The sequence below is a fragment of the Saccoglossus kowalevskii genome, chromosome 18 (assembly GCF_978046115.1).
Source record: "Saccoglossus kowalevskii chromosome 18, keSacKowa6.1, whole genome shotgun sequence".
Taxonomy (NCBI): Eukaryota; Metazoa; Hemichordata; class Enteropneusta; family Harrimaniidae; genus Saccoglossus; species Saccoglossus kowalevskii.
The window spans coordinates 19,576,485-19,701,083 of NC_140658.1; the positions used below are offsets into that span (position 1 = coordinate 19,576,485).

A 124,599-nucleotide genomic window follows, 5' to 3' on the forward strand; every position below is an offset into this window, starting at 1 on the left:
AGACATATAATGTGTCTACCTGTAATGCACAAATCTGATTGGCCGTCATGATCATGAGGTATAATTAAATGCAATGACATAACTATTCTCCTGACATGTTGCATTGCCATAGCAATTCCTGTGTTGCTGACATACTGCAATGACATAACTATTCTCCTGACATGTTGCATTGCCATAGCAATTCCTGTGTTGCTGATATACTACAATGACATAACTTTTCTCCTGACATGTTGCATTGCCATAGCAATTCCTGTGTTGCCGACATACTACAATGACATAACTATTCTCCTGACATGTTGCATTGCCATAGCAATTCCTGTGTTGCTGACATACTACAATGACATAACTATTCTCCTAACATGTTGCATTGCCATAGCAATTCCTGTATTGCAGACATACTGCAATGACATAACTATTCTCCTGACATGTTGCATTGCCATAGCAATTCCTCTGTTGATGACATACTACAATGACATAACTATTCTCCTAACATGTTGCATTGCCATAGCAATTCCTGTGTTGCTGACATACTGCAATGACATAACTATTCTCCTGACATGTTGCATTGCCATAGCAATTCCTGTGTTGCTGACATACTGCAATGACATAACTATTCTCCTAACATGTTGCATTGCCATAGCAATTCCTGTGTTGCTGACATACTGCAATGACATAACTATTCTCCTGACATGTTGCATTGCCATAGCAATTCCTGTGTTGCTGACATACTGCAATGACATAACTATTCTCCTGACATGTTGCATTGCCATAGCAATTCCTGTGTTGCTGACATACTGCAATGACATAACTATTCTCCTGACATGTTGCATTGCCATAGCAATTCCTGTGTTGATGACATACTGCAATGACATAACTATTCTCCTGACATGTTGCATTGCCATAGCAATTCCTGTGTTGCTGATATACTACAATGACATAACTTTTCTCCTGACATGTTGCATTGCCATAGCAATTCCTGTGTTGCCGACATACTACAATGACATAACTATTCTCCTGACATGTTGCATTGCCATAGCAATTCCTGTGTTGCTGACATACTACAATGACATAACTATTCTCCTAACATGTTGCATTGCCATAGCAATTCCTGTGTTGCTGACATACTGCAATGATATAACTATTCTCCTGACATGTTGCATTGCCATAGCAATTCCTGTGTTGCTGATATACTACAATGACATAACTTTTCTCCTGACATGTTGCATTGCCATAGCAATTCCTGTGTTGCCGACATACTACAATGACATAACTATTCTCCTGACATGTTGCATTGCCATAGCAATTCCTGTGTTGCTGACATACTACAATGACATAACTATTCTCCTAACATGTTGCATTGCCATAGCAATTCCTGTGTTGCTGACATACTGCAATGACATAACTATTCTCCTGACATGTTGCATTGCCATAGCAATTCCTGTGTTGCTGACATACTGCAATGGCATAACTTTTCTCCTGACATGTTGCATTGCCATAGCAATTCCTGTGTTGCTGATATACTACAATGACATAACTATTCTCCTGACATGTTGCATTGCCATAGCAATTCCTGTGTTGCTGACATACTGCAATGACATAACTATTCTCCTGACATGTTGCATTGCCATAGCAATTCCTCTGTTGATGACATACTACAATGACATAACTATTCTCCTAACATGTTGCATTGCCATAGCAATTCCTGTGTTGCTGACATACTGCAATGACATAACAATTCTCCTGACATGTTGCATTGCCATAGCAATTCCTGTGTTGCTGACATACTGCAATGACATAACTATTCTCCTAACATGTTGCATTGCCATAGCAATTCCTGTGTTGCTGACATACTGCAAGGACATAACTATTCTCCTGACATGTTGCATTGCCATAGCAATTCCTGTGTTGCTGACATACTGCAATGACATAACTATTCTCCTGACATGTTGCATTGCCATAGCAATTCCTCTGTTGATGACATACTACAATGACATAACTATTCTCCTAACATGTTGCATTGCCATAGCAATTCCTGTGTTGCTGACATACTGCAATGATATAACAATTCTTCTGACATGGTGCATTGCCATAGCAATTCCTGTGTTGCTGACATACTGCAATGACATAACTATTCTCCTAACATGTTGCATTGCCATAGCAATTCCTGTGTTGCTGACATACTGCAAGGACATAACTATACTCCTGACATGTTGCATTGCCATAGCAATTCCTGTGTTGCTGAAATACTGCAATGACATAACTATTCTCCTGACATGTTGCATTGCCATATCAATTCCTGTATTGCCGACATACGGCAATGACATAACTATTCTCCTGACATGTTGCATTGCCATATCAATTCCTGTATTGCCGACATACTGCAATGACATAACTATTCTCCTGACATGTTGCATTGCCATAACAATTCCTGTGTTGCTGACATACTGCAATGACATAACTATTCTCCTGACATGTTGCATTGCATAGCAATTTCTGTGTTGCTGACATACTACAATGACATAACTATTCTCCTGACATATTGCATTGCCATAGCAATTCCTGTGTTGCTGACATACTACAATGACATAACTTTTCTCCTGACATGTTGCATTGCCATAGCAATTCCTGTGTTGCTGACATACTGCAATGACATAACTATTCTCCTAACATGTTGCATTGCCATAGCAATTCCTGTGTTGCTGATATACTACAATGACATAACTATTCTCCTGACATGTTGCATTGCCATAGCAATTCCTGTGTTGCTGACATACTACAATGGCATAACTATTCTCCTGACATGTTGCATTGCCATAGCAATTCCTGTGTTGCTGACATACTACAATGACATAACTATTCTCCTGACATGTTGCATTGCCATAGCAATTCCTGTGTTGCTGACATACTGCAATGACATAACTATTCTCCTGGCATGTTGCATTGCCATAGCAATTCCTGTGTTGCTGACATACTGCAATGACATAACTATTCTCCTGACATGGTGCATTGCCATAGCAATTCCTGTGTTGATGACATACTGCAATGACATAACTATTCTCCTGACATGTTGCATTGCCATAGCAATTCCTGTGTTGATGACATACTGCAATGACATAACTATTCTCCTGACATGTTGCATTGCCATAACAATTCCTGTGTTGCTGACATACTGCAATGGCATAACTATTCTCCTGACATGTTGCATTGCCATAGCAATTCCTGTGTTGCCGACATACTGCAATGACATAACTATTCTCCTGACATGTTGCATTGCCATAGCAATTCATGTGTTACTGACATACTGCAATGACATAACTATTCTCCTGACATGTTGCATTGCCATAGCAATTCCTGTGTTGCTGACATACTGCAATGGCATAACTATTCTCCTGACATGTTGCATTGCCATAGCAATTCCTGTATTGCTGACATACTGCAATGACATAACTATTCTCCTAACATGTTGCATCGCCATAGCAATTCCTGTGTTGCTGACATACTGCAATGACATGACTATTCTCCTGACATGTTACATTGCCATAGCAATTCCTGTATTGCTGACATACTGCAATGACATAACTATTCTCCTAACATGTTGCATTGCCATAGCAATTCCTGTGTTGATGACATACTGCAATGGCATAACTATTCTCCTGACATGTTGCATTGCCATAGCAATTCCTGTATTGCTGACATACTGCAATGACATAACTATTCTCCTAACATGTTGCATCGCCATAGCAATTCCTGTGTTGCTGACATACTGCAATGACATAAATATTCTCCTAACATGTTGCATTGCCATAGCAATTCCTATATTGCTGACATACTGCAATGGCATAACTATTCTCCTAACATGTTGCATTGCCATAGCAATTCCTGTATTGCTGACATACTGCAATGGCATAACTATTCTCCTAACATGTTGCATTGCCATAGCAATTCCTGTGTTGCTGACATACTGCAATGACATAACTATTCTCCTAACATGTTGCATCGCCATAGCAATTCCTGTGTTGCTGACATACTGCAATGACATAACTATTCTCCTGACATGTTGCATTGCCATAGCAATTCCTGTATTGCTGACATACTGCAATGGCATAACTATTCTCCTAACATGTTGCATTGCCATAGCAATTCCTGTATTGCTGACATACTGCAATGACATAACTATTCTCCTAACATGTTGCATTGCCATAGCAATTCCTGTGTTGCTGACATACTGCAATGACATAACTATTCTCCTGACATGTTGCATTGCCATAGCAATTCCTGTATTGCTGACATACTGCAATGACATAACTATTCTCCTAACATGTTGCATTGCCATAGCAATTCCTGTGTTGCTGACATACTGCAATGACATAACTATTCTCCTGACATGTTGCATTGCCATAGCAATTCCTGTATTGCTGACATACTGCAATGACATAACTATTCTCCTGACATGTTGCATTGCCATAGCAATTATTGTGTTGCTGACATACTGCAATGATATAACTATTCTCCTAACATGTTGCATTGCCATAGCAATTCCTGTGTTGCTGACATACTGCAATGACATAAGTATTCTCTTGACATGTTGCATTGCCATAGCAATTCCTGTGTTGCTGACATACTGCAATGATATAACTATTCTCCTAACATGTTGCATTGCCATAGCAATTCCTGTGTTGCTGACATACTGCAATGACATAACTATTCTCCTGACATGTTGCATTGCCATAGCAATTCCTGTGTTGCTGACATACTGCAATGACATAACTATTCTCCTGACATGTTGCATTGCCATAGCAATTCCTGTGTTGATGACATACTGCAATGACATAAATATTCTCCTAACATGTTGCATTGCCATAGCAATTCCTATATTGCTGACATACTGCAATGGCATAACTATTCTCCTAACATGTTGCATTGCCATAGCAATTCCTGTATTGCTGACATACTGCAATGGCATAACTATTCTCCTGACATGTTGCATTGCCATAGCAATTCCTGTGTTGCTGACATACTGCAATGACATAACTATTCTCCTGACATGTTGCATTGCCATAGCAATTCCTGTGTTGATGACATACTGCAATGACATAACTATTCTCCTGACATGGTGCATTGCCATAGCAATTCCTGTGTTGCTGACATACTGCAATGACAGAACTATTCTCCTAACATGTTGCATTGCCATAGCAATTCCTGTATTGCTGACATACTGCAATGACAGAACTATTCTCCTAACATGTTGCATTGCCATAGCAATTCCTGTGTTGATGACATACTGCAATGACATAACTATTCTCCTGACATGTTGCATTGCCATAGCAATTCCTGTGTTGCTGACATACTGCAATGACATAACTATTCTCCTGACATGTTGCATTGCCATAACAATTCCTGTGTTGCTGACATACTGCAATGACATAACTATTCTCCTGACATGTTGCATTGCCATAACAATTCCTGTATTGCTGACATACTGCAATGACATAACTATTCTCCTGACATGTTGCATTGCCATAACAATTCCTGTGTTGCTGACATACTGCAATGACATAACTATTCTCCTGACATGTTGCATTGCCATAACAATTCCTGTGTTGCTGACATACTGCAATGGCATAACTATTCTCCTGACATGTTGCATTGCCATAGCAATTCCTGTGTTGCCGACATACTACAATGACATAACTATTCTCCTGACATGTTGCATTGCCATAGCAATTCCTGTGTTGCCGACATACTACAATGGCATAACTATTCTCCTGACATGTTGCATTGCCATAGCAATTCCTGTGTTGCCGACATACTACAATGACATAACTATTCTCCTAACATGTTGCATTGCCATAGCAATTCCTGTGTTGCCGACATACTGCAATGACATAACTATTCTCCTAACATGTTGCATTGCCATAGCAATTCCTGTATTGCTGACATACTGCAATGACAGAACTATTCTCCTGACATGTTGCATTGCCATAACAATTCCTGTATTGCTGACATACTGCAATGACATAACTATTCTCCTGACATGTTGCATTGCCATAACAATTCCTGTGTTGCTGACATACTGCAATGACATAACTATTCTCCTGACATGTTGCATTGCCATAACAATTCCTGTGTTGCTGACATACTGCAATGGCATAACTATTCTCCTGACATGTTGCATTGCCATAGCAATTCCTGTGTTGCCGACATACTACAATGACATAACTATTCTCCTGACATGTTGCATTGCCATAGCAATTCCTGTGTTGCCGACATACTACAATGGCATAACTATTCTCCTGACATGTTGCATTGCCATAGCAATTCCTGTGTTGCCGACATACTACAATGACATAACTATTCTCCTAACATGTTGCATTGCCATAGCAATTCCTGTGTTGCCGACATACTGCAATGACAGAACTATTCTCCTAACATGTTGCATTGCCATAGCAATTCCTGTATTGCTGACATACTGCAATGACAGAACTATTCTCCTAACATGTTGCATTGCCATAGCAATTCCTGTGTTGATGACATACTGCAATGACATAACTATTCTCCTGACATGTTGCATTGCCATAGCAATTCCTGTGTTGCTGACATACTGCAATGACATAACTATTCTCCTGACATGTTGCATTGCCATAACAATTCCTGTGTTGCTGACATACTGCAATGACATAACTATTCTCCTGACATGTTGCATTGCCATAACAATTCCTGTATTGCTGACATACTGCAATGACATAACTATTCTCCTGACATGTTGCATTGCCATAACAATTCCTGTGTTGCTGACATACTGCAATGACATAACTATTCTCCTGACATGTTGCATTGCCATAACAATTCCTGTGTTGCTGACATACTGCAATGGCATAACTATTCTCCTGACATGTTGCATTGCCATAGCAATTCCTGTGTTGCCGACATACTACAATGACATAACTATTCTCCTGACATGTTGCATTGCCATAGCAATTCCTGTGTTGCCGACATACTACAATGGCATAACTATTCTCCTGACATGTTGCATTGCCATAGCAATTCCTGTGTTGCCGACATACTACAATGACATAACTATTCTCCTAACATGTTGCATTGCCATAGCAATTCCTGTGTTGCCGACATACTGCAATGACATAACTATTCTCCTGACATGTTGCATTGCCATAGCAATTCATGTGTTACTGACATACTGCAATGACATAACTATTCTCCTAACATGTTGCATTGCCATAGCAATTCCTGTGTTGATGACATACTGCAATGACATAACTATTCTCCTAACATGTTGCATTGCCATAGCAATTCCTGTGTTGATGACATACTGCAATGACATAACTATTCTCCTGACATGTTGCATTGCCATAGCAATTCCTGTGTTGCTGACATACTGCAATGACATAACTATTCTCCTGACATGGTGCATTGCCATAGCAATTCCTCTGTTGCTGACATACTGCAATGACAATTATTTCCATATAGGTATTCTAAGCTACAGTATATTACTATACATGTATACTTATTGTTGAAATTAAACATTAATATATTTTATTACAAAGTAGTTATGTGTATTATGATTTTTTTTCGAGAGAGAAACTTGAAATCAACAACTGGACAATTATTCATCTTCATTTTGTGAAAACTACATAAGATCAGATATTAGCTTTACTGTACAAAAAATATTATTGCTAATCAAAAGCTAATTGAAAGCTTCTTTCTTGTTGTTTACGTACTATTTCATTCTGCTTTGAGATCTCGTCTACTTTTCTGTTAAGGAGAGCTAGAAAAAATGGAACGAAAACATTAATTTACAGCAGACCAACCCTCCATTTTGTATTTTTCATGCGAGTTGCAATCATTTGTCATTTACTTGTCACATACACAGGCTGTTATTCACTTGTCATTTCTACATGCGTTGCCACTCACTTGTCATTTCTATATGGGTTGTCACTCACTTGTCATTTCTATAAGGGCTGTCATCCACTTGTCATTTCTATATGGGTTGTCATTGTTATATGGGTTGTCATTCACTTGTCATTTCTATATGGATTGACACTCACTTGTCATTGTTATACGAGCTGTCATTCACGTGTCATTTCTATATGAGTTGCCATTCACTTGTCATTTTAACACAGGTTGCCACTCACTTGTCATTTCTATATGAGTTGCCATTCACTTGTCATTTTAACACAGGTTGTCACTCACTTGTAATTTTTTTTATGCAGGGCCACCATTCACTTGTCATTTTAACACAGGTTGTCACTCACTTGTAATTTTTTTATGCAGGGCCACCATTCACTTGTCATTTCTGTGTGGGTTACCGTTCACTTGTCATTTCTGTGTGGGTTACTGTTCACTTGTCATTTCTGTGTGGGTTACCGTTCACTTGTCATTTCTGTGTGGGTTACCGTTCACTTGTCATTTCTGTGTGGGCTATCGATCACTTGTCATTTTTGTGTGGGCTATCGATCACTTGTCACTTCTGTGTTGGCTGCCATTAATTTCTAAGTAAGTATACTGTGAACAGATGAATGAATCATACCTGTATTTTGGTCAACCCATTGCAATGAATCCATGTGTGCATTCAAAATCTTGGCTACTTGCTGAATCTGTAGAGAACAATATGAAAACAAACACTTGAGACAATGTACCAACAATACAAACAATGTTTTTTGTTTTTTATATATATATATATATATATTTTTGTGCCAGGCGTTCCTGACAGTGACCGTCTTTGTCTCTCCTGGGATTTTCACAAGCAAATTGCAAGTGCTGATTATACAGTGCATTTTCTTGGCATAAACTATTTTCAATGTTCGAACTATACAACAGTATAGACACTGCGACCACATATCCTGGTCCAAATCAACATATCCTGGTTCCAAATCAACATATCCTGGTCCAAACCAACATATCCTGGTCCAAACCAACATATCCTGGTCCAAACCAATATATCCTGGTCCAAATCAACATATCCTGGTCCAAGCCAACATATCCTGGTCCAAACCAACATATCCTGTTCCAAACCAACATATCCTGGTCCAAATCAACATATCCTGGTCCAAACCAACATATCCTGGTCCAAACCAACATATCCTGGTCCAAGCCAACATATCCTGTTCCAAACCAACATATCCTGTTCCAAATCAACATATCATGGTCCAAATCAACATATCCTGGTTCAAATCAACATATCCTGGTCCAAATCAACATATCCTGGTCCAAATCAACATAACCTGGTCCAAATCAACATAACCTGGTCCAAATCAACATAACCTGGTCCAAATCAACATATCCTGGTCCAAATCAACATATCCTGGTCCAAACACATGCAATACCACATATCTCCCACACATGAACGTGAATAAAAAAAAAATTCATTTTGTCACCATAAGATCATTATTCTGTACTTTCATATAAAACAGAATTAAACAAATATATTTGTTTTATCTGCTGATGCCTACATGTATGTTTCAAAATACAAATCAAAGGTCAATGCCATGCAGCATCAGTTATTTTGTTACTGCGAGTTCCTGAATATAGAAATTTATTTGTTGCCGTTTGTGTTAATTAATTTGGGACAATAATGCATCTACATCCATTTTTTGTACATTAATGTATCCAAATGAATGTTGATAATTTGTGAATGTGTATTTTTAGGATTCAAGTACATCTTCTTCTGCTTTATCATTGTTCTATGTTCAGACACCTATATTTATGTGATCTCAGAACCCCAGTGAGCTATAACTGAAACCCGACTGAGCTATAACTTACAGGATCATTGCTATCTTGTGATGATGTGTTCATATTGTTAACATGTTCTATTATTTCCTTCAAATCCTGTGCCATCCTCTTCAACTGTGCATCTATGTTCTCTGCCATTTGATATCTGGCAACGACAAATAAAATAAAATAAACACAAAATTCAACAATAATGCAAACGTAAAGTCTGTAAAATCTGCTAAATTAAAACTTCGTGAACTTGTAAAATAACAACAGTATGGGCATAATTCACAGAGTATGTGCATGATTCACAGAGTAAGTGCATGATTCACAGAGTAAGTGCATGATTCACAGAGTAAGTGCATGATTCACAGATTGCAGAGAATCTATAGTTCCAAACAAAATAACAGAACCAGTAGCAAAATCTTTTGTATTTGATCTACCGCATCAAACCATATACGTTAAAGAGGTTATTACACTGTGACACAACACAATTTTACTTGTGATCTCATAAATACTATATCATCATGACTGTGTACTAACCTGTCCCTAAGCGACTATTTTTGGCAGGAAACCAACTTACGTGTGTTCTCTTTCAATATCAGCATGTTGCGCATAGACCGAGCTCTGCTGGGTTTTGACGGATTCTTCTAACGGTTTCAACATATCTTCTAACTCTCTTTGTTGACTGAGTATGAAGTCTAGTTCATGTTCCAACCTACAATTATAAACAGTCTTTACTTTATAGTAGATGGGCAGTGCTAGGTACAGGACAAGCTACATTCTACACACAAGAGCACGCACAGCGACTTGTTAAGCAAGAACCAGTAGTTCATGCCTGAAGGTAAACAAATGACATTGTTCACCGCACAAAGCCTGTGATTACCCACAATCTTATGTGGTTTGTACTTGTCGTATTTATCCGGGTAAGAGCCCATGCAGCGAGTTCGTCTCGTTTATGTAATTTACATTTTTTTATCTGAATCATATTAGTCAGCAAGTCTACAAAAATGTATATTAAAGAAAAAACGGTAGTTTTCTTTTTGAAATATATCGTGGCCCTGAAAAGGGTCAGCAGTTTGGTTCGTGCTTCCTTATAAATGATTAAAGCAAATCTTACAGTATATGGAGAGCGTGAGGCTAGTGTCGCACTCGTTCGGCTTTAGCATTATCGACAATTAAACCAATGTTGCAATATTGTAGCAACCCGTACTTGGGAAAGTGGTTGAAATTACGTTGTTTTGGCTTCATAAAATATTTGGCAGCAGCTTGCGAATCCATAACTGGGGCCAGCAATTTTGCAATGTCATGCCAAAGATTGCCAACTTTTTTACCACCTTTCATCACAGCTATTGCAATTCTGTCATGAAAATTATTCTTGTGTTGTTAGAGAAATAAAAAAGCGTCTAGTCTGATAAGAAAGCAATGTTGACTAGTTGTGATGTCATTCTTAGCCAATCAGTAGAGCAGATGCTTAAAGGTCAAAGATGATTGACTGACAGACTGTAAACAAAAGCATAGTGTGCCATTGCAGCTGAGTAGCAAGTCCAAATTGTGTGCGACTACATCAACGAACTTTAGGACGAAGCAGTAGGGATTTTGTTCGACATTGACAGTGACGTTATTTTCACAGACACCAGAACTCCAGTAAACTCGTATACATTCCATTCCAGTTCATGTGTTATTTGTAAAACAAACATTAACAGTAATGGACTAATGTTAATATCATCTATGATGTGTAGCTTCTCTCACCTCTGTTGATCAACTTTTACCTTTTCAACATCACCATGAAGTACTTTAATCTGTAATACATTGACAACAAGATTCTATTAATAACCAATACATTATATTGACTTTAAAGCGGGAGGGTCGTCACCTGCGCAAACGCAGGAATTGAGTCCCAAGCAACGATAACAACACACGCTAAAAATACAAAGGCACCTGGGTAGACACTTGTTTGTAAACAATGACACGCTATGGCCATCTGATGCATGAGCAGGTGATGACTCACTTGCTTTAAAAATTGATTGATCAAATTCCACAAACCAAGTTACTATAAATAACACAGATGGGTTAAGTTAAATTAGATAAAAAAAATATTGACTAATGCGTATATTAGAGTTACCACTTTGTATGACTGCCATTCAAAGCAGTGTGTTTAAGAGCTGTGGTTAATTAAAACATGCACTCAGCAAACTCTTCGCTTAGAGGGAGGGATGAAGGTAATCTCAATTACTATGTGCAAAAAATCACCATGTTTTGTTTTATATAGTTTGTTTCGCACTTGCAAACTTTTGTTTTTATTTTGTGTTCATGTTTTATTTATTCATGGCTCATAGCTGACGCAATATGTCCCAAAACACTTTTTCAAATTCTGTTTGCCATTTTTTGCTGAACCAAATGACTTCTGAGCTTTGGAATGCACAAGAACAAATTAAACATTCTAAAGTCTAACATGTTTATTTTCTGCAAGATACTGAGAATTGAAAAGAACTTCACTCATCAGGAATGACAAAACATACCATCCACTAGAAATATATTATTTTCATTGAAGTTATAAACAATAATTTGAGTATGAAATGAAGCCTAGAAGATTGCTATTCCTTAAAACTTGCATTGTGGAAACAATGCAAGTTTTAAGGAATATACAAAGAACTCATAGGGTGCATATGTTAACAATATATCATGTTGGTATTTGAATTTGGTATGCAAATCAATCAAAATCCACAGAACAAACAAAAATTAAAACAACCACTGTAAAATACTTATGCTGAAGGAATGGTCGAGTGAAAATGAAATTCAGCAACTCCTTAAAAATCAGTGAAAATAAATCCCATACAAAACACCCAGCGAAAAATGAATTCCAGCGAGAATAAAGTAAGGTATTATATTTTACCTTTTCACCATTTTCAATCAGAAGTCTGTCCCAAGCATTAACTTGTGTAGCTTGAGTCAAAAAGACTTTTTCTTGTTCTTCCAAATCTACTGTCCACTTATTGATAGACTCCTCAAGTTGGCGGTAGTTCATAGAGGTGCCTGCAACCCTGAGTAAATATTATGCAAATGATCTCATTTATTATGCAAGCCTATATAGGTACAATGTGAAATACAAAGCAACAACAAATTATCATAATTATTAGTTTATATCATCTTCCAATAATAAGTGATGTCTGTTAGATCAAAAAAGAAACAAGTTTAAAATGGATCACTCACACGTTTAGTTGGCATATTTGAAGAAACCCTAATTCTAAAGAAAGAATTAGAGCTCTGCATTGTTATGCATCAATGCAGCATTTTTTTAAGAAATCTTGGACCAGAAAAAGATCTTTTCTTTTTAGTTTCACATATAATGTAATTGTACATACTATCTGGAACTAATGTAATTTTACATGGTACATGGCACATAATGTAATTGTACATACTATCTGGAACTAATGTACTTTTACATGGTACATGGCACATAATGTAATTGTACATACTATCTGGAACTAATGTAATTTTACATGGTACATGACACATAATGTAATTGTACATACTATCTGGAACTAATGTAATTTTACATGGTACATGGCACATAATGTAATTGTACATACTATCTGGAACTAATGTAATTTTACATGGTACATGGCACATAATGTAATTGTACATACTATCTGGAACTAATGTACTTTTACATGGTACATGACACATAATGTAATTGTACATACTATCTGGTACTAATGTAATTTTACATGGTACATGGCACATAATGTAATTGTACATACTATCTGGAACTAATGTAATTTTACATGGTACATTGCACATAATGTAATTGTACATACTATCTGGAACTAATGTAATTTTACATGGTACATGACACATAATGTAATTGTACATACTATCTGGTACTAATGTAATTTTACATGGTACATGGCACATAATGTAATTGTACATACTATCTGGAATTAATGTAATTTTACATGGTACATGGCACATAATGTAATTGTACATACTATCTGGAACTAATGTACTTTTACATGGTACATGACACATAATGTAATTGTACATACTATCTGGAACTAATGTACTTTTACATGGTACATAATGTAATTGTACATACTATCTGGAACTAATGTAATTTTACATGGTACATGGCACATAATGTAATTGTACATACTATCTGGAACTAATGTACTTTTACATGGTACATGACACATAATGTAATTGTACATACTATCTGGAACTAATGTAATTTTACATGGTACATAATGTAATTTTACATGGTACATGGCACATAATGTAATTGTACATACTATCTGGAACTAATGTACTTTTACATGGTACATGGCACATAATGTAATTGTACATACTATCTGGAACTAATGTAATTTTACATGGTACATGACATATAATGTAATTGTACATACTATCTGGAACTAATGTAATTTTACATGGTACATGGCACATAATGTAATTGTACATACTGTGGAATACTTTATTTTCGCTGGAATTAATTTTCGCTGAAAAGGCTTTTTGGGCGTTTTGCTTGGAATTTATTTTCACTGATTTTTGATGAGTTTAATGTGAAATATAGGAAAAAAAGTACATTCGCTGGATTTTATTTTCACGGAATCACCCCTTCAGCGAAAATAGCGAAAATAAATTCCAAGCGAAAATAAAGTATTCTACAGTACTATCTGGAACTAATGTAATTTTACATGGTACATGACACATAATGTAATTGTACATACTATCTGGAACTAATGTAATTTTACATGGTACATGACACATAATGTAATTGTACATACTATCTGGAACTAATGTACTTTTACATGGTACATGGCACATAATGTAATTGTACATACTATCTGGAACTAATGTACTTTTACATGGTACATGGCACATAATGTAATTGTACATACTATCTGGAACTAATGTAATTTTACATGGTACATGACACATAATGTAATTGTACATACTATCTGGAACTAATGTACTTTTACATGGTACATGGCACATAATGTAATTGTACATACTATCTGGAACTAATGTAATTTTACATGGTACATGGCACATAATGTAATTGTACATATTATCTGGAACTAATGTACTTTTACATGGTACATGGCACATAATGTAATTGTACATACTATCTGGAACTAATGTAATTTTACATGGTACATAATGTAATTGTACATACTATCTGGAACTAATGTAATTTTACATGGTACATGGCACATAATGTAATTGTACATACTATGCAGCACACCAAGCATGTACTTTCATGTAATGTGACACATCCGTAAGTCAATTATTTCAATGACGCCGTATGTAACATTCATACTAGATGTAATATGAGACTAACCCTTGAGCAGTTGTGGTGGTTGCTGCTGTTGTTGCTGGTATACTCAAAGGTTTAGATGCCAATGATAAACCTGTAGCTGTTGTGGTAGTAGCTAATCCACCTGAAAATGAACATTGTAATATGTAGTCTGGATTAGTTACAGATACTTGAGGTGAAAGCATTCCACCTATACAATCTTGAATACATTAGATACATCTACAAAATACATATACGGTTCACTTCTATATTCTATGCTGTCTTGTTATAGCACTTCCAATATGGTGATTTTTTGTTATTAACTCATAACAACCTACTGAAGGAGGTTAAAGGTTACAAATAAAAATTAATCAAATTACAATGGCTAATAGTTTAAAGGACAACCAAAAACAGACTAAATTGAAGTTAGTAATGGAAATATATAATATAATAAAATGAAACACCAACAAAAAACTATAAATATATACACATTGGATTAATATTATATTTATTCATGTTTTGGTTGTTGATTTAGTGTGCACATGTTGTTGATATCGCACCCTCATGTGGTGATTTAATACCCTCATGAACACATTAGACTAATATATTTTTGGTTATTGTTTTTTTGGTTATTGATATAGTGCCTGCATGGTGATATTGTACCCTGTATGGTGATATAGTGCCTGCCTGGTGATATTGCACCCCATATGGTGATATAGTGCCTGCATGGTTATATTGCACCCCGTATGGTGATATTATAAAATGCCCTGTATAGTAATACAGCGCCCCCATCTGGTGATATAATTGCACCTCTATATAGTAATATATACAGTTATACTGCACTCATATCATGATATATTGCCCCATGTGGTGATATAGCACCCCATATAATGTTATACTGCACTCATGTCACGATATATCGCCCTATGTGGTGATATAGCACTCCCATATAATGTTATACTGCACTCATGTCACGATATATCGCCCTATGTGGTGATATAGCACTCCCATATAATGTTATACTGCACTCATGTCACAATATATTGCCCTATGTGGTGATATAGCACCCCATATAACGTTATACTGCACTCATGTCACGATATATTGCCCCATGTGGTGATATAGCACCCCCATATAACGTTATACTGCACTCATGTCACGATATATCGCCCTATGTGGTGATATAGCACTCCCATATAATGTTATACTGCACTCATGTCACGATATATCGCCCCATGTGGTGATATAGCACCCCCATATAATGTTATACTGCACTCATGTCACAATATATTGCCCTATGTGGTGATATACCACCCCATATAACGTTATACTGCACTCATATCATGATATATAGCCCTATGTGATGATATAGCACCCCATATAACGTTATACTGCACTCATGTCACGATATATTGCCCCATGTGATGATATACAGTAGCACCCCCATATAACGTTATACTGCACTCATGTCACGATATATTGCCCTATGTGGTGATATAGCACCCCATATAACGTTATACTGCACTCATGTCACGATATATCGGCCTATGTGGTGATATAGCACCCCATATAATGTTATACTGCACTCATGTCACAATATATTGCCCTATGTGGTGATATAGCACCCCATATAATGTTATACTGCACTCATGTCACAATATATTGCCCCATGTGATGATATACAGTAGCACCCCCATATAACGTTATACTGCACTCATGTCACGATATATCGCCCCATGTGGTGATATAGCACCCCCATATAACGTTATACTGCACTCATGACACGATATATTGCCCCATGTCACATTGTGGTAATATAGAACCCCCGTATAACATTATACTGCACTCATGTCACGATATATTGCCCCATGTGGTGATATAGCACCCCCATATAACGTTATACTGTACTCATGTCACGATATATTGCCCCATGTGGTGATATAGCACCCCCATATAACGTTATACTGCACTCATGTCATGATATATTGCCTCATGTGGTGATATAGAACCCCCGTATAACATTATACTGTACTCATGTCACGATATATTGCCCTATGTGGTGATATAGCAGCCCCATATAACATCATACTGCACTCATGTCACAATATATTGTCCCATGTGGTGATATAGCACCCCCATATAACGTTATACTGCACTCATGTCACGATATATTGCCCCATGTGGTGATATAGAACCCCTGTATAACATTATACTGCACTCATGTCACGATATATTGCCCCATGTGGTGATATAGAACCCCATATAACATTATACTGCACTCATGTCACGATATATTGCCCCATGTGGTGATATAGCACACCCATATAACGTTATACTGCACTCATGTCATGATATATTGCCCCATGTGGTGATACAGAACCCCCATATAACATTATACTGCACTCATGTCATGATATATTGCCCTATGTGGTGATATAGCACCCCATATAACGTCATACTGCACTCATGTCACAATATATTGTCCCATGTGATGATATAGCACCCCCATATAACATTATACTGCGCTCATGTCATGATATATTGCCCCATGTGGTGATATAACACCCCATATAACGTTATACTGCACTCATGTCACGATATATTGCCCCATGTGATGATATAGAACCCCCATATAACGTTATACTGCACTCATGTCACGATATATTGCCCCATGTGGCGATATAACACCCCCATATAACATTATACTCCACTCATGTCATGATATATTGCCCTATGTGGTGATATAACACCCCCATATAACATTATACTGCACTCATGTCACGAAATATTGCCCCATGTGATGATATAGAAACCAGTTTTGAAAAATATGTTTTCTAAAAATCACCGCAGGAAAAAAAGACTTATTACTCACCTAGTCCAAGTCCGCCGGCTGCAGTAGAGGACACTGCTGGAGTAGAAATACTTCCTAAACCAAGTCCATAACCTGTTGCTGGAGTAACACAGTAATAATTAGATACACATTAATTGTCCAGTTATTTAACACCAATTAAACTAACAGGTTATCATCTTAGAGCAAGGAAATCTGTTATATACTCAAACTGAATAGAGTGAATAACATTATTATTGCACATATACTCATTATTATGATTTAAGTGCGAAGACTGTCAACAAATATTTAGTAAAAAACATGTGTGATTTTCACATGGCAGCCATATTGAAAATGCTCAATTCTTATTTGGATATTCTGTATCTAAATAAGGTAGTTATGACATCTGATGCATGAGACACACACAAACTCACTTGTTGACAGTCCACCTAATGAGAGTCCTCCAGTGTTAGTTGTAGTAGCTGTCCCAAGAGATTGTACTCCTGATGATAGGGTGGAGAAGGCAGTTGATAGGCCTAGCCCACCAAGACCAGTAGAAGTGGTAGCTGTTCCCAGTGCTAGTCCGGTTGTTGCAGGGATTGTTGCAGTGGCTGAATATGGAGCTAGGAAAAAGAATTATAGCAAATTAGATACCAAACTGTAAAAGAAATTTTTCAACATTACAGTTCTGCAAAAATCTGTTATTTTCACAACATTTGTTCACTACAATTTAAAAAGAAGGAAAATTAAAGGAAAAATTGAGCTGCAAGTAATGTACTGTCCATGAGTGAAAGTTCTTAATGGAATTGTGATATGTGCAAAATTTCACTACAATCTGCAGCAGAATTTTTGAGAAAATTTTACATTCGCATAGACTGGTGCAGCCCACTTTAATAGTGCTCTTGAAACAAGACACATACAGACGCAGCCTAGGTAAGTAGTGGCAGCTTGATAAAGGTCACATAGAGATGCAGCACATTTAACTAGTCACAGTGTGCTTGAAACAGAGGCAAGACAGACACAGCCTGGTTTAATAATCGCAGTGCACACTGATGATGAGAATTACTGTTACTACACTGATGGTGAGAATTACTGTTACTACACTGATGATGAGAATTACTGTTACTACACTGATGATGAGAATTACTGTTACTACACTGAGGATGAGAATTTACTGTTACTACACTGAGGATGAGAATTACTGTTACTACACTGATGATGAGAATTACTGTTACTACACTGATGATGAGAATTACTGTTACTACACTGATGATGAGAATTACTGTTACTACACTGATGATGGGAATTACTGTTACTACACTGATAATGAGAATTACTGTTACTACACTGATGATGAGAATTACTGTTACTACACTGATGATGAGAATTACTGTTACTACACTGATGATGAGAATTACTGTTACTACACTGATGATGAGAATTACTGTTACTACACTGATGATGAGAATTACTGTTACTACACTGATAATGAGAATTACTGTTACTACACTGATGATGAGAATTACTGTTACTACACTGATGATGAGAATTACTGTTACTACACTGATGATGAGAATTACTGTTACTACACTGATGAGAATTACTGTTACTACACTGATGAGAATTACTGTTACTACACTGAGGATGAGAATTACTGTTACTACACTGATAATGAGAATTACTGTTACTACACTGATGATGAGAATTACTGTTACTACACTGATGATGAGAATTACTGTCACTACACTGATAATGAGAATTACTGTTACTACACTGATGATGGGAATTACTGTTACTACACTGATGATGAGAATTACTGTTACTACACTGATGATGGGAATTACTGTTACTACACTGATGATGAGAATTACTGTTACTACACTGATGATGAGAATTACTGTTACTACACTGATGATGAGAATTACTGTTACTACACTGATAATGAGAATTACTGTTACTACACTGATGATGGGAATTACTGTTACTACACTGATGATGGGAATTACTGTTACTACACTGATGATGAGAATTACTGTTACTACACTGATGATGAGAATTACTGTTACTACACTGATGATGAAAATTACTGTTACTACACTGATGATGAGAATTACTGTTACTACACTGATGATGGGAATTACTGTTACTACACTGATGATGGGAATTACTGTTACTACACTGATGATGAGAATTACTGTTACTACACTGATGATGGGAATTACTGTTACTACACTGATGATGAGAATTACTGTTACTACACTGATGATGAGAATTACTGTTACTACACTGATGATGAGAATTACTGTTACTACACTGATGATGGGAATTACTGTTACTACACTGATGATGGGAATTACTGTTACTACACTGATGATGGGAATTACTGTTACTATACTGATGATGAGAATTACTGTTACTACACTGATGATGGGAATTACTGTTACTACACTGATGATGGGAATTACTGTTACTACACTGATGATGAGAATTACTGTTACTACACTGATGATGAGAATTACTGTTACTACACTGATGATGAGAATTACTGTTACTACACTGATAATGAGAATTACGGTTACTACACTGATAATGAGAATTACTGTTACTACACTGATAATGAGAATTACGGTTACTACACTGATAATGAGAATTACGGTTACTACACTGAGAATGGGAATAGCTTTTATTACAGGAAGAATACAGTACAGTAAGAATTTTAGTATTGAACTCCAGCTGATTCACAAAGGGCATACTTACGTGGCTTGGAGGAGGGTACTGACACTGGTACAACACCTGACGGCTGTGAGGCTTGAGTCACAGAAGACAATCCAAATCCGTAGCTTCCTATAATAAATGAACGAGTTTCATCATAATTATTCTCTCATAAATACATTGTCTGCTAATAACCTCTATGAATATTACACTAAATTTTCGACCACTTTTACATAATCATTTTTAGAATACTGAATTAAGTTGAAATTTCGAAACGTTTCAAATTATGAATGCAGCTGAGTTAGCATCATTGAAAACACTTCATTGCATAAAGAGATAAAATAAATTTCATGAAAGTTGTTAAAATATAACGCACTGAAATCAATGATGCGACTTTGATAATAGCAAAACTAAATTCCAGGATGTGTTTTTGTGTGTCAATATTCAGAAGATGTTACTAATACTACATGTATGCTGTATTCTGATTAGTTTATTGTATTTTTGACCAATCAGATCAAAGGTTAAGTCAACTAATGTTCAAAAAAACATGGTTAATTTCAGCATTTGACAGTGTTTGAAAACAGTTTTTCACAATAAATCAAACTTGAAAATTACCAGTGTAAATTACAGCAAACCAAAGAGTAACATTATTTTGTTGTATCAAACCATGACTGAATAACAACAAGCGATGCTATTTGAAACTTGGAAAAGTAACAAAATTTGATAGTAGGTGATTATTAGTGTGAGGTTTGCATTCATCCTTGGAGGTATGTTTATACCTCCATGCTTCATCTATTATGCAAATAACTAAACGTCATAGCCTCAAATCATTACACGTATGTACAACTAAAAGTTTGTCAATTTAATACAACGAGTCAAGCTGTTATATTGATGGTTGACCAAAAACGTTTGTTACAAAGAACAACAACATGGAGATACCAAAATCAATTTGGGGAAAAATGGGTGTCAACAAGCGACCTGAACAGATAACTTTAAATTAATCATAAATAAATTGTTTTGACTGCGGCTTTTTATTGATTCGTTGTGAATCCTAATAAACAAAGCCCTAGCCTTGTAAAATTATTTCAATGCAACAACAGTTATAAGTATGTATGTTAAGTTTGTTTCCCCTCAATCAATACGGTATTTTAAATTAGTAAAGAAGCTCTGCAGACAAACATGTACTAGAACGTTGTGATTTATGACATCCGGACATGCAACCGAGTGAGTGTTAAAATAATTCCACTACACTTTCTATACCACCTTACCTGTAGAGCTTATCCCTAAACCTGTCGCTGTAGTACACGGTGTAGCAAATCCAGCTGTTGCAGCAGTTGTACTACTCAAAGGTGTGCCAGTGAATGACAAACCAGCACCCGCAGAAGGTGCTGCAGTAGCTGTGGATGTTTGTGGGGCTGTACCCAATGTGAAACCAGAAGCAGAAGCAGGAGCAGTCGCTGTAGCCTGAGTTGTCGGATTAGACAAACCAGAAAACTGAAAGCCTGATGTAGTACCAGGAGCTGCAGCCGTTGATGTGGTTGTTGCACCGAATGCAATTGCACCTGCAAAATTAACACATCATGCGACATTAATACCTTTGTCAATTCTCTAAAACTAACCAATATACCAATAGTCAATATTTTTAAAGCCCAGAAATGTATAAAATTAAGAGTAAACATAAATATGAGGCTTGATAGATTAGGGTGGGAGATGTAGAAAGCACTAAGAGTTGTGATTGAATTGTAGTGGTTCATAGTATTCAGCAAGGAATTACTGTGATAACAAAAGACAAAATAACTCCTTAGTAAGTAAACAAGTAAAGCTAGAAGCCTGTATATTAAATATACTTATCCACAATTTAACGTTTTGCAATATTTAAAAAGTTTTTGAAAGATTTTGCCCAATTTATTAAGCTGGATTTGCTGTATTAGATGTGCCTCTCCAATAAAAACATACATAAACATTACATTTGTATTTGTTTTATACTGAATCCTAAAAATACTTATTTTGACTAAAGACATACTTCTGCATTTTACATAATCACAAGTACTAATAATAATAGTGCTAATCTGTAGTTAGCGGATAATGATGTACATTTGGCTCCAAATTTACGAAGAAAATACACAAAAAAGTGAAAAATATTGAAACAAAATTTTGAGAGGAATAATGATGACATTCAAAGTGTAATGATATTATTGGCGATCCGCTCCGCTAGGATTGCCCTTATAATCACTTTTGTGGCTTTGTGTGTGTATGTCCATGTGATTTGCAGTGTTTTCACGTATTATTACTTCTGTGATTTTTTGGGCTCGGCCAATTTTGCTCAAACTTGGCAGGTAGGTCACCACCTTCACCCTAGTTATTAGGAGAAATCTGAAAAAAATTTTTGGCCCACCATTGCCATAGCAACAGCCGAAAAATAGCTTCGTGCCAAATGTGATTTTTTTGGCTGGGCCGATTTGGTTTAAACTTTGCGCCAAAAGTATCTCACCCTACAATTCTAAGATTAAAAAGCATGGACATACTTGTTCATTAGTTCATACTTGACAGGTAGGTCGTACCGTCACTAATTGAAAAAAAAATCCTGGCCCACCACTGCCATTGCAACAGCCAAAAACTGATTTTTTAATATTTTCGCCCCAAATATATTACCTCCTACCAGTTTTGTAATAGCAGTGTTCGAATGATCAGGCTTTTTTTTGGCTATGTTGCGCACTGGTCAGAGATCACAGACGCTGACATTGTATCAACGTAATTCCAAAGCAACTTTGAACTTTGAATGAACTGTAAATGCTGCCTTCATTCTAGAAAATACTACGGCAAAACGGTTGGAAATAATAAATGTAACAGCAGAATACGTTCTAGTAATAAACTAACTGACCTCTAAAGACTGAATTTTTTTGCAAACTTCGTATACGGGGCCCATTTAGTTATAAATCGACTTTAGCTTCACGTTCATGTCCTACCATAGAAATAGTCGAAAACATGTTGCTTGTTTTTTGAGCAGAGCGAATCGCCAACCAGCCTACCGACTTGTTATTGTCTTACCTCCTGTTAGAGAAGGTGCAGTACTGGAAAATAAACTGGTGCCTGCAGTACCAGCTGTAGTAGTCTGTTGCCCAAACTGGAACATTATGGATGTGCTAAAATGTAATACATTAAATTTATTATCAAACTGTGCTTATTGAAGTATTAGGATTAAGATAAGGTTAAAGCAGTAAAATAATATAAATGTATAATTGTGATATGAAAAATTTGGTTAAAGGAAGTTCATTCGAGAGGGAGAGTAAACTATAATAAAATGAAACTCCAACTTAAGATATTGCTAGCCTAGGTGAAAGAACAAATGTGCTAACTGCAGTTCTGTAGCTCTCCTTGTTTCGCTTTAGTTCATTTTTTTCTTATTGCCGGTAGGTTATTTTTCCTCCGTCCTGTCACCAAGTTTTACATGTACCAGCGATAAAAAAAATGGACAGCAGTGAAACCAAGAAAGTTACGTAACCTCAGCTAAGCTAATACACACAAGCGTAACAATTATTTCAGAGGGGTACCTATGTGCGGACCCACTAAACACAGCCCGGGGCCTCCCGGGGCCTCCCGGGACGTACATTCCGGTCTAAAAGTTGCCTGTGGGTGCTGGAGTGGGTTAGAACACAAATACACTGTGTGTGGCCAAAAAAAAAAAAAAAAAAAAAAATAACCGAAGCCTAGGGACAACAGTAATGGTACACAAACACATATTTTACTTACGCAATTCAGAAGGAAAGATTTCTTTGGTGTGATTATCTCGTCGTAATTAAAAACAATAGAGTAGTCCCCGGGCTGTGTTTAGTGGGACCCCCTATGTGTGTCCTAAGAACAAGAACGTCTAGAATCATTTGGTTAGACTCCAGACCACTGTTCCGCTACTAGGTTGTCCACCCCCACAATGGTGATTCCCGACAAGTGGAACGGCACAATGCTCTGGAGGTGGTACCATGGAGGTAAAAAAAAATGGTGGTACCAAGGCTCACATGCGCTCGCAACGATTCTTGCAAAAAGGACCTTGTCCTAGGATAGAGTAGGGTCGGTATTATTAGTCAGTCGCCGGTACATTCGCTGAGCCAAGGAGAAGTTGGTATTACTAGCTACGACATTTGATATTAGATAATCATAAACTCACCTTTAAATGATGTCAAATAATTTTAAGTGATCCGAAGACGATGAAATAACAATGGTTTATCTTTGTGTCTCACAATAACGCAGTGTCACAAAAACGCATTTCGCGGCCATCACACAGGAGGAACGACTTACCAAACAACTAATACATGTCAAAGTTTATCACTGCTCGCCAGTGATTTTTGAAGTTCGGATAATTTCCAAGTTCATATGGTGGTCTTCAGTTCAGAGAGACGTTTATCCAGACACAAAACTACTTGTTCTGACACAAATTACCGCAATCTTGATTCACAACGCTGAGAAATGGTGCATAGAATTGGTAAAAGCAAACACAAAACAGTGTAACACCGTTGGTGGCGCTATCTGCTTGGACTGAATTCCTACTGTTGCCCCTTAGTAGAAAGACTCAAAGCCAGTTCAAGGTGGGACTATATTTCTCGACCATTAATTGCCTCTGAATTATGGGTTCCAGCAACTGTGATAAGTTTATTTGAAACACGAATGTCCTCAGTAGATAGCAGTTACTAGGAGTAATTTAATATATACAGATAGTTATTACAAAAAGAGACGAAATAACGACAAACAAGTTACAGCTTATTCACTCGTGCACAGTCCCTCTATCATAGATAGACTGTGACTCGTGCAAGGGACGATCCATTTGTAATCTGAGAGAGCTGAAGTATTTGAAGAACGAAATTAACGTTGGCTGAAATTAAGGGAAAACAAAGAAAACTAATGTCTAGACTTGCTCTCAGGAAAAACAATCCCTGCAGTTATATTTTATATCAGAGGTACATTACTTGGGGTTTGTAACTACGGTGACATGATACCAAGATCCCGTCACAATCTCGCTCTCGCATAAACGTTCCAACTCAGAAAAATGCGAATGCGCATGCCCGAGGTAACTAGGATACTGGGATGTCCAGGTGGATCAAAATAGCTGCCCACGATATGACGGATTACGAGAACTATATTTTCTGTACATTTTCGATGTATTACATTTTTCACTATGATAGTGACAAGAAAAGTTTTATTTTTTCGTTACAAACCTTGAACATTGATATGTGTCATGTCAGAAGGTCGTAGCCTCAGTCTCGCTATCTACGAGAAGAGACTTGAATGGGATCTTGACATGATGTCACCATACAGTACTATGCGAGTTGCAAACCCCAAGTAATGTACCTCTGTTTATATATAGTAGTTTAGTATCGAGGTTGGAAGTTAAATCTGCATCTCATATGTACACCCGGTACATATATTCTGCTAATTCGCTATAAAACTCAGTATTTGAAAAGTAAAACGTATCCGATGTACATTACCTTTTCTGTACTTTCGGAACTTCTGCGTTTTCACTCAACTATTCACAATAGATCGTTCAGTACAAATATTTGGTGGCCTGGCGCTTTATTATATGTAACGTCAGCGGTATCTCAGTATGATTCATCATTATACATTATACAAGTACAAGAAAACACTGAGTTAACTATGCATGCAAACGATATTGTTGTATTCTTTTTTAAATACGTTTCTTGACTGTATAGATCTAATATGAATCGAAATTGTGTTCCATGATATTTTCGGGCCAATATATATTATAGAAAATTTACCACATCTTTTCTTAACTTTGGGGAGGGAAAGATTACATTCAGTTTGTAGTTTTGTCTTGTGTTATACTTATGTTACTAAACACTTTATAACAGTTTTTCAATGGCATATAGTGTATAAAATTGTCGTGTTAAGATTGTTGATCGTTATCATTCGAAAACATTTATTGCATTATCGTAGTTTTCGTAAATACTGTGTTTGAGTGTTTATTTTACATATTTGATATACGTACATTTTTTTTTGCTTTAAACAATGTCTATAAATAGACCTGTTGTTGACATAAGTGCGAATGTGATAGAAAACACCACTTTATTACGTACTGTAAAATGACTAATTTTCACTGAGTTTAAATTTCGCTGATTTATGATTTCAGGCATATTCAGTGGGTTTTAAATTCACGATTTTATCATTTAGATAATGTGTTCTAAGCTCAATTTTACATATTCACTGGGTTTTAATTTAGCACATTTTCCAGTCAGCAAAATAAGCAAAATTAAACCCAGTGAATAATTATTCCTTTTACAGTAATTCTGTAATGTTAACTATCGGCCAATGAAGGACATTACCGCCTAGTGTTCAGTATCCTACCAAGCCTATAAATAGGACGTGCAACTATTTTAGCGCCAGTCTTTACCACGTTCTTGTGTTTAACGTTTGTATTCTTCCTGTTTATGTATTACTAGCTTTATGGTAAATTCTCCGGTATATCAGTGGATATACTGTATTGACGTAATAAACTACTCTACGTGTTTATTAGTTACGTATTCGTTTCCTGTGATTGATTTGTTTGAATAGCCTGTCATTTTTTACTTATTTTGGATATAACCCTGTCACGAATCATAACTCAACAGAAATTGATGGATTGCCCCAGCGCACTGTAGTTGCTAGCGTTTAGGAGAAACTTAGATATTGACGCCAGTGGGACATCTCAAAATATAAATCTAGAAATTGGTCATCGGCTTTCGAGCCTTGTCGTGTTCGAAGTGTAGTCATAACTGTTATGCAGTGCAACGCATCTCGTTCGCATTGTATTACATGTGAATACGACGTTACAATGAACATTGGAAATAATGCCAGAAATGAATGTGTCGATTGCACCCAACTGGAGTTACCATCCTAGTACGTGAACCACAATCCAATGCACTCACCAAAATACAAACAATATTATTAACAACCACTTAATGTCATCCATATTGCATTTTTAATCTAATGTTTAAAGGGCGGTGGTCGTCGCGCAGCGCGTGTTCTAATTGTACGTAAATAATGTACACGCGTTTTATACGTTGCTACGAGTCCCATATCCATGGTTGGTAAGAAAATAACCGTGCCATATCGAACAAAAGCGGCGCGACGACCATCGTGTTTGAATTTTACGTAAACAATCAATGAACACGAGCTGTATAAGTCGCTATGAGTCCCATATCCAAGGTTACTAAGACAAAAAAAAACGTACCATATCGACCAGAAAGCGGCGCGACGACCATCGCCCTTTAAATAATTTCTCGTCGCATCTAACATCATCTATGGATCGAACAAGTGTGTTGATGTGAAGTTAACTAGTCAGTAGATACACAATAAAATAACACTGCATATGACGTACAGCATATTAGGTCGTTGACCCAGGAGACATATTTCAATTATTTCTCATTTCTAACGTTATTAGTCTATGGTCCCACGAGGTCACTCGTAAACAGATAATTATTATCAAGGATATCGAAATAAATTCCTATTTAACTGGGGGCGTACTCGGATCGGTAGTGGTCTCTGTGTGTGTTCGCAGCCTATATATATATATTTTTTGTATTTCCATGTAATACTGAACACAATTGGCCTTTGAAGTTCCATGCGAATGATCCCCAGGTAACATACAATTAGTAGGAAATAAAGCGAATGTTTTTCCCAAACAAAAAATAATTGCTGTTTGCATATGCATAACATTCTAACATTCCGTTATACAAATGCCATTTTGAAACAATGTTACATGGGTTAAAAACTTGGAAAAACACAGATATCTGAGAACATCTATACTATTTTATGGGGGGTTTGGGGGATATTATGTAGCATATTTAATGGTATGAACAGTAATTCCGAAAGAAGGTAGATCTCCGTGCTGGAACCTTCTCTGAGGCTTTTCAAAACCATGTCCAATCAAATGGAAGTCGAAACGATCATCGACTTTAAGTTGCGTTGACAGATATTTAGTATACTAGTATATTTGCTGCAATTTGCACAAATTCAGATATTACAATAGGCACGTTACAGTTTCTAGACCCCGATAGAACTTTACAAAACGTCATTATGGCACGTGAGTGTACTTCTCCATTAGATATCCTATAATAATGCGGAAATGACGTAATTCATGTTTCAGATTATTTCATTACGACTAATAATTTATGCATTGAGCCCTTATCTGTGAGTAGCCTTTTCAAGTGTAGTTGGTATGATTGTTCGGTAGCTGGTTATCTCCAGTGCCCGTCACAGGGTTGGTGCATTACAGATATTTGTTATTGATACAAGTGTTTAAATCGCAACACTGATGTCCACTTCCAAAATGTTCAATCACCTGTATTCTTAAACCCAGACAGCTTATTACATCGAATTATAGAATCTGCAGTATACCAAACAGCGTAGACAAATATCAGCAAGTCTATTCATTGATATTGTATTTGCGTTTACTGCTGTTTTTGAACCGTATCCTTTCAAGTTCGTTTTGTATAATAATGGGAGTAAATGTTTCCATTACGTGACCTGCGTTACAATGTGACAAGTCCGCGTCTGTTGACATAATATTAAAAATCATTAAAATTTAACATTAACGTCAAGACTGTGGAGCTGATGTTTTCAGGACATGGTTGTAATAGTCAAGTCTGGTCACAATGGTACTTATTTCCATTCAGAAATAATTCACTAAAATATGGACCCGTAAATAGATTTCCATTATATTCTCCTTTTCCCACGCAAGATATATTAATGTTTTTATGATCTTCCAGGTTGTCATTTTTCCAGTGAATGATAAATTAAATAACAATGTATTATTCAAAATCGACTGATGATAACTTTTTTCCCCTTTAACTAATATTCTTGCATTATCACGAGAAAATTGTGTTTGTTTTCACATTCAAAAAATGAAATCTTTAGAATGTGTTAATATAACCCAAATCGCTTTGACTGTCACATGCATATACATATATTACTGCTACAAACCCTGAATAAAGTGAAAAGATCTGATGAGTGCCTGCTGAGTAGTGAGTAGCACTCATTTGATTGATCGTTTTGATGTCAGAATTAAAGCAAATTTGTATAGCATTAGATGAATAGGGGAATTGCTGCATTCAATTTTGTATACTCATGAAATCTTCTGTGACTAATGATTTCGAGACCCAGTAAAATGATACTAGAAAGCATCTAAGGATGTTTTATTTTTTGTCTCGTACTTTTCTGTGCAATTTATTAATTATTTAAAATACATCGGAATATGCAAATTTAGTCAGCACAACAATGCGGGTGGTTAATTTTGAGTATGTTTCATTTATGATAGAGCAATGTGCATTTCATAAAATAATTAGAGATTCCATAAAATATAAAATATATAATTTGGATTAGCATGAACACAGCGTTATTTCACAGAATCTAGAAGATCTTACGTCTTTCTGTGGATTTCTTTTACCATTTAGTATCAATAATTTCTCTGTAAAATGATTGGCCCACATGATCTTACGACAGTGTGGGCGTCAAAGTTCGTGGGGAGACAAAGAGGTCTGTCCATAGGTTGTCAAACCATGTATGCACTACAATGCGTCACAGGTACTCCCTTCTGTTCTAGTCAGACGCATTACCCAATCTGCTCCCAAAGACGCGATCTTCGACTCAAGGTCGATCATGCGCAGACCACTCTTATATATTATTAAGAATCAAGCAATATTAATTTCCCCCCAAACACAATCAATATATATATATATAATAGTAAATAACTAACTAGCTAAGGGTGAATTAAATTGAAGCTGGAATGCGAATAAAGTACAATATTCCTGTATGCATATTGCTTCATGGCTTAATACTACATTGCCCCTTGTGTTATGAATTGTCAACATTCATAATTGAATTTTCCGTTTATTTTTTTCGGCTCCTTTTTAGAGTACCCATATACATTCTCAGCGAAACTGGCCAAAAAACAAAACTAACGTCACAATCACTGCGATGTGTCAGTATACTATTTTATGTGTCTGGTAGATTGGACCCGCGATGGACTTTGTTTTATTCATATTGTTTAGCTGCATTCTGTTCTCGTTTTATGCTTTATAATTACTGATACAATCATCAAGATACAGGTGGTGATCATCAAGAACTCGGACGAGGTAAATTTGAAAACATGAGATAGGTAAGAAGTTAACTCGTATAATAACCACATACTCTAATACGTTATTCTAACTCAAGAGAGCGTAAATCCAATCAATTATACGCTTATTGCACAAGTCAATATTAATTTGAATTTAAAGTCATGTCAGTTTATATTAATATTATTAATGAGGAGTAATGACGTGTTATTGATATTTCTAATTTGAATATGTCCCCAGTGCTCTGGCGATAGGCATAATCTAATGATTAATCCATTCGAATTATAATTATGTTCGTGTCACGTGTTTTTAAGGGATTCTTTAGGGATTATGGGAAGTTAAATATTTTTTAGAAGTTATATTATACGGAGTACTGGAACATCCGTATAGTTCGTGCTGAAGAGAAAGTTCAAGATGGGGACTACACCTGTTATTGTCCAAGAACAACTGCCCTTCTACGACACTACCCCGGTGCCCAAATCATGTTCACCGTACTGGATGGCGCGCCTACGGGACAGCATTCCGTTGTCCGCAATATCGATTCCCGGCACACATTCAACGCTCGCTCTTCACGGAGGCGCCGCTACGCAGTGTCAAGCATGGTCGCTGTCGCAGCAGCTGGAGGCCGGCATCCGATTTCTCGATGTACGTTGTAGACATTACCGCAACAAGCTGTATATATACCACAGACACGTATCGCAGAAGTTCGACCTGCACAGCGTGATTCTCGAATGCGAAGAATTCCTGAAAGAGCATCCCAGCGAGACTATCCTGATGCGAATTAAGAGAGAGCACACTGAAGAGAAGAATTCGGTTTCCATGGATTATATTGTTAGGGATTACATCGAATCACGCGGTGGAACCTGCGCATTCTGGATGTCCAGTAACATTCCAGTCTTAAGTCAGGTAAGGGGCAAGATCGTAATTATCTACGACTACGAAGAAGCGACCCTCGGCATCAACTACTGGGCTTTGAACGTAGCCGACGAGTGGGATGTGTCCGGGCCGTTACATGTTGACCGTAAATGGCATCAAGTAAAATGTCATCTCGAAAAGGCCACGGAAGGTGACTATAATATGTTCATCACTCAATGCAGCGCTTCGAGTCCCCATGACTGCTCGTATCCGCATTACGTAGCCCAGTACATCAATGAGATGGTGTACGACATGCTAAGCGAAACTCAACAATGCTGGGGCGTGGTGATCACAGATTTCCCTGGAGCTGAACTCATACAGGCGATCGTTCAAACCAATTTCGACGAGGACGAAATGCCAGAAGACCTACTCACAGCTGAATAACCTATTAATTCGAAACCTACCTCAGTCATCGACAATGTCTACGAAATTGATGCAGAGAATTACGTGTTACTGTGCGAAAATGCGTCGAATTCACCTAAATCAAATTATACCCACGAAGTCAATGTAAATTGTATTACAATTCTTTCTTGTGTCGTGTTCTCACTTTCGATTCGAGAGTCGTTGTTTTTTCAGCTGCCATGTCGATCTAAAACTAACACCGCTTAGCGCTGTTGTGAAAAGTATTTGATTATTAACTTCACTGAAAAGGACATCCCTAAGTCAATACCAAATCTCTTGAGAGATATCAGTTTCGAGTTTTATGCTAAATTGTGTTTGACTTGTAAAAACAAAACAACCCACAGCTAATATTAATAAAAAGAAAAATAACAAGCAATTGTTTCTCGAAACATTTATGGATTAAAATAAATAATCTTCAGTATTGTGATTGCGAAATATTATGAGTGAGACTCGAAATATTGTCTTAGAGAATGCCTATTCACATAATAATGAATGATAAATGTACGATCAGACCGGTTCAGACATTCCATTCTTAAAAAATGTACATTTAATTAATACGTAAAATGCACTGGGCGGATAGTAAAGGTGCTATAAACGATTTATTGTATTTTTCAATTTCCTAATACTTAATTAATTTTAAAATGCCGGCTGATCGATTGACAGCATTATGGCGTATCAGAAAATTAATATTCAAGTTCATGATTAGTTCAGTGTCATCCAACGGCAGCAACCACACCGTCGTGTCACGTGGCTCACAGTTTGCACCGCTACCGGGAAATTAAAACCGTAACATCGGAAAATGTTACAAAGATACCAAAGAAGACAGATCGCTGGCGTTCCGAAAGAAATGAACGAAAATATCATGGAGGGAATGCGTAAATGCATTGTCTGTAAATTAAGGTAAACGGCGTAAAACAAATTTTGGATAAAGTGAGTCAATCTAATGTGTAGAACAAATCTAACGACACGGAAATAGGCGCGACGAGAATGCAAACGATCGTAGCTAGTTTACGCGCAGACATAACGAAAAAAGAAGATCGGAGCAAATGGAGATTTATTTTATGTAGTATTGGGAGTTATTTGTGAAAAAAGTCAAAGAACTGTTAAAGAAAGAAATGAACATAGACGACGACATTGACTTTCAAAATGGCCGCAACCAGGAGTCATCAAATTCAGTAACCTGATGACGACATATTTTGATAAGTTTAATTCAATTGATGTGTACAAAACATTAATGTTACGGAGTGAATTTTATTCAAATTAATTCTTTGTATATTAGTTTTCAAAATGTCTATAGATGTGAATTTTATATTAAACATTGTTATCTGTATCGAAATATAAACTGGGTAATTAACTATGCCTTGTTTAATGAATAATCCAATTGCAAATAAATATCTGTACTCGTTCATATTGCTTCTTTTTGGATTATTGTTGTTAATAAACAGACATGTTTACAAGTTACAAACGTCAATATCCTGGTCGTGTTTGTTCATTTCTACTATGATCTCAAAATAGTTTGACTCAGAACCACGCGGATGTCACAGCGCCACCAATGCATCGAAGCGGGGATTGTTTCTGGTTTGTTTTATCTAGCAGTATGAGCGACGTTGTTTGAAGTGAATGTTTTACTATCGTAAGTTCAAAAGTTGTTATAAATTATAAAAACATCATCATCATCATCATCATCATCATCATCATCATCATCATCATCATCATCATCATTATCATCGTCATCATCATCTATGCCCAGCAAAAAAGACACTCTTCATATGTAACACAGTGTTTATTATTGGAAAATCATCACGAAAAAATATTTCTAAGAACAACCACAAAAAGGTATTATAATGTTTGCTTAATTTGTTTTCTAAGTTATATACTTTAATGCAGACTACTAAAAAGTAAGTAAATAAAGTTCTTCAACAAAGTGTCACGTCACTATGACATGAACGGTATACTAGTAACTAACAAACGTAGTTATCGTGACATGAGTCTACACATGCGCAGAACTGCGCATTTGGGGTTGGTGTAGGCAGCAGAGTAACTATTCCCAGTTTTGGGTTTCATTAGTTAAGCATGCATCGAATTAATACTTTACAAAAATGAAATGAATTATGATGCGAAATACACCCAGTTTACTAAAGCTATTGAAATATTAAAAAAGTCATTTTTTTGTCATAATACTAAAAAGGAAATTATGAGTGTGGTTAAAATAATGTTGCTTGTTTTATATAATTTTGACATAGCTGCAGTACTCGTTCACTGAAATACTGAAAACACGTGTTTGTTGGTTACCTGTGTGTATGAAAATTGTTGAGATGAGACTGGTGAGGCGAGATGAGACTGGTACATATATGAAGTGTAAGGCATTCTGGGTTGGGTCTCACATTGATTAACTTGGCTATCATGATTATAATTTAACTCGAAATGCCCTCAGTCTCTCCCACTTCACGCCACTACACCTGACCACTCCCTGTAACAACCAACGTGGCTAAATGAATCATCAATGAGTAACTAATGCCGTACGTCTATTCCACTACGAGAAAACAACTTTCTGATATGTTTGAGCCAATGAACGCTATATTTATCCAACCAACTTGAAAGTGTTGTTTTTTCATATTTTGAAATGTGAATATCGATTATGACGCGGGTCAGCATCCGGGGACAGCATACAGTTGGTACTATCGCACACATGTACCGACCTACGATAAGATATGTTACAGTTCACCGTACGGTGTCAGTTCATATCGTTTGATCTAGCCTCGGGTCAGTTCATGCTAAGACAAGCATGGCGTCGCAGAAAATGAAAGACTGTCTATAAAACTAAGTCTAGTGTTGCTAATTTTCTTATGTAAAATTATTATTAGATATGTTCAAGCATGATTAAAAGTTCGAATGTATTATTCGTTCGATCAGTTCGGATCCGGGGAAGTCCATGGCCACAGCTCCCCATCTTGCTTTCGCACCAGTGATGTAATCGTACAACTTCGGATTGATTCGCCACGCGACGGAGTGAGGATGGGCACAGGCGCTCGATCCACTGCTATAAGTTAGAAACATCCGGGTACTTTCCAGATCACTAGCTTCATCCAGGTGAGTTCTGACGTCGTCCCATTTGGTTTCGATGGCACAATAGCAGATGTTGCTAACATCCCACATATCAGCAATGTCCAAAACCCAGTAATTCACCCCAACGGTACCTCCGTAATAGTCGTATAGAATAACAACTTTTCCACGAGACTCCCTGACCGTCGGCAACTGGTGATGCGTCCAGAAATAATCGTCTCCGCCCCACTTATCCACATGTTCCTGCACTTTCTGGTCCATCGTCTTGTCGCTGTCCACTTCCGATGTGTCCCACTCCCTCCTGATTCGCATGACGACAATTTCAGTCGGATGGTCCTGTAAGAACTTGACGCAGTCACGGAACACTTCGTCCAGGTTGTAGTGCTGGAAGATCATAGAGTGGTAGATTGGTAGACCTTCTTGGTAATGCCGACAGCGGATGTCGAGCCACCGTATTCCTGCGTCAAGTTGAGCCGTCAGACACCAGGATTGGCATTGTGTTAGCGCACCGCCATGCAGGGACATGGAGTTGTGAGTGCCTGGCAAAGACAACATGGCCAGCTCGCAACTGTCGTCGAGACGAGACATCCAATCTTTGTGGTAACTCTCGGGTATCTCCGTGCTGTCATAGTACGGTTCTTGTTTGTCGACGATACAACACGAGTTACCCATGTTAGCTCTTTTCAATTCTAGATCGACAAACTGTGAAAAACTAAGGTTTCAAACTGGAACGTTGGACCAATGTTCACATACTACGTGCATGCCGGTTATCATACAAATAAATCACTTATTCACTGCTCATCACTAACAGAACTAGTACTCTACATGATCACGTGACACGCCAACTTATGGACATTCAGTTGTACAATGCGGGCCGCGGGCGTAACGTGGAACAGTTGACCCAAAATTGTAGATTGACAGGAACAATGTTGTTTATGCACAGTGTACAAAACAGCAGAACAGTTTAATTTATTTTTTTTACGAATAAATATACAAATAAAAGGGAATAAAGATTCACAAATTTAAGAATATCATGCCTCTTCCACCTCCCCCACACAGATACCAAGCCAAGCAAAACTATGCATCTCAAAATGTTGACTATTCATTTAGTTTAGAGGAGGGTGGCTCAGAATTAAAAACAGTTCATTTTGCAGATTAGTTGATGTTGTTTCATTTATAGATATTAAAGGGTGGCAGTCGTCGTGCCGCGTCCTGTTCGATATAGGACTCATAGCGACGTATACAACGCGTGTAAAATACATGGTTTATTTACATGAAATTCGAACACGCGCTGCGCGACAACCACCGCGCTTTAAAGACGAGCTCTATGCCAAGGAACCGGTAATCTAATGATTCTCAGTCGCTTTAATTTCGGTGTGGATTCGGAGCTTAATCACAATGTAATAATTTTCGGATGTGGATTTAAATGGCATTTGTTAGCGGAAAACAAGAAAAACCTACCGCACTATGTTAGAGGTCGGCTATTTAAAAGAACGGGGTGGCAGCAAGACCATTGCAATTTACGGTCTTATCCGCACCTTTTCAATGTTCTTGAATGTTTCAACATTTGTTTACTGCAACTCCTTGCATGTATTTTTCCGCTCGGTGTCTTACTTTTTTTAACAAATCTTTCGGCCACCCCTATCACTTCAAATGGTCGATTCCATAGTTTAAATTAAGGTTACCCCCTACCAACGGTGAGTTTAGGCATTGGCTATAGTCGACAATGATTTATGCATGTCACGTGACATCTAAAGTGACAAGCTGCAATAATGTCAATTAGCAATATTGCTGTTATATTTGAGATATCCATCATTTTATAGAACGTGAACGTTTGACCCCGAGCACACATATTTACAATGTACTATTTTTACCGTCTCCATGTCGTGTTTAAAGTTCACATTTCTAGAGTCACTAGCGACTTTTCACAATAGATCATTTTGATAACATCAGTAGCGCCGATCCTAGGTCCGAAGTTCAGAGTAAAATAGTTGTGAGTAATGCCGCCTGTCCTGTACGGATTCTAAAAATAGATGATGACGTAATGCGGCAGTGTTCGCATCACGTGATACGGTTGTCACCATATCGTCACGGTGATATTGGTATTCGATTAGTAGAAATGTTTGTTTGTTTGTGGAGTCTCCTTCGTCATTTAGAATATGACAAATCCCCAACAGCAGTATTCGTTGTCGATGGTCGACCACAAATGTAAATAATATCGGCGCTGTTGGCGTCGCTAGAGGGCGCGACTAAGAGGAACATCATTGTTGCTTGCCGTCACATGTCAAACAAATAGAATCACCATATTCCATGCGGTCAGGGAAGGTCAGTTTTCAATCTGTTTTCAACTTGCGAGATGTATTTTATTTATATTTTATATAGAGACAGGAATACGTATTATTATCACAAACCACCATGTTGTGTGTGATTACAATACTGAGCTCAACGACAATTGTTGGTGGGTACCCACTGGATGTCAATTCTAAACATGACGGGTTCAGTCATAGTCTATGGTTCAGTGAGCCAATTCTAATTGTTACCAAAGGACGCCATCTACAGACGGCAGGATATGACGTCACGGGCAAATGTTGCGTGTTGCCACTTCCAAATAACAATGCAGGATTCGTACAATGCAAACTTTTATTCAAATGGTTAAAAAAATAAACATGGTTACAAACAACTTCAAAAATATTAAGAAAACGTAATGTACGATTTGCACATTTAAAGTTTTATACAATCCAACTCACAATGGTGACTAAACTACATTAAACTAACGTACCCAGTCCGAATAAACACAAAAGAAACGTTTTTTTTTGAAATGGTAAGTCATAGAAATGAAAAAAAAATCTATAGACTGATTCATATGATCGACGAACGGCCATTTTCCGGCCGGTTAGTTTGAATTGAGCGACGATTTTGTCAACTTTACCTCACTGTAAAAAGAGATTTATTTCACTTATTTCACTTTCTTCTAAAGTGGGACTTCATTTCGTCACCTCTGGAATACATGTGTGTGTTCTTGGCGACCAGCATTGCTTTTATTGCTGCTTTCCTTGTATTGACCATTTCGTCTTTAATGAGGGCAGCAGCCCAGTTGGCTTTCCTGTTTATAGCTCTGAATTTATAATCTAAGGACAAGTATATAAATCTCTCCATGCTTCTCATCATTCGTTTTGCAGGGGTGACCTCTCTACCAACGAGGGCGCCAAGGACATGTATATTCAAAGTTTTGTTTTGACACATAAGTTCGTCACTTCCATCAACACAATCTGGTACGTCATCACATACGTATTCATTAGGAAGACAGCCTTCTACCATATATGGTAACTGACACTTGTGTTCAAAGCATTCATCATATTCACAGAACATTGGTTCGTCAGATTGGTCTACGCAGTCGATGTAGTTGTCGCAAATCCAGGTGAATGGGATGCATTTATCGTCACATACGTGAAAACACTCATCTGACATCCACGACGAATCCGATGAGGACGATACTGAAGACGATGAGAAATCATAGGGGCAGTATGCTTCATCGCTGCCATCTCCTGTACAGTCGTCGTAGCCGTCACAGATGAAGTCGTCGGGAATACACCCTTGTGGCGCAAATATAACATTACATTGATAACCAACACATGGTGCGTATGTACAGTTAGCTTCGTCAGACATGTCTTCACAGTCATACCAGTTATCACATATCCAGCCTTCGGGTATACAGGTATCGTTACACATCATCGCACACGGACAGGTATCAGGTTCATCTAAGCCACCATAACAATCAGACCAGCCATCGCATACCCACTCATCAGGTATACACTTTTCTCCTTCGAAAATGTCTTCATATGTACAAGGACACACCTACAAATAATGAAAAATAAACAAAAAAATATTTAGCACGTGTAAGTGTCGGGATACATCGGTTCCACGGAGATGATATGTTAACTCCACCAAAGGTCGTGGAGGTAGAAAACGCGTGAATGCGATGAATTAACAGTGCGTACCAGTAATTCAAAGCGCATGAGAATTTGAGTAAAAAAAGTCAAAAAGTCTTCGCATTTGGCTTTTTTTTGGGGGGGGGGTGTTTAATTTTCGAAAATTAAAACATAACCATTGTGGTGAGTAAGCAGACAAATATTATAAATTAACGATCACTCCAAAAAATATTCAAATATACGCTGTATCTATCGAATCACTTTCCTGCTAAGGTTCCTCAAAATACAGGTCGTAATAGTATTGCCGTTATGAATGTACACTTACAGGAATCATTGTAGTGTTTTCATACGGCATTGGTGGCTGTCCGGGTAGCGGTGGTCCATGTGGTGGCGATCCTGGTGGCAGTTCTCCTGGTGACAGTTGCCCGGCTGGCAGTTGCCCAGGTGGCAGTTCCTCTGATGGCTGTTGCCCTGGCGTAAGTTGCCCAGGTTGTGGCAATTCTGGTGTGAGTTGCCCTGGTTGTGGCGGTCCCTGTGGCAGTTGCCCTGGTAATGAAAATTCTGGTGACAGTTGCCCTGGTGGTGGCGGTCCTGGTGGCAGTTGTTTCGCATGCTTCCTTTTAAGTAGGCTGACAAAGTCGGCGCGATTCATAGCATCTGTTGATGCCACAATCACGACAACGACGAGGAAACAAGATAATAGACGGGCCATGGCAACGTACGTTATTCAACTGAGTCGGTCGAATGGTACTCAGGACACAATTAAGGAGACATTTTATATAATTTCAAACTAATAAATTTAAATAACAATGATGATTCCGGGACCCGCATATAATCACTGCACGAAATAATAGAGTGATTAATTGATTATATTATATCTTTAAATCACGAAAATATTATTGTTGTATCACGACGACTGAATGAGTGCATTGTATACACCAATATAATACAACGTTCAGTTGTAACTCGGAGCGGGTATGTGTGAACGTGACATTGTATACAAGGACAGCGCTATTAACTTGAATTGGACACCTGACAGCCGTGTTTTGCCAATCGTAGGGGTATTCAGTTGATAAACTTACACGGGTAACCAGTAACAGTTGCTAAATTGCTGTAACAATCGGTTGCCACACGCATTTAACAAACAACCTAAGGGGTTGGATATCATAATGCGGACGTCACTGCCCACCACAGTAAGGCATAATAAAGCTAGTTTGTGGTACACTATGCCCACGATCCATGTCACAACAAGAGAAGATCTTCAGTTATTTTTTGGGTTTATGCATAAACTAATATAAACATGTCCTCCATTTTAAAGTTGTATTCCCGATTTGCAATATTTGAGTCATCATTCCTGACTAATAGTATGTACACCGTAAAATATTGAGATTGTGAAAAGGTAAAAAGAAGTTAACTGAAGAGTAGGAATTTAAGTAGGCCTCCTGAATTAAACTAGAATTGTGAACACTAATTAAGTTAGAAAGTGTTGCGTGTCCTTGAAGCTCAGTTACATGGTATAGATATGTTTGTTAGAAGGGATAAGTCCCTCCAGTGCTCTCAAAATGAAATGGACTGGAGTGTGTGAGCACGATATCAACTTTTAATATATCATATTCACATACAAAAAACAGCATCTTTCAAACACATTTTATGATTTAGCTTGTTTTTGAAGTGATGTTTCATATACATGTTTTTTGTTTTAGTTTTGTTTAGTTATTTTTTCTACTAGTGTATCTTTTTTTTATTCTGAATGTTTCTAACATGGAATGACAACCATGCTTTATTGTACTTAGATCTATGTCCATTTTTAGGATACGATTTCAATAAAGACTATTATTATTATTATTATTATTATTATTATTATTATTATTATTATTATTATTATTATTGTACGCAGGTTGTTATTATATGCTTTGCCAATTAAATGTAAAATGCATATTCGCAACAATAACTTAAATCACCAGACATTTCAGTCAACCCCAGGAACTATAATTCAAAATGTGAATAATTTTGAGTTGATATTCGATTCCTACCCCGCAACAAATGATGATAGCAAATTTGATAATATAAATATCTGGTTGAACTTCAACGCCCAAATCTAATTATATTAGTAAACATTGTCTTCACCTCCCGCATGATATGTAAAAAACAAAACAATTGCGTGCCCTGTCGTATACGTTTGGCATGTCACGTGACATCATGAATGCTGTACGTTGTTCTGATACGTCATCTCTATCAAATTCAAAGTTCAGAGTTCAAAGTTCATGTAGAAATCATATAAAATGCATATGATCAATTGTTTAACTTATCACAATAAATCCTTCTCGGGGATGAACATTTACATGTTTAGTCAACTTCCCCTTTTTGGTAGCAAAAAGTTATATTTACTCGTGTAGAAATAAAAACCAAAAGCCAGAGTTCATGGCATACAAAAGATATGTAAAATATTTCCTGGAGATAGAGTACTTCATTGCTGTCCGACGGAATAGGTTTACTTCTCATAATAAGAAATGGGGAATTGTTGTCATGCAGATTAATTGCAATTTGTAATGTACAAACTAGGTATGTAAGATGATAATTTCAGTTCAATCCAATAAAAGTTTATAAATACGCACAAAAACAAAAATTGTTTAACTTATCTACGGTTTGGATAACTTGAAGAGAACAATTTATTTCTGTTTTATTGTGAAAATGGGACCCAATCGAAAATCTAAGATCAGTCCGTCGATAACAAATTATACTGGCTATCAGTATTATTTTTTTTGAAAACAACATATATATTTCAACTTCATGTAACACTGTGATTTAAGGGCGGTGGTCGTCGCGCCACGCATGTGCGAGATATGGGTCTCATATACTTGTTTGTAGGTGATTAGAAGATATCGAAGGAGTCACCGGCGATGCCAAGGTCAACTCTCGTACTCGTGATTTTATTGGAATACGCATGCGCATTGGATTGTGGGGAAATCAGTGTTTATCAATGCACAAATGTCGCACATGCGCGGCCCGACGACCACCTCGCTTTAAGATGTCGTGGAGAACAATTATTTTGATTTCGTAATGTAAACTATTTTTCGATGAGAGAAAACAAGCCTATCAAATAAAATTAACTTAAAATATTTCAAAAACATCGATTTAAACCAAATGTGATATGTACATGTATATATCAAATATGTGTCAGTACTTGAAATGATTACGCAGATATATATCTTTCACTACGTCCGGAACGAGCTGCAATCACTTCACAGTTACCCGCACCGAATTCACATCTACAACAAAAACCGTTTCCAACCCCGTTGACTCTGGACGATACGTCCTAGCATGGAGGTAATACGAATTACCTTATTACCTTAATTCTTATTACCTCCATGGTTCTTGTAACAAGTGGTAATATCACGTCACATTTTAAATCGTGGACTGTTCCAATTTCAATTGCATAGTTAGAAGCTTGTATAAAAAATTGTATTTGTATTTTTGAAAACTGAAGCGTTGTCAGTCTCAAAAGCTACTTTTTTTGTCGGGAACTTAAATAATGGCCGTTTATTTCAGACTCAAATACAAATTCAATGAATTTTGTTCTTCGTTAGTTAGTGAAAAAATACCACAGTCGTCGCGCCGCGTCATCTTCAATGCGGGTTTCGTGTGACGTATACACCGCGTGTAAAACACATCAAACGCAGACCGCGTGACAAAATGAAAACACAATCTTTGTTATTAGTGTCGTTCACGTTACAGATCTTGGCACGTGCCGAGAGCCAGTACGTGCCGAAGAAAACACGATCTCGGTCCCAATAGAAAGTCGGGAATGGAACTCGGCTCATGGCGATGAAGGGACGTGTAGCCAGATATGGTTGAATGCTGTAACAATGAATAAAGTGAATGAAGAACGTTGTCAGCGACGCACATGTATGTGGCGCTTCAACCGATTTCTTCTTGCAATGATACATTCTTTGAACCCTTCTTTAACGTGTATGTGCACACTGACTCATAATAAATACCAATAAATACCAAATGAACATGATTTCAATAAAGCAATTATTATTATCACCATATTCGTATCGTCTGCCATGTTCTGGTCTATTAACAGCAATTGCTGTGATCTCTCTCCAGGATTAAAAGGATTACAAATTTCGGCACGTGCTAAGATCCTGTAACCTGAACCCTCAGACAACTAATTGTATTAGTTGTCCGAGGTGAACCATATAACCGCATTCAGAGGGTCTATGCGTGAACGTAGTTAATATCCTGTAACCTGAACCCTTAGACAACTAATTGTATTAGTTGTCCGAGGTGAACCATATAACCGCATTCAGAGGGTCTATGCGTGAACGTAGCTAATATCCTGTAACCTGAACCCTTAGACAACTAATTGTATTAGATGTCCGAGGTGAACCATATAACCTCTTTTAGAGGGTCTATGCGTGAACGTAGTTAATATCCTGTAACCTGAACCCTCAGACAACTAATTGTATTAGTTGTCCGAGGTGAACCATATAACCGCTTTCAGAGGGTCTATGCGTGAACGTAGTTAATATCCTGTAACCTGAACCCTCAGACAACTAATTGTATTAGTTGTCCGAGGTGAACCATATAACCGCTTTTAGAGGGTCTATGCGTGAACGTAGTTAATATCCTGTAACCTGAACCCTCAGACAACTAATTGTATTAGTTGTCCGAGGTGAACCATATAATCTCTTTTAGAAGGTCTATGCGTTAACGTAGTTAATATCCTGTAACCTGAACCCTCAGACAACTAATTGTATTAGTTGTCCGAGGTGAACCATATAACCGCTTTTAGAGGGTCTATGCGTGAACGTAGTTAATATCCTGTAACCTGAACCCTCAGACAACTAATTGTATTAGTTGTCCGAGGTGAACCATATAATCTCTTTTAGAAGGTCTATGCGTGAACGTAGTTAATATCCTTTAACCTGAACCCTCAGACAACTAATTGTATTAGTTGTCCGAGGTGAACCATATAACCGCATTCAGAGGGTCTATGTGTGAACGTAGCTAATATCCTGTAACCTGAACCCTCAGACAACTAATTGTATTAGTTGTCCGAGGTGAACCATATAACCTCTTTTAGAGGGTCTATGCGTGAACGTAGTTAATATCCTGTAACCTGAACCCTCAGACAACTAATTGTATTAGTTGTCCGAGGTGAACCATATAATCTCTTTTAGAAGGTCTATGCGTGAACGTAGTTAATATCCTGTAACCTGAACCCTCTAACAACTAATTGTATTAGTTGTCCGAGGTGAACCATATAACCGCATTCAGAGGGTCTATGTGTGAACGTAGCTAATATCCTGTAACCTGAACCCTCAGACAACTAATTGTATTAGTTGTCCGAGGTGAACCATATAACCGCTTTCAGAGGGTCTATGTGTGAACGTAGTTAATATCCTGTAACCTGAACCCTCAGACAACTAATTGTATTAGTTGTCCGAGGTGAACCATATAACCGCTTTTAGAGGGTCTATGCGTGAACGTAGTTAATATCCTGTAACCTGAACCCTCAGACAACTAATTGTATTAGTTGTCCGAGGTGAACCATATAATCTCTTTTAGAAGGTCTATGCGTGAACGTAGTTAATATCCTGTAACCTGAACCCTCTAACAACTAATTGTATTAGTTGTCCGAGGTGAACCATATAATCTCTTTTAGAGGGTCTATGCGTGAACGTAGCTAATATCCTGTAACCTGAACCCTCGGACAACTAATTGTATTAGTTGTCCGAGGTGAACCATATAACCGCATTCAGAGGGTCTATGCGTGAACGTAGCTAATATCCTGTAACCTGAACCCTCAGACAACTAATTGTATTAGTTGTCCGAGGTGAACCATATAACCGCATTCAGAGAGTCTATGTGTGAACGTAGCTAATATCCTGTAACCTGAACCCTCTAACAACTAATTGTATTAGTTGTCCGAGGTGAACCATATAACCGCATTCAGAGGGTCTATGTGTGAACGTAGCTAATATCCTGTAACCTGAACCCTCTAACAACTAATTGTATTAGTTGTCCGAGGTGAACCATATAACCGCTTTCAGAGGATCTATGTGTGAACGTAGCTAATATCCTGCATTAATATACAATGAACAAACAGACAAGTCATTCACTGCTGCGAAAAATGCGTAAATGGCCACGAGAGTTTAGAAAGTGGATTTCATCCTCTTGAAAGTTGCATTCTTTGCAGAGTCGCTTATCTTCAATTGGAGAGTTTGGTCTTCTGTGTCGAAATAGTTATATTTTGAGTTTGTGACTACTAAATCGGAGTTACGACAATAATTTAATGTCATTTTTCATCAAGTCGGGTGAAACGCTGATTTCGTTCTTTAAAAGACTGTTTGAAGCTCCATGTGTGTAGTTACTGAGCTGACTTGGTTGTGACTGAAGCTGAAGTCCTTATAAACTAAGTGTGATTCCATTATGTATATATATATAAACATGGCTAAAATATAAAATAGTAAACTTTTCGTAAACAAATAAAAGTGATCGCGAAAAAAAAAATACTCGCGTCACTCGATCCCGTTTTCCGGTAATCTAACTGGTTTAACAACTCATAAATTACTTGTTAAAACACGGAATGTTAAAACAAAAACTATAAAAGTCCAATTTGATACGAAAAACAAAACAATAAAAGCAACATAATCGTAACAAAAATCTGACTCGAAATATTTTGCGCAGTTTTTCTACCATCTTTTCTCTCAAACTGAGTTTCTATTGGTCAATCCCTAATAGTTTGTGACGTCTCTTACGGAAGATGGCCGGTATCATTAACAAATAGAAGTCATTGTATCACATCTTTTAAAGTTGTTTCAAAAGTGTTATTTTTCGTGTGTTTTTATAGTACAAATTATTTTAGGGAGAAATCCATGTCATAAAAAAATATTATTTATCTGGCGAATTTCTGGCAAACTCTTGACAACCAAAATATCCTTATTAATATTATTATTATTTATATTATTATTATTATATCTACGTATGGTATTTTCACCATATGTAACCAGGCGAAATTTTTAGATACGGTGAGAACTTTTTACCATGATAGTTTTTTGACCATACATTCACTTATCTGGGTTTTGGGGAAAACAGTGTAAAACCATATTGCAAAATTCTGGGAAATCCGATCACATGTTGCGATGGTAGTCGACCACCTTACCAGACACACTACTTGGTACGTTATGCGGTCGATCGCGGCGTACACAAAGTACGTAAAGGAAAGCCTGACTTTCACCGCTGTGACGTCCCAGGCAGCGATAGGGTCTTTGAAATTCAATCAGCGCCAACCTGTATAAGAGGGACTATACTCGTCCAGTTGATCATTATTCGCGGGTGCCGTCATTATAGAAACATATACGGGTTCCAATTTGTATTTATGTTTATAAAATACCGTATAAAAGTGTCTCTGACAGTTCTCATAATCATAACCCAAGTACCTGCCATTGAGCTTTGAGTTCTTACGTGACCATGGCTCGTCATATATTTTCTGGTTGTCTCCTAATTGCGATCGTAGCAGCAACATGCGCTATTAAGCGCGAGGATTTCATCAAGCAACTGAAAGGAGTGTATCAGAGACAAGACGCGCCATCAACGACGACGATTCTGCCCATAACTCATGCAACAACTGACCCCGAGTTGCCAGTAAGCGTTGAAGCGAGAACAGGCGCTATTAAGCGCACGGATTTCGCCAAACAGCCGAAAGAGATGGATCAGAGAAAAGACGCGTCACCAACGAAGACGATTCCGTTAATAACTCGGGCAACACCCCTTCCCGAATTGCTAGCCAGCGTTGAAGCAAAAACAGGCGATATTAAGGGCGCGGATTTCGGCACACAGCCGAACGAGATGGATCAGAGAAAAGACGCGCCACCAACTCCTCCCAATTTTCCGGTAAGTGTTACGAATTATATTTACGCTTTCAAAAATGTGAGAGCAAGCAAATGAACCCCAAAATATTGTCAAACTAAAGGACCACGGAGAGTGCTTTTGTCATTTTGTTTCGTCAAATTTTGTGATACATCTTATACTTTAGTCATTGCCCATATATATATATATATATATATATATATATATATATATATATATATATATATATATATATATATATATATATATATATATATATATATATATATATATATATATATATATATATATATATATATATATATATATATATATATATACAGGCAATATAACAGGCAACACAACAAATTTATGTTGCCCATGACTCGAAGTTCGGTTCACTGTTATTTGAAAACATCGAGTTACTAATGTATTTGGGCGTGGTTTTGCAAAATTGGGTGTAGTTTCGAAAATATAGGCTTGGTCATTTTTGAAACTCGATGTTTTCGTAACTCGATGCCCGTAACTCGAACAGTTCAGGATATTGTTTATTTTACAATGCATTTGCCATTGTTTTATTTCTCATTATTTGTAGGTGTGTCCTTGTACATATGAAGACATTTTCGAAGGAGAAAAGTGTATACCTGATGAGTGGGTATGCGATGGCTGGTCCGATTGTTATGGTGGCTTAGACGAACCTGATACCTGTCCGTGTGCGATGATGTGTAACGATACCTGCATACCCGAAGGCTGGATATGTGACAACTGGTATGACTGTGAAGACATGTCTGACGAAGCTAACTGTACATACGCACCATGTGTTGGTTATCAATGTAATGTTATATTTGCGCCACAAGGGTGTATTCCCGACGACTTCATCTGTGACGGCTACGACGACTGTACAGGGGATGGCAGCGATGAAGCATACTGCTCCTATGATTTCTCATCGTCTTCAGAATCGTCCTCATCGGATTCGTCGTGGATGTCAGGTGAGTGTTTTCACGTATGTGACGATAAATGCATTCCATTCACCTGGATTTGCGACAATTACATCGACTGCTTAGACCAATCTGACGAACCAATGTTCTGTGAATATGATGAATGCTTTGAACACAAGTGTCAGTTACCATATATGGTAGAAGGCTGTCTTCCTAATGAATACGTGTGCGATGATGTATCAGATTGTCTTGATGGAAGTGACGAACTTGTGTGCGTGAACACAACTCAGAATAAATCTGCCTTCGGCAAGCAGGACGCCCTCGTTGGTAGAGAAGTCACCCCTGCAAACCGAATGATGACGAGCATGGAGGGATTTAACAACTTGTCCCTAGATTATAAGATTAAAGCTATAAACAGGAAAGCCCACTGGGTTACTGGCTCCATTATTAACGACGAAATGATCAATACAAAGAAAGCAGCAATAAAAGCAATGCTGGTCGCCAAGAACACACCCACGTATCCCAGAATGGGTGAACCTGAACTCAGATCCAGAAAATGAGTTGATTTCCCACGTGATACAGTTGATATCTCAGTGACACTTACTCATTTACTAATATCAATTTGCTATATTTCTCTCAGTTGAATAATGGCTGTTTGTCGATTTAGAATAAGTTTCAGAAAATTATTCATTGCAATTCTTTGACACACCATTTATTTTGTGTTTATTTATAATTAAGCGTCTAGGTGCATTTACCTTGATATAATGTCATAGCTTAGATTGTATAATATTATGAATATGTATGTACGTTTTTAATCTATTTGCAGTGGAATCTGTAACTATGTTTAGTTTTTTTTAGTGTTTTATTGAATGTGTTCATTATATAAACATAGCAGTGTTGCTCTGTAGTGGTATCATAATTCTCTCCAAGCACAACATACAACAATTGTCCGTGACGTAACATCCGGTCTTCTCCAAGCCAGAAAGTTATTGGATAATACTTTTTTGTACATTGTAGTTTAGCTACGCGTGTGTTTTGTAACCTTTGTAATCTTTGTGCTAGTTTTAATAAACGAGTTTACCCAAATATTGAGCTTTGTCTTCTTACTTTAACACAGTCGGTGATCTTCCTACTACATGAATGCCTTTGGGGCTTTTCCTCAATTTCTTTTTTTCTCTTTCAATTATTCATTTTCCATTTAAAACCTTTTAATTTTAGTAATATTGATTTTTAATTGTGAAAGCTCGATTGTGGTCAGACAAAAAATAAAATAAAGGGAATACATTTTTGAAAAAAAAATTAAATAGATAATGGCTAATTTGTATATGAAAATAGTGCTACTTCACTTAGTCGTCCTATTTGATTTTTTTTGTTTTTCTAAAAAAAAAAAACTTCAATCATCGTGGCTATAATATTGAAAGACACTTGAGAATACGAAACGACGTCACCGTTACTTACACACACGAGATTTTGTTCACCTGTCGGCCGTTTTTAATTTAGGCGCTCCCATATCCGAAAAGTTAAAGTAACACAGTAACCGTGTTGCGTGGTGTTCGATGTACGAAACGTGTAAAACGCGTGTAAAATAAATAGTGTGAAATTCAAGCGCGTGCTGCTGTCAGCATCCTCTATTCTATGTTTTTGTCATATTACCTCAAAGCCTGCAAAATAGAAGTGTGCATTGCCGTGTGATAACTGTCATAAAGGTGATTGACAGGTCATACTTGTTTTCAACTCTGGAAGGACAGATGGAATCTACCAGATGTGAATAACAAAAGATGTTTATGATCTACTGAGTTGCCTACGTGCTAGCAAGATCACATTCTGATTGGCTCAAGTGAAAACCCAGGTGGTGTCACTGAATCTGGGCCATTTATGCCTATACATTGGACAGACTGAGGACAGTAATTCTACTGTGTATCCTGTGTGTAGCTGCTGCGATATTGTGAGACAAATGATACATGTGTCATGAATTTGTTTCACTGTGCTTAGATATCGACTTGATAGCTGGTTTCTAGTAGAGAGCGGCTGGGTGATGTCATCCAACACTTGCCCATAATCAGTCATCGTTTAGGAGGTCCTGGTCGGAACTTGAGTCAGTGATTGAAACTAATTTCCAGTACTATTGTCTTGTCTACCCCATACTAGCAGTGAAAGAACCCCCTGTCCAGTGTGAGTTCTGTGGATGGCCCTCTCAATAAGAATAAGCAACCTTACACTGTGACAGCCGCAATACGAATGTTCTGCCTTAATCTGAAAACTCTACTGTGACAGAGGGCCCTTCTTTCCCTTTATATATTGAAGTCATAACCAGTGCATCATCTTCATTTGAAAGATTGGGTTAACCTTCAATCAGAAATACTTGTATCTCGGCATTTGAAAACAGAGGCGAACCGCTTGCGGCAAAAGTCTTTGTGTATAATAAAAATATCGTTGATGGCGATATAACAAACCGAAACTGCACAGGTATATGTATACGCGGACAGGGAACGAGACTGGAAATCGGGATGACAACAAGTTAATCTTGTGCATTAACGCACTTATTAAAGTTTCCACGGTAACTGAATATAACGTTATAGTAGTAGAGGCTTTACATCACCATTGAACTTAAACATGCCAGCGACCACTAGAAAAATATGCACTGCCATGGTCATATATTCGGTTATTTTGTTATCATTTTAAGTATTTTAATTTTCTCCAAGATTTTACTAAAATGTCACATTTTATTTAAGTTGATAGGAAGTTATTGTATATACCGGTGTAGGTTATAATACGAATACAATATTTATGTGCTCAATGGAATAAACAAATTTTGTGTACTGTTAAACACGGCCGCTATTTTTGCATAGAACAAATGAAAGACTCGGAGTTTGCATAAAACAAATGAAAGACTAGGAGTTTGCATAGAACAAATGAAAGACTAGGAGTTTGCATAGAACAAATGAAAGACTAGGAGTTTGCATAGAACAAATGAAAGACTCGAAGTTTGCATAGAACAAATGAAAGACTCGGAGGTTGCGACATGGAAGAAATGAAAGACTCGGAGGTTGCGACATAGAAGAAATGAAAGACTCGGAGTTTGCATAGAACAAATGAAAGACTAGGAGGTTACGGCATAGAACAAATGAAAGACTCGGAGTTTGCGTAGAGCAAATGAAAGACTCGGAGTTTGCATAGAACAAATGAAAGACTAGGAGTTTGCATAGAACAAATGAAAGACTCGGAGTTTGCATAGAACAAATGAAAGACTCGAAGTTTGCATAGAACAAATGAAGACTCCGAGGTTGCGGCATAGAACAAATGAAAGAGTTTGCATAGAACAAATGAAAGACTCGGAGTTTGCATAGAACAAATGAAAGACTAGGAGTTAGCATAGAACAAATGAAAGACTCGGAGTTTGCATAGAACAAATGAAAGACTAGGAGTTTGCATAGAACAAATGAAAGATTCGGAGTTTGCATAGAACAAATGAAAGACTCGAAGTTTGCATAGAACAAATGAAAGACTTTGAGGTTGCGACGTAGAGCAAATGAAAGACTCGGAGTTTGCATAGAACAAATGAAAGACTAGAGAGGTTACGGTATAGAACAAATGAAAGACTCGGAGTTTGCATAGAACAAATGAAAGACTAGGACTTTGCATAGAATAAATGAAAGACTCGGAGTTTGCATAGAACAAATGAAAGACTCGAAGTTTGCATGGAACAAATGAAAGACTCTGAGGTTGCGACATAGAACAAATGAAAGACTCGGACTTTGCATAGAACAAATGAAAGACTCGAAGTTTGCATAGAACAAATTAAAGACTCGAAGTTTGCATAGAACAAATGAAAGATTCTGAGGTTGCGGCATAGAACAAATGAAAGACTGGGAGTTTGCATAGAACAAATGAAAGACTAGGAGTTTGCATAGAACAAATGAAAGACTCGAAGTTTGCATAGAACAAATAAAAGACTCGGAGGTTGCGACATAGAACAAATGAAAGACTCGGAGTTTGCATAGAACAAATGAAAGACTAGGAGGTTACGGCATAGAACAAATGAAAGACTCGGAGTTTGCGTAGAGCAAATGAAAGACTCGGAGGTTGCGACATAGAACAAATGAAAGACTCGGAGTTTGCTTAGAACAAATGAAAGACTAGGAGTTTGCATAGAACAAATGAAAGACTCGGAGTTTGCATAGAACAAATGAAAGACTAGGAGTTTGCATAGAACAAATGAAAGACTAGGAGTTTGCATAGAACAAATGAAAGACTCGACGTTTGCATAAAACAAATGAAAGACTCGAAGTTTGCATAGAATAAATGAAAGACTTGAAATTTGCATAGAACAAATGAAAGACTCGACGTTTGCATAGAATAAATGAAAAACTCGGAGTTTGCATAGAACAAATGAAAGACTCGACGTTTGCATAAAACAAATGAAAGACTCGAAGTTTGCATAGAACAAATGAAAGACTGGAAGTTTGCATAGAAAAAAATGAACGACTATGAGGTTACGGCATAGAACAAATGAAAGACTCGGGGGTTGCGGCATAGAACAAATAAAAGACTCGAAGTTTGCATAGAACAAATGAAAGACTCGAAGTTTGAATAGAACAAATGAAAGACTCTGGGGTTACGGCATGGAACAAATGAAAGACTCGGGGGTTGCGGCATAGAACAAATAAAAGACTAGGAGTTTGCATAGAACAAATGAAAGACTAGGAGTTTGCATAGAACAAATGAAAGACTAGGAGGTTACGGCATAGAACAAATGAAAGACTATGAGTTTGCATAGAACAAATGAAAGACTCGAAGTTTGCATAGAACAAATGAAAGACTAGGAGGTTACGGCATAGAACAAATGAAAGACTCGGAGTTTGCGTAGAGCAAATGAAAGACTCGGAGTTTGCATAGAACAAATGAAAGACTAGGGGATTGCATAGAACAAATGAAAGACTCGGAGTTTGCATAGAACAAATGAAAGACTAGGAGTTTCCATAGAAAAAATGAAAGACTCGGAGTTTGCATAGAACAAATGAAAGACTAGGAGTTTACATAGAACAAATGAAAGACTAGGAGTTTGCATAGAACAAATGAAAGACTAGAGAGGTTACGGCATAGAACAAATGAAAGACTCGGAGTTTGCATAGAACAAATGAAAGACTCGGAGTTTGCATAGAACAAATGAAAGACTCGGAGTTTGCATAGAACAAATGAAAGACTCGGAGTTTGCATAGAACAAATGAAAGACTAGGAGTTTGCATAGAACAAATGAAAGACTCGGAGTTTGCATAGAACAAATAAAAGACTCGAAGTTTGCATAGAACAAATGAAAGACTCGGAGTTTGCATAGAACAAATGAAAGACTAGGAGTTTCCATAGAAAAAATGAAAGACTCGGAGTTTGCATAGAACAAATGAAAGACTAGGAGTTTACATAGAACAAATGAAAGACTATGAGTTTGCATAGAACAAATGAAAGACTTGGAGGTTACGGCATAGAACAAATGAAAGACTCGGAGTTTGCGTAGAGCAAATGAAAGACTCGAAGTTTGCTTAGAACAAATGAAAGACTAGGGGTTTGCATAGAACAAATGAAAGACTCGGAGTTTGCATAGAACAAATGAAAGACTAGGAGATTCCATAGAACAAATGAAAGACTCGGAGTTTGCGTAGAGCAAATGAAAGACTCGAAGTTTGCATAGAACAAATGAAAGACTAGGAGTTTCCATAGAAAAAATGAAAGACTCGGAGTTTGCATAGAACAAATGAAAGACTAGGAGTTTCCATAGAACAAATGAAAGACTAGGAGTTTGCATTGAACAAATGAAAGACTCGAAGTTTGCATAGAACAAATGAAAGACTCTGAGGTTGCGACATAGAACAAATGAAAGACTCGGAGTTTGCATAGAACAAATGAAAGACTCGAAGTTTGCATAGAACAAATGAAAGACTAGGAGTTTGCATAGAACAAATGAAAGACTCGGAGTTTGCATAGAACAAATGAAAGACTAGGAGTTTGCATAGAACAAATGAAAGACTCGGAGTTTGCATAGAACAAATGAAAGACTAGGAGTTTGCATAGAACAAATGAAAGAATCGGAGTTTGCATAGAACAAATGAAAGACTTGGAGTTTGTATAGAACAAATGAAAAACTTGAAGTTTGCATAGAACAAATGAAAGACTCGAAGTTTGCATAGAACAAATGAAAGACTTGGAGTTTGTATAGAACAAATGAAAAAAAATCGGAGTTTGCATAGAACAAATGAAAAACTTGAAGTTTGCATAGAACAAATGAAAGACTCAGGGGTTGCGGCATAGAACAAATAAAAGTTCTGCAGCACTATAATTTGTTTCCTAAATAAATAACTTGAGACAAAATTAAAACAAAACACAACAAGAACAACATTATTTGTATATTACCCACAGTCTCTCTATTATCGATAGATGGGCTGTGCCTCCGGAACTTTGGCCTACATGCGAGTCTATTTTATGCCTATCCCAAGGCCGGGTTCTAATGTAAGTCATATTTGAACATTTCATATATAGTTAAAAACAATTCAAAAATACGCTATTGAAAGGTAGAGTGGAACCCCGGGAAAACATCATCAAAGTGGGGATGGGTTTCGTCATCTGCACATTTAAACCAGTTGAAAAACACTAAACCTATTGAAAACAAACTAAACCTTTTAAAATCAAAAACACTGAGCTCTACTTAAAGGGTTAATTACAGTCGTACCATAATCGTTCAGTTAATAAGTATTTATGGAAAGAAAGCTTAAAGAAAATTCTCGGGAGTAAAGTATAAGTTGACCATAGGCCACAACGGATTTGACAGCATGGCGCCCTCTGTGTCAGATATACCGACATTAAACCCCATCGATTTTACGTTTTTGTATTTTCAAAATTATGAACAAGTATTGACGTATTTTTGGATTTTAAATTTCAGACGTTGTTGAGATAAACCAGTGTACGTCATCGTGGCATTTCATGGGAAATATTTAACAATACATCACCCTAAAGTCACATGATACAGCGTCCCATACTAGGATACTAGGGCGAAGCTTGCTAACACAATCGTTTTTTTTTTCTTTGGGGGGTGGAATAAATTGATGAACTATACGAACACATCAAATATATCCCGCACACAAATATGATGCGGGTGACTTTTTGGAACCAGAAAGTACGTTATATGTACAACGACATTAGAATATACGACATTTACATGCCCCTCATTCAGTCAAACGAGTTTCGTTTTTCATAATTTTTGCAGCAAAGTGCATGAAATGTATTTAGGAAAATGTATAATAAATGTGCCTAGATATATACAACGCATTATTTAAGAGATTACCACGTAATTCTAGAATGATCGCAAAATAACTACAATTTGACTGACTGCAATTCTTGCCTGTAATGTTAAAATGCTGTTGTTTTTTTGAATACTCACTAATAAATTGTCTCCACACTGGGGAACAATAATCCGAGAACGGCAGAATAAACAATACATTTTGCGAGTTACATGTAATTGCTAAGAAGTTTTGGTGATGTTTGGTCGTCCCAACTAAGTTCTTCATCCGGGTCTATTTTTACTCGATCATCTTCTCACAATGGACGGTGTCGACTTGTTTTCAATTAAAGCGGGGGAGTCGTCACTTGCACATGCGTCAGATGGCCAAAGCATGTCATTGTTTACAAACAAGTGTCTACCCATGAGCCTTTGCGTTTTTAACGTGTTGTTATCGTCGCTTGGGACTCAATTCCCGTGCGTGCGCATGTGACGACCCTCCCCCTTTAATATGTGCAAAGATCTAGTAAGTGTGCTACGTTTCTGACGGGTTGTGATCAGCATACATGTGCAATTTGTTGTCATTTTACACAAAACCATAAATCATTAATAACTAAAAGGAAATACAACGCCCCTTCCCCCTAGAATAGAGTCACGGGAAACACTGGCGAATCCAGAAATTCGGTAAGCTCTGGTGGACTCGGTTTGTCAACGCGCGACTACCCCTAAATCCGCGCGTGGAGAACACCAACTGAACTGAATGTCTAAACATAGCTAAATACGAAGATAACAATTGTTTCCTGACACGGTTAATCGACTGAGGTCACTTTGGGTCAAGAAAGTACATTTTTAGCCCAAATGTTCAATATAATCTGTATTTTGAGAAACCTATCCGTACTTGCTGCAGTTTATGCAGCTCTTTTGGTCGTGGTATACGTTGCGGGCACGTAATGTCAGAATAGCCTAAGCGGCCAATAAGAGCTGCCAAACTGCAGCAATATCCGTACTAGTTATTTCTATAATGCTATATAGGCGTTCAGATGACATTGAAGTTTGAACTGCTTTTTTATGTTGAGTTCTGATTTCATTTTCTTGTATTCCATTATTAGTTGAATTCTCATGGTCAACCCATAATTCACCAATTTATTGTCAGTATCTACTAGGTGTGTCACAACGTACACCAATTACGGCCATGTACAGTGAGTTAGGCAGATACTCCCTAGATGTATTTATTAAAAAAAAAAAAAATTAAATATTACAGTCGGGCCATGAATTCCAATAATGTGTTACTCAAGAAAGTGACCGAAATGGTTGTGGTTAACCGAAATGTTAATAGTAAATGGTATTTAAAGGTAACATCGTTATTAAACAATATTTAACAATATCATTGTTAACACCCGTGATAAATTAACCTCGGTACAAATAAAACAAATTGATTTGGGCATAAAAGATTTATTCCCAACACAATGGAAAGGCGAGATTCATAATGATATAGTAACCGCACCAAAGCAAATGAAAAAAAAAACTGGAAACATATCGGCTAATCAAACCTTGAGCCATATTAATCAAGCTAAACAATTTTGAACTGCGTAGTATGTTACTAAATTTCGTCTTAGTGACCATAGTCTCAAAATTGAAATGGGTCGTCATAAAAAAATCCCCTTAAATAACGGGGTTTGTGACATGTGTAACAAAGGTCTAATTGAGGATGAAATGCATTTTCTGATGGAATGCAACAAATATGATGAGTTGTGCACTAAACTGTTCAATAAAGCTAAAGATAAGATCCCAGCATTTGAAAATAAACCTGCAGAGAAAAAAATCATGGAATTGTTACAGAATGAAAACATTATTATACCAGTAGTACAGTTCATAAGTAAAAACTTTGAAGTCAGGAAGCAGGATCTTACTTGACATTTTAATGCCTGCTGTCAGTAATATTCAACTTTTACTCTATTTTCTACGTTATGACAACTTGAATTTTTACCTATTTTTTATTATTTTAGTAATCTTACATTATTTAGTATTTTAGTGATTTTGTAATATTTTATTAATTTAGTGATTGTATTTTGTTATCTAACGTTTGGTTTTTTTCTTGTACCTTGTGTGACCATTTCCTTTCCTTCAAGGGGTTGTGTAAGAGTTAATAAGTAAATACAAAAAAAAACCTCAAGCGATTTTGTTTAGCAGGTTTAGTTTTTTCCGGGGTTTCAACACAAGCCTGTTGAAACCCGGAGCTGAAACAAATCACAAATAACGTTGGACCAGTTGCAATGATGTTTATAAATTGCCGTAAAAAAATGCTTGTAGCTGTCCTTTGAAACTTAGCAGTAATGCGTTGCCGTATATAACCTTTGACCCGCCCACCTCTATATCAAGGTCATAACGGTCACGTGACACAATCTCAGCGCGATGTTTGGCACATTCATAATGTAATCATCATGAGCGTTTCGGTGACTTTCACAGAGTGAACTTATTCATTACATCGCATATCTACTCTATACTTGACAACAGGGTATCTAACGTGTACATCTTTCACACCAGCCACGGTTTAAATACATTTTCAAGCTGGGTTGCGCTTCGTCAAATTCAGCTCCCAACAGTCGCGATTCACTTGATAGGAATGAATCAGGACGTGACGGCAGAAACATGGCGACCAGACGTGAAAGCGGCGGCAGCAGCAGAGTCGGTACTGGGCCTGCGTTGTCAGTACCACAGGTAAGGTTCTAGATCATCTCGTGAATGCCGAGAAATTTGTCACGAAGCCAGAAATGAACACATATCTGCCATCATTTTTAAACACTGTATTTTGTCCATCGTTCATTTGAATATACTCTCATCATTAGCTTATTTTGAAATATTGTTTCCATGGAAACGTTTCATGAAGAAGTCACTCTAGTATTCAAATGAATCTCGCTTGGTACGTGCAATTCAGCACGAGTTGTCCAATATTTTTAGACACACAACACAATTATGAGGACAAAAACAAAAGTTTTACTTCTCGTCACAGGGAAGATTGAAAAATAATTTTAATTTAATTTTTTTTTGTATTAAAATTATTCACTACTACTACAATAAGATATATTTTTAAAGGTGCAATAAGAACGAGAACATGCCATTTTTAATATTAATTTCTGAAACTACATTTTATTAAATGCATTGGATTACAAATTAAAGGTGGCCGTCGCGCTGCGCATGTGCAAAATTTGTGTTGATAAACATTGATTTCGCCACAATCCGATACGCTTTTCTAATAGAAATCACAAATTCGAGGTTTGACCTTGATGCGACTTGCATTATAATTACCGCCGGCGACTCCTTCGATACTTTCCAATCACCTAAAAAATACCTGATTAAAGCTTGGTAACGTCTCAGTTTGTATTCGTTGATCTGCGCAACAGTCAAAGTGGCCATCTTTGTTTATAGACCCATATATGCATGCGACGGCGCAACGATCATGCCTTTTAACATGAGCTAAAAAAGCTATTCTTGTAGCACATAATTATATATTCATAAAACAATGAAATCCTCGCATTAGCAATGATTGTTTTGGTATGTACAATCTCTGCACTTATGTATGCAAAATCAACATATTTAGTTTACAATATCATACCTGAGTTGGGTCCTCAGCATGCCAAGTCAAACAACAGTAGAAACGTGTGTTTTTGTTTATACACCAGGTTTCATGAAGGCATGAATTTGTTTTATAGACATTTAAAAATATTTATGAAACATTTATCTGGAATGATCCACGTACTTCATTCATATCCAGAGAAGATATGTTCATTGGCTGTAGAAATCATTTGGTAACGTCCATTACCAATGTGACTTCGGGTTTGGTTTGAGACTGGGTTTGTTCAATCATTGTCCGATTTACTGCAATGAATCCAAAAGATAGAACCCGTCAAATGTGTTTAAAACACTTGTGCTTTATTTGCTGAAAAAAAAAAGAATCAGTTCGCACAAAGCGTTAAATTGCGAAATCGAGTCAGTGTCAGAGGAGAAGTTTAAGATTAACTGACTGTAGTGGAGTTGTTTTCCAATCACCATTTAAATGTATAAACATTGATAAATATTTTAAAGCGCGGTAGTCGTCGCACAACACATGTTCGAATTTCATGTAAATAAACAATGTATTTTACGCGCGTTGTATATCGTCGCTATGAGTCCCATATTGAACAGGATGCGGCACGACGACTGCCACCTTTTAATGTAAGACTAATTCACGATTTCATGATTCCTGATTTATTACATCTTTAACATCTTTATTTGTATTGAACAAAACGAACGAAATCAAACATTTTGCTATTTTTCCCTAAGCGGCATGCTGAAGCAGTATGCAAAATTGAAAAAAATAAAAAATGTGTGAAGTACAACATCAATAATAAACAACCAGCATTGCCATATTAGATGAGTCGTTGTAGGTAAGATGCGACCAGCTTTATATGGAGTATAGTATCAACTACTTAGCACTCTGGTGACTTCATTATAATTAATAATAATATATTTATTGTAATCATATCTACTTTGGAATATTAATGTTATGATACAATGAAGAAGAAATAAATGATAATGAATGTTTTATTGTCATTATGATTTACTATGTATTTTCGACAGTAGAGTTATGCGAACGTAATATTTAGCTTGTTAAATCTAGCTTAGTTTAATTTTAAATCCACCATATATCTGAATTATGCAGTTTCATGCATTTGGCTAAATACATCTCATACTGCAATTATAATTTTGATAAATACTACAATGAATAAGTTAAGTTTAATCATGAAAATACCTTGACAGGCAATCTGTAATTCAGGTACAGTTATGTATCATACTTTGATTAGAAAGTTGCATACCTTGATATTGAGGAAATAGATAATTTTGTTACTGTTTTTTTTTTCTTTTTTTTTGCATGGGATGTATTTTTTTTTAATTTTATTTTGTTTTTTTTACAAAAATGATTTTATTCTTTTACTTCCTAAATATAATTAGTGACCATAAGCTTTCTGTAAAGCAGTCCACTATAATGACTAACTTTTTTTTTTTTTATCATAAATCTAGATTTGATGCTGATTGTGACAGAAATAAACAGTTAAAAGATAGTCCATTGGGGAAAGAAACAGCTAACAAAAATAAAAAAGAAACTCAATCTGCCTACCCAATATTTTGTTAGCAGGCCTGTTACTGAAAACACAGATTTTTTGTGCTTTAACCTTATCCGTTTATTTAATCTACTTTTTGTTTATTACTGTAAAATACTTTATTATAGCTGGATTTAGTCGTGGGTGATTGGTATGGAATTTATTTTCACTGATTTTTGATGAGTTGAATGTAAAATATAAGAAAAAAGGCATATTCGCTGGATTTTTTTTTTTCACTGAATCACGCCTACAGCAAATATGAATTTCAAACGAAAATAAAGTATTTTACAATATATTATATTAATTTAATTTATACACAGACACAGTTCCCAGCCATCAATTCACCCCAGAGACTTGGCTCCTCGACACCATCACTGCAGTCTACAAGCAGGAGTAAGGTAGAATTAAAGCCAGGGAGGTCATTGATGGACTGGATTAGGCTAGGAAAGAGTGGACAAGATTTGACAGGAGTCGGCGGTACATTGACAAATGTTACTAAAGAGGAATTATCGAAACACAATAAAGAAGACGATGTATGGATGTGTATCAAAGGTGAGTATGCACGGCCTTGTTTGTCTTTGCATTACTTTAAAGCTTTATTTTATAGACCGTTTTGTTGAGAGAGAAAATGTCATAGTACCGGGTAGTGAACATTCTGTTGCGACCTTAAGGACAACTACATGCAGTCAAAATGATTATCTTGAAATGTTGTTCCCACGAATAATATAATTATCTTGAAAATTGATAACAGAGAAAATTAAATACAGTCAAACCTCGTTAGTGCGAATATCAAGGCCCCAGGTGAATATATTCGTTATAACCGGTGTTCGTAATAACCGATCACCACTAGAGGGCGCTTTACAAAAACAAACTAATTACCATAAGTCAGGGTAAACAAAACTATGGCGCCATTTTAAACATTAGACCAAGCATGGAACTATATGGACCAAGCATTAAAAACACACAAATAGTATTGAAATAAACGTTGTCATGTTTATTAAAATAATATTAAAATGGAAAATATAAATGTTGAATTCGGAATGCTTCATTCTCTGTCCTAAATCTTCGGCCTTTGCCTGGAGGATAGGACCGCTGATTGGGACATTCATAGAACGGGCACTGGTAAACCATTTCAGCAATGCCTGCTCAACGTCGTCGACTGCTGAAAACCGCATTCGCTTCCGCCACGGCTCAATTTTGTTGTGTTCGAACATCTTCAAAACATCAGTTTTTTTCTTTAAAATCGTTGACAGTGTACTGGGTTTAACATCAAATTTTCGACAGACATCCTCGTGACGAATGCCCGACTCAATCGCTTTGATCATTTGGACTTTACAGTCCAACGACAAGGCACGCCGTTTGACACGAGTTGACATTTTGAAGTCAGGACGGAAACTGGCATCTCACTCGTAGTCGCCGTAATTTATCTAAAATTTACAGCGTCCATGCTTCACACTTTTTTATTGTGAATCTTAAAATTAAAAACTCGAGCAGCAAGGGCGTCGAAAGTGACTAGACACTGGAAGTCACGTACACAAAAGATTTTCACGCCCAGTGAATGGCTACATTGTTTTTATTTTACGCTGCACAGCTCAAGCCCACTGCCAACAGCGGAAGCGTAACACCGTGTATTTGGCGGTTCGTTTTAGGATTTCGCAGCTGTTTGAGCGAATGAAATGTTCGCTATAGGTGTTACAGACCATTGTTTTTCAGAGAAAATCCTTTCGTACTAAGCGGGTTTTCGTAATAAACGAGTTCGTTCTAAGCGTTGTCAATTACCATAGGGATAATGGATTTTCAAACGGGACTTAGGTGTTCGTTCGTTGTAACCGGTATTTCGTTGTAACCGAGTTCGTATTAACGAGTTTTGACTGTACTTTATAGTGTTCAAGTGACATAAACCTCCATTTGACATAAATACCTATTTATGCTTTGTTAATTGAGATATACATGTGTGGGTAATTGAATATCTTGACTCAATAGATGTTTAAACCATGTTATTTTAATTCTACACATTTCTTTTCATTTTAACACTATTATTACATTATAACTAGAATGAAAATCATTTACAGACACTTATTACATGTACATATATACCCTTTCTTCTCTCTGAATTGATGATCTTAATTTTATTAAAAAAAAAGGCTTATCCTAATATTTTTAACCTGGACAATGCTCTGAAAAATTACTGCTGTGTAAAATTAATTAAAATGTTTCAAACTTGATCCTTGAAAATTTGGCATAGATATATTTTAACATTAATACTCATTTTCATTTTCATCATTGGCAAACAAAGCTTGAGACCTGAAAAATCCTAGGAGTTTCGGGCTCTTCCTATTCTGAGAACTTTACATTGTGAGTCAGTTTCCTGTGGGATTGTTATTAGCCACTGAAACTAAATTAAAATCCCTTTCAAGCGATGCAATATACTCCGAGCGATATCTTACTTGTAGCCCATTCTCAAATAATTGTTTTCTTTGTGATTAAAAAAAGGAAAAACATTTGTTATGTGGACAGAACGCGATTAAGGTGATTGTTTTACCTCTTCTCCGTGTGGCCTACATTTTTTGATTTATGGGAAAAAAGAAATAAGACCAATGTCCCTTCAGGTGAAACTGAGAAGACCTCCAAGGCTGTAAGTAATGTGATAATACACTTGGCTTCCTGTGATTAGCATTAAAACTATCTCTTGCTGGGATTGTATTGCTTTCTTCAATCCATTAAGTGTTTGACCTTGTTTCTACACAGCATGTAAGTCTTGCATGTCATTTTATGCTTCATGTTAAAGTGAAGAAAAATTCATAAATGAATATTTTATGGAAAGTCAAAAGTATGTAAATTTGTTTTTAATTTCACTGTCGATCTTTTTTTTAAGAAAAATGGTAAAATACATGCATGAAGTGCCATTTTAGCAGCAGTTTCCACAGACCACAATGAAAACACATTTTCTTGGGGAAAAAAACACTAAAATTATTGTCAATTTTCAATACTTTTTAATACCTTGTAAGACACTTTACATGTATATTATTTCTTTTATCATACATCACGGAACAAAAATTTTAGAATATTGAGATATTTCTTTACCATAGAAAACAATAAAATGCCCTGAAACATGCTATTTGATGCCTTCTTCGATGACAGCAGAGCTGTTACTATAGGTGATTTTCTATCATTGTGGCCTAGTGTCTGGCGTCCTGTGTCAATTTTTCCTTTAAATGACTTCTTCCTCAAAGGTTCTATCTCTATTGCATTTATATCTTCACATCTGTGAAAAATCTTCCAAGTGCTATTCATTGCTTCTACCTATACTATATATATTGAGCCGAGAATGATGGAAATTTTCAAAAATACATTTTTTATGATAGAGTAATCTTTAAAACTACCATATTGTTACTTAGTTAGATAGTACCTCTTCATATAGCATTATGCAATTCAAAATGGCCACCTGGTGGCCATGTCAGTTGTCAAAAAGAATTACCAAAATCATGGAATGAAATAGCAATAATAGTATCTATCCTCGGGGGCGGACATCCGGGCATTTTCTACCGCCTGGCAACCCTCGTGGTGAAAACAAAGACCAAAAACTCGCAGAAAACGGTACTTTGCGATGGTTGTTGAGACTCCTCTGAACAGTGTAATAAGATTAGCCCTACGTGTGTAACATATATGAATTTGGTTGTTCGGGATTACTTCAAAGTTGAGTTTGTGTTGTTTTCTCGAGTTTTCACCGGCTCCACCGGCGTTCCACAGCAGCGCGCACAAAGCCCCATAGAAATACGTGGTACAGTGGTGCGCGTCTTAGCAACGTAGAACGTCCGTGACGTAGCTCCGCCCCCGAGGATTAAACATTTTTTTTTATTCTATTGAGGGGTGCTTATGAATTGTTGAAGTTCTCAGAAAAGCAAAATGTTTTCAGGTTGGGGATATTTCATCTATGTGTTCTTTTCATTTTCAGTGCATCAAAAGTTATCCTACAAGAAGTACAAAGAAAGGTGTCTGATTCCACATTGGTGAACTTCAACAATTTGAGAGCACCCCTTATTAGTGTTATAGCCAGAAAATAAAAAAAGTGTCTGTGTAATAACTTGCATGTCAAATGAAATTATCTGTATAAAATGTGGAGTGCCTATTTAAAATGACAGGCAGACAGACTGCTGGTTAAAAGGTTTTAGGATGCATATTTACATAACAAATATTATACATGTATTTTGTATTTTTCTCAATTCTTGGCAATTTGGATGAATGAACGATCGTTGTATGAGTAACTATGGAAACAAATTTTTTTTTTCCATTGAAATTTGTGAATAGTATAGTCTTTGCAAATACTGAATTGTACTGCAGGGAGAAATTTGTTGTTAGTGGTTGTTACACAGCACATGTTCAAATTTTGTGGAAACAAACAATGTATTATTGAACAAAATGTGGCGTAATGACTCTAGCGCTTTTAAGCAAACTACCAATAAATGAATAATCAACTAAAAATAAAATTAACTTATTTAAAAAAACTCATAAGATTGTAACCGTTAACTGAAAAAATGTCATTCAATAAATGTCAAATCTGAAAAAAGGTTATAAAAATAAAAATTGAAATAAAGTAAATTTTTTGATTAATTTTCATTTTGGTGACATTTGAAAATTTTAGAGTATTCATGAATGTCTATGCTTCAATTTCTTCAGGATCACACGGATTAATGGATTTGCTATTCACTAAATACGATATTTTATTTTATTCGCACTTGATTTCAATTAATTATTTTGCAACTGATTAAATGAATTACTTTCCTGAGTCATTTTTCATCTTGTGTTTCAGGTAAAGTGTTTAATGTGACATCGTATTTAGAATATCACCCAGGGGGTGTACAAGAATTAATGCGTGGAGCTGGAAATGATGCCACACAGTTATTTAATGAGGTAATATTATTAACATTATTTTCCCTCAAAAACGCTGTATTCTGAAACTTAATTTATCAAGGAGATATATAAGGAGTTATAAATGATGATTTAATTAATTAAGTCTCTGATTTAGTTTCACAAATGCATTTAATAGCAGGCCATCATCCTGTAACAGGCCAAAAAATAAATAAAAAGGCTCTCGGCAGTGTGAACTGCTGCAGTGAGACCGACGTAGGCGGTCGGGGCAGAGAGTAGACGGCCAATTTGGGCTTGTAGCAGGCCATATGGCCGGCAGCCTGCTCTTAACGAAATCCCTGCATGTATCTATTGAAGTTGTTATCGATGAATACCTGGTAATAAAATTAAATGCCTAGCTACGATGCTAGTAATATCCCATTGTGGTCAGCTATTGTGATTGGTTGAATGAAAGTCTGGAGGTTGCATTATATGAAATACCCATTGCACAGCATTTACATTGGTCAGTATATCAAATATAAAATATTTGATTCCTTGGCACATATTTAATAAATCTGAATGGATAATGAGATATTTGCAGCATTGTAGTTAGGCTTTAGTGGAATGGTGTGTAGTAAGTGGAAATATGACAGTGACCTGTTTCGGTTGAATGTATGCGAAGGAGGTCGAATCGACTTGAATTTACTTCACATCCGGTCAACAGAAATATGCAGTTTTAAGCACATATTGATTCTGTGTTGTCAACATTCACCGTTATTTTTTTACAATTCAGAAACATTTCATAAAATATACGTAAAATTTTACGTTCATACACACAAAATGAATAAAAACAAAATTATTTATATCCCCATGGTATCCGTATGTGCCTTGGTAAAATATTTCTCGGGGACAAAATACAAACGTATACAATCAACTTACAAAACTGGTGCAAACAGATGCCCTTTTTTGTCACAAGCGCATTCAGTTACATGGCTACCATGGAACATGCCCGGGAACTATTGAAAAGGGTCTAGGGAGTTATAGCGAAAAAATTCACCAGGATTCTAGTGAATCACAGAACAATTCACCAGGTTTCTAGAAAGTCGCAGTCTACAATTCAATGGGTTCGAGCAAGTCACAGTATACAATTCACCATGATCCTAGGGAGTTGCAGTGCACAATTTACAGGTTCCTAGGGAGCTGCAGTGTACTATTCACAGCGTTCCTAAGGAGTGGCAGTATACAATTCACAGGGATCCTAGGGAGTTGCAGTGTATAATTCACCAGGATCCTAGAGTTGCAGTGTACAATTCACCGGGTCCTCGGAAGTAGCAGTGTATAATTCACCAGGTCCTAGGGAGTCAGTGTACGATTCACCAGGTCCTAGGGAGTAGCAGTGTACAATTCACAGCGTTCCGAAGGAGTTACTATATACAATTCACCAGGTCCTAGGGAGTCACAGTATACAATTCACAGGGATCCTAGGGAGTTGCAGTGTACAATTCACCAGGTTCTAGGGAGTTGCAGTGTACAATTCACAGGGATCCTAGGGAGTTGCAGTGTATAATTCACCAGGATCCTAGAGTTGCAGTGTACAATTCACCGGGTCCTCGGAAGTAGCAGTGTATAATTCACCAGGTCCTAGGGAGTCAGTGTACAATTCACCAGGTCCTAGGGAGTAGCAGTGTACAATTCACAGCGTTCCGAAGGAGTTACTATATACAATTCACCAGGTCCTAGGGAGTCACAGTATACAATTCACCAGGTTCTAGGGAGTTGCAGTGTACAATTCACCAGGTTCTAGGGAGTCACAGTATACAATTCACAGGGATCCTAGGGAGTTGCAGTGTACAATTCACCAGGTTCTAGGGAGTTGCAGTGTACAATTCACCAGGTTCTAGGGAGTTGCAGTGTACAATTCACCAGGTTCTAGGGAGTTGCAGTGTACAATTCACCAGGTTCTAGGGAGTTGCAGTGTACAAGTCACCAGGTTCTAGGGAGTTGCAGTGTACAATTCACCAGGTTCTAGGGAGTTGCAGTGTACAATTCACCAGGTTCTAGGGGGTTGCAGTGTACAATTCACCAGGTTCTAGGGAATCACAGTATACAATTCACAGGGATCCTAGGGAGTTGCAGTGTACAATTCACTAGGTTCTAGGGAGTTGCAGTGTACAATTCACCAGGTTCTAGGGAGTTGCAGTGTACAATTCACCAGGTTCTAGGGAGTTGCAGTGTACAATTCACCAGGTTCTAGGGAGTTGCAGTGTACAATTCACCAGGTTCTAGGGAGTTGCAGTGTACAATTCACCAGGTTCTAGGGAGTCACAGTATACAATTCACAGGGATCCTAGGGAGTTGCAGTGTACAATTCACCAGGTTCTAGGGAGTTGCAGTGTACAATTCACCAGGTTCTAGGGAGTTGCAGTGTACAATTCACCAGGTTCTAGGGAGTTGCAGTGTACAAGTCACCAGGTTCTAGGGAGTTGCAGTGTACAATTCACCAGGTTCTAGGGAGTTGCAGTGTACAATTCACCAGGTTCTAGGGGGTTGCAGTGTACAATTCACCAGGTTCTAGGGAATCACAGTATACAATTCACAGGGATCCTAGGGAGTTGCAGTGTATAATTCACTAGGTTCTAGGGAGTTGCAGTGTACAATTCACCAGGTTCTAGGGAGTTGCAGTGTACAATTCACCAGGTTCTAGGGAGTTGCAGTGTACAATTCACCAGGTTCTAGGGAGTTGCAGTGTACAATTCACCAGGTTCTAGGGAGTTGCAGTGTACAATTCACCAGGTTCTAGGGAGTTGCAGTGTCGAATTCACCAGGTTCTAGGGAGTTGCAGTGTACAATTCACCAGGTTCTAGGGAGTTGCAGTGTACAATTCACCAGGTTCTAGGGAGTTGCAGTGTACAATTCACCAGGTTCTAGGGAGTTGCAGTTTATAATTCACCAGGTTCTAGGGAGTTGCAGTGTACAATTCACCAGGTCCTAGGGAGTCACAGTATACAATTCACAGGGATCCCAGGGAGTTGCAGTGTACAATTCACCAGGTTCTAGGGAGTTACAGTATACAATTCAGAGGTATCCTAGGGAGTTGCAGTGTATAATTCACTAGGTCCTAGGGAGTCACTGACATTTCTTCATCAAAAAAAAATTATAGTTTACAGTTATTACTGTAGTAATCTAAAAAGCTGTTTGAGGGACTAGCATATGCCTTACATGGTTCATCTGTTGATAACTTTTGTGAACAAAATCCACTAGATAAATAAATTGCTAAAATGCTCATTGCTGAGTATTTTAATATTCTAACTGCCACTGTCAACTTGTGGTTGACACATGGTTTACACATGGTTATAACATCCCACTTGTTTATTGGTATGTTGGATCACCTGTTACACAATGTGCATTGGATATGTACAGGACTTTCAATTGATCTCTTGCCAATTTAAAACATTTATTGTAGTACTGGTACATGTAATACTGAATCTTTTATTTCAGGTTCATAAATGGGTGAATTATGAATCTATGCTTGAAAAATGTTTTGTTGGTAAACTTGAAGTCACAACATCAAGACAAGGTATTCACGAGTTAATTTTTTATTGTCATGGTTTTATAGCATTAATTTTATTAGTCATACATACTGCCTTCTCAAGCTGAATATTTGAGTAAATAGGTCTCATCTCTTGTAGTATTTTACCATTTTCCCACTGGTCGGTTTTATTTTGTTTACTAGGTCTGAATATACTCCACTGGGTCTGAATGTACTCCATTGGGTCTGAATATATACTCCACTGGGTCTAAATATACTCCATTGGGTCTAAATGTATGCCACTGAGTCTAAATATACTCCACTGAGTCTAAATATACTCCACTGGGTCTGAATATACTCCACTGGGTCTGAATATACTCCACTTGGTCTGAATATACTCCATTGGGTCTGAATATACTCCACTGGGTCTAAATATACTACACTGGGCCTGAATATACTCCACTGGGTCTGAATATACTCCACTGGGTCTGAATATACTCCACTGGGTCTGAATATACTCCACTGGGTCTAAATATACTCCACTGAGTATAAATATACTCCACTGGGTCTGAATATACTCCACTGGGTCTGAATATACTCCACTTGGTCTGAATATACTCCATTGGGTCTGAATATACTCCACTGGGTCTAAATATACTCCACTGGGTCTGAATATACTACACTGGGTCTGAATATACTCCACTGGGTCTGAATATACTCCACTGGGTCTGAATATACTCCACTGGGTCTAAATATACTCCATTGGGTCTGAATATACTCCATTGGGTCTGAATATACTCCATTGGGTCTGAATATACTCCACTGGGTCTAAATATACTCCACTGGGTCTAAATATACTCCACTGGGTCTGAATATATACTCCACTGGGTCTGAATATATACTCCACTGGGTCTGAATATATACTCCACTGAGTCTGAATATACTCCACTGGGTCTGAATATACTCCACCAGGTCTGAATATACTCCACCGGGTCTGAATATACTCCATTGGGTCTAAATATACTCCATTGGGTCTGAATATACTCCACTGGGTCTGAATATACTCCATTGGGTCTGAATATACTCCATTGGGTCTGAATATACTCCATTGGGTCTGATTATACTCCATTGGGTCTGAATATATACTCCACTGGGTCTGAATATATACTCCACTGGGTCTAAATATACTCCACTGGGTCTGAATATACTCCACTGGGTCTGAATATACTCCATTGGGTTTGAATATACTCCATTGGGTCTGAATATATACTCCATTGGGTCTGAATATACTCCACTGGGTCTGATTATACTCCACTGGGTCTAAATATACTCCATTGGGTCTGAATATACTCCATTGGGTCTGAATATACTCCATTGGGTCTGAATATATACTCCATTGGGTCTGAATATACTCCACTGGGCCTAAATATACTCCACTAGGTCTGAATATACTCCACTGGGTCTGAATATACTCCACTTGGTCTGAATATACTCCACTTGGTCTGAATATACTCCACTGGGTCTGAATATACTCCACTGGGTCTGAATATACTCTATTGGGTCTGAATATACTCTATTGGGTCTGAATATACTCCACTGGGTCTGAATATACTCTATTGGGTCTGAATATACTCCACTGGGTCTAAATGTATGCCACTGAGTCTAAATATACGCCACTGAGTCTAAATATACTCCACTAAGTCTAAATATACTCCACTGGTCTAAATATACTCCACTTGGTCTGAATATACTCCACTTGGTCTGAATATACTCCACTTGGTCTGAATATACTCTACTTTGTCTGAATATACTTTACTTGGTTTAAGAGTATGAATATACACAACTGAAGCTAAATGTACCCTTGGGTCCAGATGTCAGAATATATTCTGCTGGGTCACCGTCTAAATATACTGAGCTGAATCTAAATACATTTATACAGTGTTCATAATACCTGATGATTTATGGGAGCCTTTATACCTTGTTTGTTGTTATGTGATCATTATATACAGTCTCCTCCATTCTGTAGCATCAGCGAGATCTCTGATTGGTGTGAAAGCACCACCACCCTTTGTGGAATCATCTCCATTACATCAAGAAAACAAAATGGATTACATTGATGGTAAGTGCTCTCAAATTGTGGAAAAAAATGAAAAGTATTTTTTTAAAGAGTGATTTCATCTGGCAAACATTGATTTTTAATTTCTTTTGTTGAATAAAATTTAAATTTTATTTTCTGTATGTCAAACATATCGTACTTTTATGTACAGGTGATGGGAGGTGTATGATGCTACATTTTTGACTACCATAGTTGTGTTGCGTAATGTTTGATATGTCATACAGCACCTGTAAAATTATTTCACTTGTGTACCGGACATTTGAATTGTATGCTGTGTGGCAATATTTTCACACATCTCATCAGTGTTACATGAAATAACAGGTGCTAATTTTGATTTGTTGTATTGTTTCAGGAAAAACAGAAAATGATAATAATTATAAACAGGAAGCTAATAAACAGATTCCAAAGTAAGTATGAACATTTGATAGTTACCCACAATGCATTACTATTCGGTTAAGAGATGGAGCATTATTGATTCGGTTCATGTGTCTGTCTGTCCTTGCATACTGGTACATGTATGTCATCCATTTGTCATCATGTGACACAGGTTAACTGTCATGTAATTCTCACTTTAAATAAGTTCTTTCTTGGTTATTTGCTTCAGGCATGATTGGTTCCAGAGTGATAGCACAGTAACTATTGTGATTTACACCAAATGCAAGGTAAGTTTAATAATGTATGCTTTTTTATAATTTTGATGTTCACAATATGTATTTTTTTTCAACTAAAAATGATTTAATCAAATACCACAATACATTTGAAAGCGACCGTTCACACGCAACTACACGCAACGCAACAATTGGATAGAGAAATTGAATGCATATACATAATGCTTTATGTTATAAGAAAAGTTAAGATTGTGACATTTATTAATTTAATACATTTCCATTTTGTTGTTGTATACTGTATATTACATTATTTTTGCTTGGAATTGATTTTTGATCAGTGAAAATAAAAATCCAGCAAATAACCCTTTTTCCTATATTTTACATTCAACTCATAAAAAAATCAGTGGAAATAAACATTATACAAAACACCAAGATGTCTTTTCAGTGAAAATTAATTCCAGCTAAATTAAATTATTTTACAGTACTTTAATGCAATGGAATTGCTCTGTAATGCAAAATTATTAATGCCGTAAATGGATCTGTTGAAAATGTTTGTTTGTTTGTAATTATATTTTCACAGACCATGTCTGAAGATAGAGTAATGGTTGTTAAGACTAACAGTGAAATCTATATTACTATTTTTATTGAAGAGTCTGTTTTAGATTTACAATGGGGTAGGTAGAAATATCACTTAGCTTATATACATCTGTCACCTTAACGCCATAAGTTACAGCATGCCGTAATTTTGCAGTCGCACTTGGTATTTTCATCCTACCATTTTCGGAAACAGGAATTCCAAATATGAAACAATTACGCACATAAGCGTCCTCTCATAATAAAAACAAACATGTTCTAAACGTATTGATGTATTCCTGGAAGGAAATATATAATAATAAGATTATTATGAGGATTCTGCAAATTATGCACTCAGACATTACGCGGTTAGATCGACCTCCATTGCGTGTCAGTCGATACTCTCACTATACTGTCTTTGTGCATACTTTGCAGTATCCTCATATTACCTCATATTATTATAAATTTGTCATGGTCTCTCCACAACTTACAGTGTGCTATATCTGCATAACCTACCATATTAGGAAATATAAATTCCAAATATAGAATGATTACGTGATATTTGATGTTTTTGAAAACAAAACTCATAGCGACAAAGTTCAAGTAATTGTCACCATTTTGTTCAGTATAGGAATTCCACATCAAGTAGTTGGATCAGGAAGATGTACAATGTATAATAATAAGGTTATTACAGTTGATACCCCTGCAGTACTGTTTTCATGCATATTGTATAATCTCATGTTTTATGGACATTATACATTACATTTGCAGGTACCGGTACATTTGTTTCACTATCAAATTCAAGATGGCCGGATGGTGGCCATTTTAGTGCTAAAACATGCTTCAATATTAAGCATTTTTATCATTCTGAACTTCGGCTTCAAACTTACAATGAACATCATGTGACCTTGATGAAAGTTTTCTTGTTTTACAAATCAGAATTAAAATTTGCCAATTTGCAGCTACTGTAGAATACTTTATTTTCATTTGAAATTAATTTTTGCTATTTTCGCTGTAGAAATGATTCAGTGAAAATAAAATCCAGCGAATAAACCTTTTTTCCTATGTTTTACATTCAACTTGTCAAAAATCAGTGAAAATAAATTCCATGCAAAACACTCAAAATGTCTTTTCAGCAAAAATTAAGTCGAGCTAAAATAAAGTATTTTACAGTATTATATTTTATGGATGACTTAAAATGGATTGGGGAACTAGATTTCAAGCTTTTGTGGATGCATTTTGTTCAAATATATAACTATAATATTTGCCAAAGCCTTTAATCTGCTTCATGGGGGGGGGGGGTATGCTACGATGTATAAATCACGTGCCAAGAAAGATTGAAATGTTCAAAAAAATGAAGCCTAAATTGGATAATTTGTGGTACTTTAAAATGAATATGCATAGAAAAATATAATTCAAATCTAAATCACAGGCAATGGAAACCTATTACAAAATTTTTCTAAATACACAAGCCTCGTACAAATTGAGATCATGAGTGAATAACATGTGTGTCTGTGTTGTAATTATTTCCAGATCTTGAAGAAGATGTTGGTGTAGAACATCAAGGTAAGCCATAGTTTAAAAGTACTACTGCTGTGGTTATATACAGACATTGCTTACTAAGGGGATTGATCACTCCACTCACCTATCACTCACTTTAAATCAAGACCCAAAAAAGCTGTCTATCACTCAGCTGAATCATGATCAAGAAGAGCTAATGATTTCTGAATAAAGCCTTACCATTTTGTAGATTTGTTTTAGCTTACGGTAGCTTCACTCATGTTACTGTGTTGAGGAACATTTTCAGTTCTCAGACCATTTTAAAAAAGAGTCTGGTTACAGTAATACTGAATGTAACAGATAATACTAAGAGAGAACTATGTGTTGAGAAACATTTTCAGTTCTCAGACCATTTTAAAAAAGTCTGGTTACAGTAATACTGAATGTAACAGATAAAACTAAGAGAAAACCATGTGTTGAGAAACATTTTCAGTTCTCAGACCATTTTAAAAAAGAGTCTGGTTACAGTAATACTGAATGTAACAGATAAAACTAAGAGAAAACCATGTGTTGAGATTCATTTTCAGTTCCCAGACTATTTTAAAAAAGAGTCTGGTTACAGTAATACTGAATGTAACAGATAATACTAAGAGAGAACTATGTGTTGAGAAACATTTTCAGTTCTCAGACCATTTTAAAAAAGAGTCTGGTTACAGTAATACTGAATGTAACAGATAAAACTAAGAGAAAACCATGTGTTGAGATTCATTTTCAGTTCCCAGACTATTTTAAAAAAGAGTCTGGTTACAGTAATACTGAATGTAACAGATAATACTAAGAGAGAACTATGTGTTGAGAAACATTTTCAGTTCTCAGACCATTTTAAAAAAGAGTCTGGTTACAGTAATACTGAGTGTAACAGATAAAACTAAGAGAAAACTATGTGTTGAGAAACATTTTCAGTTCTCAGACCATTTTAAAAAAGAGTCTGGTTACAGTAATACTGAATGTAACAGATAATACTAAGAGAGAACCATGTGTTGAGAAACCTTTTTCAGTTCTCAGACCATTTTAAAAAAGAGTCTGGTTACAGTAATACTGAATGTAACAGATAATACTAAGAGAGAACCATGTGTTGAGAAACATTTTCAGTTCTCAGATCATTTTAAAAAAGAGTCTGGTTACAGTAATACTGAATGTAACAGATAATACTAAGAGAGAACCATGTGTTGAGAAACATTTTCAGTTCTCAGACCATTTTAAAAAAAGTCTGGTTACAGTAATACTGAATGTAACAGATAATACTAAGAGAGAACTATGTGTTGAGAAACATTTTCAGTTCTCAGACCATTTTAAAAAAGAGTCTGGTTACAGTAATACTGAATGTAACAGATAATACTAAGAGAAAACCATGTGTTGAGATTTATTTTCAGTTCTCAGACCATTTTAAAAAAAGTCTGGTTACAGTAATACTGAATGTAACAGATAATACTAAGAGAGAACCATGTGTTGAGAAACATTTTCAGTTCTCAGACCATTTTAAAAAAAGTCTGGTTACAGTAATACTGAATGTAACAGATAATACTAAGAGAGAACTATGTGTTGAGAAACATTTTCAGTTCTCAGACCATTTTAAAAAAGAGTCTGGTTACAGTAATACTGAATGTAACAGATAATACTAAGAGAGAACTATGTGTTGAGAAACATTTTCAGTTCTCAGACCATTTTAAAAAAGAGTCTGGTACAGTAATACTGAATGTAACAGATAAAACTAAGAGAAAACCATGTGTTGAGAAACATTTTCAGTTCTCAGACCATTTTAAAAAAGAGTCTGGTTACAGTAATACTGAATGTAACAGATAAAACTAAGAGAAAACCATGTGTTGAGAAACATTTTCAGTTCTCAGACCATTTTAAAAAAGAGTCTGGTTACAGTAATACTGAATGTAACAGATAAAACTAAGAGAAAACCATGTGTTGAGATTTATTTTCAGTTCTCAGACGATTTTAAAAAAGAGTCTGTTTACAGTAATACTGAATGTAACAGATAATACTAAGAGAGAACTATGTGTTGAGAAACATTTTCAGTTCTCAGACCATTTTAAAAAAGTCTGGTTACAGTAATACTGAATGTAACAGATAAAACTAAGAGAAAACCATGTGTTGAGAAACATTTTCAGTTCTCAGACCATTTTAAAAAAGAGTCTGGTTACAGTAATACTGAATGTAACAGATAAAACTAAGAGAAAACCATGTGTTGAGATTCATTTTCAGTTCTCAGACTATTTTAAAAAAGAGTCTGGTTACAGTAATACTGAATGTAACAGATAATACTAAGAGAGAACTATGTGTTGAGAAACATTTTCAGTTCTCAGACCATTTTAAAAAAGAGTCTGGTTACAGTAATACTGAATGTAACAGATAAAACTAAGAGAAAACCATGTGTTGAGATTCATTTTCAGTTCCCAGACTATTTTAAAAAAGAGTCTGGTTACAGTAATACTGAATGTAACAGATAATACTAAGAGAGAACTATGTGTTGAGAAACATTTTCAGTTCTCAGACCATTTTAAAAAAGAGTCTGGTTACAGTAATACTGAGTGTAACAGATAAAACTAAGAGAAAACTATGTGTTGAGAAACATTTTCAGTTCTCAGACCATTTTAAAAAAGAGTCTGGTTACAGTAATACTGAATGTAACAGATAATACTAAGAGAGAACCATGTGTTGAGAAACCTTTTTCAGTTCTCAGACCATTTTATAAAAGAGTCTGGTTACAGTAATACTGAATGTAACAGATAATACTAAGAGAGAACCATGTGTTGAGAAACATTTTCAGTTCTCAGATCATTTTAAAAAAGAGTCTGGTTACAGTAATACTGAATGTAACAGATAATACTAAGAGAGAACCATGTGTTGAGAAACATTTTCAGTTCTCAGACCATTTTAAAAAAAGTCTGGTTACAGTAATACTGAATGTAACAGATAATACTAAGAGAGAACTATGTGTTGAGAAACATTTTCAGTTCTCAGACCATTTTAAAAAAGAGTCTGGTTACAGTAATACTGAATGTAACAGATAATACTAAGAGAGAACCATGTGTTGAGAAACATTTTCAGTTCTCAGACCATTTTAAAAAAGAGTCTGGTTACAGTAATACTGAATGTAACAGATAATACTAAGAGAGAACTATGTGTTGAGAAACATTTTCAGTTCTCAGACCATTTTAAAAAAGAGTCTGGTTACAGTAATACTGAATGTAACAGATAAAACTAAGAGAAAACCATGTGTTGAGAAACATTTTCAGTTCTCAGACCATTTTAAAAAAGAGTCTGGTTACAGTAATACTGAATGTAACAGATAAAACTAAGAGAAAACCATGTGTTGAGAAACATTTTCAGTTCTCAGACCATTTTAAAAAAGAGTCTGGTTACAGTAATACTGAATGTAACAGATAAAACTAAGAGAAAACCATGTGTTGAGATTTATTTTCAGTTCTCAGACGATTTTAAAAAAGAGTCTGTTTACAGTAATACTGAATGTAACAGATAATACTAAGAGAGAACTATGTGTTGAGAAACATTTTCAGTTCTCAGACGATTTTAAAAAAGAGTCTGGTTACAGTAATACTGAATGTAACAGATAAAACTAAGAGAGAGAGAGAGAGAGAGAGTATATAATATGACAATCAGCCATGTTGTTTGTTTCAGTCAGACCTAACAATTGCCAGTATGATGAACATTAATGTCACCCGATGCTTCATTACATGCATGAATATTTTTTTTTTCAGTCAGAGTTGGAAACAGTGGTAAAGTTGAAATAGTTTTTATAAAAGAAACTCAGGGTAAACAATGGTCGTGTCTTGGAATGCCCTTATTTCACCACAACACGTTCAAGAAAACTAGTGAAAGAGGTAAGCGTACAAATGAAAACTAGTGAAAGAGGTAAGCGTACAAATGAAAACTAGTGAAAGATAATCAGAAAAATGAAAGCCATTGAAAAGTAAGTGGACAAATGAAAGCTTGTGACAAATAATCAACAAAAATGAAAGCCATTGAAAAGTAAGTGGACAAATGAAAGCTAGTGACAGATAATCAGAAAAATGAAAGCCATTGAAAAGTAAATGGACAAATGAAAACTAGTGACAGATAATCAGAAAAATGAAAGCCATTGAAAAGTACAATGTAAGTGGACAAATGAAAGCTAGTGACAGATAATCAGAAAAATGAAAGCCATTGAAAAGTAAATGGATAAATGAAAGCTCGTGACAGATAATCAGAAAAATGAAAACCATTGAAAAGTACAATGTGAGTGGACAAATGAAAGCTAGTGACAGATAATCAAAAAAATGAAAACAATCAAAAGATAAGCAGACAAATGAAAACTAGAAATAGAGTTTAGCTGACTAATGATTACTACCGTACTGACAGAAGTGGACTAATGAAAACTAGTGATGGAAGGAAGTAGAAAAATGAAAATTAGTGATGCTGAAAAACTATTTATTTTCAGTGACATTGAATTTGGCTAAATTGATGTTTTGAGCTATTTCACTTTTTTTTAGCTTCGCTGTCGACTTTGTCGAGCGGAGCTTATCATATGAGTGATTGTCCGTCGTCGTCTGTGTCAATGTTTTACTTTTTCGACTTCTTCTTGAAAACTACAAGCCTGAATGCTTTTATACTTGGTGTATAAGTACCTTGGGTAGATTTGTTCATTTCATGATGAATCTTCAATTCAATTTTGGTGAATATTTTTTCATTTTTGGTAAAAAGTGATATTTTGGACTTCTTTTTAAAAAAGTCCAATTGCTTTGATATTACATATATAGGTACTACCGGTACATGTGAACCTCTCTCCGATTTTTTTCATTTTGTGATGATATTCTTAATTCTCTAATTTTGATGAATATTTTTGTCATTATTAGTGAAAAGTGATATTTTTGAATTCTTGTTGAAAAAGGCAAGTCTGATTGTTTGATACTATACATATTGTTCATTTTCTAATGATATCTTCTGTTCTTTAATTGAAATGTGCATTGCTAACAGCGGGGCTATCTCAGTCGACAGGCTGCTTGTTTAATTTCACAAAGAAAACAATTAATTTTATTGTTTTACATGTTCACATTGATTTAATTTAGCAGATTTTACTTTTAATTGAAACCCAATGAATAATTAATGCATCATCAGTAGTAAAGCATGAAACAGAAAACTAGTGATGGGTGATGGGAGTGTATCCTAAGCAACCATAATGATGCACACTGAAATGCAAAGGCTCATGGGTAGATACTTTTTATAAACAATGGTAAGTATAATTTTTATTTCAACAGGAGTATGTTAATTAGGTTTTAAATTAACAAATTTTAATATTTTTTTGCAGATGTGCAATATTTTTCATGTACGCTGAAAAGTCGAGAGTCTATCACTCATGATTCTTATTTGCTATGTTTTGAGTTACCAATAGCAACAAGAATGCCAGTACCCATGGGTTACCATGTTTATCTCAAGGTGTCTGTTGAAGGTGAGATTGAACATCATCCTAGGTGGACTATTAAATAATACCACTCAGTCTGTGACAGTTAAGACAATAATTGTTTATTGAACATCAAAAGACATGTGATTTATATGTTGATATCAGTAAAGTGTTAATTTAATTTGAACGAACAAAAGCTAAATATCGATAAACATATTTATACCAAGGGTTTTCATAAAAATTTCAAGTTTTTTGTAATTCAATAAATGCTAGAAAAGTCACTGTGAATTAATGCAATGTTGAAATTGTTGTTAAAATCATCTGCACTGATTGTCCACCTTATAACCATGGCAAACGCTTTTGCTCACACTATATGCATAATGTTTGTACTAAGATGTTTCACATATTTTTTTTCGTTTGCTTTCTTTTCAGAGATGGACCTTATTAGGCCATACACTGTTGTGTTGCCGTCCCTTGTAACTAATCAAATTGCTCAAGAGATACTTAATGGACGTATATTTTATTTAATTATAAAACTTTATCCAGAGGGCGCTCTCACTTCTGTTATCAACAAATTACAAATTGGTAAGATATTGGAAATGATATTCAAATCATGCAGGAAAATCACTTTTTTAGCATGTACACCAACTCAAAGACTGAAGGACCATAGTACGTGTTGGGACACATCTAAAAATGAATGATGAAAAATGAATAATACACGTGTATTAGATCACAAATACCAGTGACTTTTAGACTGCTTGATATTTGGACCTACAGTAAGCACGTTTTAAAATTGTCAAAATAATTTACTCTGATCTTGACCTTGATTCTGCCCATCCCAAGGTAAATTAGAGACTTACAGAAAAATCTTCTTCAATTTTAAATACTGTTATCACATGCATAATGTCTGTATCACGACAGTGTGACGTATTACAAAACTGGTCGAAAATGCATATAACATAGTTTGACATCACTTACTGTGAATTGTTTATGGTACACTCTGTCTAAAGGTTGGCCAAGAGCTTTCGGGTTTATATATGTTTTGAAAATTACAGATTGTGGTAAAGATGATTCATTTTGGAATTGTTATTCATTCCCTCCAAAAATTAAGTGAAATTGAAAAAAAAAAGTCTTAGCAAATTGTACCAAATATCCTGAATGAGTAGAATTGCTAAACAGTGTGCGTAAGGCGTTTGCGTCAAATAGAACATATGACTTTATGAGGCACGCAACAATAGATTTATTATTCAGTGTTATCACAGCTATAGTTCCACTTTCAACTCTCTCAGTCGTTTCACTTCTTTCAGACTGTGAAAATATACATGTGATAAGTATATAATCCCAAGATGTTTTCACTCAGGTTGATGTAAGGATCAACATCAAAAGTTCAATGTAGGATAAAAAACTTAATTCCTTTAGTTTTTTACCAAAACACTGAAACTTAATTGATAAATATTGATAATAGGACAGTAGTATGGCATAGCAGTTGGTTCTAGGTCCATGCCCTGAAATTGACCTCATTTGACGTACATATTTACACTCGGACCAAACCATTTTCTCGACTTGGATAGTTTTTTTTTCATTTTCTGTTATTTTTGTCCATGATTGGATAGAGAAAAAAAACGAACTACAAATACTCAGAGATTTGTTTGACTTCATTAAAAATAAAATCGATTTTGTAGGATGGAAACTTTTTGAGGTCAAACCCCCCCACCCCCACCCCTCACCCCCAAACTAAAGCAAATAAGTATTTTTATCCGATATCGATCTTTTGACGTGGTCCCTAAGCAGATAAGAGTCAGAGTAGCATCTATCTTCACATCACTCTGCTACGTCAACTTAAGAGAAAAACTCAACCCACGTAATCAACCATTACATAAATGACATCAGATATGTACAGGGACGCTTAAAAATAATAGTATAGCAATGTATATCTCATAAGTAGTATCATCTTTATTGGTTAGCTGGAACTTGTCATGATTGGTCGATGACCACACTGACTGTTAAGGAATTCTATATGGGCAGAATTCGTCATTATATTAATACATTTTAGTGTTTTTCCCGTTCAATGTGTGATCTTGCGTAATATGTGAATAGCGTGGATTGAATGTTTGCTACAAAATATGAATGATTTGAATTTCGATCTTGATTTTTTTTTTTTTTTATACTGTAGCTTCATGTCGAAATGGTGTCCTTTCAGATTGGATTATGAAATTTAGATTCCCTTACTTTATCAAAATTAACATGAACCATACATCAGTTTTTGATGAAACTTGGTGCATAGATGCTCTGGGCCAATGCGCAGATTTGATTAGGTTTTGGTAAAAAGCCATGCATATTAATTACCTAATTTGCATGATAATTAGCTGATTTTTAGGTGTTCCATGACTGTTCCACTGATATCTAAAGAACCACTCATTGGATTTTGATGAAACTTGGCACACAGATGCTCCAAACTAATGCGCAGATTTGATTAGTTTTGGGTAGAAATCTGTGCAATATTAATTACCTAATTTGCATAATGATTAATCAATTTTCGGCTTTTCCACTGATATCTCAAGTACTAATCATCACATTTCAATAAAACTTGGTACATAGATGTCATAGAACACTGCACAAACCTGATAGTTTTTAGGGTAATATGAGTACATATTAATTATCTAATTTGCATAATTAATTAATTTTCAGCTTTTGATATTTCAAGTAGTAATCATCATATTTCAATGAGACTTGCTACATAGATCTTCTAGGATTATGCAGACACCTGATTAGTTTTAATTGGATATTAATTACCTAATTTGCATAATGTTCCACTGATATATAAAGAACCACAAATTGGATTTTAATGAAACGTTTAAAGAGAACTATGCAGAAACCCAATTAGTTTTTGGTAAATATTTATGCTTATTAATCACCTAATTAACATAATTAATTAACACTGATATCTCAGTTACTGATCATCACATTTGAATAAAATTTGGTACATAAAAGCTCTAAGACAATATACAGGCCTGATTAATTTTGGGTTAAAATTTGTTTATATTAATTATCTAATTAGCATATTAATTCATAATTTTTTTGGTTCTGTTCTGTTCATATTAGTTACCTGATTTACATAATTAGTTTGTAGCTTTTCCATCAATATCTCATGTACGAGAAATTTTGAATTAATTTTTAATGTGTTCAATACTGAGAGCACACGGGAGTTCTTTCTAAGCTTTCTTTGATTGTAATTCTATACAGTGTTTTTGACATTACAACGCTATGCCATTTGTTTTTTCTGTTTCTACCTTTGATTTCACGCATAATGTGGGATCTCGCAGTGAATAAAAATGGACTATTGGTCAAGTTGTTTTCAACCGTCATTTGAAATTTAGGCCAGACTTTTGATATCCCTTGTTTCGCGAACCTCCGAATGAACAGGAGCCGAAAATGAAATAAAAATAAAATTTTATTTCAGCGTAATTTCTCACGCCTGCCGACTTGTAAGTGCAAAAAATTGCTAAAAAAAAACTTATTTTTATCTTCATTTTTTTTCACCCACGGCATAACAAACCCAAGTTGCATTTTCGTGGAAGTATCATGATCAAAGTACCGAAGTCTCGCGCAGATGAGAAACAAGGTTATACATGGAGTAAAATTTTATTTCATTTCTTCTCTCCGATCAATGATCTCACCTACAATTCTTTGAGAATCACACAAATCTAATGGAAAAAAAGAATTAATTTTATTTTTTTTCCACCCTCCTCAAAAAAACTGTCTTATAAAAACTTGAGAAACAAGGAATAAAAAAAGTCTGGCCTTATAAATGTTTTAAATAAAACAATGACAATATTAGTATAATCTTGTTGATTTCCAGGAGATCAAGTTTTAATTAGTAATCCTGAGGGTAATTTTAATCAAAACAAGTACATTTCTTGTCAACGCTTACTATTGGTATCTGCTGGTACAGGATTCACTCCAATGGTCAGACTGCTACATCATGCTTTACATTTCTCACATGAAAATAGGTGAGTACAGTTTTATTAGCTTGGCTCTCTACCTTGAAAACAAAAGAAAATACTTCAAACACTCTATGAAGCTTTAAAAATGCTCCGGTAGAGAAGTACAACATTTCCATTTCATCTGTAGAGGGCGCTGTTTTCTGTGTCTGGCTTCACTAAGATTGTTCATGATAAAAAATATCTGGTAATAAAATATTTGATTCAGGAAACGTACCCCCATTCAATAAAACAGTGTTTAAAGAATTTTATGTCACAAATTGAAATTTTATTTCACCAAAAACAAAACAACATTAAAGGTAGAAATTGTACAGGTAGTAAATATAAATAAATAAATAAATAAATAACGAATTCTAGTTAGAGTACTTTCCGTTTTTTGGTTGGGATTACAGATATAGTTCATCAGAACTAGTCAGGCCCGTAACCCCTGTATATATAATTTCATAGTTTAATCACACAAATCTTCAAATAAAGAATGAAAAAAAAAAAATTTTACAAATCACATATAGAAGTGATAGTTTTTTAACTTTGCTTTAAATTAACATGTCTCATAATAGTTGATTTTCTGTTCACTGCATGATATTGCGTGAAAGGAGCAAACAAAATTTCTGCTGCAAAAATGAAATGATTTGATTTTTAGCTTGAATTTCTGTTTTCAAAATTAATCAAATGTGTATAGCACATTATTAAGCGTGGAAATACTCCTAAAATACTTTAATATTTGTCAATTCCTACACAAAGATTGATGCTATTACAATCTTGTATAAACCACGTGTGATCTCACAATGAACTGAAAATTGTCTATTTTGCCATGAAAATAACAACTAAAGAGTGAAAACCTGTTGCCATTATCACACAACTCTTTGTAACACCTAACTCAGTATTTAAATTGTTTTATTTTTCAGACAAATCCATATGTTATTTTTTAACAAAACACAACAGGACATATTATGGCGAGAACAATTGGAGAAGCTCCAAGAAGACAATAGGTAAACAAAACATTAGGTCAAATGAAATGCATTTAAATGATTGACAGCCACAAGAATGACCAAGATCATACAGTACTGTACTTTCCCGAGTATAAGCCCACCCCTCTGTTTTTAGACATTTAACGAGTTGAGGGCCCAGGGTGTTTTTACTGGGCGTTGATGGCATTTATTAAAATATGCATGTAAAAAGTGTATTTCACTGCATAAAAATCATGATTGGTATGGTAGTTTGGTTTCTGCTTTTATGAGAAAACTCGCATTAATTTCAGAGTGCATGACGAGCGAGCGTACGAAACATTGTCCGCACCTTTTCTATTCTGATATTTACTCAGGATGAACCCCAATGTTGCACTACTGAAGTAATCTATATTTCTTTTGAGTAGTAGCAGTGTTCTCCCCAGGAATTTAAACCACTGTGGTGGACTAATTTGCATATAATATGCATATCATTTACATAATAATAGAGATTGACCAAAGAACATTTTTACAACAAACAAGAGTTTGAATTTAAAAATGAAACTTTCTCGAATCGAAATGCCAATGCTACAGACTATTAAAATCAAACAAATAAATTGTAAAAGGTTACAGCAAGTCCCAGAAGTATTGGGGCAGACAATTTGCAAATTCGCTAGCGAAAAGAAGTCTTGCAAGAAGTTTTTTACATGATTTGTAGCGTAAACTGATCGTGAATTCCGCTTTGCTCATGTTATATTAGGTGGAATTGATTTTGAAATAATTTTAGCTATCAATCTAAAGACTGCGTCTATCGTCAGAAAGTATTTACTTACAAACAAAGAGGTGCTAATTTTACAAAATTGACTTGTATTGTTTAAAGCCGCTATCACATCGTGTGACTATGTCTATTGTTTACAAATTATAATCCACGACTGGCGGGATGCTTGTTTCTTGTGTTGTGGAAATCAATAACGACTCGTTTCGCTTTTTTTTTTCTCAAAAAGATGTAATATTTCTCCAAGACTGTGAATGTGAATGAAAAATGTAATTTGGATAATCTTTCTTGGTTGGGAAGATGGTTATAATTTTAAACCCACCAAAAAATTGTCTTTCTGAGGTGGTCCTCTAGTATAAAACCACCTCCTAATTTTCCCGATTTTACATGTTCAGGCCCTTGGGCTTATACTCAGGGAAGTACGGTATATAATTGTGTATTTTTGGAAATTTACCTTAAAGCGAGGGATTCGTCATCTGCACAAGCGTCAGATGGCCATAGTGTGTCATTGTTTACAAACAATTGTATACCCATGAGCCTTTGCAATTTTAGCGTGTGTTATCATCGCTTGGAACTCAATTCCCATGCGTGCGCAGATGACGACCCTCCCGCTTTAAATTGCAAAAAGTAATTATTACACAAAATACACAAAAAGAATTATTGCTTTTTTAAATTTAAAAACTGTCCAAACTGAGCACTGTCACCTGAAACCAGTATAAATATCATGGAAAACAGAATTTGCTTACATTACCTTCTTGTTTTTATTCTTCAAATATGTTTCATTCCTTCTTGTCATTTCACTCTTCCTCTGATCTCTGTGTGTAACCATGGTAATAGAAACTGTGGACACCTAGAAAAAAGAGAATGGAACACAACTTGAGAGGCAAAAACAAGGTTGTTGCTCCCTCACTCTCAACGAGATCTCGGTGGCCATTTTCATTTAAGGTCCATCAAATAGAGAAGCTCAACAATCAGAACTTGTTTCCAATATACATTTGTAGTTATCTTTTGCTTTCAGATTCCATTGTACCCACATACTGTCTGCAGCAGAGGATGACTGGGATGGACCAACTGGTAGAATTCGTTCAGATATACTGGAGAGTTTTGCACCAAAACCTAGCAGTGATGCACAAACTCTAATCTGTATCTGTGGACCCACACCATTTACAATGACTGCAGTACAGTAAGTAAGACTTTTAATGCCCAAAAGTAGTCATCACATCCAAATATGGTGTTTACATCCAAACATGGTGTTTTATATCCAAATAAGGAGATGACATCCAAATATGGGGATCACATCCCTCTGTGACTGGATTTAAACCAGTTTGTGTTGTAAGTTAAAGTGCACTTTGTTATTACATCAATAGTTTATTTGTGTGAATATGGAAATTATGCATGTGGGTAGTAGGTACATGTGTTAATTAAATATATGTAAAAATTATGCATGTGGGTAGTAGGTACATGTGTTAATTAAATATATGTAAAATTATTCATGTGGCTAGTAGGTACATGTGTTAATTAAATATATGTAAAAATTATTCATGTGGGTAGTAGGTACATGTGTTAATTAAATATATGTAAAATTATGCATGTGGGTAGTAGGTACATGTGTTAATTAAATATATGTAAAATTATGCATGTGGCTAGTAGGTACATGTGTTAATTAAATATATGTAAAATTATGCATGTGGGTAGTAGGTACATGTGTTAATTAAATATATGTAAAATTATGCATGTGGGTAGTAGGTACATGTGTTAATTAAATATATGTAAAATTATGCATGTGGGTAGTAGGTACATGTGTTAATTAAATATATGTAAAATTATGCATGTGGCTAGTAGGTACATGTGTTAATTAAATATATATAAAAATTATGCATGTGGGTAGTAGGTACATGTGTTAATTAAATATATGTAAAAATTATGCATGTGGCTAGTAGGTACATGTGTTAATTAAATATATGTAAAATTATGCATGTGGCTAGTAGGTACATGTGTTAATTAAATATATGTAAAATTATGCATGTGGGTAGTAGGTACATGTGTTAATTAAATATATGTAAAATTATGCATGTGGCTAGTAGGTACATGTGTTAATTAAATATATGTAAAAATTATGCATGTGGCTAGTAGGTACATGTGTTAATTAAATATATGTAAAATTATGCATGTGGCTAGTAGGTACATGTGTTAATTAAATATATGTAAACATTTTTCATGTGGCTTGTGAGAGCATGAATTAAAATTATATCTTTCTGTCGAGGGTTTCCTGATGGAATCTCACTTTGACATGTCAAAATATATACTAATAATTAAGGCCATCATAAATGTTATCATTCATGTATGTTTTCCTACCATTCTTGAGCTGTTCTCACTACTGTGAAATACTTTATTTTAACTGGAATTAATTTTCACTGCTTTGTATGAAGTTTTATTTTTTTATTTTCACTAATATTGATATATATTTTCAATCGTACATTTTATTGACACTAACTTCCTTTATCCATTCACAGGCTTTTTGAAGAGTTTGGCTACAAACAAGATGAAATACATGCTTTCCTTGGATGAGTCGAGACAAATTAAAAAATTTATAACTCTTTATATATTCAAATTGAAATCTGAGATGTATTTTTATCAGAAAAAAATTATGCTATACATCATGTACTTATTTCAGAAAAGATATTTGTACGGATTTGTTAGTCAGTATTAGTTGTTCTATATTTTAGATACATATACTAGCACTGCAGGACAGTGCATTTATAAATACTGCTAACTCAATACACACAATATATTTGACATTGTCATCAGGGTTATAGCCTGACAATGACATGGGTATTTCTTTGGGGAGTCTGTATGCATATAATAATAAGAATACACCCATGTAATTTGTTTCTTATATTTTTTTTTTAATGTTGATCGCCATTTTAACCTTTTCACCTCTGGACTTTCTCGCCCAAATTATTCTGCATTTTTTTCTTATGATCTTCAATATTTTTTAAAATGAACACTATGTTTGGAGCCAACAGACAAACGTTGAGTCAATTTTCAGTTTTAACTCAAAAAAATCTGCCTATATTTGTCAGTCTTCTGAAGGAAAGTGCTGACAGTAAATGGGATTTTTGTGATGAAAAGAGGAAACTGGTGGTGAAAAGGAAATTATGATAATTTCGTCTAAAATTAGAAATGAGATTATAAAATGAAGATGATCCACTAAAAATGTGTGTAACTTGTTTGTAAAACTTTTTTTGGATAAATTGTTAGAAGATGCAATTTGTAAGTTTGTTGTCTAATTGGGCTATTCAATGTGAAAAATAGTGTTCATTTTTACAGACTTTGTTCATGTATCTATGACAATATGTATCGTAATCACAACTTTCAGTCCAAAAAATAATTTATTTCATCAAACAATTAAAAAATGCAACATTCTTGAAAAAACAGTGTGTTTCATATTGGAAATTGTTACAAATAATAGTGACTTGTTGTTGTAAAGCAACTGTAGGTTTTCTGCAAGATTGTGAGTTGACTTCAAAATTTTTGATCCTAACTTTGCTTACCAATCATGAAGTGGTAATAGATCAACCGTAGAGTGGTGATAAACCAACTGTGGAGTGACAATAGACCAACCAAGGAGTGGTGATAGACCAACCATGGAGTGGTGATAGATCAACTGTGGAGTGGTGATAGACCAACTGTAGAGTGGTGATAGACCAACTGTAGAGTGGTGATAGACCAACTGTAGAGTGGTGATAGACCAACCGTGGAGTGGCTATACCCCAACTGTGAAGTGGCGATAGACCAACCATGAAGTGGTGATAGACCAACCATGGAGTGGTGATAGACCAACTGTAGAGTGGTGATAGACCAACTGTAGAGTGGTGATAGACCAACCGTGGAGTGGCTATACCCCAACTGTGAAGTGGCGATAGACCAACCGTGGAGTGGCAATAGACCAACCGTGGAGTGGCATATACCCCAACCGTGGAGTGGCTATACCCCAACTGTGGAGTGGCTATAGACCAACCATGGAGTGACTATAGACCAACTGTGGAGTGGCAATAGACCAACCATGGAGTGGCAATAGACCAACCATGGAGTGGCAATAGACCAACTGTGGAGTGGCAATAGACCAACCGTGGAGTGGCTATAGACCAACTGTGGAGTGGCTATAGACCAACTGTGGAGTGGCTATAGACCAACCGTAGAGTGGCTATAGACCAACCGTGGAGTGGTGATAGACCAACCATGGAGTGGTGATAGACCAACCGTGGAGTGGTGATAGACCAACCATGGAGTGGTGATAGACCAACCGTGGAGTGGCTATAGACCAACCGTGGAGTGGTGATAGACCAACCATGGAGTGGCTATAGACCAACCATGGAGTGGTGATAGACCAACCGTGGAGTGGCTATAGACTAACTGGAGTGGCAATAGACCAACCGTGGAGTGGCTATAGACCAACCATGAAGTGACTACTAGCTTAAATGTACATGTACAAGATTTTGCTGGTAAACTTGATATGCTGCTATGTTGTATTTAAAATTTTGTTTGTTTTAGACTTATTTATTAAAAAGTAAATAAAACTATGAATTTTTACTCTAATATCATCTGTTTTGTAACTTATTTTGTTTTGTTGAAATTAAGCATTATGTTGAACCACCGGTCTTGTATTATCTGACAAATAACTTTTACTGTTAAACATGTTCAGACACCACCACACTGGCTCATTATAAAAACCATGTATAGCAAAGTCTAGTTACACTACTGCAGGGTGACATGTATTTCCATGCACGTTTAAATAATTTAGATATGCGCAGTGAGGTATGATTTCTTGTAAATCATAAATAAATTAGAGTACTCATTTGCTGCAAAATTCATAAAACTCTAATACCGTATTTATTCAATTAGAATCGCATCTCCACTAGAAGTGAGTATAAACCAAAAATTGAATACCGTACCTCTGTATTTTACGTAAGTGTATGTCGTGTGCTACTAATAAGAATAATAGGATTTTCAATTTATACATGCGATTCAAATGTTTTTGCTTTCTCTTCACTCTACAAATCACAATCTTGAATGAAATCTTACTCCTTGCATGTAATGCTGTGAATCTATTCTTGTGTCCAACTAATGGAATAAATAGACCTTAGATGAAATGGCTGCTGAGATTTTGTTAAGAGCAAGAAAGCCACAAAACCATGATCTATGTAACCATGGTATCTTGAAATGGTGGATGTGATGACTGGAGAAATGGAACTTGACGATAATCAATAGACTGGCAATGTTGGGACAACTTTTTATTAGTTTTGTAAACAAAAAATAGTGAATTTCAAATAATTTGGTGGGAGTTTCGGGATCATGTTAAAAGAAATGAAAATTCACCATTTTTTTTAACAAAACAAAAAAAATATTCGAGAGATAATAAGGTAAACATTTGGTTACTTAGGTAAAGTATTTGCTGTGTTACTTAGTAATGCATGTGTCTATGTTAATGAAGATGTGTCGATTTGACAAATCAAAAACGCTTTGTTAAATGAGCAAGATGACCAGCACCCATTGTCAAACTAGCCAGACATTGCTTGTGAAAAGATGAATTAGAGATGTACTTCTAATAGAACAAATATGCTTATTTGCTATTACAGATGCTCTTCTGTTTGAGCAAATATGGTATACTGTTTGAATCTTGTGTAGTGCATACTTTTCAAAATAGCCATTGATTTAAACTATTTGTTATATTATGATCACCCATCATTACTTTAGGAAAAGTTACTTTTAAATTCAAATAATTCTAAAAGGGGGGCGGTCATCGCTCAGAGCATTTTGTAATTTTGTGTAGTACTAGTATTTTATTAGAGTGACATAATTTCATTAACAACTTGTAAACATACGAATAAATGCTAAGAAGAAGAATAAATGACATAATTGTACATGTACTTCTGAATAAAAAAATATATGATAACTAAATCGGTACAAACAGTTCATTGTGTCTTCTATTGAATGCATGATGCATGAATTTAGATGTATCATAATTAATATAATTTAATTTCTACGGATCATAGAAGTTTTGAGGCCTAAACAATTCTCGCCGATTGTGTTAAAGAAATCATGATGAATACATTCATATGAAGAACAATGGAATTGTGTGTGTGTGTGTGTGTGTGTGTGTGTGTGTGTGTGAGGGTCTGCCTGGGTTTTTATATATTTCCATTAAAAACCAGTTCATGCCGAAGTGACATTCTATGTAACTGTTTCATGAATGTTACCATTAAAACATAAACAATAGATCTCTAATGTAATGAGACTAAACTTCTCATATTCAGAATGAAATATGACACTAATAAATGTTTTATTGTAAAAATGTCATAATAAAATCGGCATTTATTTTAATTGACTTTTAAATGATACACGATGATAAGGACCATGAATATTTTATTTGAAACTTAAGATTTGTATCTTTTCTATCTTAAGTTTCAAATACAATATTTATGGTCCTTATCATCGTGTATCATTTTAAAGTCAATTAAAATAAATGCCCATTTTGTTATGTCTTTTCGTGTTTCTAAGAAAATTCTTAAAATATTTATCATCCAAATTAGACGGTTTCGCGAAAGGTAAGCATACACTCAAATAAACGGACCTTGTCGGGCGAAGATGGAATATTTACTAGAGATTAGATTTAATATGCAGATGTTTATTTTTCCTGACCCAAAACTCCTCATGGTAGTACACCAAGTGTTACGAAACTATCGCGGATTGGGTTATACTAGCCGTTGGTTTGCGGCGCTTTTAATCCGGTTACGTTACGATGTCTGTTCTGACTAGATCTAATAATTTGTTTGAAATGGTTGTCTGTAGACATGTTACTTTTCCCAACACATTTATACAAACGGATAGTTCGATAAGAAAACGCCATGTGTCCTGTGCGTAAACGTTTTCATGTAACGAATCACAGTTATACTACCGGATGCTTACAGTAATTCTAGGTTGTTCACACGTATTTATTAGTGTTCCTACTTTTGCATATTTTTACTAAAAATTATATATTTTATTTTATTTAGTTCAACAAGTATGATTCAGTTTAATTTTGTCAACTTCATGATTATTACAATTGTTGGTTTAATCACGTGAACGCTTTGTCGACAATAGTTGTACATTGTGTTTGACTGTGTGTGTTTATATTCTGTTATAGTCGATAATTGGTTTGTCAACAAGCAACAAACGATTTTATATTTGTTGTCAATTGACAGCGTTTATCGACGTAAACAAAGTTTTTGTCGCGTTTATCTCGAAGCGTCGAGAAACGAACAAATACTTTTATGACGGAACAGAGTTGTTTTTCTCACGGCGCGGAAGGATTATATTTTCTGTTTCGCGATTCGCCCCATAAAAAAACTTTTTTAAACGAAAAATACGTCACAAAAGCTGATTATTTTATTGATAAAAAATTACACTGAGATTAACAATAGTAAATATCTCTGATAGGTGCTCCTATTATTGACATAGTAGCGATAGTCCGTCGCACTATATTCTCATGGTGGCACGATTGCGGTGATAGGGTCTTTTCATTCATGTCGTCACAGTCGCCGATTCAGTGGACGGCTATAAATTTGCGGACATGCCTCCACATCCTCATTCGCTTTCTGATCTTCGGACAACAATCACCTCTACCCGGACTTACTCCACCCATTCTTTCTGGATATTTAGATTTAGTTTGCAGTGACTGGTATCATACATAACTTAGTCAACATGTCTAAGCAATTCGACATAACCGCCTTTTTCAAGGATTTAATGGCTGGTGGCACTGCCGCCGCTATTTCCAAGACAACTGTTGCACCCATTGAAAGAGTCAAGTTGTTGTTACAGGTACGACAAGATTTTTTTTTTTTTTGAATTTCATTCGCGTTTGAAAATTTGTTGACAAGATTTTTTAGTTACTTTGTATCAATTTGTGTTGGCGCCGAACGCGGTATAGTTCTGAACTATATGTTAGTATTTCAATTGTGTTCTTGTACTTAATGTTGTGTAGCAGACATAGTAACGTAATATTTCAAATATTAATATAGTTGTTATGTAAATAGTTATTGAAATTACAATAAATTACTTGCGCGTCGATTTATTCGTGCATTGTTGTCATAGCGCCGACGCTTATGACATCAAGACGGACAACGAACTATGTCACAATGATGGAGAGACAATCATTCTCAGGGCTATTTTTTTACAAACAAACCTATGAACTGTTTAAATTTTGGGAACACAATATTGTTGTATCAATAGTTTGCATAAATGCATATTTACAAGTAAGTTATTAGGAATATAAAGGTCGAAATAACGAATGAAAAATAAATAAATGTTGCAAAACGTTTGAAATATCTGGACAATCCGGTCGCGTTATGACATCACAGTTGTCTACAAACAGGCATGGAACAATCTGTGTCCTGTCGACTCATTTTAATTTCAAAACAAAACATTATTACAGAACATTTAAATGTATAATAAGTATCTCCAAATGACAACGGAATAAGCAATCGTTTCATTGATCGATCATTGAATTGGCCTGTCGATTCGATTCGATATTTCTTCTGATTTTTTTCGATTCTTGATTAACCAATGAGGATAAATAATTTTAAAATAAAAACAATTGAGATTATTCCTACAATGTCGACGATGTCGTCAGCCCTTTGTGACACAATCAGTGTGTCACGTCACAATACAATGCAAGATGGTGGACACTTGTTGTCATAGCAACGAGTGTTGTAGTCGTAGCTAAGGTTGTCTTCCACTCATTGTCTATAAACTAAAAGGTCTCATGTGAACTTCCCGTAACACTACTACTATGCCAATCATTTAATTTTACTTTTCCTTCACCTCATTGATTGTAAACATTTTGACTACTAAGAAATTAATAATTATTAAAAAAATTATGAAGAACAAAAATTTATGTTTTCTTCTTGACCCTTTTTATTGCCACGCTAAAGTTCCATGGTGCTAGAAATAAACATTGTAGGTCAAATGTATAGTTGTATTGTGTTTACATTAAAATATGATAAATAATTTTGAAAATTAGGCAATTACAATTTTACTTTTTTTTCAGATTAATACAATCTAATGATTACATTTGTATTGTGATATAGAGTTAATTTATTTATTATGCCAAAAAAGAACAAATTAGGTGTTTGCTGTAACATTCTAGAAAATATTTTTCAGTTCATTTTTCAAATGAGTTTTAGTGACAACATAATCATGGTTTAACTACAGATGTGAAAAATTACATCTTATTTATTTTATATGACTTTATATAGTATTTAAATGACAACTATATATGTATTTTTAGAATAATTGTCTATTATTATTAGCATTTCAATTCATATTTAACAATATAACATTTTAATATCTACATACTTGTTATTTCATGTGCAATTGTTTTCACGTGTTCACAAAGTTGAGACTACATTTGTATGTGTGTGTTTTTTTTTAACAGGTTCAAGCCGTATCAAAACAAATTGCACCTGAGAATCAATACAAGGGTATCGTAGATTGCTTCACTCGTGTATCCAAAGAGCAGGGAGTCTCATCACTATGGCGTGGTAACTTGGCTAACGTCATCCGTTACTTCCCAACTCAAGCACTCAACTTTGCATTTAAGGATAAATACAAGCAGATGTTCTTGTCAGGTGTTGATAAAAACACACAGTTCTTCCGTTACTTTGCTGGAAACTTGGCTTCAGGTGGTGCTGCTGGTGCAACATCTTTGTGCTTTGTGTACCCATTGGATTTTGCTCGTACTCGTCTTGCTGCTGATATTGGATCAGCTAGTGCTGGTAAGCGAGAATTTACCGGACTTGGTGACTGCCTGAAAAAGACACTCAAGTCAGATGGCATTACTGGACTCTACCGTGGGTTTGGTGTTTCAGTCCAGGTATGTACTCTTTAAAGTTGATTTGGAAAAAATGAATAACTTATAATTTATAATTATATTGATTGGTCAATGAGATTTTTATTATAATATTAATTATGTCATATTTCAATTTATAGGGCATTATCATCTACCGTGCATCATACTTTGGTTGCTTTGACACTGTTAAGGGTCTTCTTCCTGACAATCTGAAATCAAGCATCTTGGTGTCTTGGATGGTAGCTCAAGTTGTCACCACTAGTGCTGGTGTTGTATCTTATCCATTTGATACCGTGCGTCGTCGAATGATGATGCAGAGTGGACGTAAAGATGTCATCTACAAGGGTACCATTGACTGCTGGTCAAAGATAATGCGACAGGAAGGTGGAAGTGCATTCTTCAAAGGTGCGTTCTCTAACGTTCTTCGTGGCACTGGTGGCGCTTTTGTGCTGGTGCTGTACGATGAAATCAAGAAGATGCTTTAAATATCCTGCGAGGATATAGGGGAACATGGGGGGAGGGGGGTAATGTTGGAGAGTTACATGCTGCTAGACATACACTGATTGGAAGGAAACATGGTTGATTATAAGCAAACACGACAAGCGACTTCGGTCTACAATCTTGAAAGATACTGTCATTTGACAAGCGACTTCGGTCTACAATCTGGATGGATACTGTCGTGAAAACTTGAATCGTCGGTTTACAATCTTGAAAGATAAGGAAGGATATTCAACAAACAACATTAGTCTTGAATGATACTGTCATTTGATAAGCGACTTCGGTCTACAATCTGGATGGATACGGATATTGGACAAACAACATTATTCTTGAAAGATACTGTCATTTGACAAGCGACTTCGGTCTACAATCTGGATGGATATGGATATTGGACAAACAACATTATTCTTGAAAGATACTGTCATTTGACAAGCGACTTCGGTCTACAATCTGGATGGATTCTGTCCAACAAAAAACTTAAGTCTTGAAAGATACTGTCTTTTGACAAGCGACTTTGGTCTACAATCTTGAAAGATATTGTGTCATCATTCAATCAGTGCTCAGTAGTAACATCCAGCACATTAAAGAAATATGAATAACAAAAAAAACATTGTCTGCATAACATCGGCAGTATGGAGGACGACTTGGGGTGGAGAAGGGACATCTGTATAAAACACCAACAGAAAAACATTGTCTGCATAACATCGGCAGTATGGAGGAAAACTTGGGTGGAGGAGGGGTAATGTTGGAGAGTTACATGCTGCTAGACATACACTGATTGGAAGGAAACATGCATTGGTTGAATATAAACAAACACGACAAGCGACTTCGGTCTACAATCTTGAAAGATACTGTCATTTGACAAGCGACTTCGGTCTACAATCTGGATGGATACTGTCGTGAAAACTTGAATCGTCGGTTTACAATCTTGAAAGATACGGATATTCAACAAACAACATTAGTCTTGAATGATACTGTCATTTGATAAGCGACTTCGGTCTACAATCTGGATGGATACGGATATTGGACAAACAACATTATTTATGAAAGATACTGTCATTTGACAAGCGACTTCGGTCTACAATCTGGATGGATTCTGTCGTTCAACAAAAAACTTAAGTCTTGAAAGATACTGTCATTTGACAAGCGACTTCGGTCTACAATCTTGAAAGATATTGTCATCATTCAATCAGTGCTCAGTAGTAACATCCAGCACATTAAAGAAATATGAATAGCAAAAAAAAACATTGTCTGCATAACATCGGCAGTATGGAGGACGACTTGGGGTGGAGGAGGGACATCTGTATAAAACACCAACAGAAAAACATTGTCTGCATAACATCGGCAGTATGGAGGAAAACTTGGGTGGAGGAGGGGTAATGTTGGAGAGTTACATGCTGCTAGACATACACTGATTGGAAGGAAACATGCATTGGTTGAATATAAGCAAACACGACAAGCGACTTCGGTCTACAATCTTGAAAGATACTGTCATTTGACAAGCGACTTCGGTCTACAATCTGGATGGATACTGTCGTGAAAACTTGAATCGTCGGGTTACAATCTTGAAAGATACGGATATTCAACAAACAACATTAGTCTTGAATGATACTGTCATTTGATAAGTGACTTCGGTCTACAATCTGGATGGATACGGGATATTGGACAAACAACATTATTCTTGAAAGATACTGTCATTTGACAAGCGACTTTGGTCTACAATCTGGATGGATTCTGTCGTTCAACAAAAAACTTAAGTCTTGAAAGATACTGTCCTTTGACAAGCGACTTCGGTCTACAATCTTGAAAGATATTGTCATCATTCAATCAGTGCTCAGTAGTAACATCCAGCACATTAAAGAAATATGAATAGCAAAAAAAAACATTGTCTGCATAACATCGGCAGTATGGAGGACGACTTGGGGTGGAGGAGGGACAACTGTATAAAACACCAACAGAAAAACATTGTCTGCATAACATCGGCAGTATGGAGGAAAACTTGGGTGGAGGAGGGGTAATGTTGGAGAGTTACATGCTGCTAGACATACACTGATTGGAAGGAAACATGCATTGGTTGAATATAAGCAAACACGACAAGCGACTTCGGTCTACAATCTTGAAAGATACTGTCATTTGACAAGCGACTTCGGTCTACAATCTGGATGGATACTGTCGTGAAAACTTGAATCGTCGGGTTACAATCTTGAAAGATACGGATATTCAACAAACAACATTAGTCTTGAATGATACTGTCATTTGATAAGCGACTTCGGTCTACAATCTGGATGGATATGGATATTGGACAAACAACATTATTCTTGAAAGATACTGTCATTTGACAAGCGACTTCGGTCTACAATCTGGATGGATTCTGTCCAACAAAAAACTTAAGTCTTGAAAGATACTGTCTTTTGACAAGCGACTTTGGTCTACAATCTTGAAAGATATTGTCATCATTCAATCAGTGCTCAGTAGTAACATCCAGCACATTAAAGAAATATGAATAGCAAAAAAAACATTGTCTGCATAACATCGGCAGTATGGAGGACGACTTGGGGTGGAGAAGGGACATTGTGTAAAACACCAACAGAAAAACAATGTCTGCATAACATCGGCAGTATGGAAGAATACTTTGGGTGGAGGAGGGACATCTGCATAATATCAGTACGGAAGAATACTTTGGGTGGAGGAGGGACATCTGCATAACATCAGCAGTATGGAGTAAGACTGACTTGGGTGGAGGAGGGACATCTGCATAACATCAGCAGTACAGAAGAATACTTCGGGTGGAGGAGGGACATCTGCATAACATCAGCAGTACAGAAGAATACTTTGGGTGGAGGAGGGACATCTGCATAACATCAGCAGTACAGAAGAATACTTTGGGTGGAGGAGGGACATCTGCATAACATCAGCAGTATAGAAGAATACTTTGGGTGGAGGAGGGACATCTGCATATCATCAGCAGTACAGAAGAATACTTTGGGTGGAGGAGGGACATCTGCATAACATCAGCAGTACAGAAGAATACTTTGGGTGGAGGAGGGACATCTGCATAACATCAGCAGTACAGAAGAATACTTTGGGTGGAGGAGGGACATCTGCATAACATCAGCAGTATAGAAGAATACTTTGGGTGGAGGAGGGACATCTGCATAACATCAGCAGTACGAAAGAATACTTTGGGTGGACATCTGTATAAAACACCAACAGAAAAACAATGTCTGCATAACAGAGGAGGAGGAACATCTCTGTAAAACATCCACAGAAATTAATAGTAATGCATTACATCATCAGAATGGAGGAAGAAGACTTTTTGGAATGGAGAATAGACATGTATGAATCACATCAAGAGGTATGATACATATGAAAAAAGTTCATAGGCAAGTTGTATTACACCGAGACGCATTTTACCGTTTTTGACGAGGCCAGACTTTTATGTCTGGTATTACTAATTTACTGCAAATGGCAGAAGAAAACCTGAAACCAATATTGGCATTGGTGTCACTAGATCTGCCAGTAGTATAAACCTATACTACTTACAATTTACCGTATTTGACGAGACCAGACTTTATAGTCTGGTATATATTACTACTAGTATCTATATCAAACATCATGAGAAAAACATTGTCTGCAAAATTAATATCAGCAGTGCAGAGGAATATTTGGGAACGGAAGAGATTTCTGTAAGCATCAACGGAAAAACATTGTCTGCAAAATTAATATCAGCAGTGCAGAGGAATATTTGGGAACGGAAGAGATTTCTGTAAGCATCAACGGAAAAACATTGTCTGCAAAATTAATATCAGCAGTGCAGAGGAATATTTGGGAACGGAAGAGATTTCTGTAAGCATCAACGGAAAAACATTCTCTGCAAAATTAATATCAGCAGTGCAGAGGAATATTTGGGAACGGAAGAGATTTCTGTAAGCATCAACGGAAAAACATTGTCTGCAAAATTAATATCAGCAGTGCAGAGGAATACTTGGGAACGGAAGAGATTTCTGTAAGCATCAACGGAAAAACATTGTCTGCAAAATTAACATCAGCAGTGCAGAGGAATATTTGGGAACGGAAGAGATTTCTGTAAGCATCAACGGAAAAACATTGTCTGCAAAATTAATATCAGCAGTGCAGAGGAATATTTGGGAACGGAAGAGATTTCTGTAAGCATCAACGGAAAAACCAATGTCTGCAAAATTAACATCAGCAGTGCAGAGGAATACTTGGGAATGGAAGAGATATCTGTATCTAACTAACATCAACAGAAAAACTTATTATAGGCAACTTATAATAGGTATACTACTACCTATGCAATTTACTGTACTTGACGAAGCCAGACTTTATTGTCTGGTATATATTACTGTGACTGGTTTCAATATTTACCAGCTATTTATTTATTCACCAATGAAACAATTATGGAGAAAGGGTATGGAGTATGTATGAGAAGATTGTCTGCTTATAACAACACATCAGCAGTACAGAGGAGGACTTCAAAATGAAGCTCTATAGCAACTTACATTGCACCAAAACATTACCGCATTGCGAGGCCAGACATCATCACACTGTCTGGTATATTTATTTACTACAAATGGCAGAAGAGAAAAAAGTATTGTGGAAACTGCAACCAACACCAGCAGAGTGGCACCACGAGATCTGCAAGGAACATCAACGCCACACAATTCGATACAAATAGATTATTAAATCTGTTTATTAACATTTGCTTACTTTATGTGAGCACAAACTAAGTTTACTACCAATGGCAGAAGAGAAAAAAGTATTGTGGAAACTGCAACTAACATCAGCAGAGTGGCACCACTAACTAGATCTGCCAGTAACATCAACGCCACGCAATTGGATACAAATGGATTTAATTTATTAAATCTGTTTATTAACATTTGCTTATACTTTATTGTAAGCACAAACTTAAAATTCACGACAAATAGCAGAAGATAAGAAATATTGTGGAAACTGCAACCAACATCAGCAGAGTGGCACCACAAAATCTGCAAGGAACATCAACGCCACAATTGGATACAAATAGATTATTAAATCTGTTTATAACATTTGCTTATTACCTGTCTGTTCAAGGTGAGACATTGAATCGTGCAGTGCAGCTGTATGCCAGCTAATAAATTGTGAACAGACAGGTTATTTGGATTTACAACTGATAATAACTTTAACAAAGAGCTACTTATATGGTACCCATGGTAGAAATTCTGTGACGCATAGAGTATCTTTTCCTGGAGGCTCACCAGATACTCTAAGATGGATGCTATAAGATCTGAATTCTACAAGTCATCGATGATCTTGCAGTACCTCAGCAGCGTATTATTACCAGTTTACCAGTAGAAACATCAAAAGGAGAAGATTGTCTGCTTATAGCAACACATCAGCAGTACAGAGGAGGACTTCAAAATGAAGCTCTATAGCAACTTACATTGCACCAAAACATTTAACCGCATTGCGAGGCCAGACATCACACTGTCTGGTATATTTATTTACTACAAATGGCAGAAGAGAAAAAAGTATTGTGGAAACTGCAACCAACACCAGCAGAGTGGCACCACGAGATCTGCAAGGAACATCAACGCCACACAATTGGATACAAATAGATTATTAAATCTGTTTATTAACATTTGCTTACTTTATGTGAGCACAAACTAAGTTTACTACCAATGGCAGAAGAGAAAAAGTATTGTGGAAACTGCAACTAACATCAGCAGAGTGGCACCACTAACTAGATCTGCCAGTAACATCAATGCCACGCAATTGGATACAAATGGATTTAATTTATTAAATCTGTTTATTAACATTTGCTTACTTTATTGTAAGCACAAACTTAAAATTTACGACAAATAGCAGAAGATAAGAAATATTGTGGAAACTGCAACCAACATCAGCAGAGTGGCACCACGAAATCTGCAAGGAACATCAACGCCACAATTGGATACAAATAGATTATTAAATCTGTTTATAACATTTGCTTATTACCTACCTGTCTGTCTCAACATTGAATCGTGCAGTGCAGCTGTATGCCAGCTAATAAATTGTGAACAGACAGGTTATTTGGATTTACAACTGATAATAACTTTAACAAAGAGCTACTTATATGGTACCCATGGTAGAAATTCTGCGACGCATAGAGTATCTTTTCCTGGAGGCTCTCACCAGATACTCTAAGATGGATGCTATAAGATCTGGATTCTACAAGTCATCGATGATCTTTGCAGTACAGTACCTCAGCAGCGTATTATTACCAGTTTTTTTACTTGATTTTATTTCATTACCACATTTTAAGGCATTAAAAATACACAAAATCAATAAAATTTTATGTTTGAGTTGTTGCTTCAAGGGTGTGTACAATCATGGAGTATCTCGGTGGTGGTAATTTTGATTTCATGACAAACTTATTTATTGATTTATTATTAATTACTTCACCCAAGCTAAAATGTTTTTGTTTTATACCCACTCACTCTCCATAACAGTTGTACAGTACAACTGTACAGTTCCCATTCCCCCCTTCTTGGCCTAGAAAGATATGAATGAAATATACATTATTTGATGATGGTCAAATAAAAGTAAGTGTTCATTTTTATATGCTGCTCAACAAACATTTAGCAGCATATAAAAATGAACATTTCATTTGACCATCATCAAATATGTACGCACCCAAATACCCCCAAAATGTTTCTTGAACCTTTTTCTAACTTAAAATCAAAAGTTAAAACAGAGCAAACAAAGGTATATAATATATTATAACCTTTGCTTGCTCTGTTTTAACTTTTGATTTTACGTTAAACGTGTGGGATCAATGATATTGGTTGAATATGAACTGAACTGGTAATTGTAATTGTAACTGTAATTCTATGTTGTCAAAAAATTGATGTACACCTGTAGTGATGTACCTACCTATATCAATATACTTTGAATATAATCATGATGCCTGCCATCCATGATTTTACATCATGAAACCATTTCATCACTAGGGTTAATAAACATTTATAAATAATTATGTTACCGGTAAATAAAACAAATTCATGCCTTCATGAAACTTGGTGTATTGGAGTTGAGTGACCATTACATGCACATTTCAGAGGCAAATGCTTCTGAACCTTTGTTTTAACCTCTGAATTAATTCTCAAGTATTATCCAGCATTTCGCACATAATCATTCATACCATCAAATATTTAACAAAATAATATCAAGACCCCACCAATACTATCGACAAAACAAATGTGTACATTGCTTTTTTTATAAATATTTAAATAGAAATATCTAAATAATTATATAAATTTCAATAGCAGTCAAAACCAACCAAGCCAACGAACGATTAATCACAGTGTTGTGCACTGTGATTAATCGTTTGAAAAATGTTTCAGTGTTAGTTTATTCCATCATCCAGTTTGTTTTAGTTTGAATTGATGTGAAATGTATAAATATTTATGAAAATGCGGAGAATGGGTTTGTTGTGACAAATTTAAATTATTCAGGTAAAATACCACATGTTATTTGTGGTGCAGACAACATAACAGATAATGAATAAATAACCAATGATTTTAATATCATATATGAATCACACAATTTTCGCAACTATCATAATCTGTTTAGCTTTATTGCAGTGGACATAAAACAATTTAATGCATGCCTGCTGAACAGGATCCTCTGCCTGCTTTGAAGGCTGCATCCAGCGAGAACGCTAAACATTACCGATTTATGTTATTTATCATATGGTCAGAGACCGGTACAAGAAAGAGTTCTTGTACCGGTGTACAAGAAAGAGGCTGCATATCAGTTTCAGTGCCCAACTTTATTACGGTTCGATTACGTTCTGTTCTTCTTTTGGAGTTTTCACGAGCTTTCAACTGTAGTCAGTTGACAATAAACGGTGTTTGACGAGCTACATACTACGAGACGTTGCGTTATCCATAAATCATCTACAAATTGAACCTGCTCGGCGGCGTCTGATAAAATACAGCTCAGTCAGTCAAGCCAAAACAATAAATAGACCTTGGCTGGTGAAGACGTCCTCCAAACAATGCTAAAATAATAATAATAATAATAATGTTAGCATTAAAACTGGTAATAAGATAGATTTCCCCAATCACATCAGATGAAGGGAAAAGTATTTGAAAGGAAAATGTTTGCCCCAATGTCATTGTCGTCTCAGGCGTTAACTTTTGTGGTTACAATAACTCAAACAGATATTTTATTAACCACTTTGGCATGTGTTGTGGTGTTGTATATTTTTCAAGTTAATGGTGAGATTTCACTAAAAACTTTTATATTTATTGGAATCAAGTAATAATTCCATATCAGTGTTACCTGTCTATTTATTACAGTATCTGATGACAATGATAAGTTAAGTACAAATGGTATACATACATAGTATATCTAATGGAATGATAAGTACAAGTAGTATACAGAGATGGGTCAGAAAATTGCTCATTTCATGAAACTATCCTTTTTAGGTATTCACCCCACTTCCTAATATGTGAGTTTAATTTGCCATTTTTTCTTGGAAATTTTGGATAGATAATATCATAATAAAATGTTCACTAAGCCCATTATTTTATATTATATTTTGTATAATTTTCCAAGATACATAAATATAGATAGATAAAATAAAATTTGTTTAGACATAGAAATAATGCACACATAGACAGACTAAAGATATTTATAATGATAATTATTTTTGTATGTATTTGTATCTAGATGATCCTTGTTTTGCGAGTACTGTTTTGTTTATTTCACTATCCACCATGAATAGTTAGAATTATTAAATAAATTATGAAAATTCGCTATTTAGTTTTTTAGACAAGAAATTTTAAAGTTTATAATTTTTATGTTTTTATGTGACCTCAAGCTCATTGCTCATTTTTGATCATAGTTTTTCTTACGTAGTAAATTTTAGCCAGTATCATCTTTCTTCTGCATGTGAATTTCGCGAGTCCAGTGGACATTCCAAAATGTTGTAGCAGTAAAAATGTTTCTATTGTTCTACTACAGGTAGAGATGATCAGTGACATTTGCAAAATTCTACATAAATCTACATAAAATCCGGATATCACAAAAAATTTCTACTTGTGAAAACTAAATGGTTTACAGTAGTTACTGTAGAATACTTTATTTTCGCTGAAGGGATGATTCCGTGAAAATAAAATCCAGCGAATATACTTTTTTTCCCATATTTCACATTAAACTCATCAAAAATCAGTGAAAATAAATTCCATACAAAACACCCAAAAAGCTCTTTCAGCGAAAATTAATTCCAGCGAAAATAAAGTATTCCACAGTATTATTAGATAAACCAATAACCAATGACTTTTTAATTTTTTTTTATTTATAATTTCATTTCATATACACAATCAGCTTTTTCTGTACGTATCAATAGGTTTTGTTTGAATTTTCAAATTTCACTGAAACACTTATTTTTACATTTCTCCAAAACTGAAATTTAGTGGAAATAAAGAATGGCGAGTCACACTGGTGAGTCATTAATTAATAATGTGTTTATAGCACACTGGCTTAAAAAGTAGCCACAGGCAGTTTATATAGTTTACAAGTCGACTACGCAAAGAGCGCCCTACAGATGGCGCTCTTTGCGTAGTCGACTTGTAAACTATATACAGTATATAGTTCACTTGTAACTACGCAAATGCAGGTAAATGCAGGTGGTGGGTGGTACAGTGTGTAAAAACAATGGAAAATTATTTTGTGTAAATTCCACTGGTGGCGCTTATACAGTCTAAAATGTAGTGCATTGCATTTCTTTATCAGGAAATAACGGGACGTCCCAGGCAATTTAAAGCTATTGTTCTAATTCGTCACAACTACTCAAACCTTTGAAAAGGTAAAATACCTCCTTTTCCTTTGAAGGAGGTATTTTACCTTTTCAAAGGTTTGAGTGGTTGTGACGTTGTGACGTTATTTAGGTTTGAGTGGTTGTGACGAATTAGAATTATGGCTTTAAAATGTTTGCACAGACAAGGTATGACAGTGGAGCAGCATGTGTTTTAAGGCATTCCTTAAAAGCATTTCTTCTAAGACTACGTAGGTCGTTCCCATGGGAACTAAGCATCCCATGGTGACTAAGCCTATCACCAAAAAAATGGTAGACGTCTGTATGTTTCATCAAAAACTGATCACAATGTTCAATGTTCAATTAGATTAAAACGTGGTACACAGACAATTGTATTTTAGTAGTAAGTTAGTCATTTTCCAGTAAATTTAAACCCAGTAGAACTTAGTTTAGTTTAGTTTATTTATTAACACATAACATCCTCCGGAGGGGATGAAAAGGGTTACAAATCAGATATTAATTAGTAAAAGAAATATGACTACATGAAACATAAATAATTCAAAGGTATTAGAGAAAAAAAATATTGGAACTACAAATGCAAATACTGAAATTCGTCTTGAAAAAATAAATGATAATATTTGCATACAAGGAATGTGTTACTTGCTTAGTCAGTTATTAAGACAGTTTTTTTGAATATTGTGCTTAAGGGAATTGACATTACTTATCAATGATATGAATTTATTTTCATTACTAACTAATTTTGTCAAAATTTGGTATACATTTATTAAGCTACAATGTAAAGTTTTAATCTTATTTCATTGTAACGAGTACAATTTAAGACAAAATGTTGTTCATCTTCAACATGGTCATTTATTGCACATATTGCAGATAGATGTCTTTAATATCTATTCTCGTATGCCGTCCTGTTTCAATTTTCAGACAGTGGTTGCCAAGTCTAAAATTTAGTTAAGGATTTGCGAAGTTCACTTTTTTTCATATTTGTTAAGTAGTTTCTTGTTCTATTTTGGTTTTAAATAGTTTGTAGGTTTTAGTTTATTTTTACAATTATATTTTTCCTGTTGTCATTATTTATTATTTAGTGTTTATTTATATACTAGTACTCAACATAGTGTAACGATGCAATAGCGCCCTCTATAGTTCAGATGCACTTGCGCTAGAATCTCATGTACCAGGGTCATAGGTCAGATAAAGTAGTTCTGCACCGGTAATCAGTGGCGTCTGGTTGTGTTTCTTTCATACTAAAATATTACAGGTAGATCGATAAAAATTGATCTGTGACGCGATTCAATTGACGATGGCAACTATTTTTTTGTTAAATGAAAATCAGCAATTGTCGTTTTTTGGTACATAGGCTATAGCTATATATATATATATATATATATATATATAGCTATAGGCTATATATTATATTCTAGCACATTATTAACAAAAGGTGATTCATTCCAAAATGTCAGACGTCAGTCTGACATTTTGGAATGAATCAACTTTTGTTAATAATGTAATAATGTTAATAATGACAGCCATTTTGTTTTACATTTTGCCAAGTCCGTAACATTTAGTTCACAGCGTATAACTAATACATGCACATTCACGTAAAGAAGCCTATATTCCATGGAGGTAAAAGACAGAAGTTACAACTGGTTTAAGGTCAAAGGTTGCTCGTTAATCTAGCAGCAAACAACAAATTATCTATAGATAAGACGAATTAACATATTACGGCGTACTTCGGGAGCCCTCGGGAATATTCGAAAACCATTGTTTAAAGGGCGGTGGCCGTCGCGCCACGCATGCGCAAGATATGGGTCTCATATAAACAAAGATGGCGACTTGGATTGTAGCGCAGATCAAAGAGTACAAACTGAGAGGTTACCAAGCTTTAATTTGATAACTTCTTTATTGATTAGAAGGAGTCACAAAGGGTAATAAGTACTGCAAGTGACGCCCGGTTCAAAATTCGTACTCGTAATTTCATTAGAAAAGCGCATTGGATTGTGGGAGAATCATTATTTATCAACACAAATGTCGTACATACGCGGCGCGACGACCACCGTCCTTTAAAATGGCGTCTTTTACCTCCATGTATATTCTAACATAACCTGTTTGTTTGTTTATTTATTTATTTATTAATTAATTTCAATAGATAATTTTGTTCATTGTAATGTGCATACTTAATTTCTATTCCTGTGTTTACAGAGTCACGGACTAGAATAATTCAAATGAATTATTGTGGCCTTTATCAGATTAAAATATTCAATATAAACATTTAATAATCAGTGTTTTACTGTCCCTGTAAACAATTATATTTCTGGTAGAATAAATTATTCCTTCTCTCTTTTGTATATCGAAATGCAACTCATCCAAACCGGTATTTTGTCATTGACAATGATTTTTTTTTCAGATGTGTCATATAATTATAATTTCACGACAAAGTACACAACGAAACACAGTCGTCTATGGCAGTACTAGTGCGTTCACCATTTATGTAATTTTGATGTCACGATGGTGATTTCGTCGCCAAGAGGATGCGACATATTCGACATATATATGAAAATGAATTGATTAATCGTTTATCGCAGATATATATTTCTTCTCATACTTTCTCTCGCACATTTTTTGACATCTCATTTGTAACACCACTTCCAGAGGTAGTTAGAATTCATATTTTTCCAGCTGTTAAATTTTCCGATTGTAAACATTTGCATCAGCATCGTAATTTACTGAAATAGCTATATCCATCAATGGACAGTCTTTTGTTATGCCAACCTTTCTACTTGGCTACTACACCTGTAATATATTAACGGGTTGTCATTATTTGTCTTAACTTCGGGGCTGCAATGAAGGAATGAGGTTGGATATATACAATCAAATCGGTCTAACCACTCTGGATGACCGATTCTTTTGTTATGCCAACCTTTCTACTTGGCTACTACACCTGTAATATATTAACGGGTTGTCATTATATGTCTTAACTTCGGGACTGCAATGAAAGAATGAGGTTGGATATATACAATCAAATCGGTCTAACCACTCTGGATGACCGTGCAGTGGTGAGCTTTCCCGTGATATTAACACCGAGCGCCCTCTACCGGTGTATTTAGTTCTTCATGCTTTAAAAATTAAAGTGGAAGGGTCGTCCCAAGCGACGATAACACCCCCCACTCCCTATATTTAGGGGGGGCTATGCTTGTTCCCTCATTTTTTTGACCCCCCCCATCTAGGGAAAAGAAGAAAATTTACCCCCCCCCCTTTCACGGGCTTTTCCGATGAATTTCACCCCCTATCTAGGGAACTTTTCAGTCTAGAACTCCTTTTAAACCCCCCTTTTTTGTATATCTCGGGAAGTGTTTTGAAATACACCCCCTATTTTGAGAATCTCGGGAAAACAAGCAAAAAATACCCCCTTTTCTAGGATTTTCTCGGGAAAATGTTCCCGAGACAGATCGTCAAAAAGTACCCTCTTTCTCGAGAAAATGGGAACGCGCATGCGGCCCCCTATGGATCGTGAGTGGGGGGGGGCGATAACAAAACATGCTAAAAACGCAAAGGCTCGTGGGCAGACGCTTTAATGTGTACATATTTTAATACATACAGGTACACTCACAAAAATACACACGAAATATTAATTAGAGAATTCATTATATATGTATAACCTGGACAAAGAAAACCACTATTTGTCAAACTTCATGTGGAAATCCTAATAAATTAGATTTAAAGTTCACAACTGGCGGTTTAGCAATATTTTAAACTTGTCCATGGTGGGTGCAGGATTTGAAAAACAAAATTAAATGATTGAAAATATTGTATTCACTGACATTTATTTTGTAGTAACAATTTCATGCACATAGGGTCCAAAGTATCTTTTTCTTACTGATTTGGCAGCACGTTTCCCAGTACTTGTTATCCAGCATAAATATCGGATTGTTCCGTCGGATTGTAATGTGAATAGACCATTTTCCGTTCACTGCGAGAATCACGCGTTATGCGTGAAATCGAACGTAAAAACAGGACAAACAAAGGTCATAGCGTCGTAGTCGCGTCAAACATCGCGTGGGATTCGACAAACGCGAAAGTATTTCGGGGACATTTCCATGCTTAATAATGTGCTGTCCACATTTGATGATAGGCAATTTCGATTAAGTAAGGGTATTCGGAAGCAATATTCCTCTGTCGAAGATCGGCCGGTCAATGTAACCTGCGAAATAAAGAAATTCTAATTCAAAATCAAATCGTTCGATTTTTGCGGCAGACGTTCGACGCGCGTCTTTCATGCATCTCGCGAGATCTCGCAATTGTACGGAAAATCACCTATTTCGTTCATCGATACTGTATGATGACGCTATCTTCCGGGTCTACCTGTTATTCAAAGTCCCATATAGAGGGGGCATGAGGGTCCGTACGTATAAAATGAAAGTTCCATTGGCAGTTAAAAAATAGGTTTTTACACTTTACAGATAAAATTACGAATGAATAAAATAGCTGATTACATTTTAAACTTTGTCCATGTCGACGAATTTACGGTTTTCATTTATTGAAATTACTAGTACATTATTATGAAAATAAAAAAAAAAAACAATTGATTACAGTTTACGACAATACCCCATGCCAACCCTCCATGTTGACTACCATGTCCGGACCGTTTACTTACTTGTCAGTGTCTGACCAGTCAGGTATATACAAAATGTGACCAGGAATTTAAAAAAAGCTAAAAGTCAGTTGCCCGTGCCGAGAGAGCCAAAGAACCATAACAATATGTCAGCCGTCGCCGTCCACACCAGCGATATGATTTTACACATACAAATTGAGAATCACACGCAATTGCATAGAAATGAACACTATATACAGCTATCCCGGTCAGCAATCGAATAATCAATCTTCAAGAGAGATGTAACTGGTATTTCCACATATTTGCTTAGTTGTCCGTAAGTGAATGTTGTCAAGTTCGAGAGTGTGTTTTGACGTACAGCGACGTGAACATTATTGCTACAATTTTTGGCTTGAACATGTTCATCAAAAACAACAACGAACCTGAAACAAAAGTAACCATCCGATCTAAACGACCTGGGTCTATGAAAATGATCTTATCTCGCTTGCGTTTTCGATCGAGAGAAGGTCAGGGCCAATCGGTAATGATTGTTTGCTTATCATCAATTCAACCAAACTGTTAGATAGATTGTTTATTAGAGGTGACCGGCAACCAAATTTTGGGACGTGAATTCCTCTGGCGTCGAAAACGCTGATAATAACCAAGGGATGAGAATGGGAATGCTACAGGATATGATCACATTTAATGTAAGACTTTTAAAAGATTCTGTGAGTGTTATTTCTGTACCACTGTGTTATCTAATTAACCTATCTATATCACAAGGTCTCTTTCCCGATGATTTGAAAACAGCACGGGTTTATTCCAGGACACAAAAAAAGGAAAATTTGAGGATATGGGAAATTATAGACCTATATCTATTTTGCATGTAATTAGTAAACTAATAAAAAAAGTAAGAATAAACAACTAGTTAAATATTTTAATAGTCATGACATCTTACTTGCCAAACTCAACAATTATGGTGTTAGGGGGTTACCTTTGCAATGGATCACCAGTTATCTTGCCTCTAGGAGTCAGTTTGTTGGCATTCACAACATTCAATCAACAAAGAATAAACAACTAATTAAATATTTTAATAGTCATAACATGTTCTACGAACACCAATATGGTTTTAGAAAAAAGCACAGTACAGATATCTCACTCATTAGCTTAACGCAATATCTACTTTGTCACACGCAACGTAATATTACCGTAATTGGTATAGTACAGGTGTGATGGTTCAAATACCAAAAGACTTCCCTGGCGGCGATGATAAAATACGCACACGGAGCCAACAGATGAGGTTTCAACTGGTACTGGTATTATTATACTCTGCAAACATCAAGTACAATAACGCGGTAAAACTCCACTACTCCAATAACTAGATACTTAAACTCCAATACAATTCAACGAGATCTCCGATCTGATCTCAGTGCTGAACAACTCCCCTATATATACCCACACTGTCTATAAATAGACCATTACACCAGCATACATAATGAGTCTGGAACTTACTACAAATTTCTAGAATGTTCCATTACCTTCTATTGCCTCCTACAGTGTTATATTACCTATTCAACCAGTTTCTAAAAATTCCACCCAGACACAGTACGGTTCTAGAACATTCTCAGTCACACGGAAGTGGTAAACAAGTCGTATGCGACATACTTCACGAAACTGACCAGGGAAATTTCACTGTTGGACTCTTCATAGACTTCTCTGAAGCATTTGACAGTATCAATAACAATATCATACTTGCCAAACTCAACAAATATTGGGTTGGTGGTTACCTTTGCAATGGCTCACCAGTTATCTTGCCTCTAGGAGTCAGTTTGTTGGCATTCACAACATTCAATCAACAAACGTGCCAATATCATGCGGAGTCCCACAGGGTTCCATATTAGGACCAACTTTATTTCTTTTATACATCAATGATATATACACATCTTCAGAAATTTTTAATTTTAGGCTGTATGCAGACGACTCGAATTTATTTTACACAATTAAAAATACTAATAATCTCAATTTACACTTCCTAAATGATGAAGTGACCAAGGTTACAGAGTGGTGCGATGCCAACAAGCTGACTATAAACGCAACCAAAACCCAATATTTAGTAACCCGTAGCAGTAAGAGAAAGATAACATCATCTGGAGTTCTCTGACTGAATGGCACAACAATCCACGAAACAAATGGTGCATCATTCATTGGTATTACAATAGATAAGAACTTATTATGGAAAAACCACATATTTGGGTTCAAAGAAAACATCAGCAGATTTACGGGTATTTTTCTTAAACTTCGATATATTATTCCTAAATCTATTCTTGTTATGATTTATAATGCTCTGATACTCTCCCGTATATTATATGGTTTAGAGGTATGGGGTAATACCTATTCAACTTACCAGTATTTAAATGAGATTCTTCTTATACAAAAGAAAATTATTATTAGAATAATTACTTTTAGTGATAGACATGCACCCTCAGCACCATTATTTAGAAAACTAGGAATTTTGGATATATTCAAAAAACACAAATTACAACTAGCCATATTTGTCCACGATGTTATTAATAACAGGTTGCCATACATATTCCAAGATTACTACGCCCCAATTTGTCATTCACATAGTACCAGACAAAGTCAAAGAAATGATCTTAAAATCTCCCAAATTAAACATAAAGCAGGAGAGTTCACCATTAAGTATGCAGGAGTAAAACTATGGAATAGCATTCCAACTCGTATTAGAAATATACAATGTAGAATTACTTTTAAAAAGAATAGAAAAATTACCTACAAGCTAGTTACACATAATTTGCAACTTAAAATTATATTTTATATATTAAAAATAATATTTTATTAAATTGCATTCCTTGCACTTCCAGTTTTTTTTTTACTGTCTCACTACTATTCTTATTTTCTATTTATGTTAAAGTGAACATAACGCCCAGTTAATATCTTGAAAACTGTGATTTACAGCACAGGAGCTGGACTTGATTAGATGCTAACTAATTTAGACCCCCTATACCATGTGTATATTTTTGTTTATATGTATTTTGTGTGTTGTTAAGACTTACTTTTTTTTTGCTTTATTGGAATAAACATTGATTTATATTTATTTATTATACATTATTTTGATTTTTGAGATTTATACATTTCCCCGGAATATTGATGTTATATAAATTTCGTGTAATTCGCATCATTACTGTCTACTACAGTGCACACATGGGTGATACTTTAGCGTAAAGTAGGCGCTATCGTGTTACACAAAGCATTGTGTGTGACAGCTGTCTGTAAAGATGGCAGGTATATACCTGACAATACTGAAGAGCAGAAAAACACATAACATTGATTGTTCGGCCATTTCTTTGGTATGAGGTCAAAGGTTTCTGATTGCATATAAGTACTAGAGAATCCCAGCAACTTGTTATGTTCGAATTATCGCATAACTTGACCGTTTAACGTTTAAGCCTCATATTTTAAATTTAATTTCTCATATTTTTAATACTAATAATACTATTTGAAACTTAAATACTAAAACTTAGCATCATTCTGTTTTCACATCTTAAAATTAACTGCTCATATTTTGAATTTAAATTGTCAATTTTGAATGTGTCATCGTTTTAATTATGACCCTAATGACACGTCTCGCTCCGCTCAGGTGTTACCGGTAGCATTTAATTCATTATTAATAAATAATGATATTTCAAATCAATTATCATAGAAATCAACAGTTAACGTAGTGGTTTTGTTTATGCTTGTGTCGAGGACAAACTAACCAGGAGTGTTGCAAAATAATGTGTCACTCAAAACGAATATGATTTTTTAATCACTAGTACGCCAGCTGACTGCCTTTTTTGAACACAATGGCACAAAAACATGGTGTCCTCCTCCTCTTTGGGTCAAACCGTCCTGTAATGGAATGAAGAGCGACTCGTCTGTAATGGAATGATACGATCGCTTGGCCAATTAAATAATTGAAATGTTCAAAACTGTTTGAATATATTTTACTAATTGTATTTAATAGCTCCCATGTCAATTCAAGTAAATACAGCTACGTTAGAGGGTGGTTTTGGTCATACCGTCCTGTAATGGAATGAAGAGCGACTCGTCTGTAATGGAATGACACGATCGCTTGGCCACTTAAATAATTGAAATGTTCAAAACTGTTTGAATATACTGTATTAAATATATTTAATAGCTCCCATATCAATTCAAGTAAATAGAGCGACGTTAGAGGGTGGTTTTGGTCATACCGTCCTGTAATGGAATGAAGAGCGACTCGTCTGTAATGGAATGACACGATCGCTTGGCCAATTTAAGTAACTGAAATGTTCAAAACTGTTTGAATATATTGTATTAAATATATTTAATAGCTCCCATATCAATTCAAGTAAATAGAGCGACGTTAGAGGGTGGTTTGGGTCATACCGTCCTGTAATGAAATGAAGAGCGACTCGTCTCCAATGGAATGAAAAAACAAACGCTAGACTAGTTAAATATTTGAAATGTTCAAACGATAGCAAGGCATTGTATTTTATATATTTTATAGCTTTCATGCCAAAGACATGAAATACATAGACGTCAGTAATCGGTTAATGGCATGACATGGGCGCGTTTCACTCCGCCGCTAACAGTGTGAGTGCGTATGGTGCCGGGAAAGATTGTGTAAATGAACAGTGTATCGACCAAGGCTGTCGCTTTTACAAAAAACGGTCTTCGAACGAGCAAACTCTTTCGTAACGGTTCGTAAATTCTCTAAACATAACGGTATTTTCCGTTAGAGCGTGTATCCAGCACTTGTCAGGTGATCACACGTCACGTGACCGCTCTCTAATGGCACGCTCTCTAATGGAACGGACGCGCTCTAATGGAATGGCTCGAGCTAGGTCTATTCGGAGAAATTGACAAACCCAGTTCACGTCAACAGGAGCGCCACCCTTACTGAATTACTGGATCCGCCAATGGTTCTTGTTCTAAGTTTTTTTAGTATTTCGTATCAAATTAGGCCATCTCTTGTTTGTTCATAATGTCTCGTCCACACCCATAATCGCACAAAATGATGGTACATGCGAAGGTAGCTGTTTCTGGGTAAATCAGGATTATTTATTCGCTCATGAATATAAATAAGGGGCGAGCACACTTTGTAGCCAGGGTAGAACACGGTACAGTATAGTTCCATCATTGTCTTATCGATGACTCGTACACAGACAGACGTGCAACTAAACCAGTGAGTGAGTTTATCACTTGCATATATGTATACGGCTCATAACACCCGTTAATAAGACTCTACATCTGTGATTTTATGGTAAGTTTGTTGACAAATTTCCAGACTTTTCTCGCATTCCGGTTATCAGTCTCAGGTGTGTGAAACCTAATTTCATTCAACAGTCACATGGTTTGAAATCAGGATATTGTTTTTCCATTTACATACACGTTTTGTTACAACCCATCTTGCTTTACCGAGTTAATGCATCGCCTTATTACAATACCTGGTAACCATTGCTACAACCATCGTGCCAATTGTTTCCCTCGGAGTCACAGGAAGTTAATGACCACTACAATACTGTGTTATTCTTTCTCATGGTGAATACCTTTCCAAAGAGACATCCTGGAACCATTTCACTAAATGTACGTTTGCAAATATTTCATAGTTACACAGTCTAGACTTCCTATTTTATGGATTTAAGCTTATTATATGTAAAAAATGCGGCATTTTATTCATTATTAAAAAATAATGATATTTCAAATCAACAGTTAACGTAGTGGTTTTATTTAGGCTTGTGTCGAGGACAAACTAACCAGGAGTGTTGCAAAATAATGTGTCACTCAAAACGAATATGATTTTATATCACTAGTACGCCAGCTGAGTACCTTTTTGAACACAATGGCACAAAAAAGATGGTGCCAGAATGCCTTTTATATAATTAACTCATTAATAACATTTCACCATACAAATATCACTGTATCCTCACCAACAGCTTCGTTAAAAGAACTGTCGTGACACAGAGCATCTGTACAGCTTTGTAAACTCTTATTGTAGTACGGAATTAGGGTGTCATATAATAATGGATAGAATCTTGTTCCCTCCGATATGTTCATGTGTTTATCGACTAACTATAAGTACTACATCAACAATTCATTTATTTTTTAGTATTGTGATATATATATTAAGTATTAAACCTAAGATCTGAATTGTAAATTAAAACAGCAAGCGGCATCAGCGGGGCCCAAGCTGTCAGGCACTGTTTCATAATTGATGATGTTACTGGATTTCCATTAGGGTAGTTTGAATGTTAAGTACCATGAGGTCCGAATGCAGTTGGTTCCATGTATTTACCTGGTTTGGTTATCGAATATATAATGAGACGTGTACTCATGCATATTAATGAGTTACATGATCATATATGATCTAAAAATAATGAGGTCACTGGATTTTCATTAGGGTGGTTTGAATGATCTTTGCTATGAGGTCCAAATGCAGTTGGTTTCATGTATTTACCTGGTTTGGTTATCGACTATATAATGAGACGTGTACTCATGCATATTAATGAGTTACATGATCATATATGATCTAAAATTAATGAGGTCACTGGATTTTCATTAGGGTAGTTTGAATGATGATGATCTGTGCTATGAGGTCAAAATGCAGTTGGTTTCATGTATTTACCTGGTTTGGTTATCAAGATATAGTTTTCAGAATATATAATGAGGTATGTGCTTATGCAAATTAATGAAGTTACAAGTTCTGCAACAGTGTTTCAGATATGACAGGTGTGCATATTAATGAGTTCACATGACCATATATGGTCATCTGTTATTTTAATCAAATCTCAGGTTTAGCGTCATCATACTATCGCAGGTTTCATCTTCCTATCTGCAACATTGTTTGAGATATAACGGTTATGCATATTAATGAGTTCACATGACCATATATGGTCATCTGTTATTTTAATCAAATCTCTTGTTAACTGTTGTCATAATAACACAGGATTCATCTTCCTATCTGCAACAGTGTTTGAGATATAACGGTTATGCGTATTATTGAGGGTGGCCAACCACGTGACCTAGCCCTGTTTCATTCTGACGAAAGAATGTATCTCATCTGAATCCAATGGGACCAATATAACACATGCAATTGCACAATCTTCGTTTTCACAAAATCCAAGATGGCGGCCAAAATCACGTTACCGGCAATGATATGTTTTGTGATTTGGGAATTGCATGGTCCAAAAAAAAAACGAGATGCCCAGTACCTTACAGCATGGTGAAAATGATTACTTCCCGTTTTTTTAAATCTAAATGGCGGCCAAAATCACGTGATCACTAAAGATATTTTTCATGATTTAGAAAGTGCATCAGCCAGTAATGATACACAGACAAAAACTGGATTCCTAGAACATGATGAAAATGATCACTTCCAGGTTTTTTTAAAATCCAAGAAGCTGAAAGCATATTCTTGTTGTTCAGGCAATCACCTATGCATATACCAATTTTCCATTTTCACCGAATGCCATTTTGAAGTCAGGTGCACTAGTTCCGGTTTCAGCGGCCTGGATATGCTCACTATTTTTAAAACGTCCGAGGAGATCTATCTCTCCACGAATTGTGTTGCACTGTGTTGTGTTTGCCCCTTTGTTTTTCCAGAATTCGAATCTTGCTTGTAGACACTGATGCTGTCTGAGTTTGCTTATTGAGATATATTGGCATTATTTTTTAGCAATAAATAACGCATTTTTTAGCGGGATTGTCAGGTTCCACTGGTATTTTAGAAATTTGTTTTTGATTGTTGTATTAATAAATATTCTTGGTTATGTGTCATACTTTGTGGCAATGGATTTGGTTAGGTTGTCAATTCTAATTTAACGTATTCAAATATGTAACGGGTTAACTATCTGTGAAAATTGTAGACAGTCGCAAATCTCAAACTTCTGTATAAATTGCATCCAGATGCACGTTAGGTGAAAACAGTTCACAGAAGTACCTTCGTTTGCAGTATCACATACCGCAATGAAACATTATGCTCAATTATAAACAGCGCCATTAAGCTAAATGTCAATGGTCGTCGCGCAGCGCATGCGCGACGACTACCGCCCTTTAATGTTATTATTTTCTCTTCTTCAGATAATTAAAAATGACAAATTTGAGTGCTGCAGCGATTGGCAGTGTCGCCACTCTACTGGCGTTATCGTGCGTTTTATATTTTAATAAGCCAGCCTGCTGGAGTGCGAATATACGTGATGAGGGGCTAGATACTCGAGTAAGATCAACAGTCTACATCGATGTCGGTGCAAACCGTGGAGATACCCTTAAGAGTTTTTATAAACAGAAAAAAGTGGATGGCTCTAACAACCCGTTGGTAAAGTTGCCATACACGTACGATCCCGCTAATTGGAAAGTGTTTGCGTTTGAAGCAGATGCAATTCACACCCAGGAATTACAAAAACTTCAGAAACAATACAATTTTCAACTCTACACTGAAACGGCTGCTGGGATAGACAACAATGGTGTTCAACTGTTTCTTGATCGTGCTGCAGAGAAAAATGGTTACTGGGGTACCTCAATTGTAGAAACCAAAAATGACGTGACAAAGACCAATGCTGTCCAGATCCCTAGCATAGACTTCAGTAAATGGCTGCAAAACCATGTAACCCACGATGATTTTGTTGTGCTCAAAATGAACATAGAGGGCGCAGAGTTCGCCATTTTGGACAAAATGATACAAGATGACACATTTTGTTTGATTGACCAGTTATTCATATTTTATCATGCCAACATCGCATTTCAAGGTGAAAATAGCCTCGCTAACAGCATGCCCGAGAGAGTTAAACAGAAGTCTGTTGAGCCCTTTTGCAAAGTTCAAATACTGCTCCAGTCAGAACACTGAACTACTATTGTATTGAAAAATATGTAAATTCTGACAAAATCAGATCCGAATGTATTAAACAAAAATCATTAATGTAATAATCGATATTATGCGTCTCGCGCGACTTTTCTTTAAGTTCGCGTGTGATGTAAGTTTCATTGCATAGTGTTTGTGTAATGAAAATATATAAGAATAAGATTAATGGTACGCCAGGAATGTGTAAATAATTAAGATATGATGTACTGTAAAATGACTAATTTTTACTGGGTTTTAATTTCACTGATTTAGCGTTTCAGGCATATTTAGTGGGTTTAAAATTCACGGTTTTATCATTTGGATAATGTGTTCCATGCTCAATTTTACATATTCACTGGGTTTTAATTTAGCGCATTTTCCAGTCAGCGAAAAAAGCCAAATTAAAACCCAGTGAATAATTAACTCCTTTACAGTATTTTGTTATTACTGTATGCAATATCTACAAACACGCAATGGATTTTCTGTCTGGACGCATGGAGCCGGGAACAGCCACTGGTGGCGCTGTATACAATCGAAACCTCTTGAGGCTTGCCTACGTTCATTCAGATTTGAGTGTAAAGGGCAGAAACAGTTGTTGAATTTGGTCACCAGTTTAGTGTGATAGAAAGCGTGTTCAGTCTTGAAATTACCACAATAGACAGAGTGGGTGTCAAGACCGAATATACATGATTCCCGGTGTTTCATAATAAATGCTTTCTATTAATAATTGCCCTTTCAAATATATTCATGAGTTATGACTACGTCATAACCTCATTAAAGTAATTGAATGCTACCAGTACAACATCATTTGGTATGTTGTTTCGATTTTTGGCACGTATTATATGTCGCTATGGCAGCACTGATCCACCACAGTATACGTGCATGGAGTGTAACGTTTATAATTCCAAACAATTACATTTCTACCTTATACCATGGAACTATAAACTATAAACTATAGTTCCATGTTTATAATAAAATATGTTTGGATATTTAGAGTAGTAACAAATTCCCACTTCTGGTCCGGTTAGACTTAAAATACACCACGAATATTCACTTTTGAGATATAATTGTTGGTATGTGTTGGTTCTTGGATATTTCAGCATCGTCGTCCTGTACTTCGTTTAGTAATTCGAATCTCCAAGATAATGCCTAAAAACGGATAGTTTCGCGATTTTGACACGGAAAATTCCTGGGCTAAATTATTTGCTGAGGAACGGCCGTTCAGGTATGTGCTCTGTAACTTGCAGCTCATGGAACTCAAAGCGTTAGGGAATCAAACAAAAATGACGTTGTACTAAAGTACATAAAGTACAATCAAATTTCGACATGAAATCGTGTCACTTTTATGTGCGCTAACATCTGCGAAAAGCGAAAAAACTCGTAAGTAGCCTTGTACCTTAAAATACTTAGACAATAATGCTAAGATAAGTACAGTCTTGTCTTTTTTGTGTACAACATTTTGCCGTAGTGGATCAATGGTGTGGATATGTTTGTCTGTAGGTGGGGAATGGCTCAGGACCCCTTTTCTAAAATGTTAAAATAGTCCAAAGATGCTATGTGAAATATCTTACCAATGTAACGCAAAGTAAACCAATTGAATTTAGAACCGATAATATAAAAATGTCTGTAACAGAGCTCAAAACACTTTTTGAATATTATAAAATTCACACATTTCACATCAAATATATAATTGTTGTTTTCGAACCCCCTATTCAAAAGTCCTGGCTACGGGCCTGCTGAGATTCCTTTATTTTCCCTTCCAAAACCGTAACACCTTACATGGAAGTTCAAGAGTTCGAGACGTGGCCTCCGCACATATAATAGCCACTCACACAAAGTATTTAACACGCCATAATATATCTGATTAATTGCCCCCTATGTTGGGAAATACCTTCTACATTGAAACCGTTAGTTTACACACATCGGCGCCATAAGTATCCTCGGTCGCGGAGCTACGTCACAAGACGTTCCACGTTGCTACGACGCGCACGACTGTACATGCTTTTCTATGGGCTCTGTGCGCGCTGCTGTGGAACGCCGGTCGAGCCGGTGAAAATTCGAGAAAACACCACAAACTCAACTTTGAAGTAATCCCGAACAACCGAATTTATATATGTTACACACGTAGGGCTAATCTTGTTGCACTGTTCAGAGGAGTCTCAACAGTCATCCCACAGTACCGTTTTCTGCGAGTCTTGCGCCTTTGTTTTCACCGCCGCGGGTTGCCAGGCGGTGAAAATGCCCGGATGTCCGCCCCGAGGATCAAAACATCATTCCATAGTTGACATTTATATTCGCCAGTTGTTTCCACCTACTAATCCCATGCGTAAGAACCTTATCGTGACAAGTTATGAGCAGGTGTGGATTACCCAGGGGTCATCAGTGAATGTCTGTTATAATTGCAAAAAGCGTTCTCACATCTAAATACATGGAAATATAAATCAAAACAATAGCGTCATCATGCAGTATTGATGAACGAAATTCACATTACAATCTTATGCTTCCGAACAATCCGATATTTATAAGTATATATAGAAACTGTCAAGTACATAGAATTGTTACTACAAAATAAATGTTAGTGAATCTTGCATCCACCATGGACGAGTTGACAATATTGCTAAACCACCAGCTGTGAACTAATTTATTAGGATTTACACATGTAGTTTGACGAATAATAATAATGATTTTCTTTGCCAATGTTATACACTGTATAATGAATTCTCTAATTAATATTTCAAGTGTATTTTTGTGAGTGTACCTGTATGTATTAAATATGTACACATTATATATAATTGATGGTGGGAATTGCCAAGCCACAACTGAAGCCAGTTTATAAGATTGCGAACAAATATTTTGTTAATAACACTGACTGCGAAATAAGTCCATCGAGAATATTTAGAATATTTTATATTATAATTCTCTTCAATTTTAATCGGTGTATTGCAATGCATTATTAATAATTATTTAATTACTGAGAATGAGTTTTATATTTCTTATGTACGATTTCTCATCTATATTATATCATTTTTTCTGGGATTATTAATTTCAATAAACGGTATTCAATCATCCTTCTGCAACACCAATAAAACCATTACCGGTACTTACAGTATGTCACTAAGCAGTATAACAAGAACGCATGATGCAAAGCCCATACTATAACTGGTCAAATGTTTTTTAGTCAAAGTTAGAAACTCGGGGGCATTATCAAGGATCTTATTTAGGAACTCCTGCCAAAGCAACTGGACAAATCATAAGGGCAAATTAACAGCTCTTAGGATGGTATTCCTAGATTTGCACCAGTTGTCAACTCCAGTAAAAGGTCCAGTTTCTGCGTAAGCCACTCACCGCGAAGCTACTATCAGGGGGAAGATTCTTCTCCTCTGGGTTCTTCACACGTGTCAGGGGGGAATATCGTCTCGTCTCTCTATCGCGTCCCCTTGAGGTACGGGATCGGGAAAGTCACTTAAGTTTTACAGTCAAATAGACGCACAAAACAAAATACGTTTCAACTCTCGTCTTAGTCAGTCAGTCTATAAGACACAGCGCCCTGGGGAAAAGTCCCCAAGACTATCGCAAGGCTGACCCAAGACTCGCCCAAGACTGGACTCTAGACTGCATCTCTAGACTGCCTCAAACTGCGTCTCTCCTCGTGTACTCGCCAAGACCAACTAAAACAACTTTATTCACTTTCAAAACCTTAACCAATTACAAAGCAGTATAAGGCGTGGCCTTCACACATTCAACTAATCACACTAAGTACTGGACACGTCATATTTTTTGATTAATCGTTCACTACATTAGTAACTACGAATACCAACTGTCAGAAATAGTAGTCCGGATAGCGACGGTTATATCGTAATTAGTTCCAAATCACTGAACCAAGTTCCGTCCAGAACCTCGCATGGGCCTAAACGATGACAGACATAACACAGCCATTCGCTAGTAATCAGCTAATTAAGTCGATTAACAGATACACGCAAACAATTTCATCATACTACTAGTTATAATATGTATATAGCGTTCTATATAATTTGTGACAAATAATAGAAAATATAACACATCTATTTTCTGTAATGAGAGTCGGCAAAGGGGTATTTTTCGTAATAATGTATTTTGAATAAATAAAAAAACGTGAAATCGTGGACTGGGGCAAGGTGTAAAATGTAATCTGTTATTTTATTTGTCCGTAATTTGTACAAAGATATTATTTGTGTGAGTGTATTGTCATGATTTATATTTCAGCCTAACGGTGGTTGCCATGGCATCTACTGATAGGGGTTAGATGACGGGGTCAGTCAGTTTGACAGTGGTTGCCATGACATCTACTGATAAAGGTTAATGACAAGGCCAGATGGCGAGCTAGTCGAAATCAGCCAAAGACATCTTATGAGTCTGCAGTTTTTAAAAGATTACAGTACGGTAGCTGTAATCCTAAACCAATGTTGTTTGCAATTCTAAACTCATGTGGTATCTTTGTGGAATGTTATTGCAAGACTATTACCCCATAAATATTAGTTGGTGTTGACAATATAATAGTGGTTTTCTTAATAGCTTGACGATTAATCAATTGATTCTGATGTGTAAAACTTTCATGTGATTGGTTGTTTGTTTGAAGGCAAGGCCTTGGAGTCTCTTATACTGATTGTAATTGGTTAAGGAGTGACAAGAACTAAAGAGTGATTTAATGCTGTCTCAGGTGAAAACCAGGGACTTGAGAGAGAATCGTTTGGAACATGAATGGAGTTTGTGTGTGTTTTTTGTGAGCCCAGCGTGGGGAAGATCGAATCCCGGTTACCTAAGTGAAAGGTTTTTAAACATCAAAAATACCTATCACAGTATAAAGCATTTAATGCCGTAGTTTGTACACAATTTCCAATTTTGATTCTTAAACGCAAATTGACAAATATATTATACAAATGTAAAACGTAATTAGGAATTTGCTTTATCTGTAAAGTGTAAACAATCTATTTTTTACTGTAAATGGAACTTTTGTTTTAATTCCGGGGGGGGGGGGCCCTTGCACAACCTCTGTAATATTCTTGTGTAATAAGTAATTATGAAAATTATCCTTGGTGTAAATATAAAATATGTTTCATTATGAATTCTTCTTTTAGTCCATAGCTTCAGGAGGCCGTTGATGCACCATGACCAGACGCATCTCCTCCAGCTCTGTCATCAGCAAGATGGTAAAGCTGCTCTCCTATCTCTTCCCATTCTCTTCTTGGCCGTTCAACCTTCCCTTGCGTAATATGTTTTGTTAAACTGTTTTCTCGTATTAATCTTAATATAATTTTGATTTTTTTTAAAACTCAAAACGAAAGAATTTCACTCTGTCAAAAACGGAAAGTCTTTTTAGCGTAGTGTTATTTACCAGTTTAAAACTGCCCTCATTTAATAATTGAGTTACTGCTCACAGATGCTGTGTAAGTCTACAGAAAGTACAGTAGAAAGTATTTGGATAGTTTTAATTTTGTTAGTATTTTTTATGGACACTGTAGTTTGAAATATGCACAAAAATGTGCTTTTTTGGTCGAAAGTGATTTAAAAAAATAGCTTCTAAACCATGCTTCTGTTTCCTGTCAAAATTGGTTTATGGGTACATCTGTTTACTACGAAGAAAGCGCCGTCTTGTAAACTGTCTACCAGTTGTCAATTTTGCAGGGCAGAAACTCAAATTTCCCTACTTCAAGTTTATGCATAAATTAACACCCAGGCTCGTTGTCTGTACGATTGTTGTAACACTGTTCAACCAAAAACAATGCCCCAACGGCGTTTTGAAGATGAACACATTGCCAATCATTTGTGAAAATTTCAAAACAAAAGGTCAAAGCGTCTAGGAGCTATTATTTTAAAGTTCTGGGATGTGCACTAAAAAGAAGCTGAGATAATTGCTTGAGATAGTTCCAAAGTCAAATGTATTATCGTTTTGTTAAAAATTAAATATAGTGCATAATATGGAGATCCAGTCATTCCCTTTTTTCACCATGCTTCTTTTTGATTATTTATGTACAGGCTAAATCTTGCTATAAAGCATTCAAAAGAGATAATGTTTGCACCTGTTATCTTTTTAACATCGTTTTTTGAGTATGTTCCACTATTCACAATTCTACAAAATGTTAACAGTCTATAGCCAAGACTGTTTGGATAATAAAAAGCAAAAAAACTTGCATCTCTACTTTAAATAGACCAAGACGCCTACTCACTGTTTAGGTATCAGCACAAAGGGTTGCTTAGTTTTTCTATTTATAAGACGGGGTTTTATCGCCAATCTCACATTCATCAAATGATGTAAATTAATACCAAAGACATAGAAGCCTACTCTCCACAGTGGAGTGGTCAGGCTCACAAGTCTGTTTATATATTCTCATAACATGATAAACAGTGATGCATCATGG

The 124,599-nt window shown here is 36.0% G+C and overlaps 5 protein-coding genes across 7 annotated transcripts; 4 read left to right on the forward strand and 1 right to left on the reverse strand.

The window, feature by feature from the left end:
* Nucleotides 1-7,522: 7,522 nt before the first annotated feature.
* Nucleotides 7,523-25,049, reverse strand: LOC102801612 (uncharacterized). 2 transcript variants are annotated; one of them, XM_085493345.1, is made up of 13 exons: nt 24,727-25,049; nt 23,613-23,707; nt 21,833-22,126; nt 20,610-20,696; nt 18,287-18,475; nt 17,898-17,969; nt 15,071-15,170; nt 12,623-12,770; nt 11,479-11,528; nt 10,310-10,444; nt 9,778-9,892; nt 8,546-8,612; nt 7,523-7,783 (listed from the first exon to the last, which is right to left on the reverse strand). In XM_085493345.1, exons 2-13 carry the CDS (start codon nt 23,695-23,697, stop codon nt 7,692-7,694), a joined length of 1,434 nt encoding a protein of 477 aa, XP_085349471.1. In that variant the 5' UTR covers nt 23,698-23,707; nt 24,727-25,049; the 3' UTR covers nt 7,523-7,691. The 2 variants fall into 2 exon arrangements, with proteins under 2 accessions (XP_085349471.1, XP_085349470.1); XM_085493344.1 differs by having other exon boundaries at nt 17,898-17,975.
* Nucleotides 25,050-46,401: 21,352 nt separating this feature from the next.
* On the forward strand, nt 46,402-48,842 carry LOC100377248 (uncharacterized). The gene is made up of 2 exons (XM_002739935.4): nt 46,402-46,872; nt 47,423-48,842. The coding sequence occupies exons 1-2, from the start codon at nt 46,450-46,452 to the stop codon at nt 48,323-48,325; spliced, it is 1,326 nt and encodes a 441-aa protein (XP_002739981.2). The 5' UTR covers nt 46,402-46,449; the 3' UTR covers nt 48,326-48,842.
* Nucleotides 48,843-57,446: 8,604 nt separating this feature from the next.
* LOC102810184 (cytochrome b5 reductase 4-like) lies at nt 57,447-89,133 on the forward strand. The gene is made up of 16 exons (XM_006823032.3): nt 57,447-57,750; nt 60,491-60,722; nt 64,981-65,081; nt 68,517-68,595; nt 70,574-70,666; nt 71,016-71,070; nt 71,268-71,325; nt 71,852-71,945; nt 73,378-73,410; nt 77,136-77,258; nt 78,722-78,862; nt 79,247-79,399; nt 82,674-82,824; nt 83,721-83,804; nt 85,553-85,717; nt 87,048-89,133. The coding sequence occupies exons 1-16, from the start codon at nt 57,682-57,684 to the stop codon at nt 87,100-87,102; spliced, it is 1,686 nt and encodes a 561-aa protein (XP_006823095.1). The 5' UTR covers nt 57,447-57,681; the 3' UTR covers nt 87,103-89,133.
* Nucleotides 89,134-92,277: 3,144 nt separating this feature from the next.
* On the forward strand, nt 92,278-94,908 carry LOC100377397 (ADP/ATP translocase-like). The gene is made up of 3 exons (XM_002739936.1): nt 92,278-92,394; nt 94,010-94,447; nt 94,564-94,908. Exons 1-3 carry the CDS (start codon nt 92,278-92,280, stop codon nt 94,906-94,908), a joined length of 900 nt encoding a protein of 299 aa, XP_002739982.1.
* A 19,589-nt stretch (nt 94,909-114,497) lies between these two features.
* On the forward strand, nt 114,498-118,294 carry LOC102810286 (uncharacterized). Of its 2 annotated transcripts, none has more exons than XM_006823033.2 (2): nt 114,498-114,631; nt 117,448-118,294. In XM_006823033.2, the coding sequence occupies exon 2, from the start codon at nt 117,458-117,460 to the stop codon at nt 118,208-118,210; it is 753 nt and encodes a 250-aa protein (XP_006823096.1). In that variant the 5' UTR covers nt 114,498-114,631; nt 117,448-117,457; the 3' UTR covers nt 118,211-118,294. The 2 variants fall into 2 exon arrangements, with proteins under 2 accessions (XP_006823096.1, XP_085348928.1); XM_085492802.1 differs by lacking the exon at nt 114,498-114,631 and adding an exon at nt 115,618-115,633.
* The last annotated feature ends 6,305 nt before the right edge of the window (nt 118,295-124,599 follow it).

Coding starts and splice junctions, on each gene's coding strand:
- LOC102801612 (XM_085493344.1), bottom strand. CDS start 23,697: ATGTTCCAGTTTGGGCAACAGACTACTACAGCTGGTACTGCAGGCACC. Junction 18,476..20,609: donor AGTACCCTCCTCCAAGCCAC/GTAAGTATGCCC, acceptor TCTTTTTCCTAG/CTCCATATTCAGCCACTGCA. Junction 15,171..17,897: donor AGCCGGCGGACTTGGACTAG/GTGAGTAATAAG, acceptor GTTCATTTTCAG/GTGGATTAGCTACTACCACA.
- LOC100377248 (XM_002739935.4), top strand. CDS start 46,450: ATGGCTCGTCATATATTTTCTGGTTGTCTCCTAATTGCGATCGTAGCA. Junction 46,873..47,422: donor CAACTCCTCCCAATTTTCCG/GTAAGTGTTACG, acceptor CATTATTTGTAG/GTGTGTCCTTGTACATATGA.
- LOC102810184 (XM_006823032.3), top strand. CDS start 57,682: ATGGCGACCAGACGTGAAAGCGGCGGCAGCAGCAGAGTCGGTACTGGG. Junction 70,667..71,015: donor CAAAATGGATTACATTGATG/GTAAGTGCTCTC, acceptor GTATTGTTTCAG/GAAAAACAGAAAATGATAAT. Junction 85,718..87,047: donor TTTACAATGACTGCAGTACA/GTAAGTAAGACT, acceptor ATCCATTCACAG/GCTTTTTGAAGAGTTTGGCT.
- LOC100377397 (XM_002739936.1), top strand. CDS start 92,278: ATGTCTAAGCAATTCGACATAACCGCCTTTTTCAAGGATTTAATGGCT. Junction 92,395..94,009: donor GAGTCAAGTTGTTGTTACAG/GTACGACAAGAT, acceptor TTTTTTTAACAG/GTTCAAGCCGTATCAAAACA. Junction 94,448..94,563: donor GGTTTGGTGTTTCAGTCCAG/GTATGTACTCTT, acceptor TTCAATTTATAG/GGCATTATCATCTACCGTGC.
- LOC102810286 (XM_006823033.2), top strand. CDS start 117,458: ATGACAAATTTGAGTGCTGCAGCGATTGGCAGTGTCGCCACTCTACTG.